Source organism: Engystomops pustulosus, chromosome 6 (assembly GCF_040894005.1).
Source record: "Engystomops pustulosus chromosome 6, aEngPut4.maternal, whole genome shotgun sequence".
In the NCBI taxonomy this organism is placed as follows: Eukaryota; Metazoa; Chordata; class Amphibia; order Anura; family Leptodactylidae; genus Engystomops; species Engystomops pustulosus.
Window position 1 is genome coordinate 66,344,649 of NC_092416.1, and position 144,179 is coordinate 66,488,827.

The following is a 144,179-nucleotide window of genomic DNA, read 5'->3' on the forward strand; positions in this document are numbered from 1 at the left end:
TGTATACTACTGGAGGCAAACTGTATACTACTTGGGGCAAGCTGTATACTACTGGGGGCAGGCTGTATACTACTAGGGCAGGCTGTATACTACTGGGGGAAAGCTGTATACTACTGGGGGCAGGCTGTATACTACTGGGGGCAGGCTGTATACTACTGGGGACAGGCTGCATACTACTGGGGGCAGGCTGTATACTACTGGGGGCAAGCTGTATACTACTGGGGGCTGGGCTGTATACTACTGGGGGCGGGGCTGTATACTACTGGGGGCAGGCTGTATACTACTGGGGGCAAGCTGTATACTACTGGGGACAGGCTGTATACTACTGGGGGCAGGCTTTATACTACTGGGGGCAGGCTGTATACTACTAAGGGGAGGCTGTATACTACTGGGGGCAAGCTGTATACTACTGGGAGCAGGCTGGGCTGGCTGTATACTATAGGGGGCTGGTTGGCTATATACTGGGGGGGGGGGTCAGTGACCAAAGCATTTCCCACCCTCGGCTTATACTCGAGTCAATAGTTTTTCCCAGTTTTCGGTGGTAAAATTTTGGGTCTCGGCTTATACTTGGGTCAGCTTATACTCGAGTATATACGGTATTTATACTCAGGTATAAAGGATACACTGAGTCCCCCATACTCAGTAATCGTGTAAACTGTTACATCACTGTTTTGGGTCATCTCAATATCTGCACTGTTAAACTTGTTTTCAGTTTCTTGTATAATTGTCTACCGTAATCTCACTCACACTATAAAAGTATGACTATTACGACTTAAACACAAATCACCACCAGGTACTCAAGATTTTTTTGGTTAAATATGGTGTGTAACATAGTGGGGCACATTTACTTACCTGGTCCGTTCGCGATCCAGCGGCGCATTCTCTGCGCTGGATTCGGGTCCGGCCGGGATTCATCAATGCAGTTCCTCCGCCGTCCACCAGGTGGCGCTGCTGCGCTGAAGTCCGCTGGAATGCCTCGAAATACACCGGCCTACCCAGGATGAAGGTGAGTGAAATTTTCGCGACACAATTTTTTTTTTAAATGCGGCGGTTTTTCCGAATACGTCAGGTTTTCGTTCGGCCACGCCCCCCGATTTCCGTCGCGCGCATGCCGGCGCCGATGCGCCAAATTCCGATCGCGTGCGCCAAAAACCCGGGGCAATTCAGGTACAATCGGCGCAAAACGGAAATATTCGGGTAACACGTCGGGAAAACGCGAATCGGGCCCTTAGTAAATGACCCCCAGTATCTTTAAATGTTAAAGGCTTAAACTCACCCTTTAAGAGAACTTTGGCCTGGAAAGAGGCAAAAATCCTTAAAGCTGATATTTTATGTCTCCAAAAGATGCACAGGTTTAAAAACAAGATTTTTTCCCATATCTTTGCAGCACCAGCACCAAACAAGAAGACAGGAGTGTCTATAGCCATCCGCAATTCTCTTTCGTTTACTATAAACAACCCCTCAATAGACAAAAAAGGAAGATACATTCTTCTCAATTGTACCATAAATAACTTAGCCTATACACTATTGTCGATTTATGCCCCAAATAATTAGCACTCCACACTATCAACATGTATGAACATGAATTAGCTATACAAAGACTTATACTAAACCGTTACTGGCAAGACAACAAATCTGGGGCATTGCTGTCCAAGCAATTAAAACTCAAATGCTCAAAACTAAAATCCCTTACAATATAGCATGAGATAACAACAAAATAATGGACCCGCAATCACTCTACAACCTACAAAATGATACATTGGGGGTAATTTACTAGGGGCCCGAATCGTTCTTTTTCGTCGGGTTTCCTGAAAATTACCGGTTTGCGCGCACGCGATCGGATTATAGCGTATCGGTGGCGGCATGCATGCGATGAAAATCGGAGGGTGTTGCCGTTGGAAAACCTGACGGATTCGGAAAAACTGCGGTATTTAAAAAAAAAAAGTTTTGCTTGACACGCACTTACCTGCACCCATGATTGGATGGTGAACTCCGGCAGAGTTCAGCGCAGCAGCGACACCTCTTGGACATCGGGTGCACTACCTTAGTGAATGGCCGTAAGACCCGAATCCTCGACGGAGAACACGCCACTGGATTGCGACGGGACCAGGTAAGTAAAAGTACCCCATTAACTCCTCAACCAAACCTTCCTAAAAAGGGCAGATTACCTACTATCCCTAAAACACATAGGGGGATATTTATCATACGCTGGCGCTCGTGCGCAGAGGTCCTGATAAACATCCCCCATATAGTGTTATTAGAAAAAGCAATTTCAGAGTAAGAAATTACCAATGTAGTTTCATCATTAAAACCTAACAAATCACCTGGCCCTGAAGGACTCACTAATAACTTTTTTTTAAAAATACCAGAACTATTTTATTCCATACATTACTAAGGTATGTAACAGTATATTTCACTTACATTACTTCCCAAAAGAAATGTTAGAAGCAATAATAGTCATGCTTCTTAACCCCTTAACGCTGAAGCCACATTTCACCTTCCTGACAAGGCCCATTTTAAAAAATCTGACGTGTCTATTTAAGTGGTTATAACTTTGGAACGCTTTAACATATCCAGTTGATTTTGAGACAGTTTTTTCGTGACACATTGTAATTCATGTTGGTTGAGAAATTTAATCAATATGTTTAGTATTTATTTATGAAATAAATGTAAATTTGGCGAAAATTTTGAAAAAAAACAATGTTTTCCAAATTCCAAATTTTCTGCTTTTTAGAAAGTTGGTCATATCACTAAAATAACTTGATAACTAACATTTTCCATTTGTCTGCTTTAACTTGGCATCATTTTTCAAACATCTTCCTTTTTTAGGATGTTAGGAGGCTTATAACTTTAGGTGCAATTTTTCAGATTTAGAAACTACACCCCTCAAAATATTCAAAACAACCTTTGGGAATTTTGTAAACCCTTTGAGCGTTTCATGAGGGTGAAAAATAAATGAAAGTGAAATTACAGAAATGTAATTTTATCTTACAATAGATTCATTGAACACTAAAATTTGCACCTCCACAATGGGTTAAAAAGGAAAATGCATTTTACAATGTTTAGTGCAATTCCTCCTGAGTATGCCAATACCCATTTTGAGACTGTACCCTGCTGTACGGGCACATAGGGGCACTTGGAAGGCAAAGAGTGTTGGTTCAGTTTTGGAGGGCAAATATGGCTGAAAAAGTTTTCATGTGTCAGGATGCATTTGGAGAGCCCTAATGGTACCAAAACAGAGGAAAGCCCCAACAAGAGACACCATTTTGGAAAGTACACCCCTTGGAGAGTTTAGCAAGGTGTAATTTATGTATTTGCCCCAACAGGTGTTTGATTCAATTAGGCCCCAAATGGGAAAAAAGGTGAACATTTTATCAAAAAAGTCACGTTTACCCCAAATTTTTGTAAGCCACAAGGGATAAAAGATGAAACAACCCCCATAAATGTGTAAAATTATTTCTCCTAAGCACAGAATTGCCCCACTATTGCATATAAAGTGTTGTATGAGTACACAGTGGGCTCAGAAGGGAAAGAGGGGCTTTGGCCTTTTAGAAGCCGGATTTGACAGACATCCTTTACATGTGTCAGGATGCATTTGGAGAGCCCTAGTGGTACCAAAACAGAGGGGAACCCCAACAAATTTGGAAAGTGCACCCTTTGGAGAATTTAGCAAGGTATAATATGTGTATTTGTCCGTAAAGGTGTTTGATTTAATTAGGACTTAAATAGGAAAAAAGGTGAACATTTTCCTATAAAGGTCATTTTACCCCTAATTTTTTATAGCCACAAGGGATAAAAAAAATGTAATAATCCCCCAAAATGTGTAAACCTTGTGTATATAAAATTTTGTATGGGCACACACTAGAAGGAAAGAGAGATGTTTGCCTTTTAGAAGCCAAATTTGAAAGAAATGTTTGACATGCAATTGGAGAACCCTAGTGGTATAAAACAGATAAGAATACAAAAATTGACCCTTATTTTTGAACGCACACCCCTTAGAGAATTTTGCAATGTGTAATATATGTATTTGCCCCTACAGGTGAATGATGCAATTAGGCCCTAAACATTAAAAAGGTGGAAATTTTCCTATAAATGTCACTTTTACCGCTCATTTTTGTAAGCCACAAGAGATAATATATTAAATAACCCCAAAAAAAACTATTTCTCAAGAGTGTAGTATTTGACAGAAATCCTTCACATTTGGAGAGCCGTAGTGGTACCAAAACAGAGGAAAACCCGAAAAGTGACCCTAATTGTTGAATGTACACCCCTTGGGGAATATAGCAAGGTGTAATATGTGGTGTAGTGTAATACACGTGGTGAAACGAGCATTTTGAACATATCGGTGGTTTCCAAATATGATGTGCAATGGAGTCCAAGATGGAAATTGCAATTATTTCTGAAAAGTTCAGTGCCCGTTATGTGGCGCCCATTATTTGATGCCCAGTTTGTGCCACTGTAAAATGTCAACTCTCGTATTAGGAAGCCATGTTTCCTGATGTGAGAAAGACCCAACATGTGATCCTAAACTCTAGCCAGAAAATCCAGCAGGGCTCCGGAATGATAAAGCACTTGGAATATAAATAAATAAATAATAATAATAAATAAAATAAATAAAGAACTTGGAGAATTATAAAGGATCTGCTAACAAATCCAGAGACTTAGAGGGGAAATAGAAACCTAAATAAAAAACATAAAACCCACAAGTGCCCCTAGTTTGCAAACTACATCCCGCAATGAAATAATGGAGAGCTATAGGGAGCAATGTTACCTAACAGTTGTTACAATTATTCATTTTACCGAAATGAATTCACAAAAGGTTGGGCGTAAATTGTGAATGTGTTGCATATAAGGAGGTAGAATATACCAAGGGACCAACTAAACTTTTGTCACTCTGGAGTTGTCGCAGGTCTCTTAGTAGTATATGGTGTCCATCCTAACTCCTCTTTTGGAACAGACTCTTTATTGAGGAAGCGACGGCGAAACGTGCGTCAGGGTGCTGTGGTGGTGGTCCGGGAGTTATTCCACTCTGGTAGGCATTGGTAGTATAGAATGCCTGGTTAAGGCTCGGAATACTGCTTATACTGGTGTATATATATCTCTCCCTGGATTTACTTGTATGCCTATTATAGCGAATACCTGAGGTTTGAATTTGACCACCACCATTTCTTGTCTGTCTGTATGGGTTTTATGTGATGTTTTTAATATTTGTTGTTGGTTGCCATATTGTGTACAAATAGACATAAAGATTTAACGACTTTTTATCGACATTTGATGAACTCAGTATTCTACTGTGGTCCTGTATACTGGTATTTGGTACTATAATCTTTATTGAGTCCTACCTTTAGAAGCAGCAGAATTCACCGCGAAAATGCTGTCCTGGAAAAATACGGAAACATCTAATCCAGAGGTACTGGGGCCCTGTGCTTCTTGTCCAAATATTAGTTTCCTAATATCTTCCTCTTGAAAACGGAGAAATGATACGGCAGGACCTGCACATTGGAACAGCTAGTAAGAGTTGTACAGAATAATCTGTACAATGTACATGGCCAGCGCTTTTGTACCATATCTTTGTTTTCCCTAGGGAAATTATCGCTAAGTGTTGCTCTTATTCACCCTAGCGAGACCCATTGTGACGAATATTGCTGTTTTTGGCTGGACCAAATCGACCAGCCAATAGCAGCAAACATGGACAGAGGGGGCAACAAAACCCCTCGTGACTGCAAGGCAAAATTGGTGGCTGTCAGGAACAGACCCCACCCTGCCCCGATCACAGACATGGTGATCGGTATTACTGACGTCATAAGTAAATTCGCTGCTATTGGCTAGTCTGTATTCATGAGCCAATAGCAGCGATCATGAACTGGGGGGGGGGTGGAGGAGGGACGTAACCCTTCTGGTCCATGGGACAGGACGGATAGCTGTCAGGAACAGCCGCCATCTTGCTCCAATCACTGTGTCTGAACAGTGTTGGAAAGTCACTACCCGCCGCACCGTTCTATAACAAAGCGCGTTGGGAATAGGCTATACAATCTTTATTTCTTTTTTAAGCAATTTATACAAATAAGGGCTTATTTTTTTTGCGAGACAAGATGCACTGTAAAAAAAAGCCTTCACTTTAGTGGGATTTTAGCTTATTGAAGCAATTTTACTAACTCTTTACGTGTGGAGGAAGATAAAATCATCAATTCTTATTTTGGATTTTTAACCTTTTTTTTTGGGGGGGGGGGGTTGTTCACTGTAGCATAACAATAATATATTATCTGTATTCTACGCATCACTACGATTACGGTGATACCTCATTTATATCGTTTTATTTATATTTGTCCAATTTTATTGAAGGAAAACTAGAATATGAAAAATTGCATTTGTTTTAGTATTGCCATTTTTATAGCGGGATAACTAGTATTTTTTGGTTTTATACTTTATTACTTGTGTACAGGGAAATGTGGTGTTTGGGGGGACTTTCAGTTATTATTTATTTTTATTTAAAAAAAACTTTATTTATTGTTGTAACTTTCTTTTACAATTGCTGACATGTAAGCTTGAACAAGTGATCTTCCGATCTTGGAATCTCCCTATCTTATCTAATAAAAAATGTTGTATCTACCAATTATTCATTACTTCTAGAACAATTACAGAAGGACATACAATCTTTCTCTACTTACCCAATTTCTTGGCAAAGCAGGATTGCGGCAAATAAAATGACTTTTACCAAAAAATTTCTATTTTTTTTTTTATATATTTTTTAATATATATATATTTATATGGTAATCCCAGAAAGCTAGGGTGGCAGAAAAAATCTCATATTTACCCTTGCACAAAGGAGCATTCAATAGCTCCTTCATCAAAGTGCATTACCAAGCTGCCCTGCTAGACCAAATCAAAGCCTGGTGGAACAATGAGACCTCCAAGCAATGTGCAAAAATTGAAACAGACTTATTAAACCAAAAAAATATATAGTCACTTCTATGGCAAATAGCAATAACAAGAAAAATCACCAGAAGGGGGCGTGGCCGGCGGCACATGGAGTAGGTCGCACTTCACCTCGCTCCGTGCACCCGGACCTAAGAGCGGCAAATAGCGGCAAGTATTCCTGAAGATTTACACCCTTAAAGCGGCCAAAAGGATATATATAAAGGAGGAAAGATGGGGAGAACAAAAAAAAAAGAGGCTCCGACGAAACTCACGGAGTTTTTCCCGTCAACTCGGTCCCAAGATGGCGGCGGCAGAAGGAGAGAGGCAGCGAGGACGCAGCACGATGCTTCCCCTGATCCATCTGCAAGGTCCTCCCACAAGATGGCACAGGTACAGGGGATGGATTTCAGACTGTCTCTCCCTCGGTGGGAGAAGAGGTTAGAGGGAATGCCTCAGGATCCTCTCCATTTCAATTAGCCCATATGCCCAGAGGCAGTCCACACCAGTATGGTGATGTGTCAAGACCAGTATCTGAGCAAATGCTAAAATCATTATTGGGAGATTTACACTCTGCTATTCAAAAAGAGATTCAAGGGGCACTGCACACTTTTCGTACTGAATGTACGTTATTAGGTGAAAGAACTGCACATGTTGAAACAAAGATGGCGGAGTTCACGGAAGCTCATAATGAGTTAGTGGATGCAAACAACAACCTGGAGGAAGAAGTGCGGGAGATGCGTCTTAAAATGGCGGATATGGAAGACAGGTCTCGCAGAAACAATGTGAGATTTAGAGGCATCCCTGAATCAGTGAAGCCAGAACATCTGGAAGAATTCCTCATGGACTTTTTTGTCGCTTTACTACCTGACACACCACAGATGGACTTATTAATAGATAGGGTACACAGGTTACCCAAAGCTAAGTCTTTGCCAGCAGCAATACCCAGAGACGTTATTGCCCGTCTTCACTTTTTTCATTTTAAGGATCGGTTAATGAGAGCTGCAAGAGACACTGAGAATCTACCTGAGAGATTTAAGGACATATCTCTTTTTGCGGATCTTTCAGCTATTACTCTGGAAAGAAGAAGAGAATTTCAAATGGGAGCGAGGATTTTGAGAGAAAATAAAATCCCATATAGATGGGGTTTTCCTGTCAAATTAATTGTCAGCAAAGATGGCAGAAAAGTTGTGGCGAGTTCACCGGAGAAATTAAGACAACTTCTAACAGAATGGGATCTTGCACCAGCGGGAGAGAAAGCCATAGCAACAGTATCCCAACGTAAGCAGCACCTGGATCCAGAATGGGAAAAGGCGAGGAAGGACTGAGTAAATATCTGATTATTAATGTGTACTTAAAATTTAAGGGTGCAACACTCTGATGGGAGGATGAAAGGTGGAGGTTCGGGTACGGTGGCATACCTAGGGAGAAGGGATTGGATATGGTATGCTGTACCCCCATGGCGTCCCTTTACGGGATGATTATTGTGCATGTAACATACAAAATTTGTATGAAAGTTTTGTTAAAATTGTTTAGTTTAAGTTTGAAAAATAGAGCAGAAAAAAAGTAGGATATAGATCCTTAAACAGCATCAAGGAATACACTATCACACAAAAGATCAACCATGTAATTAGAGCTGACCTTAATAAATACAATGGTAATAAAATGTTTGTCCATTAATGCCAAAGGGCTGAATAGCCCATTTAAAAGATCCCAGCTATGGAAGGAGGCAAAATTAGCTAAAACAGATGTAATTTGTGTGCAAGAAACACATCTAAATAGAGAGGACACTTACAGACTTTCGCACAAGCAATACCCACACACATTCTATGCCCCAGCTATTAACAAAAAGGGAGGGGTGTGCATAGCTATCAAAAATTCGGTGTCATTTTCACTTCTTAAATCAGAAATAGACCCATGGGGTCGATATGTAGTTTTGATATGCTCTATGAACAACATAATATATACATTAGTTTCTTTATATGCTCCAAACCGAAAACAAGCACGCTTTTTTAAGAAAGCATTTGCGGTGGTAAATAAAATAAAGCAAGGCTCAGTGTTAATAGCTGGAGATTTTAACATGACCATGTGGCCAGCTATGGACACATCTGGGAGAGTGACAGGTGATAATGCAACGGCACTATATAAACTAGCACATAAAGAATCTTATTTAGATATATGGAGAATGAAAAACCCTAATGAGAGGGATTATACCGTATATACTCGAGTATAAGCCGACCCAAGTATAAGCCGAGGCCCCTAATTTCACCACAAAAACCTTGTAAAACCTATATATTTTTTACTCGAGTATAAGCCGAGTTTGGGCTTTCAGCACATTTTTTTGTGCTGAAAAACTAGGCTTATACTCGAGTATATAAGGTACTTTTTTTTCTCACCCTCACAAAATGTACTCGAGGATAGACATGTTCTTGACAGATAAGTCTTTATACGATAGGGTAGCATCCTCTAAAATTGGAATTATTAGCTGGTCGGATCACGCCCCAATATACATAAAAATATGGGAGCAATATAACAGACCCAAAGCCTCAACATGGAGGTTAAATAACTATCATCTACTTGCATCAAAGTTTTTACCTAACAATATAAAAGTATTACAGGAATTTTTTTCATTTAACAGCTATGAGGAAGTAAATAATATGGTGGTATGGTGCACTCATAAGGCCTTCATGCAGGGACATTTCACTAGTATAGCAATTTCTGACTCAAAAGCAAGGAAAGAAACCAGATTTCATATTATATCATTGTTGACACATTTGAATGCACTTAACAAAGTTAAGTTTTGTTCACATAGAGCAGATATGATTAAAAACCTAGAAAACCAATTACACCAGCTTGACTTACATAAATATGAAAAAGCGTTGAGGAAGATTAAAGCTAAATTTTACGGGATGGGGAATAGAGCAGGAAAGGTACTAGCAGAACAGGTTAAAAAAAGAGAGGCTCAAAGTAAAATAGCGTATTTGTTAAATGGCAAAAATGAGAAGGTGTTTGATCCCCAGGACATAGCCAATGAAATGGCAAATTATTATGCTGCACTATATAACCTTAAGGGAGATGACGGCACATCGCAACCCATAAAAGAAGACATAAACAAGTTCTTGCAATCTATTAAAACTCCATGCTTAACGAAGGAACAAGCTGATCGATTAGAGGCACCTATTACACAGCAGGAGATTTCATTAGCTATAAAATCTCTTAAAAGGAATAAAGCACCGGGACCAGATGGTCTAACTAATGAATACTTTAAAACATTTGCTGATATACTAATACCCCAACTAAAAGCGGTATTCAATAAAATACAAGAGACGGGATGTATACCATCTGAAATGCTTAAAGCCACAATAGTGACACTACCAAAACCAGGCAAAACACCGGATAGACCTGGAAATTTTAGACCCATATCTTTATTGAATTCTGATTTAAAAATATATTCTAAAATACTAGCGGAGAGATTGGCCGGATTTCTACCGGGATTGATTCATCCCGACCAGGTTGGGTTTGTAAAAAGTAGACTATCATCAGATGGCACAAGGAGATTTATAAATCTCATTGAATATGTGGGTAGGTGTCGGACGCCTTCTCTGCTCCTATCTCTGGATGCGGAGAAGGCGTTCGACAGAGTTCACTGGGGATATCTAAGGGAGACATTAATTAAATTTGGATTCGGAGAAAAAGCTTTAAGAGGCTTTATGGCTTTATACACCTCTCCTTCAGCATCAGTATTAGCAGGAGGGCACTTATCTAAACAATTCGGGATATCTAATGGAACTCGTCAAGGGTGTCCATTATCTCCTTTAATTTTTACTCTAGTAATGGAACCTTTGGCCCAAGCCATAAGGTCATCAGCAGCAATATCAGGGATACAGGTAGGGAAGATCAAGCACAAGATCGGCTTATTTGCTGATGATGTTATTATTGCACTGAATAAGCCAATAAAGTCTATGGCAGCAGTAAGTCTATTATTAAACAAATTTGGGAAAGTTTCATATTATAAATTAAATGCAGGCAAATCCCTGATACTGGATATGGGAATAATACCAAAAGAAAAGGAATTCTTACAATCGGCCTACCCGTTTATATGGGCAGAAAATTATATTCCGTACTTAGGAGTGAAACTAACTTTCCCGATCTCTAAATTGTTTAAAGAAAACTATGTACCGCTTTTGGAACAGGTGGAGACAGAACTTAAAAATTACGAAACCCTTAACATATCATGGGTGGGAAGAGTTGCGTTATTTAAAATGATGACTTTACCAAAGATCATTTATATATTTAGGAATGTACCTATAGTAGTAAACAAGCCATATATTGGGAAAATGCAAAAAAGAGTTAATAAATTTATATGGATGAACAAAAGGCCTCGTACTAAAGCTAATATACTGTATCTACCAACTGCAAAAGGAGGGTTAGGGTTGCCACACATAATAAATTATTACAATGCTGCTATTTTGGAGCAGGCACGGCAGTGTATTATGGGTATTGAGGGAAAACATTGGATCCAGATTGAGAATGAAGCATACCCACAGGTACCTCTGGAGGCTAAATTATGGGCCATAGCCTTAAAGAAAAAGATACAAGAAACAAAATTATGCACTTCAAAAGCAAGTGTGAAAGCATGGGAACTGTATACAACAAAACACCCAATCATGAGACTCAGAAGGGTAGATATACCATGTAGGGTGGTGGGGTTCTTCATTGCTAACCTGGACCTTAGTAGTTGGGAAAGTCAAGGGATCTCACATATAGGTATGATATGGGAAAATTCCCATTTGATGTCATTTATGGATATAAGTAAAAAATTTGATATATCGCCAAAAGATTTTTTATAAATACTTGCAAATTCGACATTTTCTAACCACATTACCGAAAGAGAGCGATACTCCAAAATCGATATTTGAAATAAGCTTTTTAAACAGAAACAAATTGGCTAAAGGGATTTCTATGGCGTACAAAGCTATAGAAGAAGTAAAGGGAGATGCTACATTAATATGTCTGAAACAATGGGAAAAAGACCTGTCAATAATTATAGATAAACATAAATGGGAGAATATTTTTAAGATATCAACCTCTTTGTCCAGATGCGCTTCCCATTTTGAAATAAGGCGTAAAATACTTTACAGATGGTATTATACCCCCAGTAGATTGGCTTTAATGTATGATTCGGCCTCCCCAAAGTGCTGGAGATGTCATGAACAAAAAGGTACACTTATGCACATATTTTGGGATTGCCAAATATTGAAAGGATTCTGGCAACAACTGGAATATTTGCTGAAAGCAATATTACAAATAGACATAATTTTATGTCCAGGAATGGTGTTATTAGGACTAGAATTGGACTAGAATTGCCTATGGAGGATAGAACAATTGTATTCCATGTATCGACTATGGCTTTAAACCTAATAGCTAAACAATGGAAGACTACAGAGATACCCATGTTTGCGGAAATAACTAATAAAATAAATAATAATTGCTTAATGGAAAAAGCAATAGCCATTAGTGAGGGGACCCAAGACAAATTTAATAAACAATGGGTAAAATGGATGGAGTCTATATATTACAAGGCATCCAAAGGCTGTGTAAATGTTGAGTGAAAATAAAGAATGAATAAACTAGAATGTATAAACACAAAAATGATAGAGAATCTTAAGTGTGAGATGGAAACCTACTAAAATGTTCTATATCTTAGTTATGTTTACTTAAATGTTGGTTGGTACGTTTCTGAGAGGAAAATGTGAAGATAATACAAAGTAGAAGAGTATGTTACGAACAATGTTTGTTAAATTTTTATAAAATATGAAAATGGAAGTCGAAATACATTACGGAGAAATGTCGGCAATTTGTACAATTTTATAATTGTAAATGTATATGTATGTAAAGATATATTAATGTATTGAGACTTTAATAAAGAAAGTTTTAAAAAAAAAGAAAAATCACCAAATGCATTTCTTCTACTGTTAAAGGAGGACTACAATTTTGGAATAAAAACTTCCCTACATGAGAACCAACATCTCTTATAATTTATTAGACCTTCCTATAGAAATGTTCCAAATAATATTTTCCAAAATTGACTTCTCCAACTGGATATCCTCTGGTATATATATCGCTACAAATAATGTCTAAGAGAAAAATACAAAATACCAAAAAGTGACTTCTTCTTCAAATACCTTAATCTAAGGGAAATGAAATAAAATATAAAATGGCATGGGAGTAAACCCAAGTCTTTACTTAACCCCTTCCTCTCTTATACTTCACTGACTACTTATAGGTAATAGGAATTCCGTGTAAGACTCAAATACATATCACTGATATAAACAGAAAGGGAAGATTTAAAACTTAATATTTATTGGGTGTACTTAAAAAGTAAGGGGTAGGGATATTTCTTATACCAGTGAGGTGTCACCCTTAGTGAATATACAACACCCTTAGCAACCTTAAGAAAAACTCTTTTTTGTAGGAACACATCTAAAACTATGTCAGTATAGATGAGCATCAATTACATCACTGACAAAGCATAGGTGTGCCATACAAGGAAAAAGACTGGAAGTGAAGAGATGGAGTATGTATGACAACAGATAAAACAGTCGGCCCTATGTTTGTTTGAATAGGGAACCACCAGCAACACTTCTCACTAGTCTAAGATCTAACTGAAATGCCAATGTATCAGCTGATTCTTTACACTAAACCGTATTTTCTCCTACTCTAAATATCTTTCAACTCATTTCTCCCTTAACTCAGGGATCATCAGGAGAGTTGATTGTTACTGGTACAATGAGAAAATAATAAAATCGTGCCAGTGTCCTGATGGTGAGCGCCAGCAGTTGTCATAGCAGATAATCATAGCACCCAAGTAACTTTATAACTAACATTTCTCAAATGTCTGTGTCAAGCTCCAGGGGTAGTGAACCCACTGGACCCCCGCGGACAATGACGAAAGCCTACACCTGGGACCAGAATCCAATTGGTACCCGGTTCTCCCCAGAGCCTGCCTCAAAGTGGGTTGGACTTGTTGTGGTGTGGTACCACCTGGGCAGCCTAGGCAAAGTACACAGACGTCAGGCAGAATCGTAGTCAGGGACAGGCAGGAGGTCAGGACGGGCAGCATGGGATCAGAGGACTGTAGTCGGTAACAGAACCGGGGTCACAATGGAAAACACTTTAATAGCAAATGACATGGGAACTGGCAGGCAGTGAGGGGCACGGGTGAGCCCGCGACCTGCGATATGGGTCGCAAGAGCACCCGTGACTGCTTTATATTGCTGTGGAGTTTTATGCATCCTCTCTCTTTTCTAGGTTGTTAGGAGGTTCAGAATTGTGGGTGCAATTTTTCTCATTTTTATGAAAAACAAAATAGAGGCGCCTGTTAGACCCTGTAAATTATGGCATTTTAGAAACTGTACTCTTCAATGTGTGAAAAATCAACTTAAGGAAGTGTGTTAACCTTTTGGATGTTTCACAGGGGTTAAAACAAAATGGAGGTGGAATTTACAGGTTATAATTTTTTTAGCCAATACAGGCGGTCCCCTACTTAAGAACACCCGACTTACATACAACCCCTAGTTACAAACAGACCTCTGGATGTTGGTAATTTACTGTACTTTAGCCTTACGCTACAATAAACATCTATAACAGGTATCACAGGTGTCTGTAATTAAGCTTTATTGATAATCCTGGTTCTTATGACAATCCAACATTTTTAAAATCCAATTGTCACAGAGACCAAAAAAATTTGGCTTGGGCTACAATTGTAAAATATACAGATCTGACTTACATACAAATTCAACTTAAGAACAAACCTATAGACCCTATCATGTACGTAACACGGGGACTGCCTGTACATTAATTTTGGCCAAAAATTAAACCGTCTCAAAGTATTAAATGACAAAAAGAGCCACAAAGTTTGATAACTAGAGATGGGCGAATTTGTTAAAATTCGTTTCGTTCCGATTCACCGAATTTTTTAAAAAGATTCGATTTGACCCGAATCGAATCAAAACGAATCACGTTAAAAAACAGGCATTCCCTGGCTGCAGAGAGCCTGTAGGGTGTTGTAGAACGTTGTGCCATGCTTAAATATGCATAGGGAGCGTGGTTTGGTCTTCAAACAATGCTGTGTTTTAGTATGACACGCACATGACAGCCGCGGCTCTTAGAATCGCTTTACTCTTCACTTCCATGTGCACTTACATAGGCCAACTTCCCCAAATAAGCGAAGCGGGAACGCAGCCTGACAAGGTAACGTCTGTGCCAGCTCGAAAGGACTGAGCTGAGGGCCAAGATCCCACTATAACATCAAAGAGTGCACTCTTTTTACACTGAGTGGCACAATGATATAGTGTGAAGGTGGCATAAGAAGCAGCAAGAGCGGCAGAGTGGCACAATGATATAGTGTGTTGGTGGCATCAAAAGCAGCAGCAGGAGCCCGCAGAGTGGCACAATGATATAGTGTGAAGGTGGCATTAGTAGCAGCAGGAGCATGCAGAGTGGCACAATGATATAGTGTAAAGGTGGCATCAGAAGCAGCAGGAGCCTGCAGAGTGGCACAATGATATAGTACGTTGGTGGCATCAGTAGCAGCGGGGGCCCGCAGAGTGGCACAAAGATATAGTGTGAAGGTGGCATCAGTAGCAGCAGGAGCCTGCAGAGTGGCACAATGATATAGTGTGAAGGTGGCATCAGAAGCAGCAGGAGCACGCAGAGTGGCACAATGATATAGTGTGAAGGCGTCATCAGTAGCAGCAGGAGCCCGCAGGGTGGCACAATGATATAGTGTGAAGATGGCATCAGAAGCAGCAGGAGCCCGCAGAGTGGCACAATGATATAGTGTGAAGGTGGCATCAGTAGCAGCAGGACCCGCAGAGTGGCACAATGATATGGTGTGAAGGTGGAATCAGTAGCAGCAGCAGCAGCAGGAGGTGCCCACAGAGTGGTACAATGATATAATGTGAAGGTCGCATCAGAAGCAGCAGGAGCCCGCAGAGTGGCACAATGATATAGTGCGAAGGTGGAATCAGTAGCAGCAGCAGCAGGAGGAGCCCACAGAGTGGCACAATGATATAGTGTGTTGGTGGAATAATGATATAGTGTGAAGGTGGCATCAGAAGCAGCAGCAGCAGGAGCCCGCAGAGTGGCACAATGATATAGTGTGAAGGCGGCATCAGAAGCAGCAGGAGCCTGCAAAGTGGCACAATGATATAGTGTGAAGGCGGCATCAGAAGCAGCAGCAGCAGGAGCCCGCAGAGTGGCACAATGATATAGTGTGAAGGTGGCATCAGAAGCAGCAGCAGCAGGAGCCCGCAGAGTGGCACATTGATATAGTGTGAAGGCGGCATCAGAAGCAGCAGCAGGAGCCCGCAGAGTGGCACAATGATAAAGTGTGAAGGCGGCATCAGAAGCAGCAGGAGCCCGCAGAGTGGCACAATGATATAGTGTGAAGGCGGCATCAGAAGCAGCAGCAGCAGGAGCTCGCAGAGTGGCACAATGATATAGTGTGAAGGTGGCATCAGAAGCAGCAGGAGTCTGCAGAGTGGCACCATGATGTAGTGTGGAGGTGGCGGACAATTCCAGTCCCTGGTAAAGATGGTAGGAGGCAGATGGTGCAACTAGCAGCAGATGTGTGACATCAGGCGGGTGGCAGCATCAGAATTGTAGCTGAGGCAGGTAGTTAGAACCCCAACTCATTTCTCAATGTTTGGAGGAGGCGTCATGGCTGATCTAATCTGATGCCCGATCGAAGCCTGATTCATCTTAACAAAGGTCAGTGTCTCCACATTATGGGTGGACAAGCGGGTTCTCCTGGGGGTAACGATGGCCACCGCCACACTGAACACCAGCTCTGATGCCACACTACTGGCTGGGCAGGACAGCTTCTCTACTGCAAACTCTGCATGTTGCGGCCACACATCAAGTTTGGCTGCCCAGTAGTCCATGGGATCCTCTACCTCAGGTGGTAAAGTGCTGTCCAAGTAGGCCACCACCTGCTGGTGCAGGGTCTGCTTCAAGTCCTGCTGCCGGTGGCGGCTACCCTCCTCACTAGGCGGGTGAAGGAAATTGCTCATTAAGGAATCCAGACTTAAGCGACTGTTGATGGAACTGCTACTGCTCCTACCCCCCCCCCCCCCAGCTCCCCACAGCAGCCGTGGTAGTAGTACGTGAGCAATGACTGCCAGGAATCCCTCGATCAGACCTGACAGAGGATGGACAATGGCGCACACAGGCAGCGGACAACTGTGTGCTCCGTATTTTTCTATAGTATGCCAGTTGTTCCTTCCTCTCAGCAGCAGGAAAAAAGTCACCCATTTTGGACCGGTAGAGAGGGTCCAAGAGGGTGGAGAGCCAAAAGTAATCCCTATGCCGGATGTTGACTATTCGGCTGTCACTAGTTAGGCAAAGCAGCATGCTGCGGGCCATCTGCGCAAGTGACTCTGATGGACTCCCGGTCTCCATATCCACAGTATACTGGCACGGTGCTTCTGGGTCATCTGCCTCATCTTCTACCTCCTCCGGATGCTCCTGCTCCTCCTCTCCTGTCACCTGAGTACAAAAACCACAAATTGCACCAGACTCTGCTTGTTCTCCAATGTTCCCCTCCTCCTCCTCCAGTTCAGCCCCCAGCGGACTCATGTGGCCATGAGATGTAGTCTCCACTTCTCCATTGCCCTGACCAGACAGTTTTGAAGCAAGAGTTCCAGGACATGCAGGACATGAAGCAGTGGAATGACGTTATTCATCCCGCAGTCCTGGCGACTTACAAATAACGTGGCCTCTTCAAAAGGCCTGAGCAAACGGCAGGTGTCACGCATGAGCTGCCAGTGGCTGACATCAAAGTTACACAGGGGAGTACTAAGGTCCGCTTGCATCATCAAAAAATCATTAATGGATTTCTCTGTTCATACAGGCGGTCTAACATATGGAGGCTGGAATTCCAACGGGTGGAAACATTGCATATCAGACTATGTTGGGGTAGGCAGTTTTGGTGCTGCAACTCGAGGAGGGTGTGCTCGGCTTTGTAAGAATGGCTGAAGTGTGTGCACAGTGTCCTGGCCATTTTTAGAATGTCTTGCAGATGGGTGTAAGACTTCAGGAACTTGTTGAACGTGTTGACACGTGCGCCATCAGGGCGCATGGACCATCCCTCCTCCTAGGTGCAGCGCGGACACCATGTTCTTCCCATTGACTGTTCCGATTTTTAGTTGTCGCGGAGAAAGCCACACATTGATTTCTTCTTGCATGACGCGTAGCAGTTCCTCCCCTGTGTGACTTTGTTCGCCCAGGCAAACCAGGTGTAGAACTGCGTGACACTGCTGTGCCCTGCACATGTGGTATGATAGAGCAGCTCTTGTGGAGGCTGAGGTGGTGGTGGAGAAGGAGGTGGAGGAGGCGGACACTGGCGCAGGGGCAGCAGCCAGCCAGCACATTCACCCAGTGGGCCGTAAAGGACATATACTAGCCCTGACCATAATTACAGCTCCACACGTCCGTGCTGCTGTGCACCTTGGAAGAAACTGATAGGCTCAAGGACTGGCCCACCTTCTGTTGTACATATTGGTGAAGGGCTGGCACAGCCCTTTTGGAAAACAAATTGCGGCTTGGAACTCTCCACCTCGGTTCGGCACAAGCCATTAGTTCTCTGAAGGGTGCAGAGTCCACGACTTGGAAAGGGAGAGACTGCAGTACCAACAACTTCGACAAGAGCACGGTCAGCTTCTGCACCTTAGGATGGCTGGACGCATAGAGTTGTCTTTTTGTAATCGCCTTGCTCAACCACTGCTGGCGCCATGTGTAGACCGGGAGATGATGTCAAACAGCTCCCTTCGGCAGAGGTGCTGGAGCCTTGACTTGCTGAAACAGCATGTGTGGCACTAGGTGCTGCTGCTGTTGCTGCGCCTGCAGGATGGACCGCATCTGACACCCGTTTCTCCCAGGCCATTGGATGGTGACGCTGCATGTGTTGGCGCAGGGCCGTGGTGCCAAGGTTGGCTCCCTGGCCACGCTTCCCTTTCTGCCCGCAGCTACGACATATACCCACGCTCGGCTCCTCTGATGTCTTTTACAAAAAACTGCCACACCGCTGAGGTGTTAATTTTACCGCCAACACTCTGCACTGAGCGACTACTACTGCCACTGCCTCACTGAGCCCCTGTGCCACTGCTTATTTGGGCCTGCAAATCAGGATTTGTACCCCGCGGATGTTTGGCTCCCGTCCTCGCACTGCTGCCAACCTGCTGACTCACAGCCACAGTATCGACTTGCTGCCTGCTCCGCAAGCTGACACTCTCATCGCCCGACGATGATGAATCCCCTGCTACACCCGGCTCCCAAGTGTGATCGGCTACATCATCGAGAATTTGCATTTCCCAGTCACTGCTACTCTCCTCACCGATGTCAGTATGCACAGCCTGCCTACTGCTGGAAGCAGCCGAAGTCTGCCCCACCTCTTCACTGCAAAGCAGCTGCTGACTGTCCTCAAACACTTGGTCCTCGCTGAATAGTGGCGCTGAGCCCAGACCACCTAGTAGCTCTCTGGCTGCGGGAAAGGAACAGGATAGAGCCTGGTTGAGGACAGGTGAGGGCCGCTGACCTGCTCCTGGGCCATGCCAACTAATTGTTGTATCAGAGGAACCTAGAGACTCTTGGCTGGGGTTGTTAGATGTTATATTTGAGGAATTGGATGACCTAGTCAACCATTCAACAACCTTTGGGTTGTTGATCAACATTTTGCCACTAGATGACAACGGTAGTTCTGGCCTCACATAGTCACCCCTGCTGCGACATCCCCTTACTGTGCTGCCACCTCTGCCTGCTCCACCTGTCACCTTTCTGTCTGACATAGTGGTTTATAAACTATGTGGATTTGACACGTAAATCTGGCTGTAAACTAAAGCCCCCAAAAGGTATTGCAATGTGCGTTATACAGATACCCCACAACTGACAGTGTAATTTCAGTGAAAATAACTGTATAAACTATGTGGATTTCACATGTAAATCTGTCTGCAAACGAGAGCCCCCAAAAGGTATTGCAATGTGCGTTATACAGATACCCCACAACTGACAGTGTAATTTCAGCAAAAATCACTGTATAAACTACGTGGATTTCACACGTAAATCTGGCAGTAAACTAGAGGCCCCAAAAGGTGATTGCAATGTGCGTTATACAGATACCCCACAACTGACAGTGTAATTTCAACAAAAATCACTGTATAAACTACGTGGATTTCACACGTAAATCTGGCTGTAAACTAGAGCCCCCAAAAGGTATTGCAATGTGCGTTATACAGATACCCCACAACTGACAGTGTAATTTCAGCGAAAATCACTGTATAAACTATGTGGATTTCACACGTAAATCTGGCTGTAAACTAGAGCCCCCAAAAGGTATTGCAATGTGCGTTATACAGATACCCCACAACTGACAGTGTAATTTCAGCGAAAATCACTGTATAAACTACGTGGATTTCACACATAAGTCTGCCTGTAAACTAGAGCCCCCAAAAGGTATTGCAATGTGCGTTATACAGATACCCCACAACTGACAGTGTAATTTCAGCGAAAATCACTGTATAAACTATGTGGATTTCACACGTAAATCTGGCTCTAAACTAGAGCCCCCAAAAGGTATTGTAATATGCGTTATACAGATACCCCACAACTGACAGTGTAATTTCAGCGAAAATCACTGTATAAACTATGTGGATTTTACACGTAAATCTGGCTCTAAACTAAAGCCCCCAAAAGGTATTGCAATGTGCGTTATACAGGTAACCCACAACTGACAGTGTAATTTCAGCGAAAATCACTGTATAAACTATGTGGATTTCACACGTAAATCTGGCTGTAAACTAGAGCCCCAAAAGGTATTGCAATGTGCGGTATACAGATACCCCACAACTGACAGTGTAATTTCAGCGAAAATCACTGTATAAACTATGTGGATTTCACACGTAAATCTGGCTGTAAACTAGAGCCCCCAAAAGGTATTGCAATGTGCGTTATACAGATACCCCACAACTGACAGCTCACTACTGCAGATACATGAATGTCAAACAGATTTCTTTCTATTCGATTTTGTCACTAAATAGAACTGCTATTTGGGGTATACAGATCCTCCTTAAAGAACAACCAGGGATTGGTCCACCAATCGCTACTGCAGTGCATGAAAGTCAAACAGATTTCTTCCTATTCGATTTTGTCACTAAATAGAACTGCTATTTGGGGTATACAGATCCTCCTTAAAGAACAACCAGGTATTAGTCCACCAATCGCTACTGCAGAGGCATAAAAGTCAAACAGATTTCTTCCTATTCGATTTTGTCACTAAATAGAACTGCTATTTGGGGTATACAGATCCCCCTTAGAGAACAGCGAGGGATTGCAGCAAGAATCGCACAGCACAATAGCAGCAGCTGGACGCTACAACATGAAGTGTGAAGTGCTGAGATAGAAAATGGCTGGATTTTATAGGGCTGTGTGACATCACATAAACCTGCCGGTCGCTGATTGGCTTACAGGTCTGCAGATCAGGGGTGTTCCTTTCTCCTTCCCAGAGTTCTCTGCCCCATGTAACACGTTGTTCTAGCGGCCATTTAGCAGAAACATGAGGGGAAAAAAAACAACTTCGTTCCCGCGAATGAGCATAAACTTCGGCTTCGTGGCGAATCGAATTTTTCCTGAAATTCTAACCGAAGTTAGAATTTCTAACCGAAGTTAGAATCATTACAATCGATTTGCCCATCTCTATTGATAACCAATATCTCTGGAATATGAGGATGCCCCATATGTGGTGGTGATTGCTGTATGGAAAGGAGGCGCCATTCAGAGCAGATCTGCATTGTCACATTTTACAGTCTATAAAATGTTTATTTTTTTTGTAATTTGGACATATGGGGGACTATTTTTTTGTGGATGAGATCCACTTTTCAGGTACGTTGTTTATGGAGGGTCCAAAAGCTAATTATAAGATTTTATTAACTCTTTCTTGATGGTGGTTAAAAAAATTAGTAATTCTTATTTATGGTTTTTAGCAGTTTTTTCCCCAGATGTTTACCGTACCATAAAAATAATGAGTTACCTTTATTCTATGGGTTGTCACGATTACGGCAATACCCCATTTATATAGCTTTTTATGGTTAACTTGTTTTGCCGAATATAGAACAAATTTTTTGAGAAATTAGCTTGTCTTTGCATCCCCATGTAACAATGGGCAGAACATTTATATATTTTTTTTATAGAGCTGTTTTAGAGCTTATTTTTTGCGGGACAAGATGTACTTTTTCTTGGTATCATGCCGTGGTAAATGTTTTTTTTAATCACTTTTTAATGCGCTTTTTATGAGGTCATATGTGAAAATTTCATAATTTTTGTGCTTTTTTTTGCCTTTTTTTTGCCTTTTTTTTACGGTGTTACCCATGCGGTTTGTTAGAGACGTGGTGATACCCAATATGTTGAGTGTTTTTTGGTGATTTTCACTTTTTTATGTTTTAGTTGATTATTGCATGGAATGTGATTCAGGGGACTTTAATTGTTTTTTAATAATTTTTTTATTTTCCCTTTTTTTTTAACTTTTTTTCACCGCTTTATTTTGTCCCAGGGTGGGACATGAACATGTGATCACTTGTTCATTGTAATATACTGCAATACTAATGTATTGCAACATATTACATAGTAAGCATGATCCTAACAGGCTGCCACTGTAGGCAGCCCTGGAGTCCTTATCGGACCTCAGGGTTGGCATTGCAACTATCAGCACCACCGTGCCCTGCATAAAGGGTCCCGATCATTGCGCCAATGCACTTTAGGGTTAAACAGTCGCAATAGTTGTGATCCCAACTGTTATTGTGGGATCCCGGCTTCCGCATACTGCTGGGATCCTACCGTGATTGCCCAGGCTCAGGAGCTCAAGGTGCAGGAATTACCTGCTTAATATGACGTAGAATCATGTCAAGGTGCAGGAAGCGGTTAATTACTTCTTCCACAATAAGACTCTGACAAAGAAGGGTATAAGTAAATGGTGCAAAGAAATAATGTTACGTTCCTCAGTCGGAGTACATGAGAGTAATGGAGCAGACAGCCGTGCATGACCGTTCTGCTCTATACATCTAAATGGAGCAGATGGAAATTGCCAAGCGCTTATAGTAGTTTTTACTCTAAAAGAATGTAAAAAACTAATGAGATTTAGTATTTTGTTGCTTATATTATGGATATTGTAATGCATTGTAATACATGTAACTTGTTACTTGTTTCTCTATCTAACAAAATCAGTAAAAATGATTGAAACAAAAAAACATCACTAAGGGATTAAAATTTGAGAATTTTCTTTTGTGGGCAAAACCCCTTTAACAGGCTTAACAGGTTTGAGGCGTATTTACTTGTGTTCGCACGCCTGATTCATTAATAACTCATGTGATATCATTTGCATTCATCTGGCTATATATATATATATATATAAAGACTTTCCAGGAGCCACATGTTACCTTGTCTGAACTACAAGATTAGATGATGGATTCCAGTTTGCAAGAGCCTTTTCAACTATATGACTTTGATTTCAAAAAACATCTGGAGGACCATTTTTCAGGTAAACCCAAAATGGTCTTTGCAAAGGATTCCTTAGTTTTTCTCAATGATAATAAAAAACCCTTTTCTTAGGAATGCTCAGTGCAAGTGAAGAATTGAGGATTTCTCATTTCTTCTCTAATATACTCTACAATACACAATTTTTGAAAAAAATGTTGAGAATGATAAGAAAGGAAATTAAAAATAACTGGGTATTTATGGTTTTAACCTTCAATGACTTTGATTTTCTGTTTTTTCACACACCCCATTCCAAAAGCGATAACTTTTTTATTTTTACACTCACAGAGGGAAGTAAGATGTTTATAAAGATGTTTATGTTTGCAGAGATGTGTAAGGGCTTGTTATCTGCAAAACAAATTGTACTTCTTAGTGTCATCATTTAATATTTCATGCAATGTGCTGGAGAGCTGGAGTGCGGTGAAACTGAAAGTGAAAAAACACATATGCAGCGTTTTTATGGCTTTCATTCTGTGCTCCAAATGACACCTCCTCTTTTATTCTTTGGTTTGGTACAATCACTGGAATATTAAATGTATACAGGTTTTATTAGGTTTTAGTAGATTTTTAAAAAATTTAAACGTTTTGTACCAAAAAAAATTGCCATTTTGCGAAAGTCCAATAATTTTTTTTACACTTTGGTATACAGATCCTAGCAAGTTGGAATATTTTGTGGTACGAGCTGGCGAATTATGATTGTTTGGTCATTTTTCTTCAAATATTAATGGATGGAAAAATGGCAAAAAAGTGGTGATTCAGAAGCATGGACACCAGTTTCCGGGCCTTCAGGGCTGGGAATAATCTTTTTATATATTTTGATAGAACAGGCATTTTAGGATGTGGCGATATCAAAAATGTTTATGATTATTTTTTAAAATATTTATAACATTTTTTTTACTGTTATTTTAGACCCTCTAGGGTACTTTATTTGTGCAGGGTCTGATTGTTTATACTATATACTGCAACACTACTGCAGTATATAGCAATTTTACTGATTGGGGCAGATTTATCAAGCTGTCTGAAAGTCAGAATATTTCTAGTTGCCCCTGGCAACCAATCACAGCACAGCTTTCATTTTACCCATGCTCATGAATATTTTAAAGGGGAGCTGTGATTGGTTGCCATGGAACTACACATATTCTGACTTTCAGATAGTTTGATAAATCTGCCCCATTATCTCTAATAGCCAGCCGTTGGCTGGAAATTGGAGATCATTGTTCATGGCATCATAGATCTTTATACATGGCAACTGATTCACCCTCCAATGATGTCACGGGGGAGGGAATTGGTCATCCAAGATGGCTGCGCCCATAGCCAGAATTGTTAGGTGTTAGACTGCAAGATTATGGCACGGGTTAGACCGCGGCACTTAACATGTTGACTTCCATGCCAGCACGGACCACGACAATAACAGGCAGGTGTCTGCTGTATTATACAGCTGACACCCACAGTATATGGAGAAAGCTCAGCCTGTGATCTCTTTCCATGCACCCTCTCCTTCTCTGGAGCACCAGGACATTATAGTATGTCCTGGTGCCAGTAAGAGTTAAAAGGTTCATGTTCCTTCTATCCACGAAATAGGACCTGGCAAGTATTACTTTTCCTCTTTTATGGTACAAATCTAGTATGGCGGACACTTTTACAACATTATATTATTTGTCTGGCTTTAGGAGATACAAAAAAAATATACTTTGACTAGATACTCAGATGTTATATTGTGTGCAGTTCATAAGGGGAATTATTCTGTTTAGGGGATAATATACTGAGTCGGTGAATTTAAATGGGCATTTAGAGATAAGCAAATTGTCCAAAATATGATTACCAGAAGCCCAAACCCAAGATTCATTTTGGGTCCAAAGCAAATTGGTCCAAACCAAGGTTGCTTCACTTGGGTAAATTGGCCTAAGTCTCCCCTATCCTAGTTCTTATGAATACACATTTTTCATAAGAATCCAATTTCGTTAACTTTTTTACAATTTTTTTTTTATTTTCCCATTCCCTTCCCCCTCCCTTAGCTCTGGGATGAAGCGCAGTATTAGTGAAATCCCATTTTGAAAGATTTATCTGAGGCAAAATGGAAAAGATTCAGATTCAATGTGGTGCCTGAAAAATTGCACATTCGTACTGAATCAACAAACCAACAAAAAGATGGGCTCATCCCTAGAGGCATCATGCTGTACCCATAGCTAAATTAATTTCAAGGATCTAAAAAGATTGGGAAACACTCTCCCAAAATAACTTTCTAATAAAATATTATAGATATGATCATGTATAAGTCTTGTTTCTTATGTGTCTCATTTTGTCCATGAGCTGGTCCTTCATAGGACACTTTATTTACCATATATATATATATATATATATATATATATATATATATATATATACCGTATATATTCGGGTATAAGCCGACCCAAGTATAAGCTGAGACCCCTAATTTTACCACTAAAACCTGGGAAAACCTATTGACTCGAGTATAAGCCGAGGGTGGGAAATGCATTGGTCACAGCCCCTGCCCCCAGTATATAACCCCAGCAGCCCCCCAGTATATAGCCAGCCAGCCCCCAGTAGTATATAGCCAGCCCCTGCCCCCAGTATATACCCTGCCAGCCCCTGCCCCAGTACATAGCCAGCCAGCCCCTGCCCCAGTATATAGCCTGAACAGCCCCTGCCCCAGTACATAGCCAGTCAGCCCCTGCCCCAGTATATAGCCTGAACAGCCCCTGTCCCAGTATATAGCCTGCTAGCCCCTGACCCAGTGTATATAGCCTGCCAGCCCCTGTGCCCCAGTATACACCCTGCCAGCCCCTGTGCCCCAGTATACAGTCTGCCAGCCCCTGCTCCCCCAGTATATAGCCTTCCAGCCCCTGTGCCCCAGTATATAGCCTGCCAGCCCCTGTGCCCCAGTATATAGCCTGACAGCCCCTGTGCCCCGATATACAGCCTGCCAGCCCCTGTGCCCCAGTATATAGCCTGGCAGCCCCTGTGCCCCGATATACAGCCTGCCAGCCCCTGTGCCCCAGTATATAGCCTGACAGCCCCTGTGCCCCGATATACAGCCTGCCAGCCCCTGTGCCCCAGTATATAGCCTGCCAGCCCCTGTGCCCCGATATACAGCCTGCCAGCCCCTGTGCCCCAGTATATAGCCTGGCAGCCCCCTGTGCCCCGGTATACAGCCTGCCAGCCCCTGTGCCCCAATATACAGCCTGCCAGCCCCTGTGCCCTGATATATATCCTGCCAGCCACTGAGCCCCGATATATAGCCTTCCAGCCCGTGCCCCGGTATATAGCCTGCCAGCCCCTGTGCCCCAGTATATAGCCTGCCAGCCCCTGTGCCCCAATATGCAGCCTGCCAGCCCCTGTGCCCCAATATACAGCCTGCCAGCCCCTGTGCCCTGATATATATCCTGCCAGCCACTGAGCCCCGATATATAGCCTTCCAGCCCATGCCCCGGTATATAGCCTTCCAGCCACTGTGCCCCAATATATAGCCTGCCAGCCCCTGTGCCTCGTTGATTTAAAAAAATAATAATCAAAACTCACTTTTCCGGCGGCCTCCTCTGTGTGATCTGTCGGTCAGCAGCAGGTCCGTGCGGCTGCCAGCACACACAATACTATTACTAAAAGGTGAGTTTTGATTTTTTTTCTTTTTTTTTTTTGAGTCGTTTTTTTGTTACTCGAGTATAGGCTGAAAAACTCGGCTTATACTCGAGTATATACGGTAGTTAGGTTTGCTTTTACCAGTTGGAATGTGCAGTGTCTTGGAATGTGCATATCACTGGGTTCAAAGAGGCTGATACACTTTACTTAGTTTATTGTATACAAGCTGTATAACATACAGTAAATGTTTGTTTCATTGTCAAACTGGTGAAACCCAGCTCGCATACCATTCTTAATTTTCCATCTACCCGACTATTGAAAAGTCTCAAAGATTTTAGTGACCATTTGCACACACATGGTTGTCCATTTCCCTTTTATAAATATTTGATGCAAATTTATTTCAACAAAAACCGTCATTCTCAATACACATCATTCTGGAACCTTTAACCTTTTATTATCACAACAATGTGTGTTGTGATAACACCATTAACACCATGGTGCTGAGAACTTAGTTTAGCCTGAGGTCTTTATTACTTTTAAGGAAATCTACCATCAAAATCCAGCATGATAAACTTGGGACACTTACTCATAGATCCAGGCATAGAATGACTGTAGAAATCTTCTTATGCTTCCGATCCATGGCCTCTTTCCTTGGCTCCTTTTTGATCTGGCATGACCAGAGAAGATAGAAAATTCTGCCTACCACCACCTAACTAAAAACATGCAATACGCAATTGTAGTTGGAAATGGTGATGGTCACAGCGTTATTAAATTATTGAAGATACAATCTAATCTTAAACAATTGTTAACCACTAGAGATGAGCGAGCACTAAAATGCTCGGGTACTCGTTATTCGAGATGAACTTTTCCCGATGTCTCGAATAACGAGCCCCATTGAAGTCAATGGGAGACTCGAGTATTTTTCAAGGGGACCAAGGCTCTGCACAGGGAAGCTTGGCCAAACACCTGGGAACCTCAGAAAAGGATGGAAACACCACGGAAATGGACAGGAAACAGCAGGGGCAGCATGCATGGATGCCTCTGAGGCTGCTTAATCGCACCATTATGCCAAAATTATGGGCAACAGCATGGCCATGACAGAGTGACAGAATGAAGCTAGATAGCATCTAAAACATCCAATAATTGACCCTGACACTATAGGGGACGGCATGCAGAGGCAGCGGCAGCAGGCTAGAGAGTGTCATGGCGACATACCCTAAATGGACTCAGGCTTCAAACCAATGGGTGGCAGAGAGGAACCAAAGGAGGTGAGCAAGAAGCCCTCAAATAATATCGGTACATGATAAAAGTTTGCCAGTATATTTTGTGGATTACACAGCAGGGTGGCGACAAAGTTAACAAGTGCCTGTATGTGGCAGTCCAAAAAAGTTTTCAAACCAGAGGAGCAGGTAGGTGGCCCTCCAGAAAAATGAAATAGATTGAGTGCCTGTATGTGGCAGTCCAAAAAAGTTTTCAAACCAGAGGAGCAGGTAGGTGGCCCTCCAGAAAAATTTAATAGATTGAGTGCCTGTATGTGGCACTCCCAAAAATTGTTTAAAACAGAGGACCGGGTAGGTGGCCCTCCAGAAAAATTAAATGCATAAAGTACTATAGCTAGAGCCAGTGGGCCCTGTCAAAAAATAGCCAGTTTCCTCTGCTTTAGTGTACAAAGAGGAGGAGAAGGAGGAAAATGAGGAGGAGGAGGAGTGCATAAATTATTCAGGTTGAGCTTCCTTCACCTGGTGGAGATTGGAAATTATGAGAAATCCAGGCTTTATTCATCTTAATAAGCGTCAGCCTGTCAGCGCTGTCAGTCGACAGGCGTGTACGCTTATCGGTGATGATAGCTGCACTGAAAACCCGCTCAGACAAGACGCTAGCGGCAGGGCAGGCAAGAACCTCCAAGGCGTACAGCGCCAGTTCGTGCCACATGTCCAGCTTTGAAACCCAGTAGTTGTAGGGAGCTGTGTGATCATTTAGGACGATGGTATGGTCAGCTACGTACTCCCTCACCATCTTTCTGTAAAGATCAGCCCTACTCTGCCGAGACTGGGGACAGGTGACAGTGTCTTGCTGGGGTGACATAAAGCTGGGAAAAGCCTTGTAAAGCGTACCCTTGCCAGTGCTGGACAAGCTGCCTGCTCGCCTACTCTCCCTCGCTACTTGTCCCGCAGAACTACGCACTCTGCCGCTAGCGCTGTCAGAAGGGAAATACTGTTTCAGCTTGTGCACCAGGGCCTGCTGGTATTCATGCATTCATTCTCACACTCCTTTCCTCTCCAGGGATGAGAGTGGAAAGATTTTGCTTGTACCGTGGGTCTAGGAGAGTGAATACCCAGTAATCGGTGCTGGAATAAATTCTTTGAACGCGAGGGTCACGGGATAGGCAGCCTAGCATGAAATCTGCCATATGAGTCCCAACGCGCAAGAATTCACTCCCCTCACTGGCCTGACTGTCCATTTCCTCCTCCTCCAACTCCTCTTCTTCTGCCCATACACGCTGAACAGTGAAGGACTGAACAATGGTCCCCTCTTCTGTCTCGCCAACATTCTCCTCCTCTTCCTCCTCATCCTCCTCCACCTCCTCCGATATGTGCTGAGAAACAGACCTAAGGGTGCTTTGGCTATCAACAAGGGAATCTTCTTCCCCCGTCTCTTGTGATGAGCGCAAAGCTTCCGACTTCATGCTGACCAGAGAGTTTTTCAACAGGCCAAGCAGCGGGATGGTGAGGCTGATGATGGCGGCATCACCACTGACCATCTGTGTTGACTCCACAAAGTTACTCAGCACCTGACAGATATCAGACATCCACGTCCACTCCTCATTGTAGACTTGAGGAAGCTGACTGACCTGACTACCAGTTCTGGTGGAAGTTGACATCTGGCAGTCTACAATCGCTCTGCGCTGCTGGTAAACTCTGGATAACATGGTTAATGTTGAATTCCACCTCGTGGGCACGTCGCACAACAGTCGGTGAGCGGGCAGTTGGAGGCGGCGCTGCGCTGCCCTGAGAGTGGCAGCATCTGTGCTGGACTTCCTGAAATGCGCACAGATGCGGCGCACCTTCGTGAGCAAATCTGACAGATTGGGGTATGTCTTGAGGAAACGCTGAACTATCAGATTTAACACATGGGCCAGGCATGGCACATGTGTCAGTCTGCCGAGTTGCAGAGCCGCCACCAGGTTACGGCCGTTGTCACACACAACCATGCCTGGCTTCAGGTTCAGCGGTGCCAGCCACAGATCAGTCTGCGCCGTGATGCCCTGTAATAGTTCTTGGGCGGTGTGCCTTTTATCGCCTAGGCTCAGCAGTTTGAGCACCGCCTGCTGTCGCATAGCGACGGCACTGCTGCTGTGCCTAGAGCTAGCGACTGATGGCGCCATGCCCACGGATGGTAGTTCGGAGGAGGAGGTGGAGGAGGGGTGGGAGGAGGAGGAGGCATAGTAGGCCCTTGAGACCTGGACCGAGGTAGGCCCCGCAATCCTCGGCGTCGGCAGTATATGACCAGCCCCAGGGTCAGACTCGGTCCCAGCCTCCACCAAGTTAACCCAATGTGCCGTCAGCGATATATAGTGGCCCTGCCCGGCAGCACTCGTCCACGTGTCCGTGGTCAGTTGGACCTTGTCAGAAACGGCGTTGGTCAGGGCACGGATGATGTTGTCTGACACGTGCTGGTGCAGGGCTGGGACGGCACATCGGGAAAAGTAGTGGCGGCTGGGGACCGAATACCGAGGTTGCGAAAGGCCTCGGTCTCTACTAGCCTATAGGGCAGCATCTCCAGGCTAAGCAATCTGGAGATGTGGACATTAAGGGCTTGGGCGTGCGGGTGGGTTGCACTATATTTTCTTTTCCGCTCCAGCGTCTGGGGTATGGAGAGCTGAACGCTGGTGGATGCTGTGAAGGATCGTGGAGGCAACGATGGGGTTTTTGTGCCAGGGTCCTGGGCAGGGGGCTGACTATCAGCTGACACAGGGGAAGGAGCAGTGGTGTGCACGGCCGGAGGTGAACGGGCTTGGTGCCACTGATTCGGGTGTTTAGCATTCATATGCCTGCGCATACTGGTGGTAGTTAAGCTAGTAGTGGTGGAACCCCTGCTGATCCTGGTTTGGCAAAGGTTGCACACCACAGTCCGTCGGTCATCCGGTGTTTCCTTAAAGAACCTCCAGACTTCTGAAAATCTAGCCCTCGCCGCGGGAGCCCTCGCCACGGGAGCTTCACTACGTGACACATTTGGCGCTGATGCACCTGCTCTGGCCCTGCCTCTCCGTCTGGCCCCACCACTGCCTCTTCCAACCTGTTCTGCTATAGGACTCTCCTCCGTCTCAGAAGCACTGTGTTCACCCGGCCTCTCAACCCAGCTTGGGTCTGTCACCTCATCATCCTCCGATCCCTCAGTCTGCTCCCCCCTCGGACTTCCTGCCCTGACAACAACTTCACCACTGTCTGACAACCGTGTCTCCTCATCGTCGGACACCTCTTTACACACTTCTGCCACTACGTCAAGAAGGTCATCATCACCCACAGACTGCGACTGGTGGAAAACCTGGGCATCGGAAAATTGCTCAGCAGCAACCGGACAAGTGGTTTGTGACTGTGGGAAGGGTCCAGAAAACAGTTCCTCAGAGTATGCCGGTTCAAATGCCAAATTTTCCTGGGAGGGGGCAGACTGGGGGGGAGGAGGCTGAGGTGCAGGAGCTGGAGGAGTGCCGATTTCGGTGACATGGGTGGACTGCGTGGAAGACTGACTGGTGGACAAATTGCTCGAAGCATTGTCGGCAATCCACGACATCACCTGTTCGCACTGTTCTGGCCTCAACAGTGCTCTACCACGAGTCCCAGTAACTTGAGACATGAACCTAGGGAGTGTAGCTCTGCGGCGTTCCCCTGCTCCCTCATCAGCAGGTGGTGTCTCACCCCGCCCAGGACCACGGCCTCTGACCCCTGCAGTAGTTGGACGCCCACGTCCCCGCCCTCGTCCTCTACCCCTAGCCCTCGGGTTAAACATTTTGAAAATGAAAGTTATAACTTTAATTTTTTTTTTACTTTTTTTTGTGTTTTTTGTTATTTTTTTGTGTTTTTTAGTTTTTAAAACCAAACGATGCTATCCTATTGCTATGGCTATTTTCTAGCCAACTATGAAAGCACACTGCTATGCCAGATGAGATGACGCTGAGTTATGAAAAAATAAACGTAAAATAAAAAGGAAATGGCAGACTGTGCCTAATTGAAATCCAACCCCTAATAAATTTTCCCACTTCGGTCTTTGCGATGGATATGTGCGTCACTAAGCGCTAAACACAGCGGTCGCAAGTCTCACTCCAAATTCCTCACAATTGGCTAGTATATGCACTGCAGCAAGGACAGCCACCAGCAGATCAACCAGAAATAAAATATATATAACACTATTGTAGGCGTAAGTAAGCCGTTTGGATTCTCCTTTGGCTATTTTCTAGCCAAGTATGAAAGCACACTGATGAGATGACGCTGAGTTAGGAAAAAATAAACGTAAAATAAAAAGGAAATGGCAGACTGTGCCTAATTGAAATCCAACCCCTAATAAATTTTCCCACTTCGGTCTTTGCGATGGATATCTGCGTCACTAAGCGCTAAACACAGCGGTCGCAAGTCTCACTCCAAATTCCTCACAATTGGCTAGTATATGCACTGCAGCAAGGACAGCCACCAGCAGATCAACCAGAAATAAAATATATATAACGCTATTGTAGGCGTAAGTAAGCCGTTTGGATTCTCCTTTGGCTATTTTCTAGCCAAGTATGAAAGCACACTGATGAGATGACGCTGAGTTAGGAAAAAATAAACGTAAAATAAAAAGGAAATGGCAGACTGTGCCTAATTGAAATCCAACCCCTAATAAATTTTCCCACTTCGGTCTTTGCGATGGATATGTGTGTCACTAAGCGCTAAACACAGCGGTCGCAAGTCTCACTCCAAATTCCTCACAATTGGCTAGTATATGCACTGCAGCAAGGACAGCCACCAGCAGATCAACCAGAAATAAAATATATATAACGCTATTGTAGGCGTAAGTAAGCCGTTTGGATTCTCCTTTGGCTATTTTCTAGCCAAGTATGAAAGCACACTGATGAGATGACGCTGAGTTATGAAAAAATAAACGTAAAATAAAAAGAAACTGGCAGACTGTGCCTAATTGAAATCAAACCCCTAATAAATTTTCCCACTTTGGTGTTTGAGGTGGATATGTGTGTCACTAAGAGCTAAACACAACGGTAGCAAGTCCCCCTGCAAATTCCTCACAATATGGTACTAGCTGCACTACTAGTGCCAGCAAGCCCAGCCACAAGCAAACAAAAAAAAAAAAAGTATAACGTTATTGTAGCCCTAAGAAGGGCTGTTTGGTTCTTGGAGAATCACTCCTGCCTAACAGTAATCTACCTGCACACTAACGCTAACCCTGACCAGCAGCAGCTCTCTCCCTAGCGGCATCCAGACACAGAATGATCCGAGCAGCGCGGGCAGCGGCTAGTCTATCCCAGGGTCACCTGATCTGGCCAGCCAACCACTGCTATCGACGTGTAAGGGTACCACGTCATGCTGGGTGGAGTGCAGAGTCTCCTGGCTTGTGATTGGCTCTGTTTCTGGCCGCCAAAAAGCAAAACGGCGGGAGCTGCCATTTTCTCGAGCGGGCGAAGTATTCGTCCGAGCAATGAGCAGTTTCGAGTACGCTAATGCTCGAACGAGCATCAAGCTCGGACGAGTATGTTCGCTCATCTCTATTAACCACCAAAGATGTGCTGCCAAAGATAGCAGCTTATATAAACCCCCACATAGCTCGACCCACCAAGTTCCAAACCCCCTATTGTCCTATGTCATGGCATCCACCCCCCAAATGATCCAATCTCCATTTTCTATCCCCTCCCAGCCCTGATGTTCATGTCTGCCCTCCACCTAGCTTTCAGCCCAGTTCCATGCTCTCATTACAGGCTGTCACAAAGCCAGATCAAAAGGGGCTAGGTTAGCTACCCAGGCTAAAAGTTAATTTTAGAAGGAAGGAGGCCATGGATAACACATATACGAAGAATACCACAGTCACAGTGCCTGGGTCTATAAGTAAGTTTCCTTGGTTAATGAAATTGATTAAAGTTTTGGACTTCATTTGTCTTTGAGGTTGATATATGAGGCAGCTTAGCCTGCTGGGTTTTTGTGACTTTTAACTCAAAAGTTGAGCAAAATTTAAAAACTCTTCTGCAACACCTCCTAAAGTTTTTTTTTTCCTTTCCAGGTCTATAGTTTATTTGCAACTTTTTAAATCATAAAAGAAAAAAAATGCTAAGATAAATGACCCCATCCTGGTGTTTACAACACAGGACAACTAAATTGATGATTGTATAACTAGGGTAGGTATGTCTATACCCAATATGTGTTTGTTTCTTTTAATTCTTAAATCTTTGGGAATTATTTTTTAATTATTGTTAATATTGTTTTTTTTATAGTACAGGCAGACCTATAGGCCACTACTAAATATCTTGGCTACCATGTTATAACTCTGACATTTATTAGGGAATCCAACACTATCAAAATCTGTTAGATGCATATGGATCCTGAGGACTCTCCTCCATTATATTATTAAATAAGTAGCGGTAAAATCAGCAATTAACGAGTTACAGTCATTTATAATAAAGAAGAATAATTGGAGCTTTCATTATTTTTAAGTTTGTGTTTTGTATTTTCTTGAACATACAATAAATTTGCCCTTTGATAACCGTATATTCTGTCACACCTTACATTTAACAGGTGTCACAATGTTTTCTAAGATATATTTTTTTATCAACTTAAACTTTCTTTTTAAGGTCATAGTAAAGAAGGTCTCTAGATTGACCTCAGCGTTGGTTGTCTAGTTGATCACTTGTCCACAGCCAATAAGTATTTTAAAGAGACCATAGTTTTAAAGGCCAGAGAAAAAGATTTCAAGGATATGAAAATACTGGTGGACACAGGAAAGCTTCATGTGCAGAAAGAAGCAAACAGGTGAAATATTAGTTATTTTGGAACTCAACCTCTTGCCATCCTTTTCATGTTGACTGAGAATTCTTTTTGTTTCAATTATTCCTTAGTGACCTCGGAAAACCAACAATTCAAAGCCTTTTAAAAATTGACCCTGAGAAGGAAAATATGACAGAACCAAAAACCTTGCCACCAGCGGATGCTGTCTTCACTGCTGGTCTTCTAGATATTACCAGCAAAGACGAAAAGAATTCCTTAAAATTGGTCAGAAAGATCAGCAAGTCTATAAAACTTGGAGGACACCTCCTGTTATTTGAGGTTATAAATGCAACATATATGAAAGTTGGGGAGGAAAAACTCAATGTATTTAACTACAATGAGGATTTTGTTAGGAAGGCTCTCACTAAAGAAAAGTTTATTATTGAAGATCAGATGAAAACAGTTGAGACTCCCCATGTTAAGAGTCTGATATTTCTTACAGCCCATAAGGAAAAATAGTAACATACAAGGTCAGCATGTCTTTAATTCATTTGCAATACATTTAAATATAAGAAATAATCAAATAGTCTTGAAAAATTATGCAATATTCTATTTTTAAAAACTTTTGTGCTAATACTCAGTCTTATCACTTAAACACCATAAACATTATTTTCTTTCTCATTGTTACTCTGTTCTTTATTTACTTTTTAGTTCTATAAAAGACAACCCATATGGTGACTTACTTGATGCAGTTAAATAAAATAAAGCATTAAACTTTTTGTGTCTGTTGCTTGTTGATTGGGAAGTGGTTGTATTTTTGCCAATTTATAAGCCACTAGCTGCATCCCCCAGCTTTTCCCTGGATAGTAACTAACTGCTCTTTTCTATAACCAAATAGAATGTGTGACAAAAAATATTTTATATCTATCTCTGTATTTATCTCTTCATCTATCTGTATATTTATTTACAAGTAAAGAAAACATTAAATTCTTCATTGTACATTCTTTCAATATCATCCATTTTTTGGTCGTAACAGTAAATATTACAGATAAGGGTCTTTCAACAAGTCTGTATACGAAATCCACAGACAGGAACAATCAGTTATCCTAGGTCCATGGTGAATTCATTACTAGAGATGAGCGAGCACTAAAATGCTCGGGTGCTCGTTATTCAAGACGAACTTTTCCCGATGCTCGAGTGCTCGTCTCGAATAACGAACCCCATTGAAGTCAATGGGAGACTCGAGCATTTTTCAAGGGGACCAAGGGCCTGCACAGGGAAGCTTGGCCAAACACCTTAGAACCTCAGAAAATGATGGAAACACCACGGAAATGGACAGGAAACAGCAGGGGCAGCATGCATGGATGCCTCTGAGGCTGCTTAATCGCACCATTATGCCAAAATTATGGGCAACAGGCGATGACAGAGTGACCGAATGAGGCTAGATAGCATCTAAAACATCCAATAATTGACCCTATATAAAGACTATAGAAGACGGCATGCAGAGGCAGCGGCAGCAGCGGCAGGCTAGAGAGTGGCATGACTACATACCCCAAATGGACTCAGGCTTCAAACCAATTTTAAAAATTCCTTTTGGCGAGGATAACGTGTAGCACTGTATGTATCAGTATTTTGCCTGGTTAAGGCGGCAGAGAGGAACAAAAGGAGGTGAGCAAGAAGCACTGAAATGATTTCCTATGTGAACAATACACTCACCGGCCACTTTATTAGGTACACCTGTCCAACTGCTCGTTAACACTTAATTTCTAATCAGCCAATCACATGGCGGAAACTCAGTGCATTTAGGCATGTAGACATGGTCAAGACAATCTCCTGCAGTTCAAACCGAGCATCAGTATGGGGAAGAAAGGTGATTTGAGTGCCTTTGAACGTGGCATGGTTGTTGGTGCCAGAAGGGCTGGTCTGAGTATTTCAGAAACTGCTGATCTACTGGGATTTTCACGCACAACCATCTCTAGGGTTTACAGAGAATGGGCCGGTGCAGAGCTCTTCCGGGGCCGGTCCGCACTCCCTCCCTTCAACTTTTCATCTAATCTATAGTACCTGCATCGTACGATGCAGGTACTATAGATTAGTACACAGATGCAGCGCAGCACTGCTGCTTCTGCGTCTGTGTATACACTCAGTGGAGGAGCGCTGACACCTACCAGATGTCAGCCTGCCTCCATGTAGCTCCGCGGCTTGATGTGAGAGGCGCGGAGCAGTGACGTCACTATCCCGCGCCTCTACACCAAGCTGCTGAAGACCGGGGACGAGACGAACCTGCGCCATAGAGGTGAGTATTATGGGTTTTTTTTGTTTAAATGATAGAATTGGGACATTAAATCTTTATCTGGGGCGGGGAGGGGGACATTATTCTTTATCTGGGGCTGGCGGGGGCATAAATTATATGTCTGGGGCGGGGGGGGGGCATTATTATTTATCTGGGGTGGGGGGGGCATTATTCTTTATCTGGGGCTGGCAGGGGGCATAAATTATATGTCTGGGGTGGGAGGGGCATTATTCTATATCTGGGGCATGCAAGGGGCATTGATTATATGTCTGGGGGGGCATTATTCTATATCTGGGGCATGCAAGGGGCATTGATTATATGTCTGGGGGGGGCATTATTCTATATCTGGGGCATGCAAGGGGCATTGATTATATGTCTGGGGCGCGCGAGGGGGGCCTTATTCTATTTCTGGGGCTGGCAGGGGGCATTGATTATATGTCCGGGGGGGGGGGCATTATTCTATATCTGGGGCTAGCAAGGGGCATTGATTATATGTCTGGGGGGGGCATTATTCTATATCTGGGGCTAGCAAGGGGCATTGATTATATGTCTGGGGGGGCATTATTCTATATCTGGGGCTAGCAAGGGGCATTGATTATATGTCTGGCGCGGGGGGGCATTATTCTATATTTGGGGCTGTCAGGGGGCATTAATTATATCTCTGGGGCGTGCGGGGGAGCATTATTCAATATCTTGGGCTGTCAGGAGGCATTAATTCTATGTCTGGAGCGAGCTGGGTCCATTCATTCTTTTTCTGGGGCTGACTGGGGCCATTAATTCTTTTTCTGGGGCTGACTGTGGCCATTAATTCTTTTTCTGGGGCTGACTGGGGCCATTAATTCTTTTTCTGGGGCCGACTGGGGCCATTAATTCTATTTCTGGGGTAGGCTGGGGCCATTAATTCTATGTCTGGGGCAGGCTAGGGCCATTAATTCTATGGGGGGGGGGTTAAGGGGGTTAAAGGAGAGAAAGAAGAAATAAGATATCCTATACTATTACAGTATGTTACATTATGGGGCACTATTTGTGTGGTGCTAATATTTCAGGGGGCTCTATTACAGTATTTGGGGCACAGTATTAGTGGTAGCAGAAGAAGGGACAATGGGAAAGTGCAGAACATAAGACGTCTGTGCGGTAAACTCTGCAGGAAAGCTGTGTACCTGGAGGAAGAGACAAGGTGATGGTGGAACTATTGGAAAAGATGAGGAACGAGTACAATCCGGGGATACGTCACCTGATGTCACTGGATGCAATAGGTGAGGATCTCATGTGTTTTTTGTAGCTGTATATGATACATACTGATTTTTTTCATGTTCACTTCTGTTTATATATGTAGTATTATAGTAGTTATATTCTTGTACACAGGGGGCAGTATTATAGTAGTTATATTCTTGTACATAGGGGGCAGTATTATAGTAGTTATATTCTTGTACATAGAGGGCAGTATTATAGTAGTTATATTCTTGTACATAGGGGGTAGTATTATAGTAGTTATATTGTTGTACGTAGGGGCAGTATTATAGTAGTTATATTCTTGTACATAGGGGGCAGTATTATAGTAGTTATATTCTTGTACACAGGTGGCAGTATTATAGTAGTTCTATTCTTGTACATAGGGGGCAGTATTATAGTAGTTATATTCCTGTACACAGGGGGCAGTATTATAGTAGTTATATTCTTGTACATAGGGGCAGTATTATAGTAGTTATATTCTTGTACATAGGGGGCAGTATTATAGTAGTTATATTCTTGTACATAGGGGCAGTATTATAGTAGTTATATTCCTGTACATAGGGGGCAGTATTATAGTAGTTATATTCTTGTACATAGGGGCAGTATTATAGTAGTTATATTCCTGTACATAGGGGGCAGTATTATAGTAGTTGGCTTGTATATGGGAGAAGGTATGGTAGTAGTTTTATTTTGTATATAGAAGGCAGGATTTAATGTGTTATTCGAAATGTGTTATTGTAGCAATATTCTTGTACATAGGAGGCAGTATCAATATATTCTTTCTCTGAATTGTATATGTATGGCACAGGGGAAAGGTATTTAAGGCTTATCGGGTCGTGTGTTTGCATCATTTACTGAACGACAGGTCACATTCTTTGCACATTAAAGTCACTTAATGCAAAACAAGAACATCTTTTCCAGTAATGCCATCTACCAACAATTTGTCTGTTATAACCCCATCCACATTATCTGACCACACCCACTTGTTTTGACTCTGCCCATAAAATGGGGCCACTTTCATAGTTTTTCCAGGGCCATTTTAAATTCCCAGTCCGCCCCTGGGTGTGGGGAATATTTTCTTGGCACTCTTTGGGCCCCTTGGTACCAATTGAGCATCGTTGGGCATCGCCACAGCCTACCTGAGTATTGTTGCTGACCATGTCCATCCCTTTATGACCACAATGTACCCAACATCTGATGGCTACTTTCAGTAGGATAATGTGCCATGTCATAAAGCTGGAATCATCTCAGACTGGTTTCTTGAACATGACAATGAGTTCACTGTACTCAAATGGCCTCCACAGTCACCAGATCTCAATCCAATAGAGCATCCTTGGGATGTGGTGGAACGGGAGATTCGCATCATGGATGTGCAGCCGACAAATCTGCAGCAACTGGGTGATGCCATCATGTCAATATGGACCAAAATCTCTGAGGAATGCTTCCAGCACCTTGTTGAATCTATGCCACGAAGAATTGAGGCAGTTCTGAAGGCAAAAGGGGGTCCAACCCGTTACTAGCATGGTGTACCTAATAAAGTGGCCAGTGAGTGTAGGTTGACGGTATATTTAGTCGATAACACAGCATGGTGGCGACAAAGTGACCAAGTTCCATAACATATCTGGTGAAACACCCGAAAAGGGGACGACATGTGGAGGCAGCCATGGAGACGACTTCCATGATTAAGAGCGACAGTATTGGGCATCCATATTGCACTGCTATGATTGCAACTTCAGGTCTCCAGCATGGCGGCGACAGATGCGCCGAGTTCCATTATGTATCTGGTGAAGCACCTGAAAATTCTGCCTGACACAGCTCGTTTGATATGGGGATGATGTGCTGTATTTCCTCTCGCGCTCCAGCGTCTGTGGTATAGACAGTTGAAAGTTGCGCATGGAGACATTGGTGGACTCTGTGGAGGATCGTGGAGGTAAAATGGACAGGAAACAGCAGGGGCAGTATGCATGGATGCCTCTGAGGCTGCCTAATCTTGGGATGGAGCTGGCGGTCCGCTGCCAGGCGAGCTTTCTCCTGTCCAAGCCCCTGTCTTTTGGCTCCTCCCCACCCAAAATGGGCCTGGGGGCCAGAAGCGTTAACTTTGAAAAAATTAAAATTTTCAAAGCAAGCGGGGTCGTTTGAATATTTCATCTAAGAATAATGGAATAATATAGCGGTTCTATTTTTAATTGTTTTTTCGGAAATGGTTCCATGATTAAGAGCGACAGTATGGGGCATCCATATTGCGCTGCTATGATTGCAACTTCAGGTCTCCAGCATGGCGGCGACAGATGCGCCGAGTTCCATTATGTATCTGGTGAAACACCCGAAAATTCTGCCTGACACAGCTCGTTTGATAAGGGGATGATGTGCTGTATTTCCTCTCGTGCTCCAGCGTCTGGGGTATAGACAGTTGAAAGTTGCACATGGAGACATTGGTGGACGCTGTGGAGGATCGTGGAGGCGAAATGGAAATCTTTTTTCAAATCTGAGAACCTGCTACTAAAACTATAAACCTTCTAATACATGTAAAAAATAACCAAACATAAAAAATATGGAAACAGAAATAAGACAAACGGCCAACGTTTTCTAGAAAAAAACCCGTAAAGCTTAAGACTTAAAATTGACTTAAAACTAGAGATGAGCGAGCACTAAAATGCTCGAGTGCTCGTTATTCGTGACAAACTTTTCCTGATGCTCGAGTGCTCGTCTCGAATAACGAGCCCCATTGAAGTCAATGGGAGACTCGAGCATTTTTCAAAGGGACCATGGTTCGGGAATAACATGTGTTATTTAATTGAAAAACAATGTCTTCTGATAAGTTAGCAGATGTATGCAAACATCTGCAATCTATTCTTCACTGTTCCACGCGTATATTATCTCCCGACAAGTTAGCAGATGTGAAGAACAGTGAAGAATAGAATAAAAACAGTGAACACAGGATCATTTAAAGGGGTTGTCCGGGACCTAGGTTCTCCTGACTACTGTAAAACTACATGTGCCCTGACTAACATTCTAATATACTTACCGTTCCTGAAGTGGCTGGTTCCGCTCGGTCCGGAGCCGGTCACGTGACATTGCATCTTCTTCTGTCTTCTCTTCCGCTGACGTCACATCCACAGCTCTCTTCACCATTCGTTGCCGCCTCCGGGACAGATAGGCGGAGTCTTCTCCCCTTGTCACAGGGATGGGCCGTCTTCCCCTCGTCAGCGTCTTCCCGGCACATGCGCAGTAGAGGAGACCACTGCGCATGCCCGGAGTATATAGTACTTTGCCATGCCAGGGTGCGCATGGCACGTCATCGCCTTCGTCCGCCACCGCATATTCTTGTCTACTGGACTCATGTTCACTTATGTCATGGGAAGGTGATCAAATATGAGCTTCCCACAACTCATATGTGACCACCACCATGACATATGTGAACGCACCAAAATATATGCACAGTCCCTTATGTGATTTTTTTCTTGGGCTGTGGCTGGCCCCATGTAATGGAGAGCATTGGCAAATATGAGGTCCATTTAATATTTTTGTTTTGTGACAATCCTCTCAATTACATATGTGACCACCCACATCCCAAGACAAAATGTATACAAGCACTGAAATAATTGCAATTACTTGCACACTGCTCATCAGAGTAATGGAGCAGACGGCCATGCATGACCGTTCTACGGCGCACAGTGAAAGCCGTAAAGCCGTCTTGGAAACCTGACTGACACTTTGCTAAGGAAAGAATCAGTAGCTGGACAGGATGAAATATTCTCTGTGCACTATGTAGGAAACAGGAAGGTGTAGTAGGCGGGATGCAGCAGAGCCTGGAAGGTGTAGTGCGCGGGGTTGCCAGCACCGTGTAGGCTGGAATGGGTGGATACACTCCCTGCTGTGTTTACAGCACAATGCACTGTGGGGAGTGTAGTTTCTGCAGCACAAAAATGTCCATACAGGAAGCTGAGATTGTAAACATTTGCAGGCTGATGTGTAACCCCATATGCAGGGAGGATTCAAAGTTTGAACCAAGGTAAGGTATGGTCATTAGGGTGATGATTGATGACTACTGGGAGCATCTGGTGAATTTTTATGGTCCCGGATAACCCCTTATCGGGGAGCAGCGCAGAGAGATCGGGGAGACTTCAGTGGAAGAAGAGGAGCGGATCCCGGGACAGCGTATCTCCTGACAAGTAAGCAGATGTGCAGAACATCTGCAATCTATTCTTCACTGTGTTTTTCACTGTGTTTTTCACTTAAATGATCCTGTGTTCACTGTGTTCACTGTTTTTATTCTATTCTTCATTGTTCTTCACTGTGTTTTTTAAATTAAATGCTCGATCTCGAGCAGGGGAAATACTCGTCCGAGCAACGAGCTGTTTCGAGTACCTTAATACTCGAACGAGCATCAAGCTCGGACGAGTATACTCGCTCATCTCTACTTAAAACCTAAAATTAAATTTTTTCCCCAAAACAAGCTAAATGAGCAGCTAAATTATACTACAAACAGAAACTACAATCTCTCACGAAAAAACTATCTCGACATCACTTAGGCTACATTCACACGGACGTATAAAAACGGCCGTATACGTACCGTTTTTTTACGGGTTACATACGGCCACATTCATTTCAATGGACAATACGTCCAACCATTTATATTGCCGTTTTTGACACTGGAGTGTACGGACCGTATACTGGCCGTATAAAAATATAGAGCATGTCCTATTTTCTCCCGTATTTCAGTTCTGTATGCCCTAAAAGTCTATGGGCATGTATAAAATACGGGTTAAATACGTGCTGCATACGGATGAAAAACGTCACGTATTTATACAGAAATACAGCCTGTAGATACAGGACTGGAGAAATACAGCCCAGGTTAAAGTGTTAAAAAGTTATTACTAGAGATGAACGAGCTTGGGTGCTCGTTATTCGAGACAAACTTTTCCCGATGCTCAAGTGCTCGGCTCGAATAACGAGCCCCATTGAAGTCAATGGGAGACTCGAGCATTTTTCAAGGGGACCAAGGGTCTGCACAGAGAAGCTTGGCCAAACACCTGGAAACCTCAGAAAATGATGGAAACACCACAGAAATGGACAGGAAACAGCAGGGGCAGCATGCAGGGATGCCTCTGAGGCTGCTTAATCGCACCATTATGCAAAATTATGGGCAACAGCATGGCGATGACAGAGTGACCGAATAAGGCTAGATAGCATCTAAAACATCCAATAATTGACCCTGACACTATAGAAGATGGCATGCAGAGGCAGCAGCAGCAGCGGATGGCTAGAGAGTGGCATGGCGACATACCCCAAATGGACTGAGGCTTCAAACCAATTTTAAAAATTCCTTTTGGCGAGGATAACGTGTAGCACTGTATGTATCAGTATTTTGCCTGGTTAAGGCGGCAGAGAGGAACCAAAGGAGGTGAGCAAGAAGCAGTGAAATGATTTCCTATGTGAACAATAGGTTGACGGTATATTTAGTCGATAACACAGCATGGTGGCGACATAGTGACCAAGTTCCATAAGGTATCTGGTGAAACACCCGAAAAATGAGCCTGACACAGCTCGTTTGATAAGGGGACGACATGTGGAGGCAGCCATGGAGACGACTTCCATGATTAAGAGCGACAGTATGGGGCATCCATATTGCGCTGCTATGATTGCAACTTCAGGTCTCCAGCATGGCGGCGACAGATGCGCCGAGTTCCATTATGTATCTGGTGAAACACCCGAAAATTCTGCCCGACACAGCTCGTTTGATAAGGGGATGATGTGCTGTATTTCCTCTCGCGCTCCAGCGTCTGGGGTATAGACAGTTGAAAGTTGCGCATGGAGACATTGGTGGACACTGTGGAGGATCGTGGAGGTAAAATGGACAGGAAACAGCAGGGGCATTATGCATGGATGCCTCTGAGGCTGCCTAATCTTGGGATGGAGCTGGTGGTCCGCTGCCAGGCGAGCTTTCTCCTGTCCATGCCCCTGCCTCACGGCTCCTACCCACCCAAAATGGACCTGGGGGCCGGAAGCGTTTACTTTGAAAAAATTATAATTTTCAAAGCAGGCGGGGGCTACAAACAGCACTTCTAAGAACCTTTTGTATAAGATCAAGTGTAGTACTGTTCTTATAAGTAATTGGCTTGGTTATGGCAGTTATTCAGGTTGAGCTTCTTTCACCTGGTGGAGAATGGAAATCCTGAGAAATCCAGGCTTTATTCATCTTGATATGCGTCAGCCTGTCAGCGCTGTCAGTCGACAGGCGTGTACGCTTATCAACACGCTAGTGGCAGGGCAGGCAAGAACCTCCAAGGCGTACAGCGCCAGTTCGTGCCACATCTCCAGCTTTGAAACCCACAATCTTTCTGTAAAGATCAGCCCTACTCTGCCGAGACTGGGGACAGGTCACTGTGTTTTGCTGGGGTGACATAAAACTGGAAAAGGCCTTGTAAAGCATACCCCTGCCAGTGCTGGACAAGCCGCCTGCTCGCCTACTCTTGTCTTGTCCCACAGAAGTACGCCCTGTGCCGCAAGCGCTGTCAGAAGGGAAATACTGTTTCAGCTTGTGCTACAGGGCCTGCTGGTATTCATGCATCCTCACACTCCTTTCCTCTCCAGGGATGAGAGTGGAAAGATTTTGCTTGTACTGTGGGTCCAGGAGAGTGAATACCCAGTAATCGGTGCTGGAATAAATTCTTTGAATGCGAGGGTCATGGGATAGGCAGCCAAGCATGAAATCTGCCATATGCGCCAGAGTCCCAATCGCTCTGCGCTGGATATCTGGATAACATGGTTAATGTTGAATTCCACCTCGTGGGCACGTCGCACAACAGTCGGTGAGTGGGCAGTTGGGGGCGGCGCTGCGCTGCCCTGAGAGTGGCAGCATCTGTGCTGGACTTCCTGAAATGCGCACAGATGCGGCGCACCTTCGTGAGCAAATCATACAGATTGGTGTATGTCTTGAGGAACCGCTGAACTATGAGATTTAACACATGGGCCAGGCATGGCACATGTGTCAGTCTGCCGAGTTGCAGAGCCGCCACCAGGTTACGGCCGTTGTCACACACAACCATGCCTGGCTTCCGGTTCAGCAGTGCCAGCCACAGATCAGTCTGCGCCGTGATGCCCTGTAATAGCTCTTGGGCGGTGTGCCTTTTATCGCCTAGGCTCAGCAGTTTGAGCACCGCCTGCTGTCGCTTAGTGACAGCACTGCTGCTGTGCCTAGAGCTACCAACTGATGGCGCCATGCCAATGGATGGTAATTCGGAGGAGGAGGTGGAGGAGGGGTGGGAGGAGGAGGAGGCATAGTAGGACCTGGACCGAGGTAGGTCCCGCAATCCTCGGCGTCGGCAGTATATGACCAGCCCCAGGGTCATACTCGGTCCCAGCCTCCACCAAGTTAACCCAATGTGCCGTCAGCGATATATAGTGGCCCTGCCCGGCAGCACTCGTCCACGTGTCTGTGGTCAGGTGGACCTTGTCAGAAACGGCGTTGGTCAGGGCACGGATGATGTTGTCTGACACGTTCTGGTGCAGGGCTGGGACGAGACATCGGGAAAAGTAGTGGCGGCTGGGGACCGAATACCGAGGGGCGGCCGTCACCATGAGGTTGCAAAAGGCCTCGGTCTATACCAGCCTATAGGGCAGCATCTCCAGGCTGAGTAATTTGGAGATCTGGACGTTGAGAGCTTGGGCGTGTTGGTGGGTTGCACTGTATTTCCTCTCGCGCTCCAGTGTCTGGGGTATAGAAAGCTGAACGCTGCGCATGGAGACATTGGTGGATGCTGTGGAGGATCGTGGAGGCGAAGGTGTGGTTTTTTCGCACGGGAGGTTTTTGGGCCGGGTCTTGGGCAGGGGGCTGACTAGCAGAGGCAGCAGATGATACAGGGAAAGGAGCAGTGGTGTGCTCGGCCGGAGGTGAACGGCCTTGGTTCCATTGAGTGGGGTGTTTAGCATTCATATGCCTGTGCATACTGGTGGTGGTTAAGCTGGTAGTGGTGGAACCCCTGCTGATCCTGGTGTGGCACAGGTTGCACACCACAGTCCGTCGGTCATCCGGTGTTTCTAAAGAACCTCCAGACTTCCGAAAATCTAGCCCTCACCACGGGAGCTTCACTACGTCAAACATTTGGAGCTAATGCACCAGCTCTGGCCCTGCCTCTCCGTCTGGCCCCACCACTGCCTCTTCCAACCTGTTCTCGTCGAGGACTTGCCGCCGTCTCAGAAGCACTGTGTTCACCCGGCCTATCAACCCAGCTTGGGTCTGTCACCTCATCATCCTCCGATCCCTCAGTCTGCTCCCCCCTCGGACTTCCTGCCCTGACAACAACTTCACCACTGTCTGACAACCGTGTCTCCTCATTGTCCGACACCTCTTTACACACTTCTTCCATTACATCAACAATGTCATTATCACCCACAGACTGCGGGGAAAGAGCTCAGCAGCAACTGGACAAGTGGTTTGTGACTCTGGGAAGGGTCCAGAAAACAGTTCCTCAGAGTATGCCGGTTCAAATGCCAAATTTTCCTGGGAGGGGGCAGACTGGGGGGAAGGAGGCTGAGGTGGAGGAGCTGGAGGAGTGCTGATTTCGGTGACATGGGTGGACTGCGTGGAAGACTGACTGGTGGACAAATGGCTAGAAGCATTGTCCGCAATCCACGACATCACCTGTTCGCACTGTTCTGGCCTCAACAGTGCTATACCACGAGTCCCAGTAACTTGAGACATGAACCTAGGGAGTGTAGCTCTGCGGCGTTCCCCTGCTCCCTCATCAGCAGGTGGTGTCTCACCCCGCCCAGGACCACAGCCTCTGACCCCTGCATTAGTTGGACACCCACGCCCTTGTCCTCTACCCCTACCCCTACCTTCGGGTTCAACAATTTCAAAATTAAAGTGTAAACTGTAAAAAAAAATTTGTGTTTTTCTTTGTGTTTTTGTATTTTTTGTGTTTTTTTTTTTTAAACAAAACGATCAGAAGAAATCAAACAGCAACCACAGAAGATGATGATGATGATTGCTGTGGCTAGTTTGTAACCTACACTGACAGCAGACAACTGGATTTTGTGCTGTGCCTGTGATGACTTTTAGTTTTGAAAAAAAAATAAAAGTAAAAAAAAAATTGGCAGACTGTGTCTATTTCAATCAAACCCCTAATAAATTGTCCCACTTAGGTGTTTGAGATGGATATGTGTGTCACTAAGAGCTAAATAGAACGTTTGCAAGTCTCCCTGCAAATTCGTCACAATATGGTACTAGCTGCACTACTAGTGCCAGCAAGGCCAGCCACAAGCAAATAAAAAAAAAAAAATATATATATATATATAATGCTATTGTGGCCCTAAGAAGGCCTCTTGGGTTCTTGTATGGCTAGTTTGTAACCTACACTGACAGCACACAACTGGATTTTGTGCTGTGCCTGTGACTTTAAAAGTTTTGAAAAAAATAAATAAATAAATCGGCAGACTGTGCCTAATTCAATCAAACCCCTAATAAATTGTCCCACTTGGGTGTTTGAGATGTATATGTGTGTCACTAAGAGCTAAATAGAACGTTCGCAAGTCTCCCTGCAAATTCGTCACAATATGGTACTAGCTGCACTACTAGTGCCAGCAAGCCCAGCCACAAGCAAAGAAAAAAAACTATTCTAGTCATAACAAGGGCTGTTGAGTTCTTGTAGACTCACTCCTGCCTAACAGTAAGCTAATATAACACCCTAACGCTATCCCTGCAGCAGCAGCTCTCTCCCTAACGGCATCCAGACAGAGAATGATGCGAGCAGCGCGGGCAGGGGCTAGTCTATTCCAGGGTCACCTGATCAGGCCAGCCAACCACTGCAATCGACGTGTAAGTGTACCACGTCATGCTGGGTGGAGTGCAGAGTGTCCTGGCTTGTGATTGGCTCTGTTTCTGGCCGCCAAAAATCAAAACGGCGGGAGATGCCATTTTCTCGAGCGGGCGAAATATTCATCCGAGCAACGAGCAGTTTCAAGTACGCTAATTCTCGAACGAGCATCAAGCTCGGACGAGTGTGTTCGCTTATCTCTAGTTATTACCATAGAAAGAAACACTGGTCAGATTTATAAAAATGGCTGAGCGTTAACATACAAACTGGTTGCATCCTAAAGACATGAAGTGGTTAAAAAATAAATCTAAGCTAAACAGGTTTGAGGCGTATTTACTTGTGTTCACATGCCTGATTCATGAATAACTCATGTGATATCATTTGCATTCATCCGGCTATTTATATAAAGACTTTGCTGGAGCCACATGTTACCTTGTCTGAACTACAAGATTAGATGATGGATTCCAGTATGCAAGAGCCCTTTCAACTATATGACTTTGATTTCAAAAAATATCTGGAGAACTGTTTTTCAGGTAAACCCAAAATGGTCTTTGTAAATTCTTTAGATTTCTCAATGATAATAATAAAAAACCTTTCTCTTAGGAATGCTTAGATCCAGATAAGGCTTGAGGATTTCTCATTTCTTCTCCCATATACTATACTATACGGAAGATTTGGAAAATATATTGGGAATGATAAGAAAGGGAATTAAAAATAACTGGATATTTATGGTTTAAATCTACATGGACTTTTAAGTTTATGCTTTTCTGTTTTTTTTTTTATTCCATTCCAAAAAGCGATTTTTTTTTTTAATTTTACATTTACAGAGGGGAGGGAGATGTTTACAGAGATGTTTATGTTTACAGAGATGTGTGAGGGCTTGTTATCTGTGAGACAAATTGCACTTCTTAGTGGCATTTAATATTTCAGACAATGTACTGGAAAGCTGAAAAATGCACATATAAATTGACAAAATAACACATTTGCAGCATATTGTTGTGGACTCTGATTTTATGGCTTGCACTCCGTGCTCCAAATGACACCTTTCATTTTATTCTTCAGGTCTCTACAATCACTGGGATTGACTTAAAAAAAATAAAAGCATTTTGTATTAAAACATTTTTGCCAAGTTCTGAGGCCAATAACTTTTTCACACTTTAGTATACGGATCTTTGCAAGATACCCTTTTTGTGTACGAGCTGGCCTATTAACCCCTTAAGGAAGCAGCCTGTTTGCAGGTTAAGGCTCGCAACTTTTTTTTGAAATTTGACCAGTGTCTCTTCCTGTGGTAATAACTTTTCAACGCTTTAAGATATCTCTGTGATTTTGAGATTATTTTCTCGTGAGACATTGTAGTTTATGTTAGTAGTGTCATTTCGGTGATCCGTTCCTTTTTTGGGGGGTAAAAATTCTAAAATTTAGGAAAAATTTGAAAAAAATGACTATTTTCAAAGTTTCAAATGTTATACTTTTTAGACAAAAAGTGATACCACAATTTTTTTTGATAGAAACCTTTTGCCATTGGTCTTCTTTTTATATCCATTATTTGTTTTAAGTTTCCATTTTTTTTATGGATGTGAGAAGGTTTGAAGTTTTAGTAGCAACTTCTCAGATTTTCTTGAAATTTAAAAAAAATGCGAACTTTTTGGTGATCAATTCAGTTTGGAAGTGCCCTATAAAGACTTATGTACTATATACCCCCACAAGTATATATTACTTGCGTTTTTATCTGAAAAATGTCATTTTAGTGCCTCATATACTGTGCCCAACCCGTGCCACTTTAGACAAACACCCCAAAAATCATTCTGCGGGTTGTCCCGAGTACGGCAATATCACACATGTGCCAATAATTTACAGACTGGGCACACAGAAGGGATGAGAACGGAAGGAGTGAAATTTTGTACTATATACCCCCACAAGTAACACCATTTTATGAACCTAACATCTCAACCTATTCAAATCAGCATTTAAGAAGTCTGTTAACCCTTTAATTATTTTTCCAGAAGCATATGAAAATGGAGTGGAAATTTTGAAATTTAAATTTTTGATTTCAATCTTTCCAATTTAGCCCTAAAATGGATACATTCAGAAGGAATTTGAGGTAAATGTATATTCCTAATTTCTTGCCCTGCTTCTTACGAGTACGGCAATACCAGACATGTGGATGTCAGCTGCTGTTTCCCCGCACAGCGATGTCCAGAACAGAGTTAGCGATCCTGGGAATTTGGAAGGCCAATTTGGCTGCAAATATTTTGTGGTGCCACAGTGTAATTGAAGAGCCCCTGAAGTAAAAGTACAATAGAAAACCCCCCAAAATGTCACCATTTCGGAAACTAGACCCCTCAAAGAATTTATCGGTGGTTGTGGTGAGCATTTTAACCCCCAACACGCTGGTCAAAATTGAATGCAAAGTAAATGGTGCAGAGTAAAAATTGCGTTTTTATCTGAAAAATGTAATTTTAGTGCCTCATATACTGTGCCCAACCCGTGCCACTTTAGACAAACACCCCAAAAATCATTCTGCGGGTTGTCCCGAGTACAGCAATACCACACATGTGCCAATAATTTACAGACTGGGCGCACAGAAGGGATGAGAACGGAAGGAGTGAAATTTTGATTTTCCAGCTCCGTTTTCACACGTTTGGATTTGGAGTGCCATGTCATGTTGGCAGGGCCCGTGAGGTGCCAGTGAAATAGAAACCCCCAATAAATGATACCATTACGGAAACTAGACCCCTCAAAGAATTTATCGGTGGTTGTGGTGAGCATTTTAACCCCCGACACGCTGGTCAAAATTGAATGCAAAGTAAATGGTGCAGAGTAAAAATTGCGTTTTTATCTGAAAAATGTCATTTTAGTGCCTCATATACTGTGCCCAACCCATGCCACTTTAGACAAACACCCCAAAAATCATTCTGCGGGTTGTCCCGAGTACAGCAATACCACACATGTGCCAATAATTTACAGACTGGGCACACAGCAGGGGTCAGGAAGAAAGAAGCACAATTTAGGTTTTCAAGCTTCGTTTTCACTAGATTGGTAATGGGGGGTACCCCCGAGGTACCAGTACAATAGAAACCCCCAAGTAGTGAACCCATTTTGGAAAGGGCACCCCTCAAAGAATGTATGTAGGCTTGTATGAGCATTTTAACCCCTAAGGTGCTGGCTCAAATGTAATACAAAGTGAGTAGTGCAGAGAAACAATTGTATTGCAATTTATCAAATATGCCATTGAAGTGACAAAAGTATTTTGCCCAACTCATGCCACTTTAGACAAACACCCCAAAAATCATTCTGTGGGTTGTCCCGAGTACGGCAATACCACACATGTGCCAATAATTTACAGACTGGGCACACGGCAGGGGTCAGGAAGAAAGAAGCACAATTTAGGTTTTCAAGCTTCGTTTTCACAAGATTGGTAATGGGGGGTACCCCCGAGGTACCAGTACAATAGAAACCCCCAAGTAGTGAACCCATTTTGGAAAGGGCACCCCTCAAAGAATGTATGTAGGCTTGTATGAGCATTTTAACCCCCAACACGCTGGCCAAAATTGAATGCAAAATAAATGGTGCAGAGTAAAAATTGTGTTTTTATCTCAAAAATGTCATTTTAGTGCCTCATGTACTGTGCCCCCCCCCCCCATGCCACTTTAGACAAACACCCCAAAAATCATTCTGCGGGTTGTCCCGAGTACGGCAATACCACACATGTGCCAATAATTTACAGACTGGGCAGGGGTCAGGAAGAAAGAAGCACAATTTAGGTTTTCAAGCTTCGTTTTAACTAGATTGGTAATGGGGGGTACCCCCGAGCAGGGGTGTACCAAGCCTGTCTGCTGCCTGAGGCGAGCCATAGAGAGATGCCCCCCCCCCCCAACATATATGTAATATATAAGGGAGTGTCAGGACAAGATCCATCATATTGGTTTGGTGTGAAAATAAAGCAATGCAAAATACATACAGCGTACAGCCATGTATAATAAAATGTACACAGCTCCCCCAGCAATCACTATATACAGCTCCCCCAGCCATCACTATATACAGCTCCCCCAGCCATCACTATATACAGCCCCCCAGCAATCACTATATACAGCTCTCCCCAGCCATCACTATATACAGCCCCCCAGCAATCACTATATACAGCTCCCCCAGCAATCACTATATACAGCTCCCCCAGCAATCACTATATACAGCTCCCCCAGCAATCACTATATACAGCTCCCCCAGCAATCACTATATACAGCTCCCCCAGCAATCACTATATACAGCTCCCCCAGCAATCACTATATTCAGCTCCCCCAGCAATCACTATATGCAGCTCCCCCAGCAATCACTATATGCAGCTCCCCTAGCAATCACTATATACAGCTCCCCCAGCAATCACTATATACAGCTCCCCCAGCAATCACTATATGCAGCTCCCCCAGCAATCACTATATACAGCTCCCCCAGCAATCACTGTATACAGCTCCCCCAGTAATCACTATATACAGCTCCCCCAGCAATCACTGTATACAGCTCCCCCAGTAATCACTATATACAGCTCCCCCAGTAATCACTATATACAGCTTCCCCAGCAACCACTGTATACAGCTCCCCCAGCAACCACTGTATACAGCTCCCCCAGCAACCACTGTATACAGCTCCCCCAGCAACCACTGTATACAGCTCCCCCAGCAATCACTATATACAGCTCCCCCAGTAATCACTGTATACAGCTCCCCCAGCAATCACTGTATACAGCTCCCCCAGCAATCACTATATACAGCTCCCCCAGCAATCACTATATACAGCTCCCCCAGTAATCACTATATACAGCTCCCCAGCAATCACTATATACAGCTCCCCCAGTAATCACTATATACAGCTCCCCCAGCAATCACTGTATACAGCTCCCCCAGTAATCACTATATACAGTACCCCCAGTAATCACTATATACAGCTTCCCCAGTAATTACTGTATACAGCTCCCCCAGCAATCACTGTATACAGCTGTATACATACCTCTATATACACACACACATTACACCTATATATACAGCTATTACATGTCATACCTCTATATATACACACACACACACACATTACACATGTATATACAGCTATTACATGTCATACCTCTATATACACACATTACATCTATATATACAGCTATTACATGTCATTCCTATATATACACACACACACATTACACATGTATATACAGCTATTACATGTCATACCTCTATATACACACACATTACATCTATATATACAGCTATTACAAGTCATACCTATATATACACACACACATTACACATGTATATACAGTTATTACATGTCATACCTCTATATACACACACACACACACATTACACATGTATATACAGCTATTACATGTCATACCTCTATATACACACATTACATCTATATATACAGCTATTACATGTCATTCCTATATATACACACACACACATTACACATGTATATACAGCTATTACATGTCATACCTCTATATACGCACACATTACATCTATATATACAGCTATTACAAGTCATACCTATATATACACACACACATTACACATGTATATACAGCTATTACATGTCATACCTCTATATACACACACATTACACCTATATATACAGCTATTACAAGTCATACCTATATATACACACACACATTACACATGTATATACAGCTATTACATGTCATACCTCTATATACACACACATTACACCTATAAATACAGCTATTACATTTCATACCTCTATATTCACACACCCAGGGCCGGCGCTATGGGTAGGCAAAGATGGCAATTGCCCAGGGCCCCCTGAAAGAGGAGAATCTCTTCTTTCAAATGAATCTTGAATTTTGTTTCTAGGTGCTATGGATCCAGAGTTATTCAGGTTTAAAGTGAGAATATCAGGTGACATTTCTATATATAAAAATCACTCCCAACGGCAGTTTAACAGTTATTATCTCCGTTTTCCTAAAACTTAGAAACACACGAGACTCTCTTCTTTCATAGGAAAAAAGAAGTAAGGTTCTATGTGTCACAGAGCCAGAGATACAGCCCCTGAAATTAACCCCCCCTAATCCAGATTCTTAGCCATCAGGCTGCAGGGAGCATTTGCTGCACACAGGAGCTGCTGCACCTCACAGATAATGGAAATATTCACTTTATATGTTACTATATTTTGAGAATGGATAATATCAACTAATATTTATGTTTTTAACCCTTCTCTATGCAGAACTATCTAAGAACACACTTTGGGCCACATGTATCAATCGTTTTTTTCATTCAGGCGCACCGTTTTTGCACCATTTTTGCGACTAAACGCCAAACTAGCTGCGCAGCAAAAATAACCAGCTTTCCCTCATTTATTCTAGCAATCCAGATGTTTTGCTGCGCCTTATGATATTCATCACTTGCGACTTTTCATTTAGGTGCAAAAACGGGCGCAAAAACACTCCAGCCGGAAGGTGGCGTTAACTGAGAAGAAAGCACTTAGCCCCTTTGCAGAACAGCTCATTTCTAGCAGCAAATCTCAGCCAGACACTGCAGACACTAGTAGAGATAATAAAGACATTAGATACTCTGCAGACAGGAGCTGCACTCTATTTACAGTTCATCACCTTCTATTTACAAAACATTCTGCAGAATCCTGAGCTCACAGCAAGAGCTGAGAACATTGCAGAATGTTGCAGATACTACAGACAAGTGTCCCCCATGTAATTCTGCACAGTATCACCAGTGTGTCTGAGGGGGATACTGTGCAGAATTACAGGGGTGCAGCAGGAGACCAGCACTGGGGGATCCCCTCCAGGAGAAGCCCCTTCTGAGGAGGTCACTGGGTGCAGGGTGTCACACACCTGGGTGCTGCTATGAGAGTTATCTTCATTCTGGGATGTGGGAGAAGCAGAGAGGAGCTTGTAGCAGGATCACATGTAAGTGCCTGAATCTAACATTACGCCTTAACTGCGCCAAAATTGCGCCTAAACTGTGTTAAAGTAAAGTGATTAATAAGAGGCAGGAAATTAACTTATCACAGATGGTTGTAGCTTGTGATAATTCTGGAAAACAGTGCACCAGAATTTAGGCGCAACTACTACACTTAGGCGCACAAAAGTGATAAATGTGGCCCTTTCTCTCTTATTCCCTTTTATTTTGTGATAGTTTTTTTTTGTTGGGAAAATTGATTGATACGATGAACATTTGATCTTCTTCGCCTAATGTGACTACACCGCGACCAGAACATGTCCATAAAGTTATATGTAACACCAAAAACACACACATGTTCTGGAATAAAGTTTTTATTTCACACCATCCTCCATTATTTACACCTATGTTATGACGTTCTCACTCTCATTCTTATGAAGCGCTGAGGGTTCTGTTATTGTGCGGATAATACAATGGCGCACATATTTTGGTGAATACAGTATATTGGTGTGGGATATGTATAAGGCAAACGGATGAAGCAGCACTCCAGGAAAGGTGAAGTGAAAGTTATTTTTATCCCACCATAGATGCGACGTTTCGTCTTTTCTATAAAGACATTCTCAAGACACGAAACGTCGCATCTATGGTGGAATAAAAATAACTTTCACTTCACCTTTCCTGGAGTGCTGCTTCATCCGTTTGCCTTATACTATTGTTGGAGGGGTTGTCGGACCCCGACGAAGACCTGCACCCTATGATTTTTCACGGTGCCTCTCCACCACTTTGTTTTGCTTGGTGTGGGATATGTATGCTCTCCTCACATCTTACTGCTTTAGGAAAGTATATTTTCCTTATATAAGTATTCTGGATTTGTACATATTTTACAGGAAATTTTGAATGTTAATTGCCAAATGCATTGCCTGGTTGTCTGATTTCAAAATTATATAGGTTTTATGGCGCCTTTACCTTTTTTTCAGTTTTATTGATATATTTTGCAGGTTGTGACTGTCTAAAAATTTCCAGCTGAAAAGCAGATATCTAGTTATTACAGTTTTAGTGATATTATGTGGATTTATTTATGTGAACATATCAATAGCGCACATTTGTGAACTCTACACATGTCCATGCAATACATTTAAGAGATGTGAAGGTAAACATTTTCTGTTTGGATCAACTTTTTTGCCATCAAAGTCAAGTATTTTTTTTATAAAATGTTTCAATTTGAATCAAAATTGCATGAAGGCGCCTATTTCTATAAACTCTTTGATGCAATTTTGAAAATGGGGCAAGTGTCTGCTTTCAGAAAATATCGGTCCCTCTCTCCAAAGGGCCTCACAGTCTAATCAACCTACCAGTAATTTTTTGGAGTGTGGGAGGAAACCCACGCAGACGCAGAGAGAACATACAAAACCTTTGCAAATGTTGACCAGCGCTGCAAGGCTGTAGTGCTAATCACTGAGCCACCATGCTGCCCATAAATCTCCCTATCATCTATCTATCTCCTATAAAATTCTCCCATATTACACTTTGTTTTACCATACTAAAGGAGCCTCTTGCTGACTGACTGGTCATAAAATAGTTTTATTTTGGGGCCCCACTTTTAGTTTTGCCAAGGGCCCCACTTTGTCTAGAACCGGCCCTGCACACACCTGACATGTTGTACACACATATATACATGACAAAACACATATAAACAGGGAACAAAACACACACATAAACACATGACAAAACACAGGGAAGACACACACATATACACATGTCACTTACCTGGTATACAGCAGGATGTCCAGGTCAGGCAGGGGGTACATCATGGCAGTGGATGGAGATGTCTCCTCTGTGCTGCAGGCCCGTGCTGGTGGGCGGGGCTTCTCCTGTCAGCTTTGCCCGGGCTGCACCTCCAGGGAGACCAGCCACAGGTTTGAATGTGGCGCTCCCGTGCCTCCTCCTCCTCCCCCTGGCTCCTCCAGGCTGCCTCTGTGGTAGTGACACAGCAGCGCCGCACAGGACGTCCTGCGCGGTGCTGTAAGCAATAGTACTTGCATCTGAATGATGCAAGTACTATTGTAAGTAGGAGCAGCCTCGCATCCTGCAAAATGCCGCCCCCTCCTCCACCAGGAGGCGCACCGCCCTGAGGTGAAAGTCTCAACTCGCCTCATGGCAGGTGCGCCCCTGCCCCCGAGGTACCAGTACAATAGAAACCCCCAAGTAGTGAACCCATTTTGGAAAGGGCACCCCTCAAAGAATGTATGTAGGCTTGTATGAGCATTTTAACCCCCAACACGCTGGCCAAAATTGAATGCAAAGTAAATGGTGCAGAGTAAAAATTGTGTTTTTATCTCAAAAATGTCAATTTAGTGCCTCATGTACTGTGCCCAACCCATGCCACTTTAGACAAACACCCCAAAAATCATTCTGCGGGTTGTCCCGAGTACGGCAATACCACACATGTGCCAATAATTTACAGACTGGGCACACGGCAGGGGTCAGGAAGAAAGAAGCACAATTTAGGTTTTCAAGCTTCGTTTTCACTAGATTGGTAATGGGGGGTACCCCCGAGGTACCAGTACAATAGAAACCCCCAAGTAGTGAACCCATTTTGGAAAGGGCACCCCTCAAAGAATGTATGTAGGCTTGTATGAGCATTTTAACCCCTAAGGTGCTGGCTCAAATGTAATACAAAGTGAGTAGTGCAGAGAAACAATTGTATTGCAATTTATCAAATATGCTATTGAAGTGACAAAAGTATTTTGCCCAACTCATGCCACTTTAGACAAACACCCCAAAAATCATTCTGCGGGTTACCCCGGTTAGGGCAATACCCCATAGGAGGCAATAATCTGTAGGATGGAGACACGGCAGGGCTCAAAAGGGAATAACTTGTTGGAGCACAGACATTGTACTTTTTTTTTTTCTTTTTGGCATCATGAAAGATTTGTTGATGCCAATAGGGGCCAGTACAGTAGAAACCCCTAAGAACTGACCCTATTTTGGAAACTACACCCCTCCATGAATTGATCTAGGGGTATAGTTAGCATTTTAACCCCACAGGTGGACCCCTGAAAAAGTGCATAATGGATAGTGCATAGTAAAAAATATCCATTATGTCATTTTGTGCCCAGCTGCTGCCATGGGAGACAAACACCCTAAAAACCATGATGCATGTTTTCCCGGGTAAAGCATACGGGACAGTAATCTACAGGCTGGGCACATGGCAGGGCTTAGAAGGGAAGGTGCGGCATGCGGCATTATGTATAAGCTGTGCATCAGGGTAACAACAGGGTACAGGGTAACAACAGGGAAAGTACTTTATTACCACCTCTTGAAATTCCAGGAAAGTTCCCCTCTGGCCGGCATATCGATGCAGCACATAAGCATTATACAATGCCATCTGCATGATGTGCACGGCCAGCTTCTTGTACCACACCCTCGACTTCCGCATGGCATTGTACGGCTAAAGCACCTGGTCAGACAAGTCCACCCCTCCCATGTATTTGTTATAATCTATAATACAGTCTGGCTTGGGGGCTTCTGTACTGGCACCTCGTACTGGGACAGGGGTGGTGGTGTGCTCATGTATTGTGGTTAATACAAGGACCTCTATCTTGTCCTTGTACTTAACACACAATACAGAGTCGCTGCATAGTGCCCTGCTTTCGTGCCTTTTAAGTTTTTGCCCAAGCAGAGACTTAGGGAGACCTCTCTGATTTCTGCGTACAGTGCCGCATGCCGCAGTATTTCTGGAAGTGAGGCACTTGAACAGGGTGGTGCTGGTGTAGAAATTGTCCAGGTAGAGGTGGTAGCCCTGGTCCAGCAGTGGGTGCACTAAATCCAAAGTGCACTATCTTCCCTGTAACACCCAGGAAGGGGGGGCATTCTGGGGGCACTATAGTGGAGTCCTTCCCTTCATATATCCTGAACTTGTATGTGTACCCTGATGAACTTTCGCACAGCTTATACATCTTCACACCATACCTTGCCCTCTTATTGGGCAGGTATTGGCGGAAGTGAAGTCTCCCTTTGAATTGAACTAGGGACTCGTCTATGCTCACATGTTTGGCGGGGGTATATGCCTGGGCAAACTTGGCACTAAAATGATCTAATATGGGCCTGACCTTAAATAACCGATCATAACTGGGGTCACCTCTGGGTGGGCACTGTGTGTTGTCAATGTAGTGCAAAAACTTATGGATGGCTTCAAAGCGCATCCTGCTCATTGCCATGCGGAACATGGGGGTGTGGTACAGTATGTCTATGCTCCAGTAGTCCCTGATTGAAGGCTTCTTTACTATCCCCATAAGTAGTATTATGCCCCAATACTTGTGCATCTCTGCTGCAGTGACAGGGGTCCACCTGTAGGGTTGTGCATAAAAGGACGTGGGGTTTTGGGCAATATGTTGTGCAGCGTAGAGATTTGTCTGAAATATAATAATATTCAGCAGCGCCTCATCAGTCCCAGGCGCTTCTCCTGCAGAAGTCCCAGACACTTCTCCTGCAGAAGTCCCTGGAACCCTAAGGCGCCTTCTTGGGGGTCCTTCCAGGTCACTGGAAGATGAGCAGGAGGATGATGATAGGTAAAAGGGACCATCATCCCCACTAGCTGACTCGGTGTCAGAGGCAAGCATGTTATATGCCTCCAACACGGTGTATGTCTTCTGAGACATTGCACACAAAAAAAATAGAGAACTAGAAAAATTAGATAATGTGCACCAAACTACACGGATAAACCGTCTAGCAGGCACACAAAAAAAAAAATATAATGCACACCAAACTACACGGACAAGCCGCACAGATGGCACACACAAAAAATAATGTGCACTAAACTACACGGACAAGCCGCACAGATAGCACACAAAAAAAAAAAAGATAATGCGCACCAAACTACACGGACAAGCCGGAGAGATGGCACACACCAAAAATAATGCGCACTAAACTACACGGACAAGCCGCACAGATAGCACACAAAAAAAATAATGCGCACTAAACTACACGGACAAGCCGCACAGATAGCACACAAAAAATAATGCACACTAAACTACACGGACAAGCCGCACAGATAGCACACAAAAAAAATAATGCGCACTAAACTACACGGACAAGCCGCACAGATGGCACACAAAAAAAAGATAATGCACACCAAACCACACGGACCAGCCGCACAGATGGCACACAAAAAATAATGCGCACTAAACTACACGGACAAGCCGCACAGATAGCACACAAAAAAATAATGCGCACTAAACTGCACGGACAAGCCGCACAGATAGCACACAAAAAAAAAGATAATGCACACCAAACCACACGGACCAGCCGCACAGATGGCACACACAAAAAGTAGCTACGTACGGGTACACCTACGGCGCTCTGGAAAAAAATATTACAAGGCACCGAAAAAAAAACCTATGTACACCGCGCAAAAAGGCGCTACAAATGCACCTAGCTTGCCCTAAGACAAACTAACTACCGCTAAGACTGCTAAAGATTCTGTGCAGCGCTATTCACACGGCGCACTGAAAAGTGCGTCCAGTGCAGAACAACGCTAACACAGCGCACTGAAAAGTGCGTTTGGGTTCAGAAGGGACAGACAGGGAAAAACGGAAGACACGTGGGATCACACAGGGAACACACAGGGAACATACAGGACACAGGAAAAAACAGATAGGGATGGGAATTTGTAGGGAACAATAGGGATCAGATAAGGATCAGAACACTATTTATAGTGTAAAAGTGTATTTTGGTGCACACAGTAATGCTCTCTCCTCTCTCCAGCGATACCAAACCAAAATGGTGCCGCTGGAGGAAGAGGAAGGGGCTAAAACCACGTTTTTTAGCCCAAAATCGCTGTAATTGGCCAGTCAGGTTTGACTGGCCAATCACGGCGATTGGCGGGCGGGACCGATTTGATTGGTCGGGTGACGGAGACAGGAACTCCTCCTGCCTCTGTCACCCAAATCTCGTCCCGATGTCACCACGTCGCGAGACGTGGTGACAATTCTAAAATCCTATGCGCTCGCGCCGTAGCTGTACTGCGCTGAGCGCTAATCGTCGGAAGCTGCGCAGTACAGCTACGGCGCGGAGCGCTAAGGGGTTAACTTATATTAATTTGGAACCTATATCACTGTTTTATCACTATTTATTCAAATATTCATGGATGGAAAACTTGGCAAAAAAATGGCGAAATTTGGGTGCTAGTTAGCGTCAGGGTTTCAAGGGTCGGAAATATTTTTTAGATTTTGATAGAATGGGCATTTGGGATGTGGCTATTCCAAACATGTTTATAAATTTTACTGTTTATTTATTTTTATATGTGTTCTAGGGGAACTGGGGAGATTTAAAATATTTTTTTAACTATGTTATACTTTTTCTTACTATTATTCCACTAGGGTAATTTAACCCTGAAGGGTCTGATTGTTCATACTGTATACTACAATGGTACTGTATTGCAGTATATAGCAATTTTACTGATGATTAAAACCCATTGGCTGGCTATTAGAGATAATTATACATGGCAAGCATTTTAGATCTGTCAGGTTCGCTAGGGAGAATGCTGGGACTTCTGGTTCTTCTGTTGGTGCTAGCAGCGTTCTCCGACCCGCGGCGCGTACCTGCACAAACTACACCTCTCGTCCCGGGCAGCGGCTGCTAAGATCTCGCGCTGTCTAGGAGTTGTGTTCGGAACTGCTGGGACATGTGGTACCTCTGTATGGTGCCTGGTTATTCTGCACCATGAGGTGTTAATTCCTAGAAGTTGTCCAGCTCCTATCAGGTTCTGGAGGTAGGGTTCTGGCTGCATAAATTGCAGCTTCACTAGTCACCTGTGCCAGTGTTTGAAATCCCTTCATCACTCGCTCTCTGCATTAGGTTGACTCGCTCTGTATCTATATCGTTGTGACCTCGGCTAGTTTTTGACATTGACTCTTTGCTTACTGACTTTGTTATTGACGTACCCTCTCGTTGTGACTCAGGCTAGTTTACCATTGTGTTTTATGTTTGTCAGTCTGTTTGTGTTTCCCTTCCCACACTTATCCAGTGTATTTCGAATCTTCAAGTAGTCGCCCCACGGTTTAGCGTGGGGGGGGCTATAGGAAGGGACAGAGGTTGGGGCAAGCTCAGGGCACACTATCCCCTGTCTTCTGTGTTACCCAACCCTAACAGAAACACTGGCCCACACATAGGTCTGCATCCTGTATCCGACCTGCTACATTCACTCTTTCCATGGAGCCTTTGTCAGCTGTGGTCGCTCAGGTCCAGACCTTAACTAAGCATCTTCAGAGTCTGTCTGCCCGTCTTCAAATGCAGGTTTCGGGGCAGACAACACCACCACCTGCACCAGAACCTAAGGTTCCACTCCCTGACTTGTTTTTTGGTGACCGTAAGAAATTTTTTTCATTTAGGGAGGGATGTAAACTTTATTTTTCTTTATGCCCTCACTCATCAAGCACTGAGACACAAAGGCTGGGCGTGATCATTTCTCTTTTGCGCGGTGATCCGCAATATTGGGCCTTCTCTCTCCCACTTGAATCTCCATCCCGCTCTTCTCTCGACGCTTTGTTTTGTGCTTTAGGCCAGATTTATGACGAACCTGACCGCCGAGCACTTGCAGTTTCACACCTTAGATCTCTGTGTCAGGGAAAACTGACAGCGGAAGATTATTGTGCCCAATTCAGACAGTATGTGACTGACTCGCAATGCAACAAATGTGCCCTAAAAGACCAATTTATGTCCGGACTGTCAGACCGAGTACAGGACTTAGTCTTAGCTTATGCCGAGCCTCAGACATTAGATGAAGCTTTGACTCTGGTCATCCGAGTTGATCGTCGCCTAAGATCCAGGCGATCACCTCGGGCGTCCATTGACAGTCAGCCAGCGGCCAGTCTGTCTCCAGGCCGTCAAGAATTGGAATCCATGGAGCTGGATAGCATCTCTCCTGCACAGCGGAAGCAACACTGAATAAGATGCCATCTTTGTTTCTGCTGTGGAAGTCCTGATGATCAGATGCACACCTGTTCCAAGAGGCAGCAGCAGGACAAACTTCCGCTCCTAAGCAGTAATCGAGGGGACTGCTTAGGTGCTCAGGTACTCCCAGTTGTGTCTAGAATGTATTTACCTTGTATGGTTAAGTTTCAATCTGTTTCCTGTACTGGTCGTGCCTTCTTGGATTCAGGTGCTGCAACTAATTTAATTGATTATAATTTTGCCTCTCAGTTATCTGTATCATTGATTCCATTGTCCACTCCTATCCAGATGTCAGGTGCGGATTTGACCCCTCTACAGGCAGGGTTGATTAAATTCCGAACCCCGCAGATAAAGCTGATGGTAGGAGCTATGCATGAAGAATGGTGTTCTTTCCTAGTTATGGAAAATTTGTCTGAAAATTGTCATTCTTGATTTACCCTGGCTCCGGATCCATAATCCGGTAATTAATTGGGAAACTCTGGAGCTGGTTCATTGGGGTTCTGTAAGGATCACCTGACCAGAGTTTCATTATGTACAGTAGTGGCGGAAGATCAGAGTCTTCCACGTTTTCTCTCTGACTACTCAGATGTGTTTTCAAAACCCTAGTCCCAAGTCCTTCCTCCTCACAGGGAGTTTGATTGTAAAATTGACCCTCTTCCTGATGCTAGCTTGCCAAAGGGTCGTATATATAACCTGTCAGTACCAGAACGGGAGTCACTGAAGAGTTATATTGATGAGAGTTTGGCAATCGGACATATCCGTCCCTCTGAGTCGCCCACTGGGGCCAGGTTCTTTTTTGTTGAGAAAAAAGATGGTGGTTTACGGCCGTGCATTGATTATAGAGAATTAAATAAGGTAACGGTAAAAAACTCAGGTCCTCTCCCCTTGATCCCGGATCTCTTAAATCAGGTTTTTGGGGCCCAAGTTTTCTGATCTGGGAAGTGGATGAGTGGAAGACCGCATTTAATACAACTTTGGGACACTTTGAATACATGGTTATGCCCTTTGGTTTGAGTAATGCCCCAGCGGTTTTTCAAGGGTTTATAAACTCCATCTTTCATGATTACATCGGTGTGTTTATGGTGGTATATGTGGACGATATTTTGATTTTCTCTCCTGATATGGTTTCCCACCAGCAACATCTCCGCCAAGTACTTACCAGGTTGCGCAAAAACCACCGCTTTGCTAGGCTGGAAAAGTGTTTTTTTTTGTGTCCAGAAGGTTTCCTTCTTAGGTTATGTTGTTACTCCCTCTGATGTACAGATGGATCCGAGTAAGGTTCAGCCGCTCACGGACTGGGTTCGGCCTACCAATCTTAAGGCCTTACAACGTTTTTTTAGGTTTTGCTAACTATTATCGGAACTTCATTAAGAACTTTTCTGTGATCGCCAAACCCCTCACGGATCTAACCCGTAAGGGTGCTGATGCGAACAATTGGTCCCCTGCCGCTTGCTCTGCTTTTGAAACTCTAAAAGCGGCATTCTCGTCAGCCCCAGTTTTGGTTCAACCTGACCTCTCTCTACCGTTTGTTGTGGAGGTTGAAGCCTCCGAGGTTGGAGTAGGAGGAGCAGTGTTGTCTCAAGGGTCCTCCACTCTCACCAGACTTAGGCCCTGTGCATATTTCTCTAGAAAGTTTTCTTCTTGTGAGAGGAATTATGATATTGGTAATCGAGAGCTCCTTTCCATTAAATGGGCATTTGAAGTCTGGCGACACTTTTTGGAGGGAGCTCTTCATCCGATAACTGTGCTCACGGATCATAAGAATTTTGTATATTTGGATAATGCTAAGCGCTTGAACTCACGTCAGGCTAGGTGGGCCTTGTTTTTCTTTCGCTTTAATTTTGTGGTCCCCTACCGACTTGGATCAAAAAATGTGAAGGCTGATGCCTTGTCCCGTAGCTTCGGGACTCCTGAGCTTCCAGAGGCTACTAACAGTAATATTTTGTCTCCAGGGGTTGTGTTGGCAGCTGTCTCCTCCCACATCTCCTCTCAAATTTTAGCAGGACAAAGATCTGCACCTAAAGACCTTCCGGAAGGCAAATTATTTGTTCCTCTTTCTTGTCGTTTGAGAGTGTTGGAGGAGACGCATTGCTCGGTATTGGCAGGTCATGCGGGAATGCGGAGTACCTTGGATCTCTTAAAGAGAAGTTACTGGTGGCCTAACATGACTAATGATGTGCACACATTTGTCCAAGCCTGTCAGGTCTGTGCATGAGGAAAGACTCCCAGGAGACGTCCTGAGGGGCCTCTTCTTCCGCTTCCAGTTCCCACCAGGCCATTGTCTAAAGCGTCTATGGATTTTGTCATTGATCTGCCACCATCTCAAGGCTATACAGTGATTTGGGTGGTAGTGAACCGTTTCTCTAAAATGGGACACTTCGTTCCATTAAAAAGTTACCTTCAGCTGAAGAGTTGGCTGAATTGTTTATACAGAATACTGTACGCCTCCATGGTATACCAGATGATATTGTGTCAGACAGGGGCGTACAATTTGTTTCCAAATTTTGGCGAGCATTTTGTTCTAGACTGGAAGTGAATTTGTCGTTCTCATCGGCGTTTCACCCTGAGTCTAATGGTCAGTCCGAGAGGATGAATCAGGAGTAGAGATGAGCGAGCACTAAAATGCTCGGGTACTCGTTATTCGAGACAAACTTTTCCCGATGCTCGAGTGCTCGTCTCGAATAACGAGCCCCATTGAAGTCAATGGGAGACTCAAGCATTTTTCAAGGGGACCAAGGCTCTGCACAGGGAAGCTTGGCCAAACACCTGGGAACCTCAGAAAAGGATGGAAACACCACGGAAATGGACAGGAAACAGCAGGGGCAGCATGCATGGATGCCTCTGAGGCTGCTTAATCGCACCATTATGCCAAAATTATGGGCAACAGCATGGCCATGACAGAGTGACCGAATGAGGCTAGATAGCATCTAAAACATGCAATAATTGACCCTGACACTATATGGGACGGCATGCAGAGGCAGCGGCAGCAGTGGCAGGCTAGAGAGTCTCATGGCGACATACCCTAAATGGATTCAGGTTTCACCAAAGGAGGTGAAATGATTTCCTATGTGAACAAAAGGTTGACGGTATATTTAGTTGATAACACAGCATGGTGGCGACATAGTGACCAAGTTCCATAACGTATCTGGTGAAACACCCGAAAAATGAGCCTTACACAGCTCTTTTGATAAGGGGACGACATGTGGAGGCAGCCATGGAGACGACTTCCATGATTAAGAGCGACAGTATGGGGCGTCCATATTGCGCTGCTATGATTGCAACTTCAGGTCTCCAGCATGGCGGCGACAGATGGGCCGAGTTCCACTATGTATCTGGTGAAACACCTGAAAATTCTGCCTGACACAGCTCGTTTGATAAGGGGATGATGTGCTGCATATCCTCTCGTGCTCCAGCGTCTGGGGTATAGAGAGTTGAAATGAGACATTGGTGGACGCTGTGGAGGATCGTGGAGGCAAAATGGACAGGAAACAGCAGGGGCAGCATGCATGGATGCCTCTGAGGCTGCCTAATCTTGGGATGGAGCTGGCGGTCCACTGCCAGGCGAGCTTTCGCCTGTCCAAGCCCCTGTCTCTCGGCTCCTCCCCACCCAAAATGGGCCTGGGGGCCAGAAGCGTTTACTTTGAAAAAATTATAATTTTCAAAGCAGGCCGGGTCGTTTGAATATTTCACCTAGGAATAATGGAATAGCATAGTGGTTCTATTTTTAATTGTTTTTACGGAAATGGTTCCATGATTAAGAGCGACAGTATGGGGCGTCCATATTGCGCTGCTATGATTGCAACTTCAGGTCTCCAGCATGGCGGCGACAGATGGGCCGCGTTCCACTATGTATCTGGTGAAACACCTGAAAATTCTGCCTGACACAGCTCGATTGATAAGGGGACGATGTATGGAGGCAGTGAACTAGTAGTAGATTAAAGGTGCTGCAGTTAAAACTATGTTAGTTGGATCTTGAGATGGAGCTGGCGCTCCGCAGCCAGGCGAGCTTTCGCCAATCCAAGCCCCTGTCTCTAGGCTACTCCCCAAACAGCACTTCTAAGAACCTTTTGTATTAGATCAAGTGTAGTAGCGTTCTTATAAGTTTAGGATATGGCGGGTGAGGGGAATGTAAACAGATGCGCAAGAAGCGCTGAAATAATATTGGTAAATGATAAAAGTTTGGCAGTATATTTTGTGGATTACACAGCAGGGTGGCGACAAAGTTAACAAGTTTGATGTGGATGCCATGAAAACAACCCAAAATTCTGCCCGACACAGCTCGTTTGATAAGGGGACGATGTATGGAGGCAGTGAACTAGTAGTAGATTAAAGGTGCTGCAGTTAAAACTATGTTAGTTGGATCTTGAAATGGAGCTGGCGCTCCGCAGCCAGGCGAGCTTTCGCCAAACCAAGCCCCTGTCTCTAGGCTACTCCCCAAACAGCACTTCTAAGAACCTTTTGTATAAGATCGAGTGTAGTAGCGTTCTTATAAGTTTAGGATATGGCGGGTGAGGGGAATGTAAACAGATGCGCAAGAAGCGCTGAAATAATATTGGTAAATGATAAAAGTTTGCCCGTATATTTTGTGGATTACACAGCAGGGTGGCGACAAAGTTAACAAGTTTGATGTGGAAGCCATGAAAACAACCCAACATTCTGCCTGACACAGTTCATTTGATAAGGAGACCATGTATGGAGGCAGCTATATGGACGACTTTTGGAGGCAGCTATGGCGATGACGTGTGGAGGTAGCAATGGAGACAACGTGTGGAGCCAGCTAAAAAGACGACATGTGGAGGCTGCTATGGAGACAATTTAATTTGGATAGTGCCTGTATGTGGCAGTCCAAAAAAGTTTTCAAACCAGAGGAGCAGGTAGGTGGTCCTCCAGAAAAATTAAATAAATTGAGTGCCTGTATGTGGCAGTCCAAAAAAGTTTTCAAACCAGAGGAGCAGGTAGGTGGTCCTCCAGAAAAATTAAATAGATTGAGTGCCTGTATGTGGCACTCCCAAAAAATGCTTAAAACAGAGGACCGGGGAGGTGGCCCTCCAGAAAAATTAAATACATAGAGTACTATAGCTAGAGCCAGTTGGCCCTGGCAAAAAATAGCCAGTTTCCTATGCTTTAGTGTACAAAGAGGAGGAAAGGGAGGACAATGAGGAGGAGGAGTGCATACATTATTCAGGTTGAGCTTCTTTCACCTGGTGGAGAATGAAAATCCAATAAATCCAGGCTTTATTCATCTTGATAAGCGTCAGCCTGTCAGCGCTGTCAGTCGACAGGCGTGTACGCATATCGGTGATGATGCCACCAGCTGCTCTGAAAACCCGCTCGGACAACACACTAGCGGCAGGGCAGGCAAGAACCTCCAAGGCGTACAGCGCCAGTTCGTGCCACATGTCCAGCTTTGAAACCCAGTAGTTGTAGGGAGCTGTGTGATCATTTAGGACGATGGCATGGTCAGCTACGTACTCCCTCACCATCTTTCTGTAAAGATCAGCCCTACTCTGCCGAGACTGGGGACAGGTGACAGTGTCTTGCTGGGGTGACATAAAACTGGACTCACAATATGGTACTAGCTGCACTACTAATGCCAGCAAGCCCAGCCACAAGCAAACAAAAAAAAGGAAAATATAACGCTATTGTAGGCCTAAGTAAGCCGTTGGGGTTCTCCTATGGCTTTTTTGTAGCCTACACTGAAAGCACACTGCTTTGCAAGATGAGTTTGAGCTATAAAATGAAATAAAGGTAAAAAAAATAAATAAATCAGCAGACTCTGCCTAATTCCAATCAAACCCCTAATAAATTGTCCCACTTCGGTGTTTGAGGTGGATATGTGTGTCACTAAGAGCTAAACACAACGGTCGCAGGTCTCCCAGCAAATTCCTCACAATATGGTACTAGCTGCACTACTAATGCCAGCAAGCCCAGCCACAAGCAAACAAAAAAAAAGGAAAATATAACGCTATTGTAGGCCTAAGTAAGCCGTTGGGGTTCTCCTATGGCTATTTTGTAGCCTACACTGAAAGCACACTGCTTTGCAAGATGAGTTTGAGCTATAAAATGAAATAAAGGTAAAAAAAAAAATAAATCAGCAGACTGTGCCTAATTCTAATCAAACCCCTAATAAATTGTCCCACTTCGGTGTTTGAGGTGGATATGCGTATCACTAAGAGCTAAACACAACGGTCGCAGGTCTCCCAGCAAATTCCTCACAATATGGTATTAGCTGCACTACTAATGCCATCAAGCCCAGCCACAAGCAAAGAAAAAAAAAGGAAAATATAACGCTATTGTAGGCCTAAGTAAGCCGTTGGGGTTCTCCTATGGCTATTTTGTAGCCTACACTGAAAGCACACTGCTTTGCAAGATGAGTTTGAGCTATAAAATGAAATAAAGGTAAAAAAAAAAATAAATCAGCAGACTGTGCCTAATTCTAATCAAACCCCTAATAAATTGTCCCACTTCGGTGTTTGAGGTGGATATGCGTATCACTAAGAGCTAAACACAACGGTCGCAGGTCTCCCAGCAAATTCCTCACAATATGGTACTAGCTGCACTACTAATGCCAGCAATCCCAGCCACAAGCAAACAAAAAAAAGGAAAATATAACGCTATTGTAGGCCTAAGTAAGCCGTTGGGGTTCTCCTATGGCTATTTTGTAGCCTACACTGAAAGCACACTGCTTTGCAAGATGAGTTTGAGCTATAAAATGAAATAAAGGTAAAAAAATAAAATAAATCAGCAGACTAAATCAGCACTTCTAAGAACCTTTTGTATTAGATCAAGTGTAGTAGCGTTCTTATAAGTTTAGGATATGGCGGGTGAGGGGAATGTAAACAGATGCGCAAGAAGCGCTGAAATAATATTGGTAAATGATAAAAGTTTGGCAGTATATTTTGTGGATTACACAGCAGGGTGGCGACAAAGTTAACAAGTTTGATGTGGATGCCATGAAAACAACCCAAAATTCTGCCCGACACAGCTCGTTTGATAAGGGGACGATGTATGGAGGCAGTGAACTAGTAGTAGATTAAAGGTGCTGCAGTTAAAACTATGTTAGTTGGATCTTGAAATGGAGCTGGCGCTCCGCAGCCAGGCGAGCTTTCGCCAATCCAAGCCCCTGTCTCTAGGCTACTCCCCAAACAGCACTTCTAAGAACCTTTTGTATAAGATCGAGTGTAGTAGCGTTCTTATAAGTTTAGGATATGGCGGGTGAGGGGAATGTAAACAGATGCGCAAGAAGCGCTGAAATAATATAGGTAAATGATAAAAGTTTGCCCGTATATTTTGTGGATTACACAGCAGGGTGGCGACAAAGTTAACAAGTTTGATGTGGAAGCCATGAAAACAACCCAACATTCTGCCTGACACAGTTCATTTGATAAGGAGACCATGTATGGAGGCAGCTATATGGATGACTTTTGGAGGCAGCTATGGCGATGACGTGTGGAGGTAGCAATGGAGACAACGTGTGGAGCCAGCTAAAAAGACGACATGTGGAGGCTGCTATGGAGACAATTTAATTTGGATAGTGCCTGTATGTGGCAGTCCAAAAAAGTTTTCAAACCAGAGGAGCAGGTAGGTGGTCCTCCAGAAAAATTAAATAAATTGAGTGCCTGTATGTGGCAGTCCAAAAAAGTTTTCAAACCAGAGGAGCAGGTAGGTGGTCCTCCAGAAAAATTAAATAGATTGAGTGCCTGTATGTGGCACTCCCAAAAAATGCTTAAAACAGAGGACCGGGGAGGTGGCCCTCCAGAAAAATTAAATACATAGAGTACTATAGCTAGAGCCAGTTGGCCCTGGCAAAAAATAGCCAGTTTCCTATGCTTTAGTGTACAAAGAGGAGGAAAGGGAGGACAATGAGGAGGAGGAGTGCATACATTATTCAGGTTGAGCTTCTTTCACCTGGTGGAGAATGAAAATCCAATAAATCCAGGCTTTATTCATCTTGATAAGCGTCAGCCTGTCAGCGCTGTCAGTCGACAGGCGTGTACGCATATCGGTGATGATGCCACCAGCTGCTCTGAAAACCCGCTCGGACAACACACTAGCGGCAGGGCAGGCAAGAACCTCCAAGGCGTACAGCGCCAGTTCGTGCCACATGTCCAGCTTTGAAACCCAGTAGTTGTAGGGAGCTGTGTGATCATTTAGGACGATGGCATGGTCAGCTACGTACTCCCTCACCATCTTTCTGTAAAGATCAGCCCTACTCTGCCGAGACTGGGGACAGGTGACAGTGTCTTGCTGGGGTGACATAAAACTGGACTCACAATATGGTACTAGCTGCACTACTAATGCCAGCAAGCCCAGCCACAAGCAAACAAAAAAAAAGGAAAATATAATGCTATTGTAGGCCTAAGTAAGCCGTTGGGGTTCTCCTATGGCTATTTTGTAGCCTACACTGAAAGCACACTGCTTTGCAAGATGAGTTTGAGCTATAAAATGAAATAAAGGTAAAAAAAAAAATAAATCAGCAGACTGTGCCTAATTCTAATCAAACCCCTAATAAATTGTCCCACTTCGGTGTTTGAGGTGGATATGCGTATCACTAAGAGCTAAACACAACGGTCGCAGGTCTCCCAGCAAATTCCTCACAATATGGTACTAGCTGCACTACTAATGCCATCAAGCCCAGCCACAAGCAAAGAAAAAAAAAGGAAAATATAACGCTATTGTAGGCCTAAGTAAGCCGTTGGGGTTCTCCTATGGCTATTTTGTAGCCTACACTGAAAGCACACTGCTTTGCAAGATGAGTTTGAGCTATAAAATGAAATAAAGGTAAAAAAAAAAATAAATCAGCAGACTGTGCCTAATTCTAATCAAACCCCTAATAAATTGTCCCACTTCGGTGTTTGAGGTGGATATGCGTATCACTAAGAGCTATACACAACGGTCGCAGGTCTCCCAGCAAATTCCTCACAATATGGTACTAGCTGCACTACTAATGCCAGCAATCCCAGCCACAAGCAAACAAAAAAAAGGAAAATATAACGCTATTGTAGGCCTAAGTAAGCCGTTGGGGTTCTCCTATGGCTATTTTGTAGCCTACACTGAAAGCACACTGCTTTGCAAGATGAGTTTGAGCTATAAAATGAAATAAAGGTAAAAAAATAAAATAAATCAGCAGACTCTGCCTAATTCTAATCAAACCCCTAATAAATTGTCCCACTTCGGTGTTTGAGGTGGATATGCGTGTCACTAAGAGCTAAACACAACAGTCGCAGGTCTCCCAGCAAATTCCTCACAATATGGTACTAGCTGCACTACTAATGCCAGCAAGCCCAGCCACAAGCAAAGAATAAAAAAGGAAAATATAACGCTATTGTAGGCCTAAGTAAGCCGTTGGGGTTCTCCTATGGCTATTTTGTAGCCTACACTGAAAGCACACTGCTTTGCAAGATGAGTTTGAGCTATAAAATGAAATAAAGGTAAAAAAAAAAAAAAAATCAGCAGACTCTGCCTAATTCTAATCAAACCCCTAATAAATTGTCCCACTTTGGTGTTTGAGGTGGATATGTGTGTCACTAAGAGCTAAACACAACGGTCGCAGGTCTCCCAGCAAATTCCTCACAATATGGTACTAGCTGCACTACTAATGCCAGCAAGCCCAGCCACAAGCAAACAAAAAAAAAGGAACATATAACGCTATTGTAGGCCTAAGTAAGCCGTTGGGGTTTTCCTATGGCTATTTTGTAGCCTACACTGAAAGCACACTGCTTTGCAAGATGAGTTTGAGCTATAAAATGAAATAAAGGTAAAAAAAAAAAATAAATCAGCAGACTGTGCCTAATTCTAATCAAACCCCTAATAAATTGTCCCACTTCGGTGTTTGAGGTGGATATGCGTATCACTAAGAGCTAAACACAACGGTCACAGGTCTCCCAGCAAATTCCTCACAATATGGTACTAGCTGCACTACTAATGCCAGCAAGCCCAGCCACAAGCAAACAAAAAAAAGGAAAATATAACGCTATTGTAGGCCTAAGTAAGCCGTTGGGGTTCTCCTATGGCTATTTTGTAGCCTACACTGAAAGCACACTGCTTTGCAAGATGAGTTTGAGCTATAAAATGAAATAAAGGTAAAAAAAAAAATAAATCAGCAGACTGTGCCTAATTCCAATCAAACCCCTAATAAATTGTCCCACTTCGGTGTTTGAGGTGGATATGCGTATCACTAAGAGCTAAACACAACGGTCGCAGGTCTCCCAGCAAATTCCTCACAATATGGTACTAGCTGCACTACTAATGCCAGCAAGCCCAGCCACAAGCAAACAAAAAAAAAGGAAAATATAACACTATTGTAGGCCTAAGTAAGCCGTTGGGGTTCTCCTATGGCTATTTTGTAGCCTACACTGAAAGCACACTGCTTTGCAAGATGAGTTTGAGCTATAAAATGAAATAAAGGTAAAAAAAAAAAAAAATCAGCAGACTCTGCCTAATTCTAATCAAACCCCTAATAAATTGTCCCACTTTGGTGTTTGAGGTGGATATGTGTGTCACTAAGAGCTAAACACAACGGTAGCAAGTCCCCCTGCAAATTCCTCACAATATGGTACTAGCTGCACTACTAGTGCCAGCAAGCCCAGCCACAAGCAAATTAAAAAAAAAAAATGTATAACGTTATTGTAGCCCTAAGAAGGGCTGTTGGGTTCTTGTAGAATCACTCCTGCCTAACACTATACTAATAGAACAGCCTAACGCTTTCCCTGACCAGCAGCAGCTCTCACCCTAGCGGCATCCAGACACAGAATGATCCGAGCAGCGCGGGCAGGGGCTAGTCTATTCCAGGGTCACCTGATCTGGCCAGCCAACCACTGCTATCGACGTGTAAGGGTACCACGTCATGCTGGGTGGAGTGCAGAGTCTCCTGGCTTGTGATTGGCTCTGTTTCTGGCCGCCAAAAAGTAAAACGGCGGGAGATGCCATTTTCTCGAGCGGCCGAAGTATTCGTCCGAGCAACGAGCAGTTTCGAGTACGCTAATGCTCGAACGAGCATCAAGCTCGGACGAGTATGTTCGCTCATCTCTAATCAGGAGATGATTCAATATCTGCGACTCTATGTCTCGGACAGTCAGGACCAGTGGGTGAAATTCCTTCTGTTGGCAGAATTTGCTATTAATTAGCACTGTAATTCTTCCACTCAGGTTTCTCAGTTTTTCTGCAATTATGGTTTTCATCCTCGTTTCTCCTTTTCATCTGTGCCTGTCTCTAATATTCCTTGGGCGGAAGCTATTACATCCAAGTTGCGCATGCTCTGGTCACAAGTTCAGGAGAATATTCAGAGGGCACAAAATTCTATGGTCCAACAGAATGAAAGAAGGCGCATTAACTCCGATACGTTTGTGGTGGGGGATAAAGTGTGGTTATCCACATAAAACCTTAAATTGAAGGTCCCCTCTTTGAAGTTTGCGCCCAGGTTTATAGGTCCGTTTGTTGTTACTCAAGTTGTTAACCCGGTTTCCTTCAAGATTTCTCTTCCAGCAGGGTTGCGGGTTCATAACACCTTCCATAAGAGTCTTCTGAAGCGCTATGTTGAGCCTGTTTTGCCCCTTCCTGACCCTCCTTCTCTATTGTGGAGGGGAATCTGGAATCTGGAATTTGAGGTGGAGAAAGTTGTAAATTCCAGATGGGTAGGTAACTCCGTGCAGTACCTGGTCCATTGGAAAGGTTTTGGTTCTGAGGATAGGTCTTGGGTTCCGGCTAGAGATGTTCATGCTCCGCGGTTACTCAGGTTATTTCATCAGGCCTATCCTCAGAAGCCATCTTTACGATCTAGGGGTCTGGAGGCCCCCCATCATGGGGGGGGGGGGGTTACTGTCAGGTTCGCTAGGGAGAATGCTGGGACTTCTGGTTCTTCTGGTGGTGCTAACAGCATTCTCCGACCCCCGGCGCATGCCCGCGCAAACTCCACCTCTCGTCCCGGGCAGCGGCTGCTAAGATCTCGCGCTGTCTAGGAGTTGTGTTCGGAACTGCTGGGACATGTGGTACCTCTGCATGGTGCCTGGTTATTCTGCACCATGAGGGGTTAATTCCCAGAAGTTGTCCAGCTCTGGAGGTGGGGTTCTGGCTGCATAAATTGCAGCTTCACTAGTCACCTGTGCCAGTGTTTGAAATCCCTTCATCACTCGCTCTCTGCATTAGGTTGACTCGCTCTGTATCTGTATCTATATCGTTGTGACCTCGGCTAGTTTTTGACATTGACTCTTTGCTTACTGACTTTGTTATTGACGTACCCTCTCATTGTGACTCCGGCTAGTTTACCATTCTTTTGTGTTTTATGTTTGTCAGTCTGTTTGTGTTTCCCTTCCCACACTTATCCAGTGTATTTCGAGTCTTCAAGTAGTCGCCCCACGGTTTAGCGTGGGGGGGGCTATAGGAAGGGACAGAGGTTGGGGCAAGCTCAGGGCACACTATCCCCTGTCTTCTGTGTTACCCAACCCTACCAAGATTATTATACAGAGCAACTAATAGCCACCCTCCAATGATGTCACAGGGGAGGGGCCATCCAGGATGGCAGTGCCCATAGGTAGAAATGTTTGGTGCTGTGGTCTGGTTAGACCATGGCAATCAACAGGTAAATTGCTGCTATCAGCAACGACCACAACAGTAACAGACAGGCATTATGTAGCTAACACCCGCTGTGTATGGAGAGAGCTCAACATGTAAGCGCTCTCCATACACTACTTGCAGCACCAGAATATTATAGTACATCCTGGTGTGAGTTTGGGTTAAAAAGTTTGTGTAAATTCTATTCATGGAATGGGACCTGTCAAGTATTCATAGTATCTTAGTTTATACTCTTGAAAAAAGACACATTTTCATCAAGTTCAGCCAAGGAAGGGAAGGGATTGGAAAAGATTTATGGGAAACAATTCTATATAACATAACCATCAATGTTATTTAGGTGTAAAAATAAATTAATCATGTCCACTCTTAGTTGTCTCTTTTCCAGACTAAATAAATCTAGTTGTTTTAATATTTCCTCATAACTGAGACCCTTCATATCCCTTATTATTTTGGTGGATCTTTGTTGTACCCTCTCCAGCTCCAGGGCATCCTTTTTATGGACTGGTGCCCAGAACTGAACGGCATATTCCAGGTGAGGCCAAACTGATGCCTTGTACAATGGTAATGTTACAACCCTATCCCAAGAGTCCATACCATTTTAAATACATGAAAAAATCTTTCGGGTTTTAGAGGCAGCTGATTGACATTGCATACTGTTACCTCAACAAGAAATTCTCCCAGATTTACTCCCCCAGGGACATAAACTGTATTTCATTACACAGCGTGGTTTCATCTGCAAAAATAGACACAGTGCTATTAATTCCTACCTCTATATCATTAATAAATATATTAAATAATATTGGGCAAAGCAGAGAACCCTGGGGTACACCACTTAGAACTTGGGACCATTCTGAGTAGGAATCATTGACCACAACTCTCTGGATCCTTCAGCCAGTTTTCATTTTCAAATGAAAATGATTCCTTCCAAACCAATAGACTTTATTTTACCCATCAGGCGTCTGTTAGGGACAGTGTCAAACGCCTTTGCAAAGTCCAAGAAAACAATATTCACAGCCGCTCCCCCGTCCAGGCAACTGTTCACCTCTTCATCGAAGCAGATCAGGGTAGTCTGACAACTTCTATCCTTAGTAAAACCATGCTGGCTGTCACTTGTTATACTATTTGATGTCACATACTCCTGTATGTAGTCTTTTAGCAACACTTCCAACATTTTCCACACACCTTTAAGCCTATCAGCGACTGGAAGGCTTATGTCATGTCACCCAGCCTTATAAAACCCAGCCATTTTCAATCTCGGCATTTCACACTGCATGTGCTGTCTGTAGCGTCTAGCTGCTGCTACTGTACTGTGCAGTTGCGATTCTTGCTGCAATCCCTGGATGTTCTTTAAGGGGGATCTATATACCCCAAATAGCAGTTCTATTTAGTGACAAAATCGAATAGGAAGAAATCTGTTTCACATTCATGCATCTGCATTAGTGATTTGTGGACCTCTCACTGGGTATCAGTTGTGGGGTATCTGTACAATGCAAATTGCCATACTTTTTTGGGGCAATAGTTGACAGCCAGATTTACGTGTCAAATCCACATAATTTATACAGTGATTATCATTGAAATTACAGTGTCAGTTGTGGGGTATCTGTATAACGCACATTGCCATACCTTTTTGGGACTATAGTTTACAGCCAGATTTACGTGTGAAATCCACATAGTTTATACAGTGATTTTTGCTGAAATTACAGTGTCAGTTGTGGGGTATCTGTATAACGCACATTGCCATGCTTTTTTGGGGCTAAAGTTTACAGCCAGATTTACGTGTGAAATCCACATTATTTATACAGCTGAAATTACACTGTCAGCTGTGGGGTATCTGTATAACGCAAATTGCCATACCTTTTTGGGGCTATAGTTTACAGAGAGATTTATGTGTCAAATCCACACAGTTTATACAGTGATTTTCGCTGAAATTCAGTGTCAGTTGTGTGGTATCTGTATAATGCACACTGCCATACCTTTTTGACTAGGTCATCCAATTCCTCAAATATAACATCTGACAACCCCAGCCAAGTGTCCGTGGGTTCCTCACTTGTCCTCAAGCAGCCTCTGTCTTGTTCCTTTCCTGCAGCCAGAGGTACTAGGTGGTCTGAGCTCAGCGTCACTATTCAGCGAGATCGAAGTGCTTGAGGACAGTCAGCAGCTGCTTGGCAGTGAAGACGTGGGGAAGACTTCCATTGCTTCCTGCAGTAAGAAGGCTGTGCATAATGACACCAGTGACGAGAGTAGCAGTGACCGGGAAGCGCAAATTGACGATGATGTAGCTGATCGCACTTGGGAGCTGGGTGTAGCAGGGGATTCATCATCGTCAGGCGAAGAAAGTGTCAGCTTGTCGCTGATTTGGCCGTGAGTCAGCAGGGTGGCAGCAGTGTGTGGACGGGAGCCAGGTCCAAGTAAGCAGTGCCACAGGGGCTCAGTGCAGAGTGTTGGCAGTAAAATTACCACCTTGACGGTGTGGCAGTTTTTTGTGAAGACACCAAAGGAGCCGAGAGTGGGTATACGTCGTATCTGCGGGCAGAAAGTGAAGCATGGCCAGGGAGCTAACGTTGGCATCATGCAGCTTCACCATCCAATGGCCTGGGAGAAATGGGTGTCAGATGTGGTCCATCCTGCAGTGCAGCAACAGCAGCAACACCTAGTGGCACACATGCTGTTTTTAACAAGTCAAGGCTCCAGCACCTCTGCCGAAGTGAGCTGTTTGTCTTTGACATCATCTCTTGGTCCATATGCTCCTGCTCCTCGCTACACTTGTCACCAGCAGCCGTTGAGCGAGGCGACTACCGAGGTGGAGAGTTCCAAGAAAGTTCCAAGCCGCAATTTATTTTCCAAAAAGGCTGTTCCAGCCCTTCACCAATATGTACAACAGAAGGTGGGCCAGTCCTTGAGCTTATCAGTTTCTTCTAAAGTGCACGGCAGCGCGGATGTGTGGAGCTGTAACTATGGTCAGGGCCACTACATGTCCTTTACAGCCCACTGGGTGAATGTGCTTCCCGCCCAGCCACACCAACAACTTCCACAAGAGATGGTGCTTTCTCCTCCACTTTGTCAAACTGCTGCCCCTGCGCCAGTGTCTGCCTCCTTCTCCTCCTTCTCCAACACCACCTCAGCCTCCACAAGTGCTGCTCCATCATACCACATGTGCAGGGCACAGCAGTGTCACGCAGTTCTATACCTGGTTTGCCCGGGTGCGAACGAAGTCACACAGGGGAGGAACTGCTCCACGTCATGCAACAAGAAATCAATGTGTGGCTTTCTCTGCGACAATTAAAAATCATAACCATGGTGACAGACAATGGGAGGAACATGGATGATGCAAGCGGACCGTAGTACTCCCCTGTGTAACTTTGATGTCAGTCACTTGCACCTTATGCGTGACACCTGCCGTTTGCTCAAGCCCTTTAAAGAGGCCACGTTATTTGTCAGTCGCCAGGACTGCGAGATGAATAACGTCATTACACTGCTTCATGTCCTGGAACTAATGCTGCAAAATCTGTCTGGTCCGGGCACTAGAGAAGTGTAGACTACATCTCATGGCCTCCTACCATCTTTACCAGGGACTGGAATAGTCCGCCACCTCCACACTATATCATTGTGCCACCTAGTAGGCTCCTGCTGCTGCTGATGCCACCTCCACACTATATCATTGTGCCATTATGTGGGCTTCTGCTGCTGCTGCTTCTGACGCCCCCTCCACACTATATCATTGTGCCACTCTGTGGGCTCCTGCTGCTGCTTCTACTGATGCTGATGATGATGAAAACATCACAATTGCGTTTTTTCACCATTTTCACTGCATTTGTAATTTTTTTTCTGCTTCCCAGTACACGGCATGGAATATTTAATACAGTCACTATGAAGCCATCACAGAGCTCTTTATGTGGAAAAATAAAAAAAATATAGATATTTGAAGGTGAAAAATGGAAGTGAAAAAATTAACAAGGGCCAGGTCGTTAAGGGGTTAGTAAAACATATCCCTTCTGAGCAGGAAAATACACATTATATTAATTTCCACTCCCCTGCAATACAAGGAAATTCAACTCTTAATAATATAGATATCAGATGTGATGATGCATGAAGATTTGTTTGTTGTATGTCACATTTTGTCCAAGATCCAGGTCCAAGATTTTAGTGACCATTTGTGCACACAAGGTTATGGGCAGGTTTGTCTGGACGCAAATGTCCATTTCCCTTTTCTAAATATTTGATGCAAATTTAATACACCAGCATACACTAGGATACTCAAAACACATCATTGTGGGACCTTTTTCCTTTGATTATCACAACAAGGTGGCATAACTCCATAACTCCACATAAAACCATAGTGTTGAGACCTTTTAATAGTTCAGCCTAAGATCTTTATTACTTAAGGAAAACTACCTTCAAAATCCAGAATGATAAACCAGGGAAACTCATAGATCCAGGCACAGTGACTGTGGTAATCTTCTTATATTTCTTATCCATGGCCTCCTTCCTTGGCCCCTTTGTGATCTGGCATTATAGGCTGTCACAAAGCAAGATTAGAAAGGGGCTAGGGTAGCCCCTCAGGCTAAAAGTTCATTTTAGAAGGATGGAGGCCATGGATAACAAATATAAGAAGCCTACCAACTAGAGATGAGCGAACACTAAAATGCTCGGGTACTCGTTATTCGAGACGAACTTTTCCCGATGCTCGAGTGCTCGTCTCGAATAACGAACCCCATTGAAGTCAATGGGAGACTCGAGCATTTTTCAAGGGGACCAAGGCTCTGCACAGGGAAGCTTGGCCAAACACCTGGGAACCTCAGAAAAGGATGGAAACACCACGGAAATGGACAGGAAACAGCAGGGGCAGCATGCATGGATGCCTCTGAGGCTGCTTAAACGCACCATTATGCCAAAATTATGGGCAACAGCATGGCCATGACAGAGTGACAGAATGAAGCTAGATAGCATCTAAAACATGCAATAATTGACCCTGACACTATAGGGGACGGCATGCAGAGGCAGCGGCAGCAGGCTAGAGAGTGTCATGGCGACATACCCTAAATGGACTCAGGCTTCAAACCAATGGGTGGCAGAGAGGAACCAAAGGAGGTGAGCAAGAAGTGCTCAAATAATATCGGTACATGATAAAAGTTTGCCAGTATATTTTGTGGATTACACAGCAGGGTGGCGACAAAGTTAACATGGAAGCCATGAAAACAACCCAAAATTCTGCCTGACACAGCTCGTTTGATAAGGGGACCATGTATGGAGGCAGTGAACTAGTAGTAGATTAAAGGTGCTGCAGTTAAAACTATGTTAGTTGGATCTTGGCATGGAGCTGGCGCTCCGCTGCCAGGCGAGCTTTCGCCAATCCAAGCCCCTGTCTCTAGGCTACTCCCCAAACAGCACTTCTAAGAACCTTTTGTATAAGATCAAGTGTAGTAGCGTTCTTATAAGTTTAGGATATGCCGGGTGAGGGGAATGTAAACAGATGCGCAAGAAGCGCATGATGCGCATGGAGCTGGCGCTCCGCTGCCAGGCGAGCTTTCGCAAATCCAAGCCCCTGTCTCTAGGCTACTCCCCAAACAGCACTTTTGTATAAGATCAAGTGTAGTAGCGTTCTTATAAGTTTAGGATATGGCGGGTGAGGGGAATGTAAACAGATGCGCAAGAAGCGCTGAAATAATATCCCTAAATGGTAAAAGTTTGCAAGTATATTTTGTGGATTACACAGCAGGGTGGCGACAAAGTTAACAACTTTGATGTGGAATCCATGAAAACAACCCAAATTTCTGCCTGACACACCTCGTTTGATAAAGGGACGATGTATGGAGGCAGCTATATGGACGACTTTTGGAGGTAGGAATGGAGACAACGTGTGGAGGCTGCTATGGAGACAATTTAATTTGGATAGTGCCTGTATGTGGCAGTCCCAAACATTTTTCAAACCAGAGGAGCAGGTAGGTGGCCCTCCAGTAAAATGGGATAGATTGAGTGCCTGTATGTGGCAGTCCCAAAAATTGTTCAAACCAGAGGAGCAGGTAGGTGGCCCTCCAGTAAAATGGAATAGATTGAGTGCCTGTATGTGGCAGTCCCAAAAATTGTTCAAACCAGAGGAGCAGGTAGGTGGCCCTGCAGTAAAATGGAATAGATTGAGTGCCTGTATGTGGCAGTCCCAAAAATGTTTCAAACCAGAGGAGCAGGTAGGTGGCCCTCCAGTAAAATGGGATAGATTGAGTGCCTGTATGTGGCAGTCCCAAAAATGTTTCAAACCAGAGGAGCAGGTAGGTGGCCCTCCAGTAAAATGGGATAGATTGAGTGCCTGTATGTGGCAGTCCCAAAAATGTTTCAAACCAGAGGAGCAGGTAGGTGGCCCTCCAGTAAAATGGAATAGATTGAGTGCCTGTATGTGGCAGTCCCAAAAATTGTTCAAACCAGAGGAGCAGGTAGGTGGCCCTCCAGTAAAATGGGATAGATTGAGTGCCTGTATGTGGCAGTCCCAAAAATGTTTCAAACCAGAGGAGCAGGTAGGTGGCCCTCCAGTAAAATGGAATAGATTGAGTGCCTGTATGTGGCAGTCCCAAAAATTCTTCAAACCAGAGGAGCAGGTAGGTGGCCCTCCAGTAAAATGGAATAGATTGAGTGCCTGTATGTGGCAGTCCCAAAAATTGTTCAAACCAGAGGACCGGGTAGGTGGCCCTCCAGAAAAATGGAATAGATTGAGTGCCTGTATGTGGCACTCACAAAAATTGTTTCAAACAGAGGACCGGGTAGGTGGCCCTCCAGAAAAATTAAATGCATGAAGTATAGCAAGAGCCAGTGGGCCCTGTCAAAAAATAGCCATTTTCCTCTGCTTTACTGTACAAAGAGGAGGAGAAGGAGGAAAATGAGGAGGAGGAGGAGGAGTGGATCAATTATTCAGGTTGAGCTTCCTTCACCTGGTGGAGATTGGAAATTCTGAGAAATCCAGCCTTTATTCATTTTAATAAGCGTCAGCCTGTCAGCGCTGTCAGTCGACAGGCGTGTACGCTTATCGGTGATGATGCCACCAGCTGCACTGAAAACCCGCTCGGACAAGACGCTAGCGGCAGGGCAGGCAAGAACCTCCAAGGCGTACAGCGCCAGTTCGTGCCACATGTCCAGCTTTGAAACCCAGTAGTTGTAGGGAGCTGTGTGATCATTTAGGACGATGGTATGGTCAGCTACGTACTCCCTCACCATCTTTCTGTAAAGATCAGCCCTACTCTGCCGAGACTGGGGACAGGTGACAGTGTCTTGCTGGGGTGACATAAAGCTGGCAAAAGCCTTGTAAAGCGTACCCTTGCCAGTGCTGGACAAGCTGCCTGCTCGCCTACTCTCCCTCGCTACTTGTCCCGCAGAACTACGCACTCTGCCGCTAGCGCTGTCAGAAGGGAAATACTGTTTCAGCTTGTGCACCAGGGCCTGCTGGTATTCATGCATTCTCACACTCCTTTCCTCTGCAGGGATGAGAGTGGCAAGATTTTGCTTGTACCGTGGGTCCAGGAGAGTGAACACCCAGTAATCGGTGCTGGAATAAATTCTTTGAACGCGAGGGTCACGGGATAGGCAGCCTAGCATGAAATCTGCCATATGCGCCAGAGTACCAACGCGTAAGAATTCACTCCCCTCACTGGCCTGACTGTCCATTTCCTCCTCCTCCAACTCCTCCAACTCCTCTTCTTCTGCCCATACACGCTGAACAGTGAAGGACTCAACAATGGTCCCCTCTTGTGTCTCGCCAACATTCTCCTCCTCTTCCTCCTCATCCTCCTCCACCTCCACCTCCTCCGATATGCGCTGAGAAACAGACCTCAGGGTGCTTTGGCTATCAACAAGGGAATATTCTTCCCCCGTCTCTTGTGACGAGCGCAAAGCTTCCGACTTCATGCTGACCAGAGAGTTTTTCAACAGGCCAAGCAGCGGGATGGTGAGGCTGATGATGGCGGCATCGCCACTGACCATCTGTGTTGACTCCTCAAAGTTACTCAGCACCTGACAGATATCAGACATCCACGTCCACTCCTCATTGTAGACTTGAGGAAGCTGACTGACCTGACTACCAGTTCTGGTGGAAGTTGACATCTGGCAGTCTACAATCGCTCTGCGCTGCTGGTAAACTCTGGATAACATGGTCAGTGTTGAATTCCACCTCGTGGGCACGTCGCACAACAGTCGGTGAGCGGGCAGTTGGAGGCGGCGCTGCGCTGCCCTGAGAGTGGCAGCATCTGGGCTGGACTTCCTGAAATGCGCACAGATGCGGCGCACCTTCGTGAGCAAATCAGACAGATTGGGGTATGTCTTGAGGAAACGCTGCACTATCAGATTTAACACATGGGCCAGGCATGGCACATGTGTCAGTCTGCCGAGTTGCAGAGCCGCCACCAGGTTACGGCCGTTGTCACACACAACCATTCCCGGCTTGAGGTTCAGCGGTGCCAGCCACAGATCAGTCTGCGCCGTGATGCCCTGTAATAGCTCTTGGGCGGTGTGCCTTTTGTCGCCTAGGCTCAGCAGTTTGAGCACCGCCTGCTGTCGCTTAGCGACGGCACTGCTGCTGTGCCTAGAGCTACCGACTGATGGCGCCGTGCCCACGGATGGTAGTTCGGAGGAGGAGGTGGAGGAGGGGTGGGAGGAGGAGGAGGCATAGTAGGCCTGAAACACCTGGACCGAGGTAGGCCCCGCAATCCTCGGCGTCGGCAGTATATGAGCAGCCCCAGGGTCAGTCTCGGTCCCAGCCTCCACCAAGTTAACCCAATGTGCCGTCAGCGATATATAGTGGCCCTGCCCGGCAGCACTCGTCCACGTGTCCGTGGTCAGGTGGACCTTGTCAGAAACGGCGTTGGTCAGGGCACGGATGATGTTGTCTGACACGTGCTGGTGCAGGGCTGGGACGGCACATCGGGAAAAGTAGTGGCGGCTGGGGACCGAATACCGAGGGGCGGCCGCCGCCATGAGGTTGCGAAAGGCCTCGGTCTCTACTAGCCTATAGGGCAGCATCTCCAGGCTAAGCAATCTGGAGATGTGCACATTAAGGGCTTGGGCGTGCGGGTGGGTTGCACTATATTTGCGTTTCCGCTCCAGCGTCTGGGGTATGGAGAGCTGAACGCTGGTGGATGCTGTGGAGGATCGTGGAGGCGACGATGGGGTTTTTGGGCCAGGGTCCTGGGCAGGGGGCTGACTAGCAGCTGACACAGGGGAAGGAGCAGTGGTGTGCACGGCCGGAGGTGAACGGGCTTGTTGCCACTGAGTGGGGTGCTTAGCATTCATATGCCTGCGCATACTGGTGGTAGTTAAGCTAGTAGTGGTGGAACCCCTGCTGAGCCTGGTTTGGCAAATGTTGCACACCACAGTCCGTCGGTCATCCGGTGTTTCCTTAAAGAACCTCCACACTTCTGAAGATCTAGCCCTCGCCGCAAGAGCCCTCACCACGGGAGCTTCACTAGTTGACAGTGGCGCTGATGCACCAGCTCTGGCCCTGCCTCTCCGTCTGGCCCCACCACTGCCTCTTCCAACCTGTTCAGGTCGAGGACTCTCCTCCGTCTCAGAAGCACTGTGTTCACCCGGCCTCTCAACCCAGCTTGGGTCTGTCACCTCATCATCCTCCGATCCCTCAGTCTGCTCCCCCCTCGGACTTCCTGCCCTGACAACAACTTCCCCATTGTCTGACAACCGTGTCTCCTCATCGTCGGACACCTCTTTACACACTTCCACTACGTCAAGAAGGTCATCATCACCCACAGACTGTGACTGGTGGAAAACCTGGGCATCGGAAAATTGCTCAGCAGCAACCGGACAAGTGGTTTGTGACTGTGGGAAGGGTCCAGAAAACAGTTCCTCAGAGTATGCCGGTTCAAATGGCAAATTTTCCTGGGAGGGGGCAGACTGGGGGGGAGGAGGCTGAGGTGCAGGAGCTGGAGGAGTGGGGATTTCGGTGACATGGGTGGACTGCGTGGAAGACTGACTGGTGGTGGACAAATTGCTCGAAGCATTGTCAGCAATCCACGACATCACCTGTTCGCACTGTTCTGGCCTCAACAGTGCTCTACCACGAGTCCCAGTAACTTCAGACATGAACCTAGGGAGTGTAGCTCTGCGGCGTTCCCCTGCTCCCTCATCAGCAGGTGGTGTCTCACCCCGCCCAGGACCACGGCCTCTGACCCCTGCAGTAGTTGGACGCCCACGTCCCCGCCCTCGTCCTCTACCCCTAGCCCTGGGGTTAAACATTTTTAAAATGAGAGTTATAACTTTTTTTTTTTTTTTACTTTTTTTTTTTTTTTTTGTGTGTTTTTTTTGTGTTTTTTGTTTTTTTTTGTGTTTTTTGTTTTTTTTTGAGTTTTTAGAACCAAACAATCCTATCCTATTGCTATGGCTATTTTCTAGCCAAGTATCAAAGGAAGCACACTACTATGCCAGATGAGATGACACTGAGTTATTGCCTAATAGAAATCCAACCCCTACTGAATTTTGCCACTTCAGCCTTTGCTATGGATATGTGCGCCACTAAGCGCAGAACACAGCGGTCGCAAGTCTCACTACAAATTGCTCAGAATTGGCAAGTACATGCACTGCAGAAACTACAGCCACCAGCAGATCAACCAGAAATCAAATATATAGAACGCTACTGTAGGCTTCAAGAAGCTATTTGTATTCTCCTATGGCTATTTTCTAGCCAAGTATCAAAGGAAGCACACTACTATGCCAGATGAGATGACACTGAGTTATTGCCTAATAGAAATCCAACCCCTACTGAATTTTGCCACTTCAGCCTTTGCTATGGATATGTGCGCCACTAAGCGCAGAACACAGCGGTCGCAAGTCTCACTACAAATTGCTCAGAATTGGCAAGTACATGCACTGCAGAAACTACAGCCACCAGCAGATCAACCAGAAATCAAATATATAGAACGCTACTGTAGGCTTCAAGAAGCTATTTGTATTCTCCTATGGCTATTTTCTAGCCAAGTATCAAAGGAAGCACACTACTATGCCAGATGAGATGACACTGAGTTATTGCCTAATAGAAATCCAACCCCTACTGAATTTTGCCACTTCAGCCTTTGCTATGGATATGTGCGCCACTAAGCGCAGAACACAGCGGTCGCAAGTCTCACTACAAATTGCTCAGAATTGGCAAGTACATGCACTGCAGAAACTACAGCCACCAGCAGATCAACCAGAAATCAAATATATAGAACGCTACTGTAGGCTTCAAGAAGCTATTTGTATTCTCCTATGGCTATTTTCTAGCCAAGTATCAAAGGAAGCACACTACTATGCCAGATGAGATGACACTGAGTTATTGCCTAATAGAAATCCAACCCCTACTGAATTTTCCCACTTCAGCCTTTGCTATGGATATGTGCGCCACTAAGCGCAGAACACAGCGGTCGCAAGTCTCACTACAAATTGCTCAGAATTGGCAAGTACATGCACTGCAGAAACTACAGCCACCAGCAGATCAACCAGAAATCAAATATATAGAACGCTACTGTAGGCTTCAAGAAGCTATTTGTATTCTCCTATGGCTATTTTCTAGCCAAGTATCAAAGGAAGCACACTACTATGCCAGATGAGATGACACTGAGTTATTGCCTAATAGAAATCCAACCCCTACTGAATTTTCCCACTTCAGCCTTTGCTATGGATATGTGCGCCACTAAGCGCAGAACACAGCGGTCGCAAGTCTCACTACAAATTGCTCAGAATTGGCAAGTACATGCACTGCAGAAACTACAGCCACCAGCAGATCAACCAGAAATCAAATATATAGAACGCTACTGTAGGCTTCAAGAAGCTATTTGTATTCTCCTATGGCTATTTTCTAGCCAAGTATCAAAGGAAGCACACTACTATGCCAGATGAGATGACACTGAGTTATTGCCTAATAGAAATCCAACCCCTACTGAATTTTCCCACTTCGGTCTTTGCTATGGATATGTGTGCCACTAAGAGCTAAACACAACGGTAGCAAGTCCCCCTGCTAATTCCTCACAAAATGGTAAAAGATGCAAATTAAAATAAAAAAAGTAGAACGTTATTGTAGCCCTAAGAAGGGCTGTTGGGTTCTTTGAGAATCACTCCTGCCTAACAGTAAGCTAATAGAACACCCTAACGCTTTCCCTGACCAGCAGCAGCTCTCTCCCTAGCGGCATCCAGAGACAGAATGATCCGAGCAGCGCGGCCAGCGGCTAGTCTATCCCAGGGTCACCTGATCTGGCCAGCCAACCACTGCTATCGACGTGTAAGGGTACCACGTCATGCTGGGTGGAGTGCAGAGTCTCCTGGCTTGTGATTGGCTCTGTTTCTGGCCGCCAAAAAGCAAAACGGCGGGAGCTGCCATTTTCTCGAGCGGGCAAAGTATTCGTCCGAGCAACGAGCAGTTTCGAGTACCCTAATGCTCGACCGAGCATCAAGCTCGGACGAGCATGTTCGCTCATCTCTACTACCAACGTCACAGTACCTGGATCTATGAATATGTGTCCATGGTTGATCAAATTGAAATACAAAAGTTTGTCTTTTCTGGGTTTTGGACTTGTTTGATTTGTCTTAGAGGTTGATATATTAGACAGCTTAGTCTGCTGGGTTTTTGCAACTATTACCTAAAAACTCACACAAAATTCTCGCACTCTACTGCAACAACTTCTCAAGTTTTTGCTATGCCTGGTCAGGTCTATAGTTTATTTGCAACAAAAAACTGGACCCCTCCTGAAGCAATTCATAAAAAGTTGTTGTTTGAAGAATTTTTCTCTAAAAAACATTTTCCCTTTGTCACATGATTTATGAGATTAATAAATCATAAGATTTTAAGAAGGTTATGCGAAGTCTGCAATATTTGGTGTGGAGAAACAGATTCTAAGCCGTGACATTTACACACCAGGACCAACTAGTTGCAGCAATTATTCCTAAGCTACAGGTACGCACTGATCACTAGGGCCACTTCACACTATTTTCCACTAGTGGGTGAGGATTCACCTATGATACCATGTAATGACTATGACACCATTAGGGAATCTAACCATAACAAAATCAGTTAGATGCATATAGGTTCTAAGGACTCTCCTCTATTATATTATATTATTAGAGTAGTTATAGAACCGGGAATGAATGAGTTACAATCATTTATATGAAAGAAGAATAGTTGGAGCTTTCATATACTGTATATACCCAAGTATAAGCCGAGAACCCTAATTTTAACATAAAAACTGGGAAAACCTATTTGCTCAAGTATAAGACTAGTATAAAGCATGCCAACCCATGCCCCAGTATATAGCAAGAAGCTCCTTGCTCCCAGTAAATAGACAGCCATCTCATACCCCCAGTATATAGCTAGCCCTTTGCTCTAGTATATGTCCTGCAGCCCCTGTCCCCAGTATATATCCTGCAGCCCCTGCCCGCAGTATGCAGTCTGTAGCCCCTGCCCCCAGTATACAGCCTGCAGCCCCTGCCTCCAGTTTACAGCCTGCAGCCCCTGCCTCTAGTATACAGCCTGCTGCCCCTGCCTCCAGTATACAGCCTGCAGCCCCTGCCTCCAGTATACAGCCTGCAGCCCCTTCCTCTAGTATACAGCCTGCAGCCCCTGCCTCCAGTATACAGCCTGCAGCCCCTGCCTCCAGTATACAGCCTGCAGCCCCTGCTTCCAGTATACAGCCTGCTGCCCCTGCCTCTAGTATACAGCCTGCAGCCCCTTCCTCTAGTATACAGCCTGCAGCCCCTGCCTCCAGTATACAGCCTGCAGCCCCTGCCTCCAGTATACAGCCTGCAGCCCCTGCTTCCAGTATACAGCTTGCAGCCACTGCCTCTTGTATACAGGCTGCAGCCCCTGTCCTCCTTAGATAACAGCCAGCAGCCGGTCTGTCGCACACACCATGATGTCAACCACTTTCTGACATCATAATGGTTGGCAATGTCGCACACATTAGAATGTCAGCGAGCGGCTGATGTCATGATGCCTGCGATAGATTGCGCACTGGCACAGAACCGATGCCAGACATCCCTGAAAAGAGGAGGACCTGCCGGGGGAGGTGGGCGTTGGAAGGTGAGTACACATTTTGTTTTTTTAAATACTTGAATGAAAGCCGAGGTAGGGTTTTTCAGCACATTTTTTGTGCTGAAAAACGCAGCGTATATGGTAATTATTTTTTAAGTTTGCGGGTTTTTTTCTTATTGTGTCTTGAAAATACAATAAAGTTACCTTTTGATAATCATATATTCCGTCACACCATACATTTAACAGGTGTCACAATGTTTTCTAAGATATATTTTTAATCAACTTTCTTTTTTTAGGCCATGGTAAAGAAGGTCTCTTGATTGACCTCAGCATTGGTTGCCTAGTTGATCACTTGTACACAGCCAATAAGTATTTTAAAGACATCATAGTTTTAAAGGCCAGAGAAAGAGACTTCAAGGATATGAAAATATTGGTGGACACAGGAAAGCTTCATGTGCAGAAAGAAGGAAACAGGTGAAATATTAGTTATTTTGTAACTCAATCTCTTGCCATCCTTTTCATGTTGACTGAGAATTCTTTTTATTTCGATTTTTTCTTAGTGACCACGGAAAACCAACAATTCAAAGCCTTTTAAAAATTGACCCTGAGAAGGAAAATATGACACAGCCAAAAACCCTGCCACCAGCAGATGCTGTCATCAGTGCTGGTCTTTTGGATGTTATCAGCAAAGACGAGAAGGATTACAAAAGATATCTCAGGAAGTTCTTAAGGCTGCTAAAAACTGGAGGACACCTCCTGTTATTTGGGGCTTTGAATGCAACATATATAAAAGTTGGGGAGGAGAAACTCAATGTATTCAAATACACTGAGGATTTTGTTAGGAAGGCTCTCACTGCAGAAAATTTTATTATTGAAGATCTCACAACAGTTGACACTTCCCATGTTAAGAGGGTGATATGTATAACAGCCAATAAGGAAGAATAGTAATATATGAGGTCAGCATGTTTTTAGTTTATTTGCAATACATCTGAATATCAGAAATAATCAAATGAAAAAATGCAATGTTGTGTTTTTGAGAACTTTCCTGCTAATACTTAGTCTTATCGCTTAAACACTATAAAATGTGATATTATTTTCTTTCGCATTGTTACTCTGTTCTTTATTTGCTTTTTAGTTCTATAAAAGACAACCCATATGCTGACCTACTTGATATAGTTAAATAAAATAAAGCATTAAACTTTGTGTCTGTTGCTTGTTGATTGGTAAGTGATCATAAAGAATGAAATACTGATTATTGTATATTTAACCCTATTGATTCAATCAAATTTTTTTTTTTTTATGTAAATTTTTATTCAGAATTTTTCCCAAACATACATACAGTCGAGAAGTAATACGTTTACAATGTTTCTTTTCCCTATATTCTAAATATATATGCATTTCTATATACTGGATGTTTGCATATTGGGTAGTTAGTTTTGTTAGTTAATGCTTATTTATCTTCTAATTCTTCTCGGGTTTCACCCAGGCTGAACTTAATTCCATTGTTCAGTCTGTGTGATGTTACTGTATGTTGAACCATACTATAACTGAAACGACTAATAACAATAAAGACAACTTGCTGTTCATTTTCTTTAGGTCTTTGTCCAGGTATGCTTCCAGGTTTTCGGGGTGTTATTTACTCTTATTCTTCATAGAACGAGCTCTTAGTCCATGTCTCCCATTTGGCGGTGAATTGTGATACTCTATTGTTTTGCTTTGCTATGGCTTGTTCATAAGCATGTGTTGTGTTGATTTGTCTTATGATTTCATTACTGTCCGGACATATAGGGTCTTTCCAGTGGCGGGTGATTATTAGCTTGGTTGCCATGACAATGTGGGCGATTAGCGCACTGTTTTTGTTGTCGATTTCATTTATGTTGATGAGCAAAAGGGCTTGCTCGGGTGAAAGTTTAGTTGTTTTGTTGCAAAATGATGATAACAAATTTGATATTGTATTCCATAGTGGAGTGATTTTTGGGCATTCCCATAAGATATGTAGTAGTGTCCCTCTTTTCCCACATCCACGCCAGCACAAGGGTGACGTGGTATTGTAGATTGTGTTCAATCTAGTTGGGGTGAAGTACCACCTATGCATAGTCTTAATTATTGCTTCTTGATGCGACACACATCTAAAGGTAGATTGTGTTAAAGCCAGTGGTGTTTTCCATTGTGCTAAAGTGAAGGATGTTTGTAAATCTCTTTCCCATTTGTACATATATGGTAGTTTTTTTTGTGGTGGGGATTCTTGTAATAAATTATAAAAAAAAGATATGCCTTTTGTCTTGGGAGCCGATTTCTCTAGATAGTTTGAAATTTGTGGATCCAATTGCGGTGGTGCTAGTCCTTTATCCTGTAGGGTGTTTCTTATTCTCAGGTATAGAAGAACATCTATTGCTGGGAGCTCATATTTTGCTTCTATGGCTCGGAAAGGTAGTATGTCTTTTTGGCCCCATATGTCTTGTAATGTCTTAATTCCTTTGCTTGTCCATGTTGATAGGTCTAGATTTTCAATGTTGTACTTTAAGAATGCTATTGGAATTTTGCTTAGGGGAAAGTTTGTCGCTACTTTTTTCCGTGAGTTGAGCAACTCTTGCCATGCTCTGTCGGTGTGAGGATATTCGTAGATGGGTTTTTTTTTCCCCACATTCCATTGAATAATCTTAGCTGTAGAGGTTGGTTTCTCTTGAAAAAGCATTCTTGTTTGATCCATTGTTTGTCTGTGGGTTCTTTCCACCAATTGCTTGCTTGATCAAGGATTGTGGCGTAGTAATAATTCTGGAGATCTGGTAAACCCAGGCCTCCCATTGTTTTTGACTTTGTCATTATTCCCCGGGCTACTCTTGGTTTGTTCCCCGCCCATATGAACTTGGACATTTGTGTATTCGCCTTTCTGAAGAAAGATTCTGGAATGGGTATATTTAAAGTCCTAAAAAGGAATAAATAGCGAGGGAGTACCATCATTTTGTATGCTGCTATTCTTCCGCACCACGTTAAGATGGTTTTTGAGAATTTTTCCAGGTCTTTATCTATATCTTTCAAGAGGGGAATATAGTTGGTCTGATAAAGAGTATTAGTAGGGTTAGTGATTTTTATCCCTAAGTATTCTATATTGTGATCTTGCCAGTCCAGGTCGTATTTTTGTTTAAGTGCTTTTTCATGTTGCAATGGTATGTTTATTGGTAGACTTTGAGATTTGCTTTTGTTAATTTTATAATATGACACCTTACTAAAATCATTCATTATTTGAAGGGCATGTGGGAGAGAAATGTTAGGGTTGCTAAGTGTCAGGATGATGTCATCTGCAAATAGTGTTATTTTGTTGTCTGTGTCTCCTATAGGAATTCCTTTGATGTGTTGGTTTTTCCTAATGAGTTCTGCTAGTGGTTCTAGTGATAAAATGAAAAAAATTGGCGACAGAGGGCACCCTTGTCTCGTACCATTTGATAGTTTAAAAGATGTTGATAATAGTCCGTTCACAAATACTTGTGCTTCTGGATTTGAGTATAGGGCTCTTATAGCTGTATATATTCTACCCTCAATTCCAAATTTTTTTAGGACTGCAAAGGCGTAGTCCCAGTTTACTCTGTCGAACGCTTTTTCGGCGTCGACAGTTAAAAACAGAGCTTGTAGTTTAGAGTTTTCACATTGTTGTAGGATGTTTATAATTTTTCTGGAGTTATCTGGTACTTGCCTCCCTTTTGTAAATCCTGCTTGGTCTGATCTTATTAGTGTTGGTACTATATCTTTTAGCCTCTCTGCCAAGATTTTAGCGTATATTTTTACGTCATGGTTTAATAGGGAGATTGGTTTGAAGTTAGAGGTTTCGTCATTTGGTTTCCCCGGCTTCGGCAGGGTTATTATTAGTGCCGATAACATTTCTCCTGGGAATTCTCCCTGTTCTGCTGCTAGTGCGAATAATTTGCTTAGGTGTGGAATCATAGTAGGGGCAAATTTTTTATAGAATTCTCCTGGCAGACCATCTGGTCCGGGTGCTTTGCCATTTGGGAGGGATTTGATTGTTTTTAGAATTTCCTCTTCGCTAATCGGGTTATTTAGTGTTTGTAATTGAACCTCAGATATGCCTGGAAGGGATATTTCTTTAAGGAATTTATTTATCTCCTCTTTAGTTGGTACATGGGTAGTAGGGTCCTCTTTCAGGTTGTAAAGGCTGGAATAATATGATTTAAATGCCTCTGTTATTCCCCTAGGTAGCATAATTTTTTCTTTTGTTTGGGGGTGTTTAACATATGGTATTTTTGATTGTTTTGTTCTTTGTTTTAGTTTCTTGGCTAGTAATGCCCCTGCCTTTTGATCTTGTGAATAGTATTTTATCTTTAGCTTTTTCAATGAATGTGAATAGTTGTGTAAGTATAGGTTTCTGAGATGGTCCCTTGCTTTTGCAAGTTCGGTATAAATTGCATATGTAGGGTTCGCTTTATGTACATTTTCTAAAGTTGCTATTTTGGTAGAGATATTTTTTATATCCCTATTTCTTTTTTTGTTTTGTCTAATGCCTATTTTTATAAGTTCGCCTCTTATAAATCCTTTATGCGTTATCCACACTGAGAAAAAGTTAGTGTTTTCTTTAGTGTTGTAATGCATAAATTCTTTTGATGCTGTTTCTAGAAATTCTGCAATTTTCGGGTCTGAGAAATTGGTTGTGTTTGCTTTCCATATAAAGTCATTTATGTTGCATAGTTGGTCAGAAATAGTTAATGTTATGGGAGCGTGGTCCGCCCAGTGTATTGACCCAATGCTAGTGTCTTCTATTCTGTCCAATAAGGACTGTTCTACTATAAACATATCTATTCTAGAGTATGTTTGATGCCTTGCAGAGTAAAAAGTATAGTCTTTTTCCGTTGTGTGAAGTGTTCTCCACGCATCATGTAGGTCATTTTGCCATAGCCATGTATTAAGTGTGAAGTTCCTATGAGGGGTTTTTGGTGTAGTGTCGAATGATGTGTGGTTTATTGTATTAAAATCACCACATATTATTACTTCTCCTTTTTTATGCTGTTTGATTTTTTTGATTATTTTTTCCAGGAAGGATTTGTGCCTTTTTTGTGGGGCATAAATGTTAATAATCGTATATGGCAAGTTATTGATAGTGCAGACTAAGATAATGAATCTACTTTGAGGATCTATTTCTTTATATTCTATAGAAATTGCTAGGGATGATCTAAACCCTATCAGTACGCCTCTTTTCTTTTTGGGAAATGATGAATGTATGATAGTGGGGAATAGTGTATGTGATATTTTAGGTGGATTGCTTTCACTAATATGAGTTTCCTGAATGCATATGATGTCTGCTTTTTGTTGCAGAGTTTCCTTCCATAGTAAGGATCTTTTATAAGGACTATTCAATCCCTTTGTGTTTAGTGATAATATCTTAATTCCCATTTATTTGGTTTGAGATTGCGTGTAACATTTTTATATTAGTGTATTGGATGGGAGACCTGGACCTGGTTTTCATATCTGTATTAATTACTGCATTAACCTTTACGGTGTGGACAATTACCATGGTATCTTTAACATTCTGTAATTTAACCAATAAAGAAAAATAACATTTAATAGAAGTTGTACTATCTTTCATCGTAGTACTTCAATGGGGTCTCTTTTTTCGTGGAAACGTAATAAGGAGACTTAAGTAGTGTCCTGCTGCAGCGACTTTAATGTCTCTGATACTATTTTTGAGCCATATTAGCCTGCTTTGTTCCAATCCGGGTCTATTATTTCTAAGTCCTTTTTCTTCCTTGTCGTGAGGTTTTCTTCATATGGGATTCCCCATTTTTTCAGTAAAGTGTATCCTTCTATCAAGTTTTTAATAGGTATTAGGGCGTTTTGGTGTTTGACCAAAATTTTTGTGGGAAATCCCCATCTATATGGTCTGTTACTCTTTCTGAGTGCTGCTGTTATGGGGGCTAATTCTCTGCGTGCCTGTAGTGTGGCTGCAGATAAATCCACAAATAGTTTAACAGACTCATATGGTGATGGCAGATTATCCATATTCCTTGTTTTTGTCATTAGTTGTTCTTTTACATGGAAAAAGGCGAATCGTGCCAGCACGTCCCTAGGTACTGATTCTGGTAGTGTACTCGGTTTCGGTACTCTGTGTGCCCGATCTATGCACAACTCGTATTCTGCTAATTCTGGCAGTATTGTTTTTGTTAACCGTTGCACATATGAGCGTAAATGTATGCCTGGCACTGTTTCTGGTATTCCACGCAGTTTAACGTTGTTGCGTCTATCTCTATCTTCATGGTCTGTCAATTTTGCTTGTATAAGTGTGATTTTATCTTCTAGGTCATTGTGTGAGTCGACCAATTCGTTATGTGCGTTAGTTATTGACGCCATTTTGTCTTCTTCATGCGACACTCTCTCGCCCATGCTGTTTAGTGAATATTGTAAAAGAGATATTAATTTGGATAAGTCCCTTTGTAGAGATAATTTGAATGCCTCAAGCTTTTCTTTTAGCTTACATTCAGACACAGTCTTTTCTGATGTTTGAATAGTTAAAAAGCTGTCTGGTGTAGTGGGTGCCTGTGTATCTGTATGAGGCATTAAGCTTACCTCCTGTTCTCTTGGTTCTTCTTGTCTGCGGACTTTATGCTTTATTGGGCTGATGCTGGGTGATGTGTCTCCAAACTCTTGCCCTTGCTGAGATGAAAAGGAGCTCTCTGAGCTGTTCTGCAGCTGCAGCTGAAGGGGAGGCATGCTGTATTCTTCTTCAGTTAGAGCTGGTGACGTTTTCCCCATGGATTTGTTTTTTTGGCTCCTTGTGTCAGCGCTTCCTTTCTCAGGTATGTTAGACACAGATGGCGAGTTGCTGGGTCTGGGGAGTCTAGATTGTGTTCTGTGTGCTTCTTTTCCTATTGTGTCGCGCTGCTCTGCGCTGTTACTGTAGTGCTTCCTCCGTTCGGCGCCATCTTTAACTTTCGGCTGATCCGGCGGGATGTAATGTCCGATTGCCTTTTGCTGGGTTTCTTTCGGGATTCTTCTCTTCCCGTTTGTTCCCGTGTTCTGTCCCGTCATTCTGGCGGACTTTGGTGGTAAATGCGGGGTATCTGTCGGCGGTATGTTCGCTTAATTAGCTGTAGCAGGACGGAGCTCCCTGATTACGCGGCCATCTTCTCCTGCGGCCAAGCCACGCCCCCCATTCAATCAAATTTTTAAAAGTGAGGGATATTAAAATGTAACCTTTATTGGAAATAGATAAAAAGAAAGGGCAACTGTATTTATCTTAGCATGGGTCATAGTTTCGCAATATGCCGATTGTGTGTAATAGACATAAAGGGCAGAGTTAAAACAGCTATAGGGTTAAATTACCCAGGTGTTAAAATTTATATGTGTACTTCTGTCTGCACTACTTCTCTAATGAACGCTGTGGCCCTGCTCACTAAATGGGCTGGGTTGTCTATCCCGAAATAACACCCTACCTCCTGGACCTGTTTTGGTTCCAGAGAAAGGGATATATTAAAGATAGTTAATATATTCAACATCTGATGCTATCCTGTACATTGCCTCCAATGAACCTCGGTCCCATTATCCGGAGGAACCAGTTTCAAATAGCTCCCTGTTTACACCTGATGTATTTCTGCTGGTCAAACACTAACAACTAATATTCGAACAGCTCATGACAGATGTCAAAAACTGCTAGCCCATAGCAGTATATTGTATGGCCACCGGTTAGCGATTTCATCCAACCAAGGAAAACAGCCGCATAACTAGCTATCTCAGGGATTACAGGACTAAACTAACTGGCGTAGGGCATAGCCTCCAGCACTAGTATGGCCGTGGTGCCCGCTTCTGCTGTGGTTATTTAGAGCCTCTATGCCCCAGCCACTCCCCAATGAGGTCAGTTGAGGGATTATCTGATCAGTTGGGCGATCAGTCAAGTGATCAGCTGATCAGTCAGCTGATCGGGGAGCGGAGGTGGTCCTTTGAAGCACCACATTAGTTCCCTGGTGCCACCAATCAACTCCTCACCTGATCAGTAAGCTCCTGACAATGTAATGCCTCCAGGTTAACTCTGTAGGGGCATATTAAACTCAATGGGGCAGATTTACTTACCCGGCCCATTCGTGATCCAGCGGTGCGTTCTCTGCGGTGGATTCAGGTCTTCCTGCGATTCACTAAGGCAGTTCCTCCGACGTCCACCAGATGTCGCTGCTGCGCTGAAGTTCCCCGAGGTCCACCGGAATGCACCATAATATACCTGGTGAAGGTAAGCGCGTGTCCCGCGGCACTTTTTTTTAAAAAATGCAACGGTTTCCCCCCGATTTCCATCACGTGCATGCCGGTGCCAATGCGCCACAATGAAATCGCGTGCGCCAAAAACCCGGAGCAATACAGGGAAAATTGGTGCAAATTGGAAATATTCGGGTAACATGTCGGGAAAACGCGAACCGGGCCCTTAGTAAATGACCCCCATTGTCGTTAAACCAGTTAGTGTTGACATTAGCTCAGTTAAATGTACAGCCCAATGCTGTATTCTCACAACTGGTATCAGGAGCAAAATGAGGCAAATTTCTTGGTAGGTATATTCAGTAAAATACCATGGAGATCATCTATCACAGTGGAGTTTTCCTCCTATGATAAAATGAAACTTACATGGGCTTTATGTATAATGTCAAAGGCTTACCAAATTGGTCAAAATATATTTATAAGGCAGATGAAGGAAATTGTGTTCAGCACTCGAAATTATTCGTTTGAAACTTACATTTATTTTTTCATGGATAAATAGGTTTCCCTATTACGTAACTTGCAGGGCAGTACGATATGCCCCTTAAAAAATGAATAGGTGAACATGTATCTGATAGCTCTACCTCTTGTGACAAATACATTTCTAGTTTATCAAACCATTTTTTACATACACATGGGGGTGATTTGTCCACTCTCTCAGTAATAGGAATTGAGGAAGTAAAGTCTACTTTAAGAGGCAGTGATAGGGATTGCAAATTATGTAATAGAGAAGTCTTTTGGATTCTCAACCTAGAAACCAGAAATCCAAAGGGGCTTAAAAATAGAACAGATTTACTGTATTCATATTGATTATTGTATCATACGTTTCCTGTTATTCTGCATTTTTATATGTTATACACATATCTGAAGTCTTTCTTGGTACGCATGTCGAGAGCAGTGGGTTTTGCTCACATACATGTCAATCAGTGGTAATTCTTTTCATCTATGTTGTTTCCTTTCTTTTTAAATGTGTTTGTGCTTGCAATGCTTTAAACCACGACTAAGAACGCAATGTAAAGGAGTTTGAAACCCATAAGTCCAGGGGCGGACTGGCCATACAATCTGCCGGGGAAGTTCCCGGTGGGCCGGGACCCTCTGGGGCCGAATGACACACATTGGGCCGGCAGCATGACAGAGAGAGAAGAGCCCCGCCCCCCGTGCAGAGCCCTCGCTGATTGGTGGGGGAGCAGCAGCAGCAGGGGTCTGTGTTCTCGCTGCTGCTCTCCACCAAGGATCAAACACATCCTGCAGTAACTTTGAGGGGGCATCCAGCAGCTCTGTGGGGGAGAAGCTGCTCTGCTTTGTGAGAGCAAAGCACAAATACCTAACTCCTGGCCAGTCGGGATTTGGCTGAGGGGAGAGGAACACAAAAGCAGCAGGAACAGAAGATCCGACCACAGTGTGCAGCTGCTAAATAGTTCCTGCCTGTGACTGCCACAGTAAAGCTTAGAAACTCTGTGCTGCTGCCTATAAAAGGTACATGAATATCTAGCTATTGTAACTCTGCCTACTTGTATAACTTCTATCTTCTTTCATAGTTTCATAGTTTATACGGTTGAAAAAAGACACTTGTCCATCAAGTTCAACCAAGGAAGGGAAGGGATTGGATGAGAAAGGGATTGGGGGGAAACAATTCTATATAACATAACCAGCAATGTTATTTAGGTGTAAAAAGGCATCTAGACCCTTCTTAAAGCTCTCTGCTGTCCCTGCTGTGACCAGCGCCTGAGGCAGGCTATTCCACAGAGTGACAGTTCTCATAGTAAAAAAGCCCTGTCGCCTCCGGTGATTAAACCTGGTTTTCTCCAGATGGAGACAGTGCCCCCTCGTCTTTTGATTTGATCTAATCTGAAACAACTTCATAGTATCATAGTATATAAGGCTGGAAGGAGACGCAAGTCCATCAAGTCCAACCTTCAAGAATTAAATAAATGTTTTATCCCCATAACCCGTGATATTTTTGCTCTCCAGAAAGTCATCCAGGCCTCTCTTGAACATGTACATAGAGTTGGCCATAACAACCTCCTGCGGCAGAGAGTTCCATAGTCTCACTGCTCTTACAGTAAAGAACCTTTGTCTATGGTGATGGTAGAATCGCCTCTCCTCTAGGCGTAGAGGATGCCCCCTTGTTCTGGTCACAGGCCTAGGTATAAAAAGATCTTTGGAGAGATCCTTGTACTGTCCGTTCAGGTATTTGTACATTGTAATGAGGTCTCCCCTCAGTCGTCTTTTTTCTAAACTGAATAATCCCAAATTTTGTAATCTGTCATTGTATTCTAGTCCCCCCATTCCCCTAATAATCCTGGTTGCTCTCCTCTGCACCCGTTCCAGCTCTACTATATCCTTTTTATACACTGGTGCCCAAAACTGTACACAATATTCCATGTGTGGTCTGACCAGGGATTTGTATAAGGGCAGAACTATGTCTTTATCATGAGAATCTATTCCTCTCTTGATACATCCCATTATTTTATTTGCTTTAGCAGCAGCCGCCTGGCTCTGGTCACTAAAATTAAGTTTACCATCCACCAATACGCCCAAGTCCTTTTCAGCTTCAGTTTTACTAAGTAATTGACCGTTTAGAACATAATTATACTTTTTGTTTCCATGGCCCAAGTGCATAACTTTACATTTATCTACATTAAACCTCATCAACCATTTCTCTGCCCATCCCTCAAGCTTCCACAAATCCCTCTGTAATGCTAAACTATCGACCTCAGTATTTATTACTTTACACAGCTTAGTATCATCTGCAAATATTGAAACTTGACTGTGTAAACCCACTACAAGGTCATTAATAAAAATATTAAAAAGAAGTGGCCCCAATACTGACCCCTGTGGCACTCCACTGGTAACATCAACCCAATCTGAGAATGTGCCATTAATGACCACCCTCTGTTTTCTATCACTAAGCCAATTACTTACCCAGATACACAGATTTTCTCCTACTCCCAGCAGTCTCATTTTATATACCAACCTTTTATGTGGCACGGTGTCAAATGCCTTTGAAAAGTCCAGATATACAACATCCACAGCGTCCCCCAGATCTCGTAGAAACCAATCAGATTAGTCTGACAGGAGCGATCTCTCATAAACCCATGCTGACGCTGGGTTATAAGGTTGTGCACAGTGAGATACTCCAGGATAGCATCTCTAATAAACCCCTCAAATATTTTCCCCACCACAGCAGTTAGACTTACGGGTCTGTAGTTTCCAGGATCGCTATTTGATCCTTTTTTGTATATTGGTACCACATTTGCTATGCGCCATTCCTGTGGAACATAACCAGTCCTCAGTGAATCTTCAAATATTAAAAATAACGGTCTGTCTATCACCGTACATAATTCATGCAGAACCCGGGGGTGTATGCCATCTGGCCCAGGTGATTTATCTATCTTAGTGGATGCGAGGCGGCGCCGTACCTCTTCCTGGGTTAAACTGTTGACATTATAAAAAGAATTTACATTATTCCTCATTGTGTCTTCCACCAGGGGATTTTCCTGGGTAAAGACAGTTGAGAAGGCGACATTCAGTAGATTGGCCCTTTCCTCATCTCCTTCCACCATGACCCCCATGTTGTTTCTAAGGGGACCCACACTCTCTGTTTTTAGTTTCTTATCATTTATATACTTGAAAAATAATTTGGGATTATTTTTGCTCTCCCTGGCAATATTTCTCTCAGTCTCTATTTTTGCAGCCTTTATCTGCTTTTTACAGGATTTATTTTTCTCTCTATAATCCTGTAATGCCTCATCGCTACCTTCACGTTTTAGCACCTTAAACGCTTTATCTTTCTCACTTATTGCTTTCCTTACAAGACTAGTTAGCCACATAGGCTTTTTCTTGTTCCTTTTATGCTTTTTCCCATAAGGTATGTGTTTCTCACAGGACTTTTTCAGAATATATGAGAAAAAGTCCCATTTTTGGGGGGGGCTTTTGTCTTTGAGAGCATTATCCCAGTCTATGCCTTTAAGGTCTTCCCTTAGTTGATGAAACTTTGCCCTCCTGAAGTTTAGAGTGTTGGTTGCCCCTTCACTAACGTGCTTAGTAAAGCGTAATACAAAATCAATGATATTATGATCACTATTCCCCAGGTTCCCCCCAACCTGTAGTTTTGATACCCTATCAGGTCTGTTGGTAAGGATAAGGTCCAGCAGTGCCCCCCCTCTTGTTGGCTCCAGGACTAGTTGCGACAGGTAATTGTCTTTTGTTGTTGACAAGAACCTGCTACCTTTGAAGGACCTGCAGGTTTCTGCCCCCCAGTCAATATCTGGGTAATTGAAGTCCCCCATGATAAGTACTTCACCATGCTTTGAAGCCGCATCCATTTCACTTATCAGCATTTCCTCTGCTGCCTCCATTATATTTGGAGCCTTATAACAAACCCCTAGTAATATTTTATTATTCTTTTTCCCTCCTCTTATCTCCACCCATAGGGACTCCACATTTGCGTTACTGATGTCATCTCGCAGGACGGGCTTGAGGCAAGAATTCACATATAAACAAACCCCTCCCCCTTTTTTATTTATACGATCCTTTCTAAAAAGACTATAACCATCTATAGTAACAGCCCAGTCATAGCTACTGTCCAGCCATGTCTCGCTGATACCCACTATATCATATTTCCGTTCCAACATCAAGAGTTCTAGTTCCTCCATTTTGTTTGTGAGGCTTCTGGCATTTGTGTACATACACTTTATATGGTTTTCCCTGTCCGTATTCCTTTTGTCCTTATTCCCCAATCTCATTCCAGCCCCCCTTCCTCCCCCATGGACTATGGCTCGTCCCAGCTCTCTATGTACACCGTCTATTTGCCCTGCACAAGTGTAGTTGCCCTCCCCCCAGGTCTCTAGTTTAAACACTCCTCCAACCTTCTAGCCATTTTTTCCCCTAAAACAGCAACCCCCTCCCCATTGAGGTGCAGCCCATCCCTACTGTAGAGCCTGTAGCCCACAGAAAAGTCAGCCCAGTTCTCCATGAACCCAAACCCCTCCTTCCTACACCAACTTTTGAGCCACTTATTTACCTCCTTGATCTCCCGCTGCCTTTCTGGTGTGGCACGTGGTACAGGCAGTATCTCGGAGAAAATTACCTTTGAGGTCCTTGCCCTGAGCTTATGGCCTAAATCTCTGAAATCATTTTTAAGGACCTTCCACCTACCTGTTACTTTGTCATTAGTGCCAATGTGGACCATGACCGCTGGTTCCTCACCAGCCCCTCCCAGTAATCCATCAACCCGATCCGCAACATGCCGAACCCGAGCACCCGGCAAACAACACACTGTTCGGTATGCACGGTCTTTGTGACAGATTGCCCTGTGTGTTCCCCTAATAATCGAATCTCCCACTACCAGCACCTGTCTGACCTTGCCTCTGCTCCCATTACCCTTCTTACTGGAGCACACATTCCCCTGGTTGCTAGCGGCCACATCTTTCTGCAGCATTGCTACCCCAGAGCTGATATCCCCCTCATCCGCCAGCCTGGCAAACTTATTGGGGTGCACCAGATCAGGACTAGACTCTCTACAACTCTTCCCTCTACCCCGCCTTCTACATGTTACCCAACTAGCTGCCCCCTCACTCTGCACCTCCATACTTCCCTCCCCACACCCATCTTCCCCAGAGAGTTTGTGCTCCAGGAGCAGCAAACTTCGTTCCATATTATCAATTGCCCGCAGCCTTGAAACTTGCTCATTTAGATCCAGAATCTGGGCTTCCAGGTGAGCAATTTTCACACACCCCACACAGCAGTATTCCCCCTCGAACGGCTGTTCAAGGAAAGCATACATGGCACAGGATGTACACCGTGTAGCAATGCCACTTATGGAGTCCATTGTTCTAATGGGGATTACAATAGAATTATGCACAGAAAGAAGAATTTACAGTCAAAGTAACACAGAACACAGCAGTTACATGCTTACGTCCCTCAAACTTAAGTCCCTTAAACGTAAGTCACACTTAAGACACTGCACACACTTCAGATCAATGCACACTCGCCGCCAAGCTCATACACTCGCTTTGCTAATGCTTTTTTAAAAGTTATCTGCCACAAAAATCTGCAGAGCTCACTGCACAAGATCTGGCTGCAAACCACCAAACAAACTGACCACAGAAGTATATAAAGGCTGCTAATTAGATAGCCACACCCCACTATTACTTAGGCAGCACCTGTGACTATACTGTCCAGATAAGCAAGGTGACTGCCTCCCTATACCCCCCACACAATATACAGATTATGCAAGTAAAATACCTTCAGATCTACTTGGTTGCAATAAAAATCACACAATGAATATCAGGAAATAAAAAATGTAGATGCACTTATCTATTTGTTGCTGGATCCAAAAAGTATTCCTTCCCTTAAACGTAAGTCACACTTAAGACACTGCACACACTTCAGATCAATGCACACTCGCCGCTAAGCTCATACACTCGCTTTGCTAATGCTTTTTTAAAAGTTATCTGCCACAAAAATCTGCAGAGCTCACTGCACAAGATCTGGCTGCAAACTTACCACCATATTTTTTGTATGGACCATTCATATATTTAAATAAATTAATCATGTCCCCTCGTAGTCGTCTCTTTTCCAGACTAAATAAATCTAGTTGTTTTAATCTTTCCTCATAACTAAGACCCTCCATACCCCTTATCATTTTTGTGGCTCTACGTTGAACCCTCTCCAGCTCCAGGGCATCCTTTTTATGGACCGGTGCCCAGAACTGGACAGCATATTCCAGGTGAGGCCGAACCAGTGCCTTGTACAGGGGTAATATTACATCCCTATCATGAGAGTCCATACCACTTTTGATACACGACAAGATCCTACTAGCTTTAGAGGCAGCTGATTGACATTGCATGCTGTTATTCAATTTATGATCTACTAGTACCCCCAGGTCCTTCTCAACAAGGGACTCTCCCAGATTTACTCCCCCAAGGACATATTTTGCCTTTGGATTATTGGCCCCCAGGTGCATAACCTTACATTTATCCACATTAAACCTCATTTGCCAAGTGGATGACCAAACATTCAGTTTGTCCAAGTCACCCTGCAGCCTATGAACATCCTCCATAGACTGTATTACACTACACAGTTTGGTGTCATCTGCAAAAATAGACACAGTGCTATTAATTCCTACCTCTATATCAGTAATAAATATATTAAATAGTAGTGGGCCAAGCACAGAACCCTGAGGTACACCACTCATAACTGGTGACCATTCCGAGTAGGAATCATTGACCACGACTCTCTGGATACGATCCTTCAGCCAGTTTTCAATCCAATTGCAAATGATTTCTGCCAAACCAATAGCCCTAATTTTACCCATCAGGCGTCTATGAGGAACAGTGTCAAATGCCTTTGCAAAGTCCAAGAACACAATATCCACAGCTGCTCCTCCATCCAGGCATCTGCTCACCTCTTCATAGAAGCAGATAAGGTTAGTTTGACAACTTCTATTCTTAGTAAACCCATGCTGGCTATCACTTATTATTCTATTTGATGTCACATACTCCAGTATGTAGTCTTTTACTAACCCTTCCAATACTTTCCCCACAATGGAAGTTAAGCTTACAGGTCTGTAATTGCCTGTCGAAGTTCTAGAGCCCTTTTTATATATTGGCACCACATTTGCCTTGCGCCAGTCACTTGGCACCACACCAGACATTACGGAATCCCTGAAGATTTTAGACAGTGGTACAGCAATAACAGAACTGAGTTCTTTAAGAACTCTGGGGTGTAACGCATCAGGTCCAGGAGCTTTGTACACATTGATTTTATTGAGCTTAGATTGGATAATGTCTACATTTAGCCAGTCTAGTATATTACAGGGTGCATGACCCGCACTGGCACCACCCAAGTCAGAAGTTCTCTCTTCTATTGTATAAACGGAGCTAAAAAACCTATTAAGTAACCGCCTTCTCTTGGTCTCCAGTCACCGATGCCCCATTTTCAGAATAAAGGGGTCCAACCTGTTCTGACCCATTTTTTTTTGCATTGATATACTTAAAAAAATTCTTGGGATTTGTTTTGCTATCTTTAGCCACCTGTCTTTCATTTTGTATTTTGGCTGATTTGATTTCTTTTTTACAGATTTTGGTAAGTTTTTTGTAAGTATTGAAAGCCTCTGGTGACCCATCAGATTTATATTTTTTAAATGCCCTCTTTTTCTCATTAATTGCCCTTTTAACTGTAGCTGTAAGCCACGCGGGATGTGATCTAGCCCGTCTATACTTGTTACCTATTGGAATAAATTTAGAAGTATAAAAACCCAGGATAGATTTGAATTTCTCCCATTTAACATTAGTATCACCATGTGACAGTATCTGATCCCAGTCTATATCCTGTATTGCAGCCCTGAATTTCTGGAAATTGGCCCTCTTAAAATTCAAAGTTTTCGATTTTCCCACCTGTTTCTGCTTTTTAACGTTTAAGATGAAAATAATTATATTATGATCGCTGTTCCCAAGGGGTTCCCTGACACTGACATTTTGGACAATCTCCTCATTGTTAGAAATCACTAGGTCCAACAATGTGTCACCTCTTGTGGGATCTTCTACCAGCTGCACCATAAAATTATCCTGAAGAATGTTCATAAAATGTTTCCCCTTCATAGATGAAGACGAGCCCTGACCCCAATTTATATTTGGAAAGTTAAAGTCTCCCATTATCACTACGGTCCCCTCCTGTGCAGCCCGCTCCATCTGTTTATATAGGTGACCCTCTATTTCCTCAGAGATGTTAGGGGGTCTATAAATTACACCCAAAACAATTTTCTCAAAGCTCTCTCGGCTTTGAATTTCGACCCACAAAGTTTCAGCCTCCTCACACTCTTCTGAGACCACTGACTCATTCACAATCGCTTTTAAGTCTCTTCTGACATACAGACATACACCACCTCCCCTCCTATTTGCCCTGTCTTTCCGAAAGAGTGTAAAACCTTGAATATTAACACCCCAATCATGCGATGCATCAAGCCATGTCTCTACTACACCAACAACATCTAACTGTTCCTCTAATATCAGAGCCTCAAGCTCGCCCATTTTGCCTGTGATACTTCTGGCATTTGTGAACATACAATTTAATTTTCCACAGTTATTTATCTGATTTAAAGTAATTTTACTGGCACATATATCCTCACCACTGTTCTGCAACTTGTGGATCTCCTTATCCACCGCCTTGGTCCCACATACACCGCCCACCTCACCACCCACCAACATAACCTGCCCCCTCTCTGACCTGTCTACCCCTTCAGTGTCTTCCTTTTCCTCCTCCCCTGATCCTTGTTTAAATACTCCGCCACCCCTGCTAGGATCTTCTCCCCCAGCACAGCAGCCCCCCTTCCATTTAGGTGCAAGTTATCTGCGGAAAACAGCTTGTACCCCAATGTAAAGTCAGCCCAGTGCTCTAGGAACCCAAATCCCTCTGCTCTACACCAGGATCTGAGCCATGCATTTAACTCCCTGAGCTCCCGCTGTCTGCTCTGTGTAGCGCATGGCACAGGTAGGATTCCGGAGAATACTACCTTGGAGGTCCTTTCCTTAAGCTTTGAACCTAGTTCTTTAAAATTATTCTTCAGGCTCCTCCACCTACCATCTATTCTGTCATTGGTACCAACATGGACCACGACAGCTGGGTCATCCCCAGCCCCTCCCAGTAATTTATCCACCCTTTCCACCACATGCCGAACCCTGGCACCAGGGAGACAGCAAACCATTCGGTTGAGGCGGTCTTGGCGACAAATTATTCTATCCGTCTTCCTGATTATAGAGTCCCCTACAACCACTAGCTGCCTTGGCTTGCCTGCACTCCCATCCACCCTACTACTAGCTGGTCTGCTCCCCCGGCTGTGAGGGAGAGCAGGATCCGCTAGGGCTGCCATTTCTGACACTGACGTCCTTACATCATTGCACAATTTTGCAATTTTGCTTGGATGTTCAGAGTCAGAGTTGGCCTTCCTTTTCTTTGACCCCTTCCTACTCCCTCTATTTATAGTAACCCAGCTACCCACCTGGCCCTGCTGGCTTTCCTCTCCACCCTACCCCGCTTATTGCTTGCTCAGTGAGCAGCATACTCCTCTCAAGATTGTCAATTGCTCGCAGCCGTGCAATATCTTCCTCCAGATCTCTAACACGAGCCTCTAGTAGAAGCTTTCTATCTATCTATCTATCTAAAGCAAAGAAAAACGGCAGCACTCCAATGTTGTGAACAAACAAGCGTGTTTATTCCACCTCCAGCAACGTTTCGGCTGTTAGCTCAGCCTTTGTCAAGCTTGACAAAGGCTGAGCTAACAGCCGAAACGTTGCTGGAGGTGGAATAAACACGCTTGTTTGTTCACAACATTGGAGTGCTGCCGTTTTTCTTTGCTTTGGATATATTACCCACTCAGACTGGTGTGAGTGGAAGGATAGCACCCGCTATATTTCATTACTAAGGACTGTGCTGCTGTTTTTTTGCTTTTCTATATCTATCTATCTATCTATAATCTATTCTTCCCAAATATTTCTCTCTATTAGAGATGAGCGAACATACTCGTCCGAGCTTGATGCTCGTTCGAGCATTAGCGTACTCGAAACTGCTCGTTGCTCGGACGAATACTTCGCCCGCTCGAGAAAATGGCAGCTCCCGCCGTTTTGCTTTTTGGCAGCCAGAAACAGAGCCAATCACAAGCCAGGAGACTCTGCACTCCACCCAGCATGACGTGGTACCCTTACACGTCGATAGCAGTGGTTGGCTGGCCAGATCAGGTGACCCTGGGATTGACTAGCCGCTGCCCGCGCTGCTCGGATCATTCTGTGTCTGGATGCCGCTAGGGAGAGAGCTGCTGCTGGTCAGGGAAAGCGTTAGGGTGTTCTATTAGAATAGTGTTAGGAGTGATTCAACAAGAACCCAACAGCCCTTCTTAGGGCTACAATAACGTTACACTTTTTTTTTTTTGTTTGCTTGTGGCTGGGCTTGCTGGCACTAGTAGTGCAGCTAGTACCATATTGTGAGGAATTTGCAGGGGGACTTGCTACCGTTGTGTTTAGCTCTTAGTGACACACATATCCACCTCAAACACCAAAGTGGGAAAATTTATTAGGGGTTTGATTTCAATTAGGCACAGTCTGCCAGTTTCTTTTTATTTTACGTTTATTTTTTCATAACTCAGCGTCATCTCATCAGTGTGCTTTCATACTTGGCTAGAAAATAGCCAAAGGAGAATCCAAACGGCTTACTTATGCCTACAATAGCGTTATATATATTTTATTTCTGGTTGATCTGCTGGTGGCTGTCCTTGCTGCAGTGCATATACTAGCCAATTGTGAGGAATTTGGAGTGAGACTTGCGACCGCTGTGTTTAGCGCTTAGTGACGCACATATCCATCGCAAAGACCGAAGTGGGAAAATTTATTAGGGGTTGGATTTCAATTAGGCACAGTCTGCCATTTCCTTTTTATTTTACGTTTATTTTTTCATAACTCATTGTCATCTCATCAGTGTGCTTTCATACTTGGCTAGAAAATAGCCAAAGGAGAATCCAAACGACTTACTTACGCCTACAATAGCGTTATATATATTTTATTTCTGGTTGATCTGCTGGTGGCTGTCCTTGCTGCAGTGCATATACTAGCCAATTGTGAGGAATTTGGAGTGAGACTTGCGACCGCTGTGTTTAGCGCTTAGTGACGCACATATCCATCGCAAAGACTGAAGTGGGATAATTTATTAGGGGTTGGATTTCAATTAGGCACAGTCTGGCAGTTTCTTTTTATTTTACGTTTATTTTTTCATAACTCAGCGTCATCTCATCTGGCATAGCAGTGTGCTTTCATAGTTGGCTAGAAAATAGCCATAGGAGAATCCAAACGGCTTACTTAGGCCTACAATAGCGTTATATATTTTATTTCTGGTTGATCTGCTGGTGGCTGGCCTTGCTGTAGTGCATCTACTACCATATTGTGAGGAATTTGCAGTGAGACTTGCGACCGTTGTGTTTAGCGCTTAGTGACGCACATATCCACCTCAAACACCAAAGTGGGAAAATTTATTAGGGGTTTGATTTCAATTAGGCACAGTCTGCCAGTTTCTTTTTATTTTACGTTTATTTTTTCATAACTCAGCGTCATCTCATCAGTGTGCTTTCATACTTGGCTAGAAAATAGCCAAAGGAGAATCCAAACGGCTTACTTACGCCTACAATAGCGTTATATATATTTTTTTTCTGGTTGATCTGCTGGTGGCTGTCCTTGCTGCAGTGCATATACTAGCCAATTGTGAGGAATTTGGAGTGAGACTTGCGACCGCTGTGTTTAGCGCTTAGTGACGCACATATCCATCGCAAAGACCGAAGTGGGAAAATTTATTAGGGGTTGGATTTCAATTAGGCACAGTCTGCCATTTCCTTTTTATTTTACGTTTATTTTTTCATAACTCATTGTCATCTCATCAGTGTGCTTTCATACTTGGCTAGAAAATAGCCAAAGGAGAATCCAAACGACTTACTTACGCCTACAATAGCGTTATATATATTTTATTTCTGGTTGATCTGCTGGTGGCTGTCCTTGCTGCAGTGCATATACTAGCCAATTGTGAGGAATTTGGAGTGAGACTTGCGACCGCTGTGTTTAGCGCTTAGTGACGCACATATCCATCGCAAAGACTGAAGTGGGATAATTTATTAGGGGTTGGATTTCAATTAGGCACAGTCTGGCAGTTTCTTTTTATTTTACGTTTATTTTTTCATAACTCAGCGTCATCTCATCTGGCATAGCAGTGTGCTTTCATAGTTGGCTAGAAAATAGCCATAGGAGAATCCAAACGGCTTACTTAGGCCTACAATAGCGTTATATATTTTATTTCTGGTTGATCTGCTGGTGGCTGGCCTTGCTGTAGTGCATCTACTACCATATTGTGAGGAATTTGCAGTGAGACTTGCGACCGTTGTGTTTAGCGCTTAGTGACGCACATATCCGTCGCAAAAGACCGAAGTGGGACAATTTATTAGGGGTTTGATTGAAATTAGGCACAGTCTGCCATTTACTTTTTATTTTACGTTTATTTTTTCATAACTCAGCGTCATCTCATCTGACATAGCAGTGTGCTTTCATACTTGGCTAGAAAATAGCCATAGGAGAATCCAAACGGCTTACTTAGGCCTACAATAGCGTTATATATTTTATTTCTGTTTGATCTCCTGGTGGCTGGCCTTGCTGTAGTGCATCTACTACCATATTGTGAGGAATTTGCAGTGAGACTTGCGACCGTTGTGTTTAGCGCTTAGTGACGCACATATCCATCGCAAAGACCGAAGTGGGACAATTTATTAGGGGTTTGATTGAAATTAGGCACAGTCTGCCATTTACTTTTTATTTTACGTTTATATTTTCATAACTCAGCGTCATCTCATCTGGCATAGCAGTGTGCTTTCATACTTGGCTAGAAAATAGCCATAGCAATAGGATAGCATCGTTTGGTTTTAAAAACTTAAAAACACAAAAAAAAACAAAAAAAAACACAAAAAAAAGTAAAAAAAAAATTTAAGTTATAACTTTCATTTTCAAAATGTTTAACCCGAGGGCTAGGGGTAGAGGACGAGGGCGGGGACGTGGGCGTCCAACTACTGCAGGGGTCAGAGGCCATGGTCCTGGGCGGGGTGAGACACCACCTGCTGATGAGGGAGCAGGGGAACGCCGCAGATCTACACTCCCTAGGTTCATGTCTGAAGTTACTGGGACTCGTGGTAGAGCACTGTTGAGGCCAGAACAGTGCGAACAGGTGATGTCGTGGATTGCCGACAATGCTTCGAGCCATTTGTCCATCAGTCAGTCTTCCACGCAGTCCACCCATGTCACCGAAATCGGCACTCCTCCAGCTCCTGCACCTCAGCCTCCTCCCCCCCAGTCTGCCCCCTCCCAGGAAAATTTGGCATTTGAACCGGCATACTCTGAGGAACTGTTTTCTGGACCCTTTCCACAGTCACAAACCACTTGTCCGGTTGCTGCTGAGCAATTTTCCGATGCCCAGGTTTTCCACCAGTCGCAGTCTGTGGGTGATGATGACCTTCTTGACGTAGTGAAAGAAGTGTGTAAAGAGGTGTCCGACGATGAGGAGACACGGTTGTCAGACAGTGGTGAAGTTGTTGTCAGGGCAGGAAGTCCGAGGGGGGAGCTGACTGAGGGATCGGAGGATGATGAGGTGACAGACCCAAGCTGGGTTGAGAGGCCAGGTGAACACAGTGCTTCTGAGACGGAGGAGAGTCCTCGACCAGAACAGGTTGGAAGAGGCAGTGGTGGGGCCAGACGGAGAGGCAGGGCCAGAGCTGGTGCATCAGCGCCAAATGTGTCACGTAGTGAAGCTCCCGTGGCGAGGTCTCCCGCGGCGAGGGCTAGATTTTCAGAAGTCTGGAGGTTCTTTAAGGAAACACCGGATGACCGACAGACTGTGGTGTGCAACCTTTGCCAAACCAGGATCAGCAGGGGTTCCACCACTACTAGCTTAACTACCACCAGTATGCGCAGGCATATGAATGCTAAACACCCCACTCAGTGGCACCAAGCCCGTTCACCTCCGGCCGTGCACACCACTGCTCCTTCCCCTGTGTCAGCTGATAGTCAGCCCCCTGCCCAGGACCCTGGCACAAAAACCCCATCGTTGCCTCCACGATCCTCCACAGCATCCACCAGCGTTCAGCTCTCCATACCCCAGATGCTGGAGCGGAAAAGAAAATATAGTGCAACCCACCCGCACGCCCAAGCCCTTAATGTCCACATCTCCAGATTGCTTAGCCTGGAGATGCTGCCCTATAGGCTAGTAGAGACCGAGGCCTTTCGCAACCTCATGGCGGCGGCCGTCCCTCGGTATTCGGTCCCCAGCCGCCACTACTTTTCCCGATGTGCCGTCCCAGCCCTGCACCAGCACGTGTCAGACAACATCATCCGTGCCCTGACCAACGCCGTTTCTGACAAGGTCCACCTGACCACGGACACGTGGACGAGTGCTGCGGGCAGGGCCACTATATATCGCTGACGGCACATTGGGTTAACTTGGTGGAGGCTGGGAACGAGTCTGACCCTGGGGCTGGTCATATACTGCCGACGCCAAGGATTGCGGGGCCTACCTCGGTCCAGGTCTCAAAGGCCTACTATGCCTCCTCCTCCTCCCACCCCTCCTCCACCTCCTCCTCCGAACTACCATCCGTGGGCATGGCGCCATCAGTCGCTAGCTCTAGGCACAGCAGCAGTGCCGTCGCTAAGCGACAGCAGGCGGTGCTCAAACTGCTGAGCCTAGGCGATAAAAGGCACACCGCCCAAGAACTATTACAGGGCATCACGGCGCAGACTGATCTGTGGCTGGCACCGCTGAACCTGAAGCCAGGCATGGTTGTGTGTGACAACGGCCGTAACCTGGTGGCGGCTCTGCAACTCGGCAGACTGACACATGTGCCATGCCTGGCCCATGTGTTAAATCTGATAGTTCAGCGTTTCCTCAAGACATACCCCAATCTGTCAGATTTGCTCACGAAGGTGCGCCGCATCTGTGCGCATTTCAGGAAGTCCAGCACAGATGCTGCAACTCTCAGGGCAGCGCAGCGCCGCCTCCAACTGCCCGCTCACCGACTGTTGTGCGACGTGCCCACGAGGTGGAATTCAACATTAACCATGTTATCCAGAGTTTACCAGCAGCGCAGAGCGATTGTAGACTGCCAGATGTCAACTTCCACCAGAACTGGTAGTCAGGTCAGTCAGCTTCCTCAAGTCTACAATGAGGAGTGGACGTGGATGTCTGATATCTGTCAAGTGCTGAGTAACTTTGAGGAGTCAACACAGATGGTCAGTGGCGATGCCGCCATCATCAGCCTCACCATCCCGCTGCTTGGCCTGTTGAAAAACTCTCTGATCAGCATGAAGTCGGAAGCTTTGCGCTCGTCACAAGAGACGGGGGAAGAAGATTCCCTTGTTGATAGCCAAAGCACCCTCAGGTCTGTTTCTCAGTGCATATCGGAGGAGGTGGAGGAGGATGAGGAGGAAGAGGAGGAGAATGTTGGCGAGACACAAGAGGGGAGCATTGCTCAGACCTTCACTGTTCAGCGTGTATGGCCAGAAGAAGAGGAGTTGGAGGAGTTGGAGGAGGAGGAAATGGACAGTCAGGCCAGTGAGGGGAGTGAATTCTTGCGCGTTGGGACTCTGGCGCATATGGCAGATTTCATGCTAGGCTGCCTATCCCGTTACCCTCGCGTTCAAAGAATTTATTCCAGCACCGATTACTGGGTATTCACTCTCCTGGACCCACGGTACAAGCAAAATCTTTCCGCTCTCATCCCTGGAGAGGAAAGGAGTGTGAGAATGCATGAATACCAGCAGGCCCTGGTGCACAAGCTGAAACAGTATTTTCCTTCTGACAGCGCTAGCGGCAGAGTGCGTAGTTCTGCGGGACAAGTAGCGAGGGAGAGTAGGCGAGCAGGCAGCTTGTCCAGCACTGGCAAGGGTACGCTTTACAAGGCTTTTGCCAGCTTTATGTCACCCCAGCAAGACACTGTCACCTGTCCCCAGTCTCGGCAGAGTAGGGCTGATCTTTACAGAAAGATGGTGAGGGAGTACATAGCTGACCATACCATCGTCCTAAATGATCACACAGCTCCCTACAACTACTGGGTTTCAAAGCTGGACATGTGGCACGAACTGGCGCTGTACGCCTTGGAGGTTCTTGCCTGCCCTGCTGCTAGCATCTTGTCCGAGCGGGTTTTCAGTGCAGCTGGTGGCATCATCACCGATAAGCGTACACGCCTGTCGACTGACAGCGCTGACAGGCTGATGCTTATTAAGATGAATAAAGCCTGGATTTCTCATAATTTCCAATCTCCACCAGGTGAAGTGTAATAAATTATCGTATTGAATATAAAATCTTTCCCGCGTACATTAGTTTGTTCTTCCAAAAATAGAAGGACTCAGGATAATTATTATAAAAAGTTACGTTTATTGTCGCCGTCCAGGTTGCAGAATACAGAATACTTGTGAAGATTATTAGTCATGTAGTAAAGTCAGTCAGTCCTTGAAATTATGTTCTGGTGAAGGTTTCATCATCTTGTGTTGGTCTTTCTTCCTCCATTCATCTCCATCTTGTGTCCTTAAATCTCCTCCATATGTCAGCGTGTGTGAGCGAGCTTGGTGTGTGTGATATGCTCAATGTACCCATCCCCCTTGGACAGAGTCACTTATAAAGAGTACAGTCCTATAGAGTTACATTGTGAGCCAAACTCCTCCATTGGCCTTGTCCATAACCATATATGGTAACATTCCTTTATGACACAGAGACCATTATATAGTAAAGCCATATGGATGTGGTTGGGGGAAGGTTGCTTCCTTCCATAGGTTTTTTTAGGTATATGTCAAGAATGTACATACAACACCAATGCTGCCCATATATGGTCCTGATCTTTCACTCATGATTATTTCCCACTTACTCTCCATTTGTATTTTAATCCTCACATTTGTATCTCATTGACCATGTTGTGCTTGATCAACTCTTGAGTACATTTTCACACCCAAATTAGAATATTGTTCATCAATAATATTTAACATTTCCCCCTCTTGAGGGTGAGATACATCTGTTCAATCCCTCAAAATCCACTAACAATATTCACCAATGAATCATCAGATGATTTTTCTTCCTTTTGATTAGAATGTCCATAATAAATAAATTGTCCTTATATGAATATCAATCAATATTATCTCATTTCTACAAATTATGATATTAATAAATGTTATGGTGTACTGTGATCAAAATACAAATAAATTGATAGACTATACTAAATCTAAAGTAGATGAAGCTTCTTGTCATCTTCTCATGGTCATCATCTTCTTGTCCAGTAGAAGGATTAGTTACACCGTCTTTAGTATGTAGATGCCTTATTATTACTATTGATAGATTATTATGTGCAGAAACCTTTAATTACATTTCCTTGTTGTTAGTTTCTTCCAGTATGTACCACAAAATCTTAGAAAGATATAGATGTAAAACCAAAGTCTCCGTAAGGAACATGAACCTATGATATCCGTACAGCAGTCACCTCCTTGGAATTTACTTGACTCAAAAATAATTGTTGTAATTTGAGTTCCCCCTGGGAGTCATCAGTGCTTCTTCACTGAAACAGCTGTGATGGCAATGCAAGGGTTAACATTGACAATGTCTCCTTCAGTAGCAAAGTCTAACCTTAGTCACAGTTGTATCAATAACCCTTTTCTCACCGGTTTGGTGACATGTTTGACCAAAACAATCTCAGTCCAATTATTGTCATCTGGATGCATTATAATATCAGCTGTCATTCATTTAGTGATAACACAGTCCATCAGATAAGTCCATAAGGTGTAACATTAGCTCCTTCATGTTGTTACCTAAGACATCTGCACATCAATTCTTTACCTTCATGGGATTTATAGCACTTGAAATTGTAAGCATCAGTCTTTGATCCATAATAAATCTCGAAGTCTTTTCCATTTATTTGGAGACTTGATTGAAGAAATCTTCTTTTGCCCTAAATCTACACCCAAAATCGGTGATTATACCTGACTAACGATCACAGTGAACCATATCATTCATTTTTGTTACTAATAACTAATATAACATTGTTTATTAAATACTGCTTAAAACAACAAATATTATCAATAATAACTATCACATTGACAAATGTTAGGAATCCTGTTGAATTTTCGGTACATCATGTGATTCCTTATTAGTTGAATTCAAGAACAAGAGCCATTTATTTAATGAATACCTTAAGATTACCCTAATACCTTTAATCAAATATGCATATAACCCAAATATTTATTTAATCACACTTCAATGTTCCATTCTTTTTCGGAACAACCATTTTGTCTTTTGAATTAAAACCATACTCTTACTGTATTGCGTATTGTATTGTTCCCGTATGCAATATCCTACCCTTCTTCTTTAATTCCAAACTGAATTTAGTATGGATAACCTTTCACATATATTATTCATCCCTGTCAACCAATGAACTTCCAGTTCCTCAGTATGCATTGTCAGTGATCTTACTGCATACATTATACCATAGACCAGTGGTGGCGAACCTATGGCACTGGTGCCAGAGGTGGCACTCGAAGCCCTCTCTGTGGGCACCCAGGCCATCACCACATAATGAAGTTCACCAGACAGAACTCAAAGAATCTGCCTGCAGAATCTTCCTACAATGATAGGAAAATTTGCCCTCCTCCTTTCAACTGCATTGGTTTCCTTAGGAGGCTGAACAATGGAAAGTTGTCAATGAACAAGGAGAAATACATTACTGCTTAAATTGCTGTGCTGGCACTTTGCAATAAATATTTGGCTTTTGGTTAAAGTTTCGGCACTGAGGCTCTAAAAGGTTCGCCATCACTGCCATAGACCCTTCTTGACTGAAACCTAATCCTACTGAATTTCAGCGGGTAAGCATCCTTGTAATATTATAGATGGTCAGTCATTACATATTTTGTCAAATATACCCCAAAAAAAAACAAAGATACATCACATATGTTCCCTTAATGTCCATATATAACGTTGTGTGTATGTATAAGAATGTAAGTGTTATGTGTGTTCATTTATGTAAGTCATAGAAAACCAATAAAAGTAAAATCCCCAAAACTTAAATCCATAAATTGATACATAAATAGATGAAAAACAAATTCAAAAATATTCCATCACACGTCATTTTTCCTACTACCATAGAGGTTATAGTCCTGTTATTCATCCTTCATTGCAGCTGCCATCATTATACAGAGTCTTCACACATTCCTCATATACTGATGTATATGGACTTGTTCATTGTCCATTAATGAACTCTTAAATTTACCATTTACCATTATTTAACCACAATTTCACTTTAGACATGAAGTACTTCATTTTGGACAACAAATAACATAAAAGACAAACAATTTTTATTCTCAGGCCTGACAATAGACGTCACAGATCTGCAGATCACAGGATACAACAATCACAGACACACATAGACAATGACATATATGTATGGCCAGAGCTCAAGATATAAGTATGTGTTATTCATGCTCATGCAGAAGAGTAAACCAGGCAGCAGCATCTCTGTATGATGTACAAGTTACACATTGTTTAATTTTATTTAATCATTTTATCTCTAATTGATTATTTCTCTTATTCAATCACTGTAATCAATTTCTCTATCGCATTAACACCAGAAGATCTTTACTGCATTGCTGCTTCTTTCCTGTATCTTTTTTTTTTTTTAAGAAAAAATAGGAACAATATTAAAAATATATTCAATCCAACAATAATTTTACATATTGAGAGTTAGATGAATAATTTATATTGACTTCTACATGTTTAGAGATGTAATAAATGCTTAACTAAGACTTTACTAACTAAAACACGATACTGCTATCACATCACCTTATTCAGGCCGCGGTATAACATCAGGTATGACACTACTTTGCCCATATAGAAATAGAATAATGTGCACAATACACTGATAAGGTTATTGTCACATAAATCCCAGAACTATATGTTTTGTTCAAACCTCTTATCTTAAAACCATGTCCATTAACAAGCTGTAGTCATTATACCAATAGTAGTCAGTAATATACAGGGGTATATTCTCAGCCAATACCCAACCCATGTCTAAAAATCTTTCCCTCTAGAATATCATTGAATATCCTCAGCAATGTGTCCTTCCTATGATACATGGATTTGGTGGATTCATTCATAAATTCACAATATTGTATTTTGTCTAATTTGCTCTCAATGACTGAGGAGACATCACTTCTGGGGACTTCCTTCTCCTGAATATTTTTAGCTTTGTTTACCAAAGCCTTGGATATTTCTGATGATCTATCCTGTACATCTGGCCCTTTCTCTTCTCCGATTACATTGTCTTTACAATTAGACAATTCACACTGAATGATTTCTTTACTTACAGGTAACAGGGAATTACTAGGTGGAGCAGATTCAGTAATCATGTTGTAAGGTTTCCTTGCTACATGCAGATTTCTATGTTCCTCGTAGACTTTGTCCCACTTTCTCCTTAGAGTATATACCTTTCTTCTAGGAGTATATTCTTCTTGTGTTTGCTCAGGCAGGGTTCTCTTGTATGACTTTCTATAACCATCTGCCTCTGTTCTGTCTATACTCTCTCTCTGATTCTGTGATTTGTTCTTTCTCTGATACTTTCTAATATTATCAAAAAATTTTGTAGCATCTAATAAAGAAGATTGATCTGAAGCAAATACAAGTGCAGCAGCATTAAGGAATGTAAATTTCTTAATAAATTCTCTCACTATTGAGCGAGGATTACAAATTCCAATCGCATTACACGTCCTCTCAAACATTGACATAAATGAGAAGGTACATTCCTTTCTACCAATTTTCATTTCGTGTAAAATCTCATAAGAAGGCATGCTGTCACTTGTAGTGCACCAGAGTAACTTCTTTAATCTGTCTATGTCACTGTCATGTGACCACTCCCTAGACTCGTCATCAAGTAAATGTTCTGATTCTAATCGTCTCATAAACTTTAGAGGAAGCCACATTTTAAACAACTGATTTTTCTGTTCATTGGATAAATCAAATTTCTCCACAAAACTCTCAAAGATTTCATGATTCCTGCACACATGGATTTTTTCATCATATGTGGGAACCTCTTTGCTCAGATTTACTAAATGTTTCTGCATTTTTAACTTTAAACTGGATTCTTTCATCTCCAATATCTGTCTTTGAAAAGACTCTTCTAGGTCTACAGACACAGAGTCACCTCCAGCAGAGAGAACACAGACCTGTCCCTGATCATTCTGCTGAGTTACATCATCACATGTATTACCTGCACGATCCATCTCCTCACAGATCACATTATCTGTATTAAGAGTAGAACTAGAGCTCCTGACTATGGATCTGTCCAGCACTGCCTGATGATAGACTTTTACCATCTGCAGAATGTTTCTCAATTTCTCTTTGTCTTTACTGACAGAAACACGTTTACTTTCTATCTTTTTATTCTCCTTTCGGCATTCATCATATAAACTTAACCAAACAGTTTCTAGATCTGACTGATCACTAGGCACAGACTTAAACTCTAAGTTACATTTCTTATTAAAAGAATCAATGATTTCCATACTTACAACCTTGGATCCTGCACCTATTGTCCTCCTCAGGCCACCGTCTGTAGTACGTCTGGGAAAGATCACGTGCATCACTCCTATAGATTCTTCTTTGTTGATTTCTCTAACACTTGCACCAACATGAGAGTCAATTGGAATTCCCCCTTTTGCAAGTGTTAGGAGAATATAAAAAAATTTAAAAAACAAAGTCGTAGGCTGGCCCGCCAAATGTAATAAATTATCGTATTGAATATAAAATCTTTCCCGCGTACTTTAGTTTGTTCTTCCAAAAATAGAAGGACTCAGGATAATTATTATAAAAAGTTACGTTTATTGTCGCCGTCCAGGTTGCAGAATACAGAATACTTGTGCAGATTATTAGTCATGTAGTAAAGTCAGTCAGTCCTTGAAATTATGTTCTGGTGAAGGTTTCATCATCTTGTGTTGGTCTTTCTTCCTCCATTCATCTCCATCTTGTGTCCTTAAATCTCCTCCATATGTCAGCGTGTGTGAGCGAGCTTGGTGTGTGTGATATGCTCAATGTACCCATCCCCCTTGGACAGAGTCACTTATAAAGAGTACAGTCCTATAGAGTTACATTGTGAGCCAAACTCCTCCATTGGCCTTGTCCATAACCATATATGGTAACATTCCTTTATGACCAGCTAACACAGAGACCATTATATAGTAAAGCCATATGGATGTGGTTGGGGGAAGGTTGCTTCCTTCCATAGGTTTTTTTAGGTATATGTCAAGAATGTACATACAACACCAATGCTGCCCATATATGGTCCTGATCTTTCACTCATGATTATTTCCCACTTACTCTCCATTTGTATTTTAATCCTCACATTTGTATCTTATTGACCATGTTGTGCTTGATCAACTCTTGAGTACATTTTCACACAAAAATTAGAATATTGTAAATGTAATAAATTATCGTATTGAATATAAAATCTTTCCCGCATACTTTAGTTTGTTCTTCCAAAAATAGAAGGACTCAGGATAATTATTATAAAAAGTTACGTTTATTGTCGCCGTCCAGGTTGCAGAATACAGAATACTTGTGCAGATTATTAGTCATGTAGTAAAGTCAGTCAGTCCTTGAAATTATGTTCTGGTGAAGGTTTCATCATCTTGTGTTGGTCTTTCTTCCTCCATTCATCTCCATCTTGTGTCCTTAAATCTCCTCCATATGTCAGCGTGTGTGAGCGAGCTTGGTGTGTGTGATATGCTCAATGTACCCATCCCCCTTGGACAGAGTCACTTATAAAGAGTACAGTCCTATAGAGTTACATTGTGAGCCAAACTCCTCCATTGGCCTTGTCCATAACCATATATGGTAACATTCCTTTATGACCAGCTAACACAGAGACCATTATATAGTAAAGCCATATGGATGTGGTTGGGGGAAGGTTGCTTCCTTCCATAGGTTTTTTTAGGTATATGTCAAGAATGTACATACAACACCAATGCTGCCCATATATGGTCCTGATCTTTCACTCATGATTATTTCCCACTTACTCTCCATTTGTATTTTAATCCTCACATTTGTATCTCATTGACCCTGTTGTGCTTGATCAACTCTTGAGTACATTTTCACACCCAAATTAGAATATTGTTCATCAATAATATTTAACATGAAGGAAGCTCAACCTGAATAATTTATGCACTCCTCCTCCTCCTCATTTTCCTCCTTCTCCTCCTCTTTGTACACTAAAGCAGAGGAAACTGGCTATTTTTTGACAGGGCCCACTGGCTCTAGCTATAGTACTTTATGCATTTAATTTTTCTGGAGGGCCACCTACCTGGTCCTCTGTTTTAAACAATTTTTGGGAGTGCCACATACAGGCACTCAATCTATTCAATTTTTCTGGAGGGCCACCTACCTGCTCCTCTGGTTTGAAAACTTTTTTGGACTGCCACATACAGGCACTATCCAAATTAAATTGTCTCCATAGCAGCCTCCACACGTTGTCTCCATTGCTACCTCCAAAAGTCGTCCATATAGCTGCCTCCATACATCGTCCCCTTATCAAACGAGGTGTGTCAGGCACAAATTTGGGTTGTTTTCATGGATTCCACATCAAAGTTGTTAACTTTGTCGCCACCCTGCTGTGTTATCCACAAAATATACTGGCAAACTTTTACCATTTAGGGATATTATTTCAGCGCTTCTTGCGCATCTGTTTACATTCCCCTCATCCGCCATATCCCAAACTTATAAGAACGCTACTACACTTAACTTGGTGCAGGCTGGGACCGAGTCTGACCCTGGGGCTGGTCATATACTGCCGACGCCGAGGATTGCGGGGCCTACCTCGGTCCAGGTCTCAAAGGCCTACTATACCTCCTCCTCCTCCCACCCCTCCTCCACCTCCTCCTCCTCCGAATTACCATCCATGGCCATGGCGCCATCAGTCGGTAGCTCTAGGCACAGCAGCAGTGCCGTCGCTAAGCGACAGCAGGCGGTGCTCAAACTGCTGAGCCTAGGCGATAAAAGGCACACCGCCCAAGAGCTATTACAGGGCATTCCACGTCAAACTTGTTAACTTTGTCGCCACCCTGCTGTGTAATCCCCAAAATATACTGGCAAACTTTTATCATTTACCGATATTATTTCAGCGCTTCTTGCGCATCTGTTTACATTCCCCTCACCCGCCATATCCCAAACTTATAAGAACGCTACTACACTTGATCTTATACAAAAGGTTCTTAGAAGTGCTGTTTGGGGAGTAGCCTAGAGACAGGGGCTTGGATTGGCGAAAGCTCGCCTGGCAGCGGAGCGCCAGCTCCATGCCAAGATCCAACTAACATAGTTTTAACTGCAGCAACTTTAATCTACTACTAGTTCACTGCCTCCATACATGGTCCCCTTATCAAACGAGCTGTGTCAGGCAGAATTTTGGGTTGTTTTCATGGCTTCCACATCAAACTTGTTAACTTTGTCGCCACCCTGCTGTGTAATCCACAAAATATACTGGCAAACTTTTATCATGTACCGATATTATTTGAGCGCTTCTTGCTCACCTCCTTTGGTTCCTCTCTGCCACCCATTGGTTTGAAGCCTGAGTCCATTTAGGGTATGTCGCCATGACACTCTCTAGCCTGCTGCCGCTGCCTCTGCATGCCGTCCCCTATAGTGTCAGGGTCAATTATTGGATGTTTTAGATGCTATCTAGCTTCATTCTGTCACTCTGTCATGGCCATGCTGTTGCCCATAATTTTGGCATAATGGTGCGATTAAGCAGCCTCAGAGGCATCCATGCATGCTGCCCCTGCTGTTTCCTGTCCATTTCCGTGGTGTTTCCATCCTTTTCTGAGGTTCCCAGGTGTTTGGCCAAGCTTCCCTGTGCAGAGCCTTGGTCCCCTTGAAAAATGCTCGAGTCTCCCATTGACTTCAATGGGGCTCGTTATTCGAGACGAGCACTCGAGCATCGGGAAAAGTTCGTCTCGAATAACGAGTACCCGAGCATTTCTCTCGCTCATCTCTAGTAACGTGATTTCTATAGGTGTCGCTCACCTTTTTGTTTTTAATATATGCCGTTTAGATACAGGTTTGTAATGCACTATATGATATAATAGGAGACTTAAAGGAAACCTAACACTTGTAGTGGCAGGTTTCTGATGGAAATACCGGGCACCAGCTCAGGGTGAGCTGGTGCCGGAGCTTATTTTCGTTAGTGTTTTAAACCGCGGTATCGCGGTTTAAAACACATTTTAAACTTTATAGCCGGCGCAGGCAGGTAAGCGCTCGGCGCTTACCGTGCGCGCGGCTACATAGGAAGTGAATGAGAGCCGCGCGCATGGTGCCCGGGCTGGTGAGCTGGTGCCCGGTATTTCCATCAGAAACCTGCCACTACAAGTGGTAGGTTTCCTTTAAGGCAAGGTGCATGGCACAACCTACTCTTTTGTATTTGCGGGCTACATGCCTCTTTATAGTGCACAGCGTGGTCTACTCCCTAGCTACGGACAGTGTCAGAAAAACCCTCGATCACCTTGGTGTAGTGACGCCGTGCCTTGTTGTCGAGGCAACGAGTCACATGACCAGGAAGAAAAGGGGATTAGACAAATTGTCCGTGCACGTGACAAACCCCACGTGTGGAATACCGGAAGGGGCGGGGCCTCGGTCCGGTTTTAGGACGAATAGGCTAGCGCCCGCCGGGACCCACAATTGGTGGTGAGGATACGTCACACGCGGCAGGTGAAATGACCCAATGCACAAGAGGTAAGCCCAGCTGTTTCTTTCTCCAATCGTGTGTTTTTCATCCCTCGATTGGTCACAGAGTTCAGGGTGCCATCAGCCTACTCCAAAGAGCGTGGCCATCGGATACTCCCCTTGTGGGAGTGTCCAAGTGATCCACCAGCATTTAAAAACCCTACGGCTTTTAATCACTTCACCTTCAGGGCCGGAAGAAGCGCAGCACAGCGCGAAACGGCCGTTGCCCTCCTTTGGGCGTCCAGCTCCCACTCCCTCCCCCGCACCTATTTTTTGTGAGTATATATACTTGATGAAATAAAAAAGAAGATAACCACAACTACTATTTGGTGAGTGTCATCCTTGCTTTCTACATTGCATTTTCGTTGTTTGGACTTTTGGTTCATGTTTTGAGGATTTGAGCACCACTGAGGATATATACCTCCACATATATGGAACCCATGCACTCCCAAGTGTGACAACCTACCCCTCGATCTTGTGGATAGGAGTAGTGCCATCTTTCTTTATTTACTGTGAACTTTGTCTTAAGGGGCACTCTGCTGGACATTACATTATGGGGGCACTCTGCTGGACATTAAATTAATGGGAGCACTCTGATGAACATTTTATTAATGGGGCACTCTGCTGGACATTACATTATGGGGGCACTCTGCTGAACATTACATTTACGGGGGCACTCTGCTGAACATTTTATTAATTATGGACATTTCATTCATGATGGGAGATTACTGGACACTTTATGAGAGAGTAGTGGCTGCATTTCACATCCTAGGCTTGTACTTACAGTTTTTCCTGGTAAAAGTAGGTACCTCGGCTTAAACTCTGGGCACCCAATTCATGAATATATATGGTACTTTCACATTGTGAATAGATTTTTCTATGTTGAATTATTTTTATATTTTTATTACCAAGCTAATTCCTTCCTTACAACACTAACAGCATCTCAGATGATATTGTACTTAAAGGGGCGTTCCCATCTGGGCATTTACTTTTAATTGAATTAATTTGCCATATGTAAACATTTCTTCAATTGGATGTTATTAAAATAAATGTTCCTGTGTCAAGATAATTTCTCATAAATGTAGTCTTATTAGCCCTTAGAAACGAGATAGCTTCCTTGGATACGGTCACCTCTGCTGGAGGGGATTGCACAAAGAAACAAAAGGTTATTGTATATGAAATGTCCGAGGAGTTACTGCATGTCTCACAGCCATCCTGTGGTAATGATTGCTGAAGCCAGGCAGGGCCCAATAGCACATATCTGGCCACTGCTGCCAAAATATGAGGTGGTCGTATCTGAGGAAGTTATCTCGTTTCTAAGGGACAACATGACTACATTTATGAGAAATTATCTTCACACAGGAACATTTTTTTTAATAACATCCAATTGAAGAAATGTTCACATATGGAAAATGAATTCAATTAAATGTAAATGCGCAGATGGGAAAACCCCTTTAATAATAATCCACCACCCTGCAGTGGTGAAGAGCAGAGGGTGGAAATTTCTCGTGATAATATTTAACAGTCATTAAACATGATGAGGAATATGAGGGTCTTACAGTCAAGTATATTCATTGTATCCCCTCTTTAATCTCCAGAACTTTTGGCTGGAAAAATTGTTGGATAAGGGGTTAATTTATTTGTTGTAAAAAGAAAAAAAAACTAGCTGCCATATTTTCCTCAGGTCATCATGATAAAAAGTATTACATCTTTTTTTTTTTTTTTTAACAAAATATTCTACTCATATTTTTAGTATTTTGATATTCTGTGTCTTGAGATTCTACACAATTGGGTCAGCAGGAAAAAAATTTAATAATATAATAATCTATATTTATACAGTGCAATCATATTCTGTAGCAGTTTACAAATCATAGGGGACCTATACAAATAAAATAAGATATTACAGAGTATGAGTGGTGGGAGTGAGGGTCCTTCTCGCAAGAGCTTGCAGCTTTTAGTAATTTAATAGTATCTTTAGCAATTTAATAGTATCATAGCAAATAAGGGTAGAAAAAATCAGGCCATCAAAATTTCTAACCTATTTTTTTCAATTATACCATGTTGATCCAGATAATGACAAAACCCCTGCAATGCTGATGCCAATTGGCCCAAAGCAGAGAAAAATTAATTTTTGACCCCTAATATGAAGGTCAGAATATATCCCTGATACAATTTGATATAAATGCACTCCAGAAAGACATTCAGGCCTCTCTTGAACATGTACAAAGAATCTGCCATAACAACCTCCTGTGGCAGAGTGGTCCACAGTCTCACTGCTCTTACAGTAAAGAATCCCTGTCTATGGCAATGGTCCCCTCAGAACAAGTTTAGTAATCTATCATTGTATTCCATTCCCCCCATTACCTTAACCCCTTGGCGCTCAGCGCCGTAGCTGTACTGCGCTGAGTCCCGCGAATAGCGCTCAGGGCAGTACAGCTACTGCGCAGAGACAATGCCGGTTCAGCTCTGCACAGGGGGGTCATGGGATTTCACCGGTAATCTACCGATGACATCCCCGGCTAACACCCGCGGTTGGAGTGGGCTCCGATCGCGGGCGTTTAACCCGTTAAATGCCGCGGTCAACAAGATCGCGGCATTTAACCTGCCTTCCGGGGGTCTTTACCTCACGATCGTTTTCGGGGGGACGATCGCTGCTATGGCACCTCTGGGGTCCAATCGGGACCCCAGAGAAGCCTGAAGGCAGTGCCTTTAAGATGGCGTCGGTGACGTCATCTTAAAGTCAAAGTGTCAGCCTATGCATCTGCAAAGGCTGACACTGCTAATACCCTGCAATACATCAGTATTGCAGAGTATTATCATGAACAAGCAATCAGATGATTGCTTGTTCATGTCCTATGGTGGGTCAAGTAAAAAATGTAAAAAAAAATGTTTTTCAATAAAAAATAACTTTATAAATCACTAAAAATGCCCATAAGCCCCAAAACATATAAAGAGACATATAACGCTCAAAAAAGTCTAAATCGGGGGGTGTGGCCTGGATGTGCACTGAGACGTACATGTGAGGGAGAGCTCCGTCTCTAGGCCTGCTAGCGACTTCAAAACAGAGACTGAAAGCAACCCAGAAACCTTGGAAATATCAGCAAAAAGCCGCCTGAAGAATGATGACTAGGAAAAGAACGGCTAAATCAGGTCCTAAAAGACTTACCGACTTCTTCTCATCTAGACCGCATGACACTACAATTTGGAAGAAGAAGTGGAAAAAATCAAACTTAAAATGGCTGACATGGAAGATAGGGGAAGGAGGAATAATGTTAAATTTAGAGGGATCCCCGAGACGGTCTCTCCAGCAGACTTAAACGAATATCTTTCCCAACTAATCTCTACAGTCTTGCCAAATGTACCAAAACAAGAATTCCTGATAGATAGAGCACATAGACTGCCTAAGCCTAAGTCCATCCAGGAAAACCTCCCGAGAGACACAATAGCAAGGCTGCATTATTTCCATGTTAAGGAACAACTTATGTATGCTTCTCGCAAAATGTCATCTCTTCCAGAACCATTCTCTGATATCTGCTTGTTCATAGATCTTTCTCAAGCCACTCTGCAGGCGCGGAAGAAATTTGGTCCAACAACAGCAATATTGAGGGAGAATAACATCCAATATAAGTGGGGGTTCCCAACGAAGCTGGTGGTGAGGAAAGACGGAATAACCCACATTTTGGCACAACCTGAAGAAGGTCCTCCACTTCTGAATGCATGGGGAATCAGGATTAAGGACCCTCCACTTCATCAAGAGAAGGCACGACCGCAAGCAGTATCCAAGGACTGTGAAGTCGCCTGAAAGGAACTATACAATCTGCGAACAGAATTATTCTTCAGGCCGAAAAGGCCCAAGGTGAACTTTACCCATACGTGTGTAGGGAATGATAAGACCTACATCTAAGTTGCTAACCAGTAAAGTTTGGTTTTGTTTACTTAATGTTTATGGAACCATCGTGAGGCGATGGCAGCAGGATTTACTTGTCCCCTCTGTCGCCAACAGGTTCCAAAGATACTGTTACTGTTTTTGTGGGTTGTTGAAACAGGGCACACTACATATTTATTCCTCAGATGATGCTACAGTTACAATGGGAAGATCCCAGCATAGTCAGTGGTTCATCAAAATTCATTCTTGGGTATGGCGGTTAAAATAATGAGTCTTAACGCAAAGGGCCTCAACTCCCCATTTAAAAGAACATCAGTGTGGAAGGATGCACTTAAAAATAAAGTTGACGTTATATGCGTACAAGAGACCCATTTTGCTAGGGACAAATGCCCCAAATTTATACACAACAAATTCCCTCATATTTATATGGCCAACTCAGAGACAAAGGTTGCAGGGGTATGTATAGCAGTAAGGGATACGGTCAGGTTTGAGGTACATAAAACTAAAATAGATGAGGGAGGGAGATATATTGTCCTAATCTGCTCTATGAACTCTGTACGTTTTACAATGTGGTCAATGTGTACAGCCCAAATAGAAGGCAACTCAGCTTCTTAAGAAAAATTTTAAAAGTAACTAGAGAAACTCAAGAAGGTCATGTGATCATTTGTGGAGACTTCAATTTAGTACCAGACCCCAAACTAGACTCCACTAATAAGGGCAGGCTATCCCCCCCTTCCCTGGGACATTGGCTAACGAAAGAAGGCCTATACGATTGTTTCAGATGTCTTAATCCCACTAATAAGGAATTTTCTTTTTCTCACATAGACATAGATCCTTCTCCAGAATAGATCTATTCCTTACAGATAGAGAGACATTATCATGGGTGCAATCGTCAGAAATAGGAACAACCACATGGTCTGACCATTCACCGATTTTCTTAGAGGTTACTCTATCCCCAAAGCTATTACCCACGCGAAAATGGAGAAACAATCCCTTCTTTTTCCACTTGCCTTTATTCAAAAAGAAAATAGAAAAAGACATGAGGGAATTCTTTGATAAGAACAATGTGGAGGGCATTTCTCCAGAGGAGTTATGGGTAGCGCATAAAATAGTAGTCAGAGGCTCGCTAATGCAAATAAATGCACAGCACAAGAAATCCCGTGAGAAAGAAATAGATAAATGGATTCATAAAATTAAGGCTCTAGAACAAGATCTCCAAAGGGAAAACGATCAGGAGAAATATACAGCATTAATGGAGGCTAGACAATCCTTGAGAGCAGCCCTCCTATCTCAATATAATAAACAGCTGACAGGGGCAAAAGCATCTTATTACTCTACTTATAACAAACCTAGTAGATTAATGGCCTCTAGAACTAAACCCCCCAGGACTAAAACAGACATTCCCTACCTGATCAGAACAAACCAACCCTTAACAAAAGAAACCCACCCCCTGAAGAAGAATATAACTTAAAAAATGACCCTAAGACGCACCAACCTACCCCTAGTGCCATTAAAGCCTTCCTCGGAAAAATTTATGCCCCCGTACTGCAAGCGGATCAGCTTGAAAGCCTAAATAGCCCCATCTCTATAGGCTTTGGAAACGAATATTATAAGACATTCCACCATATCTTGGGGCCCTACATGACCCAAGCCTTTAATAGTGCATTGAAACAGGGTATAATGCTGCCAGAAATGCTTGAAGCAACTATTGTCACTTTTCCCAAACCAGGGAAGGACCCTACAACCCCTGCAAATTTCAGACCAATTTCGCTTTTAAACTCTACGCGAAACTATTGGCCAATAGAATTCTCAAAGTCCTCCCGGGTTTAATTCACAATGACCAGGTGGGATTTACAAAGGGGAGACAGGCCCCAGATGGCACAAGGAGAATCTTGAACCTGGTAGCAGTTATGGAATTATCTAGAATGCCTTCTCTGCTCCTTACCCTGGACGCAGAGAAGGCATTCGACAGGATTCACTGGGGATTTGCTTTTGCTACACTGGAAAAATATGGTTTTAAAGGCCCCATTCTAAACGCAATAAAAGCTTTGTATACCAAGCCTTGGGCTAGGGTATTGGCGAATGGATATCTTTCAGATTCTTTCAACATCACAAATGGAACCCGCCAGGAGTGCCCTCTATCCCCCTTGATCTTCGTTATGATTATGGAACCGCTGGCGGAGTCCATTAGATCCAACCCAAATATCGAAGGGATTCGGGTGGGACCTAGACAACATAAAATTGGCCTGTTCGCCGATGATGTAGTTCTGGCGGTATCAGACCCGGTAAAATCTTTAAAGTTTGCAGTGGGGGAAATTGAAAAGTTTGGGGAAGTCTCTTACTACAAAGTGAACGCTAGCAAATCACTCCTTTTGGGAAGCAATATCCCAAATTCCATGAAAAAAATAATAACACAGACATACCCGTTTAGATGGGAAAAGGAAAGTATTCCATATCTGGGAATCCGAATATGTATCCCCCTTAGCAAAATGATCTCAATAAACTTTATCTCCTTGCTAGAGAAGCTACAAAAAGATCTGACAGACTTGAACAGGAAGGAACACTCATGGTTGGGGAAAATAATCCTCTATAAAATGTTGATCCTTCCAAAAATCCTGTACGCTTTCAGAACAATGATTATACCTATCCCAAAACACATAATAGATAAATTTCAAAAACAAATGTCGCTTTTCATATGGAAAGGAGGCAAACCTAGAGTGAGCCTTAAAATCTTACAGACTCCTAGAGCGGAGGGAGGCATGGGAGTCCCAAACCTCCATTCTTACTATAGAGCAATCACACTGCAACAGTGTAAAGAGTGGGTTGGGGATTCCGAGGCATCCTCTTGGCCATCTATAGAAAAGCATCTAGCAGGGGATGTCGACCTCCGCACCATATTGATAACTCATGCAGCCTGGGAGGATATTCCGTTACCCCTCCCATTCCACTCCGACTATTCGTACATCAGTGGAGACATGGAAACTAGCAAAAAAAGAGGTACAGGCTACCTATCCATTAAAAAAGGTGATCCCCATTCCCATAGGGGCTCTGAAAATACTTAATCCAAATCTACCAATCCTTCACTGGATGTACAAGGGCATACAAACAGTAAGCGACTTGTTTGAAGGGGGAAATATTAGACCCTTCCAACAACTAAGAGAAGTATATTCTTTAAATGCATCGGACTTCCTATTGTATTCCCAGGTCAAAAAATGGCTGAAAGACCTTAAGAAACCAGAGCTAGAACTGCCGGATCAATTAGCCAAATTGTTAAATAATCAAAAAAGTAGGGCGTTTAAATCTGTCAGAACTACGTACAATATGCTGGGTGCTTTTGATTCCCCATTCCCAATGGCATCTTTGGTGAAATGGCAGAGGGATTTGGGCAGGGAAATTAATAATGTAGAATGGAAACAGGCCACTTACTGGGCGTCCAAAGCATCTCATTCAGCAAGTATAATGGAAGTTCATCAGAAACTAATATCAAGGTGGTACCTGGTCCCCAGTAGGATAGCAAAAATCTATATAGGGGCGTCAGACCTGTGCTGGAGAGAATGTGGGGAAAGAGGTACTCTACTCCACATATTCTGGGGATGTACGAAACTAAACTTATATTGGAAAAAAGTATTTAAAATGTGTTCCAAAGTAGCCAATATGAAAATATTCCCTAAACCATCTCTAGCTCTGCTGGGAGTAGGAATCACAAATATACCAAAAAATAGAAGGAAAATAATTGGGCACATTCTATTAACAGCAAAACTGCTTATTGCTAGAGGATGGAAAAATATATTGCCACCATCTGCACTTTCACTCACAGAGGTTCTAGCGGAGCATTGGACTTATGAGAAATTGCTCGCTCTTAGGGAAGGCTCTCTGCTAAGATTTCACGATATGTGGGATCCATGGTCAAGTCTCCACCCCAATCTGACACCTGAGATCCCAGGAATCTCGGCATAGTAAGGATTAATAACCGACCTTATGCTATGGTTAAACTACTTGGATTTGACATGCGGGACAACAAGATATAGGTATCCATATCTGAGGGGAAATGTAATTGAGTAACATAAGGTCCTTCTCCCTCGGGAAGGAGGAGGAACTCTAAGTGTGCCCAGTAGGTTTAGGTTTTTGGTTTGGTTGTTATTACATGTAAAAGTTTAGTTATATATAAAAACTCATTAATACTGAATAACAACAGGGTATGAGATTGTCTAAGTATATCAGATTTAAGATCGAACAAAAAGAAAGATGGAAACAAGAAATGCCATGGATTTGGAGTCAGAAGCTAAGCAAAGATGGCTATATGACTAAAGGAACCAAATACAAATAATGAGTGATTATATTTGGTAGCCATTAAGGCAACTTTATGATGGTAATGTGTCAAATGTCTGTTTATGTAATGATACTTAGCCTTGTTGTATTTCGATATGTGGAAAAATTGAATAAAAATTTATTTAAAAAAAAAAAAAATATTTAAAAAAAAAAAAAAGTCTAAATCATAACACAAACCCCGCATATATAGTATCACCGCATCCGTAACAATCCATAGAATAAAACTTAATAACTATTGAACCCATATGATGAACGCCGTAAAAAAAAACGTTAAAAACCAGCCAAAAATTAGGATTTTTACCTATTATATCCCACTAAAAATGCAATAAAAAGTGATCAACAAAACATATGTACTCCAGAATGATACTGTTGCAAAGTACAACATGTCCCGCAAAAAAACAAGCCATCAACCAGCTCTGTAGCCAAAAACGTAACAATGTTATGCCACTTGGAAGACGGCGATGCAAAAATGATAGATTTTTCCCCACATTAGGGTTTTATTTGGCAAATTTAGTAAAACATAAGAAAAAATATTCATGTCTGGTATCCCCGTAATCATATCGACCCATAGAATAAAGATAACATGATTGTTAGGCTATAAGGTGAACACAAAAAATTTTCAACAATAGGTGATACCAACCCCAAAATGGAAATACTGGAAAAAGCATCTCATCCCGCAAAAAAATTGCCTTCACATGGCCCAAATAACGGAAAAGCGAAAATTTTATAGCCTTCAAAAGGGGGCAACGAGAAAACTAAAATCCTGGCAGCTGCAGGGTGCTCCTTCCCTTCTGCACATCGCTGTGCCCCCATAACACAAGTAATGTCCACATGTGGGGGGTCGCTGCACTCAGGAGAAATTGTAGAACAAATTTTATGGTGGGTTTTCTCTTTTTATCTTTTGGAAATGTGTAAATTTTAGGGCTAAATGAACGTATAACCGACAAAATTTGACCATTCTAAATTTCACCGCCATTTTGATTCAATTACTATGAAGATCTCAAGGGGTTAACAATCTTTGTAAATGCTGTTTCTGATAGCTTGAGGGGTGCAGATTTGAAAATGGGTTGGTTATATAGGGGTTTTTGATGCTAAATATGTAAAATTTAATTTCAAACTGTATTTATCCCCAAAATAGTCAATTCTGAAAATACGGAAAATCGCTATTGAATTTGTAAGCCGCGTGACGTCAAAATAAATTATCCAAACATTTCAAAAATTATGAAAATGTAAAGTAGACAAATGGGAAATGTTATTCGGGAAGTTATTTAGGTGGTAAATCGATCTGCCTGAAAACGGGGTTATTTTGAATTTCGAAAATGGCACTTTTGTCGGACTGTGCACCTTTGTCGGGGCTAAAAAGGCTAGCACAGGTATTTAAGAAGTGTATGTGCTGTGATTGTGGCACACACAATGCTTTTGTGGCGCAGCTGCGCAGGCTTCCATGTGACACAAATTAAGGGGTGTGCCCTCGGACAGTACGATTGATTCGGACTCAGCACGGTATTTAACATTGAAATTGTGTTGCATGTCCTATGTTAAAGGTGTATTACAAAAAAGATGGTGAACTCTGTAGGACCTTAGCGGGGAAGCGACACATTCATGATTTCAGGTGCACAAATTTAGTGAAAAGCCGCACACTGCATTATAGACGGACAATGCACTTTCTGTGCACCAATATTCTATATGTGGTCGCCATTTCTAACATTTTTGTACCGTATTTTCCGGACTATAAGGCGCACATAAAAACCTAGGATTTCCTTAGAAATCCAAAGTGCGCCTTATAGTCTGGTGCGCCCTATGTATGGAGGAGGGCAGCGGACCCTACTTACATAGGTCCCCGCTACCGGAGACCGGAGACAGCAGATCTCCAGCGGGAACTGCAGACCACGCGGCACGAACAACAGGCGCCATAGCGCGAACCAACTTCTGCCGTGGTCTGCAGTTCCTGCTGGAGATCTGCTCTCTCCGGTAGCGGGGACCTATGTAAGTAGGGTCCGCTGCCCTCCTCCACCTGAACGGACCCCCTTCCCCGGAGACCGCTCACCTCTTGCCGGGTCTGTCTCTGCTCCGTTTGCCTGCCACGCCCCCGGACCTCCGCCATGCCCCCGGACCCTGCGCCTTATAGTTCGGTGCGCCTTATATATGGAATTATTTTTGTCGCCATGTACTCACAGCTTGCAACTTAGGCCCCTTCTCCACTGGCGTTTTTCACGCGCGAGTTCTGCGCGTGCATTTGACGCTCAGAACTCGCATTGCACTCTGTCCCATTGTATTCAATGGGTCTTTCTCCATTAGCGTTGTTTTTGACGCGCGTGCTTGCGTTCGTTTGCACGCGCGTCAAAATCGCAGCATGCTCTATTTTTGCGAGTCACGCGCAATTTTCACGCCCCATTCAAGTCTATGGAGATGCATCAAGAACGCATTGCACTCGCAATCATTGCAAGTGCAATGCGAGTGCAATGCGTTTTAAACGTAAGGGTTGCTAGGTGACCAGAATAACAGTATTTCCCCTGCTCGCGAACGATCATTTAATTAAAAAAACACAGTGAAGAACAGTGAAGAATAGAATAAAAACAGTGAACACAGTGAACACAGGATCATTTAAGATAAAAACACAGTGCAGAACACAGTGCAGAATAGATTACAGATGTTCGGCACATCTGCTTACTTGTCGGGAGATACGCACGGAACGGTGCGAACAAAATAGCATGTGAAGAACAATATATATGTGTGAAGAACACATTGCAGATGTATTTAAACATCTGCAATGTGTTCTTCACACACATATATATTGTTCTTCACATGCTATTTTGTTCGCGCCGTTCCGCGCGTATCTCCCGACAAGTAAGCAGATGTGCCGAACATCTGTAATCTATTCTGCACTGTGTTCTGCACTGTGTTTTTATCTTAAATGATCCTGTGTTCACTGTGTTCACTGTGTTCACTGTGTTCACTGTTTTTATTCTATTCTTCACTGTTCTTCACATCTGCTAAATTGTCGGGAGATAATATACGCGCGGAACAGTGAAGAATAGATCGCAGATGTTTGCAAATTATCAGAAGACATTATTTTTCAATTAAATAACACATTTTAATCCCAAACCATGGTCCCTTTGAAAAATGCTCGAGTCTCCCATTGAATCGCGCGTCAAAAATGCGCCGAAAACGCAAAAAAAACGCAAATTACTCCAAGGAAAAATGGAACAAAAACGCAGCCAAAACGTCATTTTTTCACGCATTGCACCCTGACGTGAAACGCAACGCTAGTGTGCAAGAGGCCTCATTCAACAGGCACATAATTATTTGAACTGTATTTATTTCCATAATAACTCCGTTTTCTGTTTTTCCCTTGTTAAACAGCGGCCCGGACACTCACATCACGTCCTGGGTCCGCCCCCCGTTGCTTGGCAACTTCTGTGTGAAGCTTGCACTCCGGGCCAATGTGAGCCGGAAGGAGTTCACACCGTTTGCATTAGATCTTGTCTTATGTTTCGAGACACATACAGGTATCCCAATCCACCGCAATGCAACTTTGACCCGGCAGTACTCCGGGCTTAGTAAAATGTTGGAACGCATTTTTGACACGCATCCACACTGCGGGAGGCGGCGCGGCGCGTGAACCACACCCCTGGAGGCGTTTCCAGACCCTTTAAATACCTGGGTTTATTTCCCTTCCTTTATCTCCTGAGGAAGCCCGCTAGACGGGCGATACGCGTGGGGCATTAATGGGCTCTCCTCCTCATGCATTTCATTAGGTAATATGACGCTTTACTTTGTTTCATTCATTTGACCCTACTTGCTTACATCTTTGGCTGCTAACACTTTGCACTCAGCACTTTACCTGTGCACTTTATCTTTGTGTATTGTATGTCATTATTGCTGTGTCTCTCTTACTTCATTTGATCTTTCCAAATATATTTATTTGTATTAATTAATTTTTTACATATGGTAGAGACACTGTTTGCCATTGCATCCACTATACACTACAGAGCCTAATGGCCCATTGATTTTTGTGATTTTTGGCACTCTGCACTTTATTTGTTTCTAGAGCATCAATTTGATATTAGCTTTGTGCATACATGTTGTATTGGCAGCCTTATTTAGTATTATTTTTTACTAGTTCCGTTTTGTTATTCATTTGAGGTATACCCCCTTGAGGAGAGTCCTATATTGTTATATCCCCTCCATTGGGTTTTTAAATGTTTTTTTTTTTTTGATGAATTAATAAATTGATTTTATTTACACATCCGCTGTCTTTCCTTTCTTAACCCCTTAAGGACGCAGCCATTTTACAGCTTAAGGCTCAGTCCCATTTTTTAGATTCTGACCTGCGTCTCTTTATATGGTTATAACTTTTGAACACTGTTACTTATCAAAGCGATTCTGAGATAGTTTTTTCCCCACATGTTGTACTTCATTTTAGTGGTAAATTTTGGCTGATAAGTTTTGAGTTTATTTACAAAAAAAAGAAAAAAATTATGAATTTTTAGAAAAATTCGCCATTTTCAAAATCACCGTGTTTTCAGGCAGATCGATTTACCACCTAAATAACTTGCAGAATAACATTTCCCATTTGTCTACTTTACATTTTCATAATTTTTGAAATGTTTGGATAATTTATTGTGACGTCACGCGGCCTACAAATCGAATAGCGATTTTTCGTATTTTCAGAATTGACTATTTTGGGGATAAATACTGTTTGAAATCAAATTTTAGATATTTAGCAACAAAACCCCCCCCCTATATAACCAACCCATTTTCAAATCTGCACCCCTCAAACTATCATAAACAGCATTTACAAAGATTGTTAACCCCTTGAGATCTTCATAGTAATTGAATCAAAATGGCGGTGAAATTTAGAATGGTCAAATTTTGTCGGTTATACGTTCATTTAGCCCTAAAATTTACACATTTCCAAAAGATAAAAAGAGAAATCTCACCATAAAATTTGTTCTACAATTTCTCCTGAGTGCAGCGACCCCCCACATGTGGCCGTTACTTGTGGGGGGCACAGCGAGGCGCAGAAGGGAAGGAGCACCCTGCAGCTGCCAGGATTTTAGTTTTCTCGTTGCCCCCTTTTGAAGGCTATAAAATTTTCGCTTTTCCGTTATTTGGGCCATGTGACGGCATTTTTTTTGCGGGACGAGATGCTTTTTCCAGTCTTACCATTTTGGGGTTGGTATAACCTATTGTTGAAAATTTAGGAACTTTTTTTGAGGTCATGAGTAGAAAAGCATCAATTCTGTACTGGATTTTTTACCCTTTTTTTTTTTTTTCGTGTTCACCGTATAGCCTAATAATCATGTTATATTTATTCTATGGGTCGATACGATTACGGGGATACCAGACATGAATATTTTTTCTTATGTTTTACTAAATTTGCCAAATAAAACCCTAATGTGGGGAAAAATCTATCATTTTTGCATCGCCGTCTTCCAAGTGGCATAACATTGTAACGTTTTTGGCTACAGAGCTGGTTCATGGCTTGTTTTTTGCGGGACATGTTGTTCTTTGCAACAGTATCATTTTGGAGTACATATGTTTTGTTGATCACTTTTTATTGCATTTTTAGTGGGATATAATAGGTAAAAATCATAATTTTTAGCGCGTTTTTAACGTTTTTTTACGGCGTTCATCATATGGGTTCAATAGTTATTTAATTTTATTCTATGGATTGTTACGGACGCGATGATACTATATATGTGGGGTTTGTGTTATGATTTAGACTTTTTTGAGCGTTATATGTCTCTTTATATGTTTTGGGGCTTATGGGCATTTTTAGTGATTTATAAAGTAATTTTTTATTGAAAAACATTTTTTTTTACATTTTTTTACATGATCCACCATGGGATATGAACAAGCAATCATCTGATTGCTTGTTCATGATAATACTCTGCAATACTGATGTATTGCAGGGTATTAGCAGTGTCAGCCTTTGCAGATGCATAGGCTGACACTTTGCCTTTAAGATGACGTCACAGACGCCATCTTAAAGGCAATGCCTTCAGGCTTCTCTGGGGTCCCGATCGGACCCCAGAGGTGCCAAAACAGTGATCGCCCCCCCCCCCCCGAAAACGGTGCGGGGGGCCGATCGTGGGGTGAAGACCCCCAGAAGGCATGTTAAATGCCGCGGTCGCGTTGACCGCGGCATTCAACGGGTTAAACACCCGCGATCGGAGCCCACTCCGACCGCGGGTGTTAGCCGGGGATGTCAGCGGTAAATCACCGCTGAAATCCTGCGGCTAACGATGCCGGTTCGGCTGCTGTGCAGTGCTGAACCGGCATCGTCTCTGCGCAGTAGCTGTACTGCGCTGAGCGCTAATCGCGGGACTCAGCACAGTACAGCTACGGCGCAGAGCGCTAAGGGGTTAAATTAACTATTACGTTTTGGGATGTGATACTTACCTACTTACCTTCCCCTTTTGTTTTTTGGTTTAAATATGGAATTATTCCATATATAAGGCGTTTATTACTAATGCGCCTTATAGTCCGGTGCGCCTAATAGCCCGGAAAATACGGTACCTGCGAAAATTGAAATCCTGAACTATTAAAGTGAAATCTTTCAAAGGTTTTTACAACCTGATGGGAATATGCTGACAACATTAATAGCAATTAATAACGTCCTCACACAGAATCACCGGCTCACTGACAATATATATCTGGAGAACTGCCTCACACACTAGTACGTCAGTCAGTAACACAGAGATTAGTGACATCTACAGTACTACATCTGTACATTTGTACATACCAGCAGGGGCCGACTGGGAATTCAACATGGCCCTGGAAAAAACTGTAAAAGTGGACCCATTCTGTGGGCGGTACCAACAAGTAGACGTGACCATGTGATGTGATATAACTCCACACAAACTGTTTAAAGATGGTCTAAATCAACATGTACAGCACAAAAAATACCACAATAACTTCTCCAATAAACAAGAACTACTATAATGCTGCCCATAAGTAAAATATATTACAATACTGCTCCCTAATGATTTCCCCTATGTACAAGAATATAACTACTATAATACTGTCCCCTATGTACAAGAATATAACTACTATAATACTGCCCCCTATGTACAGGAATATAACTACTATAATACTGCCCCATATGTACAGGAGTATAACTACTATAATACTGCCCCCTATGTACAAGAATATAACTACTATAATACTGCCCCTATGTACAAGAATATAACTACTATAATACTGCCCCCTATGTACAAGGATATAACTACTATAATACTGCCCCCTATGTACAAGAATATAACTACTATAATACTGTCCCCTATGTACAAGAATATAACTACTATAATACTGCCCCTATGTACAGGAATATAACTACTATAATACTGCCCCCCCATGTCCAAGATTATAACTACTTTAATACTGCCCCCCCATGTACAAGAATATAACTACTATAATATTGCCGCCTGTGTACAAAAATAGAACTATTATACTACTGCTGCTTGCCGACGTTACAGTCTGTGATCAGTTGGTTCACACAGAGCTGTCAAGTAGCGGAGTAACATGAATAATATTTGTCTTAGAATCCAGCCTTTTTTTATCACACAAACATGTAATGTATTAGATTTAATAGCAGTAGAACCACTTGACACAACTAGTGCCCCAATTTTTCAAATGATATGCTACCTAAATGAATACTCATCTATAGAGATGAGCGAACATGCTCGTCCGAGCTTGATGCTCGGTCGAGCATTAGGGTACTCGAAACTGCTCGTTGCTCGGACGAATACTTTGCCCGCTCGAGAAAATGGCAGCTCCCGCCGTTTTGCTTTTTGGCGGCCAGAAACAGAGCCAATCACAAGCCAGGAGACTCTGCACTCCACCCAGCATGACGTGGTACCCTTACACGTCGATAGCAGTGGTTGGCTGGCCAGATCAGGTGACCCTGGGATAGACTAGCCGCTGGCCGCGCTGCTCGGATCATTCTGTCTCTGGATGCCGCTAGGGAGAGAGCTGCTGCTGGTCAGGGAAAGCGTTAGGGTGTTCTATTAGCTTACTGTTAGGCAGGAGTGATTCTCAAAGAACCCAACAGCCCTTCTTAGGGCTACAATAACGTTCTACTTTTTTTATTTTAATTTGCATCTTTTACCATTTTGTGAGGAATTAGCAGGGGGACTTGCTACCGTTGTGTTTAGCTCTTAGTGGCACACATATCCATAGCAAAGACCGAAGTGGGAAAATTCAGTAGGGGTTGGATTTCTATTAGGCAATAACTCAGTGTCATCTCATCTGGCATAGTAGTGTGCTTCCTTTGATACTTGGCTAGAAAATAGCCATAGGAGAATACAAATAGCTTCTTGAAGCCTACAGTAGCGTTCTATATATTTGATTTCTGGTTGATCTGCTGGTGGCTGTAGTTTCTGCAGTGCATGTACTTGCCAATTCTGAGCAATTTGTAGTGAGACTTGCGACCGCTGTGTTCTGCGCTTAGTGGCGCACATATCCATAGCAAAGGCTGAAGTGGGAAAATTCAGTAGGGGTTGGATTTCTATTAGGCAATAACTCAGTGTCATCTCATCTGGCATAGTAGTGTGCTTCCTTTGATACTTGGCTAGAAAATAGCCATAGGAGAATACAAATAGCTTCTTGAAGCCTACAGTAGCGTTCTATATATTTGATTTCTGGTTGATCTGCTGGTGGCTGTAGTTTCTGCAGTGCATGTACTTGCCAATTCTGAGCAATTTGTAGTGAGACTTGCGACCGCTGTGTTCTGCGCTTAGTGGCGCACATATCCATAGCAAAGGCTGAAGTGGGAAAATTCAGTAGGGGTTGGATTTCTATTAGGCAATAACTCAGTGTCATCTCATCTGGCATAGTAGTGTGCTTCCTTTGATACTTGGCTAGAAAATAGCCATAGGAGAATACAAATAGCTTCTTGAAGCCTACAGTAGCGTTCTATATATTTGATTTCTGGTTGATCTGCTGGTGGCTGTAGTTTCTGCAGTGCATGTACTTGCCAATTCTGAGCAATTTGTAGTGAGACTTGCGACCGCTGTGTTCTGCGCTTAGTGGCGCACATATCCATAGCAAAGGCTGAAGTGGCAAAATTCAGTAGGGGTTGGATTTCTATTAGGCAATAATTCAGTGTCATCTCATCTGGCATAGTAGTGTGCTTCCTTTGATACTTGGCTAGAAAATAGCCATAGGAGAATACAAATAGCTTCTTGAAGCCTACAGTAGCGTTCTATATATTTGATTTCTGGTTGATCTGCTGGTGGCTGTAGTTTCTGCAGTGCATGTACTTGCCAATTCTGAGCAATTTGTAGTGAGACTTGCGACCGCTGTGTTCTGCGCTTAGTGGCGCACATATCCATAGCAAAGGCTGAAGTGGCAAAATTCAGTAGGGGTTGGATTTCTATTAGGCAATAACTCAGTGTCATCTCATCTGGCATAGTAGTGTGCTTCCTTTGATACTTGGCTAGAAAATAGCCATAGGAGAATACAAATAGCTTCTTGAAGCCTACAGTAGCGTTCTATATATTTGATTTCTGGTTGATCTGCTGGTGGCTGTAGTTTCTGCAGTGCATGTACTTGCCAATTCTGAGCAATTTGTAGTGAGACTTGCGACCGCTGTGTTCTGCGCTTAGTGGCGCACATATCCATAGCAAAGGCTGAAGTGGCAAAATTCAGTAGGGGTTGGATTTCTATTAGGCAATAACTCAGTGTCATCTCATCTGGCATAGTAGTGTGCTTCCTTTGATACTTGGCTAGAAAATAGCCATAGGAGAATACAAATAGCTTCTTGAAGCCTACAGTAGCGTTCTATATATTTGATTTCTGGTTGATCTGCTGGTGGCTGTAGTTTCTGCAGTGCATGTACTTGCCAATTCTGAGCAATTTGTAGTGAGACTTGCGACCGCTGTGTTCTGCGCTTAGTGGCGCACATATCCATAGCAAAGGCTGAAGTGGCAAAATTCAGTAGGGGTTGGATTTCTATTAGGCAATAACTCAGTGTCATCTCATCTGGCATAGTAGTGTGCTTCCTTTGATACTTGGCTAGAAAATAGCCATAGGAGAATACAAATAGCTTCTTGAAGCCTACAGTAGCGTTCTATATATTTGATTTCTGGTTGATCTGCTGGTGGCTGTAGTTTCTGCAGTGCATGTACTTGCCAATTCTGAGCAATTTGTAGTGAGACTTGCGACCGCTGTGTTCTGCGCTTAGTGGCGCACATATCCATAGCAAAGGCTGAAGTGGCAAAATTCAGTAGGGGTTGGATTTCTATTAGGCAATAACTCAGTGTCATCTCATCTGGCATAGTAGTGTGCTTCCTTTGATACTTGGCTAGAAAATAGCCATAGGAGAATACAAATAGCTTCTTGAAGCCTACAGTAGCATTCTATATATTTGATTTCTGGTTGATCTGCTGGTGGCTGTAGTTTCTGCAGTGCATGTACTTGCCAATTCTGAGCAATTTGTAGTGAGACTTGCGACCGCTGTGTTCTGCGCTTAGTGGCGCACATATCCATAGCAAAGGCTGAAGTGGCAAAATTCAGTAGGGGTTGGATTTCTATTAGGCAATAACTCAGTGTCATCTCATCTGGCATAGTAGTGTGCTTCCTTTGATACTTGGCTAGAAAATAGCCATAGCAATAGGATAGGATTGTTTGGTTCTAAAAACTCAAAAAAAAACAAAAAACACAAAAAAAAACAAAAAACACAAAAAAAACACACAAAAAAAAAAAAAAAAAGTAAAAAAAAAAAAAAAGTTATAACTCTCATTTTAAAAATGTTTAACCCCAGGGCTAGGGGTAGAGGACGAGGGTGGGGACGTGGGCGTCCAACTACTGCAGGGGTCAGAGGCCGTGGTCCTGGGCGGGGTGAGACACCACCTGCTGATGAGGGAGCAGGGGAACGCCGCAGAGCTACACTCCCTAGGTTCATGTCTGAAGTTACTGGGACTCGTGGTAGAGCACTGTTGAGGCCAGAACAGTGCGAACAGGTGATGTCGTGGATTGCTGACAATGCTTCGAGCAATTTGTCCACCACCAGTCAGTCTTCCACGCAGTCCACCCATGTCACCGAAATCCCCACTCCTCCAGCTCCTGCACCTCAGCCTCCTCCCCCCCAGTCTGCCCCCTCCCAGGAAAATTTGCCATTTGAACCGGCATACTCTGAGGAACTGTTTTCTGGACCCTTCCCACAGTCACAAACCACTTGTCCGGTTGCTGCTGAGCAATTTTCCGATGCCCAGGTTTTCCACCAGTCACAGTCTGTGGGTGATGATGACCTTCTTGACGTAGTGGAAGTGTGTAAAGAGGTGTCCGACGATGAGGAGACACGGTTGTCAGACAGTGGGGAAGTTGTTGTCAGGGCAGGAAGTCCGAGGGGGGAGCAGACTGAGGGATCGGAGGATGATGAGGTGACAGACCCAAGCTGGGTTGAGAGGCCGGGTGAACACAGTGCTTCTGAGACGGAGGAGAGTCCTCGACCTGAACAGGTTGGAAGAGGCAGTGGTGGGGCCAGACGGAGAGGCAGGGCCAGAGCTGGTGCATCAGCGCCACTGTCAACTAGTGAAGCTCCCGTGGTGAGGGCTCTTGCGGCGAGGGCT

The 144,179-nt window shown here is 43.5% G+C and overlaps 1 protein-coding gene and 1 long non-coding RNA gene across 2 annotated transcripts; both read left to right on the top strand.

Annotated features, from left to right (window-relative positions):
* Window positions 1-23,397: 23,397 nt before the first annotated feature.
* Window positions 23,398-35,898, top strand: LOC140065752 (uncharacterized). The gene is made up of 3 exons (XR_011848035.1): window positions 23,398-23,503; window positions 34,928-35,105; window positions 35,192-35,898. It is a non-coding gene; the product is annotated as an uncharacterized lncRNA (long non-coding RNA).
* Window positions 35,899-48,810: 12,912 nt separating this feature from the next.
* LOC140065753 (phenylethanolamine N-methyltransferase-like) lies at window positions 48,811-91,040 on the top strand. Its single transcript, XM_072113325.1, has 3 exons — window positions 48,811-48,937; window positions 90,134-90,311; window positions 90,398-91,040. The coding sequence occupies exons 1-3, from the start codon at window positions 48,859-48,861 to the stop codon at window positions 90,780-90,782; spliced, it is 642 nt and encodes a 213-aa protein (XP_071969426.1). The 5' UTR covers window positions 48,811-48,858; the 3' UTR covers window positions 90,783-91,040.
* Window positions 91,041-144,179: the final 53,139 nt, after the last annotated feature.

Excerpts from the sequence above, each read along its gene's own strand:
- LOC140065753 (XM_072113325.1), top strand. The coding sequence starts at position 48,859 with ATGATGGATTCCAGTATGCAAGAGCCCTTTCAACTATATGACTTTGAT. Across the intron at positions 48,938-90,133 it reads TCTGGAGAACTGTTTTTCAG|GCCATGGTAAAGAAGGTCTC; the intron begins GTAAACCCAAAA and ends TTCTTTTTTTAG. Across the intron at positions 90,312-90,397 it reads GTGCAGAAAGAAGGAAACAG|TGACCACGGAAAACCAACAA; the intron begins GTGAAATATTAG and ends ATTTTTTCTTAG.